Raw genomic sequence first — 118111 nt, 5'->3', positions numbered from 1 at the left:
TTCCCACATGTGTGTGATTTGTGTGTGCAACATTATCATTATTTTTCTTACACTATTATATTAGCGATTTAAAAGCACCCACTCGTGTCACACGTCGATTAACCGGTGGGAAAATATCCTCAGACCTAATACATGTATATTTAAATACAATATTGGCCTACCTGGTAAAAAATTTATATACTATTTTGATGTCCTTTTGGACACAAGAGGGCAGTATAGCCCTATGTTTGCTTTTTTGTTGAACCAAATAGCACTAAATAGCCTGTTTTAACTTTTTCATTCTTCTTGAATTGCAAAAACAGAATAAAATGGGTTTAGTTGTGATATTTGTATACTTTTATATAGAAATAAATGGTATATAATTACATTTTTAGAAGATTTTTAGTGTTTCCTTTTTGGACATTATTTAATCCCTCGCCATAGCAAAACCGTTTGAGATATTTATTATCCATTCACAATTTAGCATATTTAATATAGTTTCATCATGTTGAAAAAGTTTGGTACGAATAAAATAAATAGTTTAAGAGGAGTGGCTAAAAATTCAGAGGCTGATTTTGCAAAAAAATTCACATTCAGACCAAAATATCTGACTTCCTGATGGCCAGAGCTATTGAATGTAAATTAGAAAGTTGTCCGGCTTGATGAGAACAATATACAAACTATTTTTTCTTTACTGTAGTTAAAACTAACCCCCCCACTTTTGTCAAAAGCATGTTGAAAGTGACACACTTCCTGCTGCCAGTTGGTGGCGCTATAACTTTGACTCACAATAGCTACATCCATCTGATCGGCCTCTTACCACGAACACACTGCTGAAGTTTCATCAAGATCAGTTAATGTATGCAGAAGTTATTCCACTTCCGTGTTTCTCTTTTCTCGCCATAAATTCGATTCCTCGCCACGGCCAAACCGTTTGAGATATCAAAAATCCGTCCGCAATTTAGAATCCTCAATGTCTTGACTACATGCACACCGAGTTTGAAGGGGACACGGTGAATTTTCTAGGAGGAGTATTTCACATTCCACAGCAAGCGTTTTCCAAACAACCCATAATAGCCGACTTCCTGTTGGGCTGGCGTAAAACTTGACCGGGGTAAAGTTGTTCGGCCCGATGAGATCTATATGTGTACCGAGTTTCATATTAATTCATGCGAGCGTGTTTGATATATGGATCAAGTTTTAGAACCCCGTTCAAGGGGGCGCTGTTGAGCCCCCCAGCCACGCCCGGGTACCAGCTTCAGCCCGGCCCTGATGGCCGTGGGTTCTGACCTGTGTGCAAAGTTTCAAGAGTTTTTGAGCACGTTAAGGACCCCAAAAGCCCCTGAAACCTTGATTAACAATATAAAAGCAATAGTCAAATCCCCCCCTCCCCTCACACACACACAGACACAGAGAGAGGGAGAGAAAATTCTTCAGAAAATCCACATTCAAACCAAAATATCTCTCTTCCTGTTGGTCGGAGATGGTTCATGTAAATTAGAAAGTTGTCCGTCTTGATGAGAACAATACACATACCAAGTTTTGTTGCTGTTGATAAAACTAACCCCCCCACTTATGACTAAAGGTGGCGCTACTGAGCCCCTCACCACGCCCGTTTCTGAAACTTTGCACATGTCTACTGGATAATAAATGTGATGTGTCTGTCGAGTTTCATGCAATTTCAAGTATGTTAAGAGTCTCAAAAGCATAAAAAAAGAATATTAAAGTTTGATGCGTTGCCACGGCAACAGTATATAAGATATCAATAATCCTTTCACAGGTTTACATCTGCCGTGTGTCTACATTGTACACATAAAGTTTGAAGCAAATCTGGTAAAAATAAGACAGTGATTTCAAAGCATTTTAATAGTGATGTACTTCCTGCTGCCTGTTGGTGGCGCTATAACTTTGACTCACAATAGTCACATCTGTGCGATCGGCCTCTTACAACGAACACACTGCTGAAGTTTCATCAAGATCAGTTAATGTATGCAGAAGTTATAACACACTTCCTGTGTCCCTTATTCGCCATAAATTCGTTTCCTTGCCACGGCCAAACCGTTTGAGATATCAAAAATCCGTCCGCAATTTAGCATCCTCAATGTCTTGACTTCATGCTGACCAAGTTTGGAGGCGATTGGATGAATTCTCTAGGAGGAGTACATTAAATTCCACAGCATGCGTTTCAAAACAATCCATAATAGCCGACTTCCTGTTGGGCTGGCGTAAAAAGTAAAAGTACGAAAGTTGTTTGGCCCGATGAGATCAATATGTGTACCGAGTTTCATATTATTACATGCAAGCGTGTCTGATTTATGGACCAAGTTTTCGGACCCCGTTCAAGGGGGCGCTGTCGAGCCCCCCTGCCACGCCCGGGTACCAGCTTCAGCCCGGCCCTGATGGCCGCGGGTTCTGACCCGTGTGCAAAGTTTCAAGAGTTTTCGAGCATGTTAAGGGTCTCAAAAGTGCCCGAAAGGTTGACAGAAAAATAAGAATAATAATAATAATAATAAATAATCCTACCGAAAACAATAGGGCCTTCGCCCTTTCAGGGCTTGGGCCCTAATAAATAATCCTACCGGAAACAATAGGGCCTTCGCCCTTTCAGGGCTTGGGCCCTAATTAAAACGCCAGGGAACACCTCAGAGTCTGCAAAAGCCAGGAGAGAGGGCTGGCAAAAAGTAGCAGACAATTTAAATCCGTTAGAAGTGGCCATGTTAGATGTTTTGATCACTTATTAGCCTATATTTTTGTATTTTAATAATTGCACAATTACTTTGTGCATTGTAATGTCAGTCACCATACTAGAACATGGGAACTAATAAAAGTGAAGTACAAAAATATTCTACATAATGGTAATTTTTAGTTATATTATAGTCTGTTTTATAAAAGGCACTGTTAAATAATTGGTTGCCTGTTTATAAAAGCAACCAAGAAAAAGGCTGAGAAAAAAAAAAGAAAAGAAAAGATCTTTGTAGCCTACACAGTAAAATATTTTTTGCTGCATTAAATTAAGGCCGTATAGTCATTTCAACTGTTAAATCTTGAGTAATGATGAATTGCTTTGACTTGTGAAAGTGAAAACTGATAAACTTATGTTAATGTAAAAATATTTTGCCATGAGTTATTGATCACATTTTTCCCCAGTGTAGTTCATTGTAATGACATTGTGTTTTCCTCTTTTGTGCACTTTTACACAATAAACCAACACTTGTATCTGTTCCCAAGAGAGTGGTGGCTGAAATATGTGCAGTAAGTGGACATTTTCTAACTTTCCAAAGGAAAGAAAGTATAAGACTTTGTAATGTCCATTTGTTTCCATTGCACTGAACAGTGAATAAACCCTCTCAGATAACTGTCATATGGAGGAACTAGCCTACCTGCAAGTGCATAAATAACTTTACTTCATTTATATTTGTACACAGCAAAAACTCCAGTGTTAAATTAACACTCCTGGGAGTTTATATGAGTCCAGACTCAAAAGTGTAAAGTGTTAAAATATGAGTGTTAAATTAACACTCAAGAGTGTTAAAGTTAATGAGATAATTAAGTGATTAATTGAGTAATGATTGAGCATTATTGAAGACACCTGATGTTAACAAGCAGAATCACCAAAGGAGAAAATCTCTTTTTGAGTTACCATTATGGTGATCAGTGTTTGGTTTAGTTGGGCTCTTGACCCTTACACAGCAAAATCAGCAGTGTTAATTCAACACCTATCGAGTTAAATTCAACACTTTAAAAGTGTCTATATTGGTCCACACTAGATCGAGTTAAAACTACACTTTTCAAAGTGTTAAATATTTGACACTATGACAGAGTTGCAGCAACTCTCTAAATAGTTAAAATTTAACACTAGTCAACACTGGCTAGTGTTGAATTTAACCAACACCAGTGCGTAGTGTCAAAATTCAACACTGGTTAGTGTTGAATTTACCCAACACCAGTGCGTAGTGTCAAAATTTAACACCAAATGTGTGTTTTTCTTTCAACACTACAGAGTTGTTGCCATATTAACACTACATAAGATGTAAAGTTTAACATAAAATGCAACTCTTGTAGAATTGATCTGTATTGATTTGTAATACTATTAGGAATCAATTTATACATTTCAGGAGTGTTAAATTTGACTCAAATTGAGTTTGTATTTATGAGATGTGCTTTTTGACAAAAGGAATCTTTTCAGAAATAAAAGCAAAGCATTTAACCTATTGATAACATTGAATGCACATCAAAACAATCCAGAAAGTTAAAATGTAACCTTAGTCTGGGATCATATAGAATTCTGTTCATTGTAAAGTTAAAAATAAAGGCAAAATGCAAACAGTTGTTTTAACAAACTAGTTTTTATTAACGAACAAGCCCCTTTACATCATAGGTTAACTTTTAAAATAAATGAAGGCAAAATATAGCCATTTCTGTCATCAGAATTACGTGAAAGCTGCTCATCAAATGATCTAATATTTAAAGTCCTGTACATGTCAGTGAATGTAAGTCCTGTGTCAGTGAAGTTGAGTCAATACCTTCGACTTTGCAACAGTACAGCAACAACATTCAACAGATGAAAAACAGTTGCAGAATATGAGTGGATCAGTTGTGTCCAGTTGCTAACAGTAAGTTCAGTGCATAGTTGTTTCACAGAGCAGGAAAGGCTGTGCAGATCCAACTTTCTCAAAATCCTGGAGTGCTGGTTCCCTAGACAACACAAAACCAGACCATTTACAATTAATACTATTTGTGTTTTATAAATACAGCAAGTTTATGGTGGAAAAAGTTCAATCATCTTAGACTTTCGTGACTCAAACAATAAACTATTTTGGTTAGATTAAGACTTGAATTTACTGATTTCCAAGTAAATTAAAGACTTAATTCATCCAAAAATGTAAATTCTGTCATTATTCACCCTTATGCTGTTCCAAACCAGTAAAGGTTTTGCTCATCTTCGGAACACTTAAAGGGATAGTTCGCCCAAAAATGATATTAAACCCATGATTTACTCACCCTCAAGCCGTTCGAGATGCATATGTCAATCTTTTTTCAGACGAACACATTTTCAGTTATTTTAGAAAATGTCTTAAATCTTTCAGTGGTTATAATGTGAAGTAATGGGGTCCAGCTTCTTCAAGTCCAAAAATGTGCATGCATCCTTCACAAAAGTAATCCATCCGGCTCCAGGGGGATAAACGAAGGCCTTCTGAGGGTAATCCGTGCGGTTTTGTCGAAAAAATATACATATTTATAACTTTATTAACGAAAAGAACTTGCTTCCGGCAACAGTCGACGCGCGTTCACGGAGATGGATGCTGGCGTATGACGTAGGACGTAGCGTAGGAAGCGTCGTGACGTAGAACGATCGTGACAGCGCAGCCAATAAATATGTATATTTTTATGACAAAACCGCACGGATTACCCTCAGAAGGCCTTCGTTTATCCCCCTGGAGCCGGATGGATTACTTTTGTGAAGGATGCATGCACATTTTTGGACTTGAAGGAGGTGGACCCCATAACTTCACATTATAACCACTGAAAGATCTAAGACATTTTCTAAAATAACTGAAAATGTGTTCGTCTGATAAAAGATTGACATATGCATCTCGAACGGCTTGAGGGTGAGTAAATCATGGGTTAAATATAATTTTTGTCCGAACTATCCCTTTAAGATATTTTTTATAAAATCTAAGAGATTTCTGTCCCGTCATCGACAACCTATTCAACTATCACTTCCAAAGCCACAGAAGGGTATAAAGGAAATCATAAGTAATCCATGTGACTCAAGTGGTTTAACTTCAAAACATTTTATGAAGCAACAAGACTGCTTTGTTTGCACAAAAAAACAACAACAAAAAAACTCAACTTTATTTACAAATTATTAATCTTCGATGCACGCTCACTTAACAACGCATGTTGGAAATTAATATTTTATAAATTAAGTGGTAAAAAATTTTTGTTGCTGCAAACACAGCACTTGCGTAGTTTAATAAAATGTATGTTAAACCACTGGAGTCGCATGAAGTTCTTTAATGATGTACTTTTGCACCTTTCTGGGGCTTGAACGTGGTATTTGCGTGGACTGTCAATGGAGGGACAGGAAGCTCTCAGATTTCATTAAAAATATCCTCATTTGTGTTGTGAAGATGAAATAAAGTCTTGCATGTTTGGAACGAGATGAGGGTAAGTAATGACATAATTTCCATTTATAGGTGAACTAACCCTTTAGGAGTAAATTTAGACACGCACCTTAAGAAATCTCACTAAATAGTCAGCTGACGGAAGAATCTTTGTTCCCTTCTTGTGGCTTTGTGATGTTGGAGACAGGTGATGGGCAGAGATTTCCCAGTCAGTTGAGTCTAAAATTAAAAAGCAAGAAAACACCTGTCAAATCATGAAAACAATTGGTTTGAAAACTAATTTTATTTAAGTAAAAGGAAAAGGGGGAAAAAAATACTTTTGTAAAGTAATTTGACAGGACAAATTCAAAATGAGTGTTATGAAACACAAAAAATCTAGTTATACCAAATAGCAACAAAGCTATGATTATTTTTTATGTTTATACACATGATTATCTCATAATGTTATCTGAAAAATCTGACCCTCACCAGGTTCTGTACAGCCTTTAAAGACCAGCCACTTGGTGCAGAATGGAAATGCTCCTAGCAAACACAAATAGCAAAATCAATAGCCTACATTTAAACATGAAAGCATATCCAAACATCGTCAAAAATTTAATCTGATAAATACATTTTCATAAACATTTAATCTTAAAGAATTACTTACACATTCTAAGAAAAATTGTTTTTCAGTTAACGTTGCTTCAGTTAAGGTAAGTTAGGTGTGCTGGCAAACGAGAGTAAAAGATAGTTTGAGGATAAATACATTATGATATTTGCACATCACAAATATTGTAATAAAACAAAATAACATTATAAAATACGTATTGCAAATGAGTTAAAACACTTACTCAATGTTTTCACCGTTAAACTCCATGCAAACTCCGTGTCTGCACTGCGTCATGAGTCAAAGAAGATGCAGGGCATAACGTTAGTCTGTGAGAAAGGTTTAGGCGCGCACATCACATAAATATCGTTAAAAAAAACAATATAATAACATGTTGTAAATTAGGTTTAAAACACTTACTTTCGGTGTTTTTCCTGTTAACGTTACAAGCAAATCTCCTCGTCGTCAGCTCCGTATTGAGTCAAAGATGTCGCCTTTGAGAAAGGTTTCGGCTCGTTAAAGCGCGCAGAGCATTTAAATATTGCTATAAATCAATATGTTATAAAATACATATTGTAAATTAGATAAAACACTTACTTTGGTAGTTTCTCTGTTTAAAAGCAACCTCATCCTGGTCTGCTCCGCATCGCACGTCAATAAAAATGCCTTTCTGTGAACGGTTAGCCGTTCACAGCACATAAATATTGTAATAAAACAATATGATGTAATCAAATTTTATAAAATGCATATATAAATGCGATAAAACACTTATTTTCTGCGTTTTCCCTCCTCGTATGCCTTGCATCGCGAGTCAAAGAAAATGGCGACTGTGAAAAAAGTTCCAGGTCGTTTCGTCGCGCCCAGCGCATAAATGTCCCAGATGTAACTAATTACACTCTCTTGGTGTTCTTTAGATTTAACCAAATTTAACTCTACATATTTTCACCAGCCAGAGGGTGCAGTTTACACTAGCAGTGTTAATCCCTTGAAATTCAACACCAGAAAATTAACTCTTTACTCTAAGAGTGCTTAACACCAGGATTTCAACACTGGAGATTTTGCTGTGTAGATCATTAACATTAGATGTTGTTTGGCTCCTGTACTTCAGTTATAACAGCCAGATGAACAAAGAGAAACGGTGATATGGTGTTGGTTGTGTTATAATCATTATTTCACAATCATTTAACCTGAATCACTGAACTCATATAGAGCCTAATTTCTGAGTTAAGAATACTTTATTAATTATAGCAGCACTGTCCTTGAAAAGCATAATATTATTAACTTTCACAATGTAATCCAAATAATTTCCTAAAAGTTGTTCACATGCAATTATTATTATTTTTTTATTTTACTAAAATTTTTTTGACACAAACATCAAGAATCAGCCTTTGAATCTCAACAATGGTGACAATAACATGTTGCAGTGCATTCTGGGTACCACCAATCAAAACTCATTCATGGCTCCCATCATGCATTGCTGCATGAATAAATAATGAGGTTATGTTCAGAGGTGATCTGTTTGTCACCATTGTTGAGATTCATACGCTAATTCTTGATGTCTGTGTGTGCCTGAAAAGAACACTTTTTAAGATTTTTTTTTTTTTCGTAATTGATTTGATCATTTGGAATTCATTGAAAAGGCTAAAAATGGCATGCTAGACAAGGACAGTGTTGCTATAATCCATTAGGTAAACTTAACTCAGAAATTATACTCTCAATGGCCCTCATTTATCAAAAGTGCGTACACCAAATTTCCAGCGTACACCTGGCGTACACCCAAAACCACGGTGACTTAGAGATTTATCAATATTGACGTTGGCGTACGGCACGCTCAAATCCTACGCCAGCTCAGGAAGTGGTGTACGCACGTTTTGAGTTAGTGCTGAAATGCGCAGAAAAACAATCCCTAACACCACAAAACGCACTGACAAACTAAAAGATATGATATATTATGACCCACTGTAAAAAAACAACAACAGCATAGTAATTATAAACTTCAGTGTTTATTTTTGTGCAACATTCAGTGTTTAATTTGTGTGAATTTACCAAAGCATTTGATTTGTAGGCATATGTATTCCTTCAGTTTCGAGCCTGTGCGCTTTACCTGACGTTTCAAGCCTTGTTTATACTTTCGCCTGGCTCCGCAGCGCGAGTCTCCGCAGACTGTGCGCGCACCTCCCCAAACGGACGAGGCGTTTATACTCGACGCGCTCGCCGCTGTACTATTCTTTGAAACGATGGTTAGGCCAGGGTTAGGCCCGGCAGATGTGCACGGACTGGGTTTAGTAATGAAAGGCTTTCAATGACCAAAAAATAATTCAGACTGACAAAATAATAAAAATGACATTCTTCTTCTTCTTTTAAATAATAATAATAATAATACAAATAATAATAATAACGACATTCTTCTTCTAAATAACAATAAGCGTCATTAATAATAAAAATCATAATAATAATAATAAGAATATTACAAATTGTCATGCAATTATTAATGTGAATGAATGGTACTCCACATCACATCATCATCATTATTGTACACCCCAATACATGTGACGTGATACGAAATTAAATGCTAATTGTTTCAAAACACGTGCTGTAAAATAATGCATTGTGATAGGTAATTTGCTCATCCAAGTTTCTCTTCTTTGCCGTCTTCCGTGTGTCCATGGCGTAAAATGAGGGCGTGGGGAAGCGGAGACTTGAATGTATAGGGGCGTGTTATTCTAATGACGATCGTTTTCAGCTGCGGCATTTATCAAGGGCAGGTATTGCGTACACCTGGATTTCAAAGGTACGCACAGCTTCATAAATCAGGCGGTGAGAGGAGTGTAAGCATAATCTTATGGCAACATATACGCCCGTTTCTACGCAAGAATGATAAATGAGGGCCAATGAGTTCAGTGATACAGGCCAACTAATGATTATGTTAAAACACAACCAACACCATCAGAGCACATTTGCTCTTTGTTCATCTGGCTGTTATAACCAAATTACAGCATCCAAACAAAATCTAAAGTTAAAAAAGTAAGGGTCAAGAGTCCAACTAAATGAAACACCCATCACCATAATGGTGACCATTTTAAAATTAATTTTCTCCTTCAGTGATTCTGCTTATTAACATCAGATTTCTTCAATAATGCTCAATCATCACTAAATTAATCACTTAATTATCTCATTAACTTAAACACTGCTTCAGTGTTAATTATAACACTTTGAGTGTGGACTCATATAAACACTGAGCAGTGTTAATTAACACTGGGGATTTTGCTGTGCATTTTGTGTAACAGCAGCGCAAAGGGTGATGTTACCCCCTCGCTGCCCTGATGGCACATTGGTGATTGTCCTGTGTCCAATTACATTTCTCCCTCTTCTTGTTTTCACAAGGTTAAATCCAGCCTCATACACATATATATATTCAGAATTTCTTCAGCATCCATTTGCAAGACTCTCTGAAACACAGTAAAAGACAATAGGATGCTATTCAATATCTATTGCACAGTATTTTTTTGTGCCAGAACATTATGAGCAGTGCACAATACCACACCATAGTAAGATGAACAATACCTCCACATACTCATTGCACAGATGTTTCACTCTCTCTGAATTTCTGTCAAATGGTTCCCGATACAGTTGCTTCATGTATATTTGATTTTTTCTTGTGGATTCAACCTAATGTTGACAGAGAGACTCGTTGGATGTTATTGAAAATATGGTCATCATTGATGATATTGGCTTGGATTTCTCGCAGCCTGATACAATTATTGGTCAAAACCATGTTCACAATGGCAGCCTCTTGTGCACGAGTGAGCATAGGGCCCCTTCCACCTTGGTGTCCTCGACCCTCAATCTTATGTAAAAAATATATATAAAAAATACACATGCAGCCTACTGTCAAATGTCACAGTAAACAATATTGATGATAATTACAGCAAGCTTCAGTTTCAATGTACTGTGTGGTTAGCTTACCTGTTATCTCCTTCTTCTCCTCTTCCTCTACCTAGGCCTCTTCCTCCATCTCCTTCTTCTCCTCTTCCTCTACCTGGGCCTCCTCCTTTACCCCCTTCTCCTCTTCCTCTACCTGGGCCTCTTCCTCCATCTCCTTCTTCTCCTCTTCCTCTACCTGGGCCTCCTCCTCTACCTCCTTCTCCTCTTCCTCTACCTCCTTCTCCTCTTCCTCTACCTAGGCCTCTTCCTCCATCTCCTTCTTCTCCTCTTCCTCTACCTGGGCCTCCTCCTTTACCCCCTTCTCCTCTTCCTCTACCTGGGCCTCTTCCTCCATCTCCTTCTTCTCCTCTTCCTCTACCTGGGCCTCCTCCTCTACCTCCTTCTCCTCTTCCTCTACCTCCTTCTCCTCTTCCTCTACCTAGGCCTCTTCCTCTATCCCCTTCTTCTCCTCTTCCTCTACCTGGGCCTCCTCCTCTACCTCCTTCTCCTCTTCCTCTACCTCCTTCTCCTCTTCCTCTACCTAGGCCTCTTCCTCTATCTCCTTCTTCTCCTCTTCCTCTACCTGGGCCTCCTCCTCTTCCTCCTTCTCTACAAGGACAGTGCTGCTATAATCCATTAGGTCAACTTAACTCAGAAATTATACTCTCAATGAGTTCAGTGATTCAGGCCAACTAATGATTATGTTAAAACACAACCAACACCATCAGTTCACATTTGCTTTTTGTTCATCTGGCTGTTATAACTGAATTACAGCAGCCAAACACAATCTAAAGTTAAAAAAGTAAGGGTCAAGAGCCCAACTAAACTAAACAACAATCACCATAATGGTGACCATTTTTTAAATTAATTTTCTCCTTCAGTGATTCTGCTTGTTAACATCAGGTGTCTTCAATAATGCTCAATCATCACCAAATTAATCACTTAATTATCTCATTACCTTTAACACTGCTTTAGTGTTATAACATAACAGTGATATAAACACTGAGCAGTGTTAATTTAACACTAGGGATTTTGCTGTGTATATTTCAAACCTTAGTTAAGCACAATTATCTTGCATACTCTAATGTACTTAAGGTATCAAGAGTAAAACTAAAGGTATGCAATCTGCAGAAAAAAAAAAAAAACCTTGTCAGGGTTTTTATGATGGTTTTACATTTATATAAGGCTATTGTAAGAAAAAATGATGTGGACGTCTAAGATCTCAAAAATGAAGTTTAATACAGCATAGCAGTGGCAAGGCACACAAAGCACCTTGGGTTCACCGGCGTCAGAATGAACCCAGAACATCCAAATCTTAAACCTTTTATCCTGTTACAGTTTACAACTCTTAATGTAAATTAAGTTGCCCTTATTGTAACAGCTGTGGTCTGTATGTTAATGAAGTTGAGACACCCCATTGTCTGAGAAGGTTCTCTGTGTCTCACATCTTTGATGTTCTGTGAAATCAGCACAGCAAAAGGTTAAGGTGATCAAATCTATCTGAAGTGGATCTTCTGTTAAAACAAAACGGTCAAATGTTTAAGGTGACAAGCCCCTGTACTCAAGATGGTTGTTGGTTGCCCTCTGTGATACTATTTACATATTACTGAGATTGGATGTACACAGCAAAAAGTCCAGTGTTAAATTAACTCTCCTGGGAGTTTATATGGCTCCAGAGTCAGTGTTAAAATATGAGTGTTAAATTAACACTCAAGAGTGTTAAAGTTAATGAGCTCATTAAGTGATTAATTGAGTGATAATTGACCAATATTGAAGACACCTGATGTTAACAAGCAGAATCACTGAAGGAGAAAATCAATTTTTTTTAAGACACCGTTATGGAGATCAGTGTTTGCTTTAGTTGGTCTCTTGACCCATAAAGCATTAACTTTAAACTTTGTTTGGCTGTTGTATCTGAGTTATAACTCTCAGATGAACAAAGAGAAAAGGTGATCAGGTGGTGTTGGTTATGATTTGATAATCATAATTTCACCTGAATATCAACTCTCATTTAGAGAGTCAGATTTATCTTGTTGATTACAGAGCCTGTGATTCTACAGCAAATTATTTTTATCATTATCAATATAATGCAATATATTTCTTTAAAATTGTTCTGATAAAAATACCTAGAAAATTGCTTTAATTAGACACACTGACATCAATAATCAGCCTGTGAATCTCAACAATGGTAACAATAATACAGCATGTTGCAGTGCATTCTGGGTGCCACCAATCAAAACTCATTCATGGCTCCCATCATGCATTGCGGTATGAATAAATTATGATCTGAATTGTCTTACTAATTTCCTTTTCTTAATTGAAAATTCTGTTTGTCACCATAGTTGAGATTCATACACTCATTCTTGATGTCTGTGTGTGCCCAAAAGAAAGATTTTATTTTATCAGAACAACTTTTAAGAAATCCTTTAGACTTGTTAGAAAAAAAGATCTTATGCTGTAGAATCACAGAGCTGCTGTAATCAACAATATACATTTAAGTCAGAGATTAGATTCTAAATGAATTCAGTGATACAGGTGAAATTATGATTATGTCAAAACATAACCAACAAAACCTGATCAACTTTCTCTTTGTTCATCTGGCAGTTATAACTCAGGTACAACAGCCAAAGATAATCTTATGTTTACAGTTTATGAATCAAGAGCCCAACTAAAGCAAACACTGATCTCCATAACGGTGTCTTAAAAAATTAGATTTTCTCTTTTGGTGATTCTGCTTGTTAACATCAGGTGTCTTCAATAATGCCCAATCATCACTCAATTAATCACTTAATTAGCTCATTAACTTTAACACTCTTGAGTGTTAATTTAACACTCATATTTTAACACTGACTCTGGAGCCATATAAACTCCCAGGAGAGTTAATTTAACACTGGACTTTTTGCTGTGTAGTTGTCTCTATATGATAATTATGCTCTTTTAAGTGAAGGAACATTTTGATATATATATATATATATATATTGGAGTGGAAGTTTTTGGGAACAGATCATAATTTCTTATACTATTATATATAATATTGCATTTTACTTCTAAATATTTTCTATATACTTTTGTGTAGTTTGATGTAAAACAATGCATCATATTGTAAAATAACATAATTTTGTAGTGTTGCTGTCCTGTGAGGGAAAAAAAAGTACTTCAGTAGGTTACTTAACATTTGTAAGTGAATACTTAACTAAGTATGTAGTTCCGAAAAATTAAAGTAACAAAATGTAGGTCTATTGTCACAATATTAACAAATTGTTGCTAACTACAGCAGCGTCCCATATCAAAGGGCACATCTGAAGCGCTCGGACCGGTCTAGCCTATGAGGATTGTTCTTGTCGCCTGGCAACTGTGACGTTTGCACTGGACTTTTTATATTCCACTGGGTTTTATATTCAAACAGGGTTGAAAACCTGTATGCTAACCAAGGTCCATTTGTGTACATAATAAAAAGAATACACTAGCCTACAAAATCAATATATATATATATATATATATATATATATATATATAGAGAGAGAGAGAGAGAGAGAGAGAGAGAGAGAGAGAGAGAGAGAGAGAGAGAGGGGCCTTTGTAAGTTTTATTTTCATATATCATTACATTATTTACCCAAGTTAACACCCAATACTTGAACAGTTTAAAGTGTAATCCGGCAAAATTTAGCTGGCCATGGTCTTGGCTGAGACGAAAATACATGACCCGGCAACGCCAGGGCTGAAACATCCTCACTATGTCCTCCAGTAAAATATAAAAAATAAAAATGACAATAGCCAATTCTGGCTCCAGCTGTTTACTCAATTATATCAAATTAATTATCAGGATGGCAGCTGTCCTCTCGCACGTTGCTTGGCGCCAGGAGCGGTAGCCTAATCGGGAACACCTGGTTGCGCAATAAGGAAATCCTACGAAGCCCAGCGGGTTAATGACTTCTAGTATGAATAAAACAGTATTAAACCCACAAGTCCTATACAATCAAAGCATTAGACACTGAATAAGATCAAGGATTCAGGCAATTACATGATGATATTGTCATCATCATCAATAAACAGCACCTGATCTCATGGCTTTTTTTAGTTACAACAATTGTGCTTTATAAACACACAATTATAGCAGCCAAATACATTTTTATATTAAAGAGTCAAGGGTCAAGAGCCCAACTAAAGCAAACGCTAACCACCATCATGGTAACTTTAAAATGCTAAATATGATTTCATTAAACTGGAAATTAAATAAAGTAAATCTGGTTAGTTTTAAGTGAAGCTGGTAATAAGTGTGCGGCCATGCATTTCACCTTTTTGTTTGGTTTATTCCAACCAAAATTCAACGACTGCCCAACGTTGGAGCTTGACATCAAACAAACATTGGATTTAGAAGTCAACCCGACTTTCATTTTCAACCAAAATCCAACGTCTGATCGACGTTATAGTCTATATCCTGTGCCTGCTGGGATCAACATCATGACATCTTGACGTCAAATACATGTTGAATTGACATCAAATACCAACAAAGCATGACATCAAAATAACATCAAAATGACAAAACATACAAAGGTTGCACATGTATTTAGATATCAAATGATTATGATTATGGATTTATAGATCAGGTCAGATACACAGCAAAATCCCCAGTGTTAAATTAACACTCCTCAGTGTTTATATGTGTCCACACTACAGGGTGTTAAAAATTAACACTGAACAGTGTTGAAGTTAATGAGTTAATTAAGTTAACACTGAAGCAGTGTTGAAGTTAATGAGATAATTAAGTGATTAATTAAGTGATGATTGGCCATTAGTGGTGACACCTGATGATAACAAGCAGACTCACTGAAGGAAAGAGAAACAAGAACAGAAAAAAGAGAAACACAAGAACTACTGACTTCGAGCCATTATTGCACTTATTATTTTACCAGTTTGACTTTATTTCTGTCATACATCTACACACGGTCTTATTTAGATTTAACAGAAGTTTAGATGGTAATGTTTTATGGAATGCTTCGTTTCATGTCACCATTATGGTGGTCAGTGTTTGCTTTAGTTGGGCTCTTGACACTTTATTATTAAACATTAGTAGTTCTCTGGCTGCTCCGACTCTGTGCTTATAAAGCATATGTGTTGTGGCAAGAGAAACTATGATTTGGGCTGTGTTTCCTGAAAGCATCACAAGCCTAATTTGATCGTATAGACCATTTGTTGCAGTTGGTCTTCAATCAAGTTAAGTTTAAGATGCTTTTGGAAATTCAGCCCTGGTTATGTTTCAATGATGAAATTACTAGTGACCTGTTTCAATGATGTCACCCATCATTATAAACTGCTTTTTCCAATTGTTTTATTAATTTTTCACTACAGTAGTTACTTCCAGCAATGTTTTAAAGATCTGAATGATTTAAAATCACACACAGACATCAAGAATCTACATATGAATCTCAACAATGGTGACAATCAAACAAATGCTTAATGTTGCAATGCATGATGGGAGCCACCAATCAGAACGCATCAATGGCTGACATCATGCATTGCAGCATGAATAAATTATGCAGCTGAATTGTCCTGTAATTTTCATTGTTTTTTCTGTTTGCTTTTATTTTGCTATTGTTTTGTTCTGACTTTAGTAGCTTGTTTTGTGATGTTCAGAGTTGATCTGTTTGTCACTAGTTTGTTTATTGTCACCATTGTTGAGACTCATATGCTGATTCTTGATGTCTGTGTGTTTAAACGCAGTAACTTCTTTGCTCAAAGTATTTTCAAAATTTTTGATATTGCTGTTGGATCTCAAACTGTAGAATCTCAGAGCTACAACCACCAATACTAAAACAAGACATCAAGCATATAGTCAAAGATTTAGACTCTGAATGACAACAGTGAATCAGGTCACTACATGATAATGTTTTTATCATCAAAACATATTGTGAGCAAGTCATGTTTTCTCTTGCAGTAACAAATGTGCTTTATAAACACAGAGTTGTAACAACCAGAGAAAAACTAATATTGAAATATGAAAAGTGTCAAGAGCCGAACTAAAGCAAACACTGACCACCATAATGGTGACTTGAAAAGAAAAATTCCATAAAACAATACCGTCTAAACTTCTGTTAAATCTCAACAACTTTTGTCGATGTAGAAAAGAAAAGAAAGTAATAAAAGTCAGTTTGACAGAAATAAAGTCAAACTGGTAATAATAAGTGCAACAATGTGTAATGACTCGAAGTCAGTAGTTCTTGTGTTTCTCTTTTTTCTGTTCTTGTTTCTCTTTCCTTCAGTGAGTCTGCTTATTAACATCAGGTGTCACCACTAATAGCCAATCATCACTTAATTAATCACTTAATTATCTCATTAACTTCACCACTGCTTCAGTGTTAACTTAATTATCTCATTAACTTCAACACTGTTCAGTGTTAATTTTTAACACCCTGTAGTGTGGACACATATAAACACTGAGGAGTGTTAATTTAACACTGGGGATTTTGCTGTGTAGGAGCGGCGTGTTTGTCTGTAATCAGATGTGATTTTATTTTTGGTTTCAATATGAATGGAGGGCAACTATCACACATGACCAACCTAAAACTAAACGTGACCTTTGGTCTTAAAAGAATAGTCAAAGTAGTTGAATACTTTGAGTAGTTCATCAAAAAATTAAAATTCAGTCATTTACTCAACCTGGGTTCGGACCACAAAAGCATTGGTCCGAATAAACTCGATCTCATCCATATAATGGCAGTGAACAATGAATATTTTTCAAGCTTTAAAGGTACAATATTAGGGGTTTTTTGGGCTTTTTTTTTTTTTTTTCCAATCTGCAAAAAAAAAAAAAAATCTTACCAATAGCTTTTTTTTTTACCATGTGTTCCTATTGGTGTCTAGTAACACCTCCCAATTTATCCACGGCCAAATCCTCGGGGAAACGACTGGAGAGGCAATCAAAGTTGGGGTGCCCAGACGGCCTGGGTAAAAAAAATAAAAAAAATAAATAATAATTTTACCAATATTACCTTTTGAGATGTCTAACTACAGGGTTTTTAGGGGTGCTGAATCTATCCCAGCCATTAGTTTTGAGTAAAAATGACTCCAAGTCCATACAAAAACCACATAAAAATGGTTTTATTGAACAATTACAAAACAAAACTTACTAAATCAGTTTAAAATTTAACAAACCTCATCCAACTCCCCTACATCTCCCTCACTCCTGTTCATCATCTGGCTGGTTGATGTTCTGGCTAGAGTTACCATGACAGTTCCCACAAACAGAAATACACTTGATGCCTTGCTTTTTACAGCAGCACCTGAGAGTGTCACAGTCCTCTGCACAGTTGCAGCTGACAAACTTAAGAAGGTAGTGCAGTGCAATGGGATCTGTTGTAGGGACTGGTGCATAACCTTGTTCTCCTTGTTTCCATCCATAGGCCGGCCTGTCTACAGGGCCTAACATTTGGTGTGAGGTTGGGGGTATTGCGTGACGAGTTCATAATGCGGTGAATTCCCGCTCCCATTTTACAATCACATTATAGAGAGACGCACGTCACGATCTGTGCACTGCCGCGTCTCGCGCTCGCCATGCAGCCAGATTCAGTATGCAGTGCACCTTATGAACCATGGCGTTAACTTAAACTGCATTTCTGTCAGTGCGTAACTACAGCTCGTTAATAAACAACGTTTTTTGATTGATCCATTTCATACAATCCGTGTTCATTTGGCAAGTGCACTTGTGCAAAAACATTTTTCATGTTCAACTTTAGTTTTTTTGTGTGTGGATGCTGCTGATAAAACAGCTTCGCCGAGACTACAAAGATACATGCATTTGTGTGTGTGTGTGTGTGTGTGTGTGTGTGTGTGTTTGTTTCTTTTGTAAAAGTTTCCCGGATATAACTTCCCTATTTAATGCACAATTTTCCTTACAAATTATATTATCAGCATTACAATGTGAGTAAATGTAGCCATGTAAAGTGTAAGGGATAATGCCACCCTTCTACAACAATGTGCATTTACGTTTAAATTGTAACATATTTAATGTAATGGAATTACAGTGTAATTAGTGTTAGCCTACTATCTTAGCCTTTTTCAGTGCATCAGGTGCATTCAGTGCATAATATTAGTGATTCTCATTTATCAAAACATTAAAATTGGTACCGGTTTGGAGAGAAATTGGGTATTTTTTAATCTCTCTATTTAACCCATCTCATGGTGTGTGATGCTAAACTATCATATGAGTTTCTAAAGGTTTTTGAATTCTTTGCACAGTTATGAATATTGATATTTTATGTGCAACAATATCAGGCTCAGTGGCCTTTCGCCTAATTTTAAATGCTTTATCTTTTTCAAACAGTATGTTTTAAATGGTGATGAGTGTACTGATTTGATGCATTTTAAAAAGATGGATGATATATATTCTTCAATCTTTCTGACAAAGTTTTTGATTAACAGTATGTGCAATTTTTTTAAATTTATAAATTGTAGTCCACAGTGTTTATTATAAGGGGGTAGAATCCGCAGCTCAGTACTCACTACTCACTACTCATGAGTTAAATAAGCTACTTTTTTACTCTTACTTAAGTAGTTTTTTGGACAAATACTTTTTACTCTACTCACACTACATTTTTTGGAATGTAATGGTACTTTTACTTGAGCATGTTTTTTCAGTACTCTTTCCACCACTGCACATATGATGTATCTTGTGAATATATTGTTTTTCCTTTTCATGCTTGGTATCATTTTAAGTGTCTCAGTGCGATTGGTAAAATGGTCTTAATTTCATTGCAGTCATTGGTTTAATGAGAAAGATTGAGAACTTAGGAGAATCCTGTTATATCTCCCGAAATCAGGTGCTACCCCCTGGGGGACATGGATTGACCCAAACAACTCTATTGACCCAAACAACAATATTGGTATAACCCTTTTGTTCTGGTCTGGGTATTTAAGGCTAGGTGACAGAGCAGTCTTTGGGACCCTTTACTAGGATCACCCCCATACAGTGCGGTTTCAGTGTTTTCCTGTTGGAAAACACTCACACACCACTGTGTGTCTCGGTCAGGAAAGCATTACTTAATTTTAGAGTCATTTTTGACAGAGGTGGAGAATCCAGGGGTCAGAAAGTAAAAGTCCTGCCATATTTTTATTCCACCCATGAACTCACACAGCAAAAACTCCAGTGTTAAATGAACTCTCCTGGGAGTTTATTTGGCTCCAGACTCAAGAGTGTTAAAGTTAATTAGATAATTTAGTGATTGATTGAGTGATGATTGACCATTATTGAAGACATCTGATGTTAACAAGCAGAATCACTGAAGGAGAAAATCTATTTTTTAAGTTACCATTATGGTGATCAGTATTTGCTTTAGTTGGGCTCTTGACCAATAATGTTAAGTTTTGTTTTGCTGTTGTATCTGAGTTATAACTCTCAGATGAACAAAGAGAAAAAGCTGATCAGGTGGTGTTGGTTATGTTTTGACATAATCATCATTTGTCCTGAATCACAAAACTCATTTAGAGAGTTATGTGTACCTTGTTGATTACAGCAGCCTGTCAAGTCAAGTCAAGTCAAGTTTATTTATATAGTGCTTTTCACAACATAGGTTGTATCAAAGCAGCTTCACAGTAATAAATTAAAACAATACATCAATGTTTGTTTCTAGTGGAACGTCCATGTTTGGTAATGCTCATCAATAGTATCGTTGATTGATTAATTAAATTAAATATCCCCAAATATCCCCAACTGAGCAAGCCAAAGGCAACAGTGGCAAGGAACCGAAAAACTCCATCAGGTGACCTAATGGAGAAAAAAAAACCTTGGGAGAACCCAGGCTCAGTCGGGGGCCAGTTCTCCTCTGGCGTTTATGAACAAGAGACCGGATTTGACTGTAAGATTAAAAGTATTATATGAATGCCTGGCTGAAGAGATGCGTCTTTAATCTAGTTTTAAACTGGGAGAGCGAGTCTGAGCAACGAACAGTATCCGGAAGACTATTCCAGAGTTTTGGAGCTAAATGTGAAAATGCTCTCCCTCCTTTGGTGGATCTGGATATCCTAGGTATGACCAAAAGCCTCGAATTTAGTGACCTTAAAGAGCGCGATGGATTATAGGGCGATAGAAGATCGGTTAAATAGACTGGAGCTAAGCCGTTTAGGGCTTTATAAGTCAGTAGCAATACCTTGTAATTAATACGGGACTTTATAGGTAACCAATGTAGTGATGATAAAATTGGTGTTATATGATCATATTTTCTTGATCTAGTTAGAACTCTAGCGGCGGCATTTTGGACTAACTGTAGCTTGTTTATTGAGGATGCAGGACAACCAGCTAATAAAGCATTACAGTAATCTAGTCTCAAGGTCATGAATGCATGAACTAACTTTTCTGCGTCAGAAACAGATAGCATGTTACGTAGCTTAGCAATGTTTCTAAGGTGGAAAAAGGCTGTTCTTGTAACATATGAAATATGATTTTCAAAAGACAGGTTGCAGTCTAATATAACACCCAGGTCTTTTACTGTAGAGGATGAAGTAACAGGACATCCTACTATGTTAAAGTTGTATTGTGAGAGGTTTTGTGGGTGGTTTTTTGAACCGATGATTAGTACCTCTGTCTTGTCTGGATTTAATAAAAGAAAGTTGCGCGTCATCCAATCTTTTATATCTTTAACACACTCTGTCAATTAAGATAATTTAGCGTTTTCATCTGGCCGTGATGAAATATAGATTTGAGTGTCATCAGCATAACAATGGAAACTAATTCCACGTTTCCTTATAATATTTCCAAGTGGCAGCATATATATTGAGAATAATAGAGGGCCTAACACAGATCCCTGCGGCACTCCATAGTTTACTGGAGTTATGATCGATTTTTCTCCATTTAAATAAACAAAATGGTAGCGGTCAGATAAATACGATCTAAACCAGCTTAATGCTTGTCCTTGAACACCAGTATAATTTTGTAGTCGATCTAAGAGTATTGTATGATCTATAGTATCGAACGCAGCACTAAGATCAAGTAAAACTAATATTGAGATACAGCCTTGGTCAGAAGCTAAAAGTAAATCATTTGTGATTTTAACGAGCGCAGTTTCAGTGCTATGATGCGGCCTGAACCCAGACTGAAACTTTTCATAGATGTCATTTTCTTGCAAGAAAGAGCCCAGTTGAGCGGACACAACTTTTTCTAATATTTTAGACATAAAAGGTAGATTTGAAATGGGTCTATAATTTGCTAGATTATGTGGATCTAATTGTGGTTTCTTAATGAGAGGTTTTATAACTGTCAGTTTAAATGTTCTTGGAACATAACCTAAAGATAAAGACGAGTTAATAATATTGAGGAGAGGCTCTTCCACTATACACTCTCAGAAAATAAAGTACATAATTGTACCTTTAGGGGTACAATGGCTTGTCACTGGGGCTGTACCCTCAAGGGTACAATATTGTACCCTTGGCATAGGGTACATATTTGTACCCTTGTGATTTGTACCTTAAGAGACCAGTCTTGTACCTGTGGTGACAATTTTGTACCTTAATTTAACAGTACAAAAATGGACCCTTCAAAAATGGTACAAAATTGGCTTTGACAGGGTACAATCATTGACTATAATGAGATATATTTCACACACACGCAGAAGTAAAATAAAAATGTATTAAATACTTTTCATTTTCACATTTTCCAACATTTCATTTTAAACTTAATGTCTAGCTGTGACATAAATTATTATCATCTGAGTAAGTGTCATTTGCCTGAAAGTCTATTTTATCTCCTTTCATCTCGACGCCGGTTACTTCTATGCCTGCTTCTGATATTTTCTGAAGGACCTCCTCGGTTGAAAGCCCTGTAAGAACCATGAGCAGAGGCGCCGCAATAGGGCAGGCAAGCCAGGCAATTGCCTGGGGCCCCACATTTTAAGGGGGCCCCCGAGGGCTGATCATTCAAATAATCAGGAATGTTAATATAAAGCCGCAGCGACAGCTCTGCATCCCCCTTAATGGGGCCCCTTTCTCGTTACGCTGGTTATGCTTTTACCGTCTCGCCTCAGCCACCTTTTTCAAACCGGAGCAGCGATTCGCGGGTATGTAGAAAATCCATGATTCGATTTGTTAAACACGAAGAGGACTTATCCGTCTGGCAGGGCACTGCATGAGGCGGCAACGCGATTACTTGCATTTTGCTATAAACAGTGGAAATGACTAAAAAAATACTATATTTTTGTCCATACAGAAAAGAATGATGCATCAGTCGCAACTACTTTTACTTGTGTAAACTCACAATAACAAGTAAACGTTGTGCTTTCGTAAAATAAAATAAACAATCAGGGCGCGCTTTCGTGGTCTCCGTGAACTGGAGCGTGTCTCAAAAATAAACAGAAACACGGCGTAGGGTATACTAGCCTCACATACATGATATAGCCTATGCTTGATATGTCCACTTTTAAACGAAAAAATTTGAATGGAAAGCAATTATCATCTGATTATGTAATCCGTATGGTATGAAAGATGAATTTCTTTCTAAAGGCACATGCACTTTACAGCAGAAATGAATGAAGATATGTTTGCAGCACGCTGAAAATAACAGCAACATTTTGTCACATTTAGCTTCAAACAATGTTTAAAAAACTGGTATGAATTTTTGGTATGTCACTTTTTAGCACATTTACAACAATATTTGTCAACTTAGAGATATTTTAAATAGTTAAATCTAAATATTAAATGTTACACCTAAATGTTAAATTTAAATGCTGAATCTGAATCTAAATCTAAATGTTGAATCTAAATGTTACGAGTGAAACTAAATATTTAACTAATATGCAAATTTAAAATGCCGGTAACTCGAAGTGCCAATATAAAAGCTCGAGGAGGTCGAAATCACTCATTTAGAATAAATTAAAATGCCTCGTTATGTAAGACATATTTAGCCTGCTTTTGCGGCGAGATTTATGCATGCGCTTGGGCGCAGCATGTATTCCTCCATTCACCCAGTATTTAGCAGAAATTAATATAAACGTGCTATTAGTATTAGTAGAAAAAAATACTAATAGCTTTAAAAAACAATTTAATTATTAACTAAAAAAATGAATAAGATTAAATTAAGATGTTAACTATATATTTCTATTTAGCATTGTTCCACCACGTAATTTAAATTACTGTTTTAAGGTGACAATCTGTTACACGTTAGAAGATTTACTGTATCTTGAAGATTGTTGAATTGCATCTTCTGTTATAAAGATGAAGATGGACCTTTCGTTAATTAATTTTTTTTTAATTTTTTAATTAATTAAAAAACACGTTGTAAAAATTAAACAAATGCTCTTTTAGATGTTTTGTGTAGATGTATTAAGATGTATTAACAAAACAAATCTATTCTAAAGTGTATATATTATATATTACCACAGTAGCCTGATGATACATCTCACTGTCCTTTAGGCATGGCCATCTCGACTAGCCTACCGCACACGCACGCAAGTAGTGTATAAAACATATATAAAATACATATATATTAAAAAAAGGGCCTCATTGATTAATTTTGCCTGGGGCCCCCACACAGTGTTGGTTCGCCTCTGACCATGAGTAACCGTGCTATGACTTCTTCTCCACCGATGGCCAAAAGAAAGAAAGGCCGCGAACTGGACGTTCTTTTAAATTGAGATTCAAGCAGCCAATCAGGGCTGGCTCTACATACACTCTCAGAAAATAAAGTACATAATTGTACCTTTAGGGGTACAATGGCTTGTCACTGGGGCTGTACCCTCAAGGGTACAATATTGTACCTTAACCTTTAAAGGAAACGGTACATATATGTAACTTTTAATGCTTTTTGATCCTCAAAAAGTTACATATGATCAAGGAGATGCATACCTTGAGGTCCAACAGCAAACACTCCAGTGTTAATTGAACTCTCCTGGGAGTTTATATGACTCCAGACTCAAGAGTGTTAAAGTTAATGATATAATTAAGTGATTCATTGAGTAATGATTGAGCATTATTGAAGACACCTGATGTTAACAAGCAGAATCACTGAAGAAGAAAATATATTTTTGTAAGACACCGTTATTGTGATCAGTGTTTGCTTTAGTTGGGCTCTTGGCCCTTAAATCATTAACTTTAGATTTTGTTTGGCTGTTGTATCTGAGTTATAACTGCCAGATTAACAAAGAGAAAAGTTGATCAGGTGGTGCTGGTTATGTTTTGACATCATCATAATTTGACCTGAATCACTGAACTCATTTAAAGTCTAATCTCAGACTTAAATGTTTATTGTTGATTACGGCATCACTGTGATTCTACAGCAAAAGATTTTCAGCATTTTCAATATAATCTAAATATTTGTAAAAGTTGTTCTGATCAATAGACTTTGAAAAGTCATTTATGTAGACACACTGACATCAATAATCAGCCTGTGAATCTCAACAATGGTGACAATAATAAAGCATGTTGCAGTGGCTGCCACCAATCAAAACTCATTCATGGCTCCCATCATGCATTGCGGTATGAATAAATTATGATCTGAATTGTCTATGTTATTTCCTTTCCCTAATTGAATAATCTTTTTGTCACCATTGTTGAGATTCATAGACTGAATCTTGATGTATGTGTGTGCCTAAAAGAAAGATTTGTTTTATCAGAACAATTTTTAAGAAATCCTTTAGATTATTTCAAAACTTCTGGATCTTATTCTGTAGAATCACAGTGATGCTGTAATCAACAATAAACATTTAAGTCTGAGATTAGACTCTAAATGAGTTTTGTGATTCAGGCAATTTATGATTATGTCAAAACATAACCAACACCACCTGATCAACTTTTCTCTTTGTTCATCTGAGAGTTATAACTCAGATACAACAACCAAGCAAAATCTAATGTTAACAGTTTACGGGTCAAGAGCCCAACTCAAGCAAACACTGATTACTATAACGGTGTCTTAAAAAATGATATTTTCTCCTTCAGTGATTCTGCTTGTTAACATCAGGTGTCTTCAATAATGGTCAATCATCACTCAATTAATCACTTAATTAGATCATTAACTTTAACAATCTTGATTGTAAATTTAACATTCATATTTTAACACTTTAACACTCTTGTGTCTGGAGCCAAATAAACTCCCAGAGAGTTCATTTAACACTGGAGTTTTTGCTGTTTAATATTTATCAGTATTTAATATCAGTAAATTGACTTACACAATTTTTATTTCCTTTATTTCAAGGCTACTCAAATATAGTGATAAGTTAAAATATACCTTAAATGATTAAGGTATCATTAAAACCTTAAAAAAAAAAAAAAAAAAAAAAAAAAAAAAAAAACTTAGCAGAGGCTGTCTTTTGATATTGTACCGTAACCTTTAAAAGAAACGGTATATATTTGTACCTTTTAATGCTTGGGGACATATATGTACCTTTTTTGACCCTCAAAAAGGTACATATATGTACCTTGGGGGACAGAAATGGACTCCTGCTGTACCCCTATTTCTGACAGTGTAGGTAACACTTCTTTCAATAGTTTAGTTGGTATAGGATCTAGTAAACATGTTGTTGTTTTAGATGAAATGATACGTTTATTTAACTCTATTTGTTCTATAGTTGTAAAGCACTGTAATTGTTCTTGTGGGGTGATAATTGAGGCTGAATTATAAGGCGCGATTGAGGATTGAACGTTTACAATTGTGGTTCTGATGTTTTCTATTTTCTCAGTGAAGAACTTCATGAGATCATTACTACTAAACTGTAACGGAATATTTTGTTCAGGAGACATCTGTTTATTTGTTAGTCTAGCCACGGTGTTAAATAAGAACCTAGGATTGTTATGGTTGTTTTATATTAGTTTGCGGAGATGCTCAGCCCTGGCTACTTTTAGGGCCTTTTTATAACGTGACATACTGTCTTTCCACGCGATTCTAAAGACCTCTAAGTTAGTTTTTTTTTTTCCATTTACGCTCTAAATTAGGGGTTTCTCTCTTTAGAACATGCGTAGTATTGTTGTACCATGGTGCTTTACTTTTCTCTCTGACCTTTTTTAATCTAATGGGTGCAACAATATCCAATGTTCCAGAGAGAATGGTGCTCATAGTGCTAGTTAATTCCTCAAGTTCATCTGTTTGTTTGGGTTCACTGAGCAGCTGAGACAGATCAGATAAGCTATTTGAAAAATGATCTATGGTGGATGGAAGGATTGTTCTGCCTAATCGATAACACGGCGCAGCATGATATATTACAGGAGTACGTAATATGCAAGTTACCATGTAATGGTCAGTGATATTGTCACTTTGTGGAATGATATCTATATCGGTTGGATCGGTTCCATGTGATATAATTAAATCGAGTGTATGATTAAAACGATGAGTTGGTCCGGTAACGTTTTGCTTAACCCCAAAGGAGTTTAATAAATCTGTATCTACGTGGATATTAAAGTCTCCAACAATTAATGCTTTATCGTAGGGGTGTAACGGTACACAAAAATCACGGTTCGGTACGTACCTCGGTTTTAAAGTCACGGTTCGGTTTATTTTCGGTACAGTAAGGGAAAGAAATGCAAACATTAAACTGCAGGTTGTTTATTACTATAAACTTTTTTTTAACAATTTGTTTACACTTTTTAATAAAATATAATAATATATATAAAATAAAAAAAAGAATAAGAAATAAAATACTGCTGCAAAGTTCTCCACTAAATAAAATACTCTCAGTCTCAAACCAATATCACATAATAAAATATAATGAAAAATATAAATAAATAACTATGATTACAGTGCAGCATACCAATCCCAGCTTGTAGGCCTGCTCATATTTAAAAATTAAGGCTGGGAATCGATAAAAAAAAAAAAAAAAAAAAAAACTAATTAATTGCACAATTTGCTGTAATTAATTGCAATTCCTCCAAGCTTGTAATCATCAATAATTAAACTTATAAATCACCTAATTAAATGAAACACGGGGAAAAAAGGAACAGAAAATAGCCCTATATTAAAATAATATTAAACATAAATATATCAATGTATTATTATTTTTCAATAATCAATCAACATAATCAATTTAAGATTTTTACTAATTATCAAAATAAAATATAGTCCAAAGCTATAGTCCAAAGCTATTATTACCAGAGCATGTGATCAGAGCATGTGATCAGAGCAGGTCATTTTACCATTGTTGCCAGCATAACTATACCAGCTCAGCAAACAGAAGTGTACTACAGAGAAATTTCACCTTATTTGAGCGGACTTTGCTTTTCCAGTGCGTGATCGGTACATGATTGGAGTGTTTGGGCCGTTAACGACACAGCAGAACGCGCAGCGCAAACACAGACTCGAACATTGAGCAGACACACACACACACACGCGCGCGGAACGGAGAGTGCGGCGGCGCACACGGAGCAGAAAAGTTTTTTTTCGCCCTGCAGTCTATTTCATTGGTTTAGTTTACAGTGACGACGGGTAAAACACTGGTAAAACATTAGAATCAGCTGCAGTGCGGGATTTGCGCTGAACGCCCATGTTCCGCACACAAAATATTGCATTCAGTCATTCGGTACACACGTGCACCGAACCGAAAGCCCTGTACCGAAACGGTCCGGTACGAATACACGTACCGTTACACCCCTACTTTATCGAAATTAACTAATACACTCTTAAAAGAGATGTGTTAAAAAACAACACACAGCATGTGTTGATGGTATTTTGACACATGTTGTGTTGTGTATATTTTTAACACACAATGTGTGTTAAAATGTAACTCTGGATAGAATAGCACTGGGTGGAGGAGAGTTTGTGTTTATGAAAAAAATTATAGGTATTTTTATATGGTATCCCATAAAATGCTCTAAAATATATAAAACAATACATTCAAATAAATAAATTCAATCTTAATTCATGAAAACTTAAAGATTAATGGGTGTTTTTTGCAGCCAATCACATCATGCCTCTTTTTCAATGTCTTTTTCAAATGCTGCTTTCACTTGTTATTAATAACCAGATTAACTTTATTTCTGTCAGACTCTACAGAAGCTCTTATTGAGAATTAACAGGTTTTGGTGTTGATGATTCATTGAATGTTTCATTTAAAGTCACCAGAATCGTGATTAGTGTCAGCTTTATTTGGGCTCTTGACCCTTGACTCTTTAACATTAGTTTACTCTGATTGCTGTAAAAGTGTGTTTATTTGAACACATTTGAAACAACAGAAATAATCATGAGAAAAACATGCTCAGATAATAATATTATCACTATGAACATGTAAAAATGTTAAGCTAAGCAAGAGTTAAATATTTGAAAGATTAGTGTACTTTTAAAAGGATTATCATATTACAATTAGCTTCAAATTATTTTTAAATACCGTTCGTACAGGACTTTACAGACTATGATAACAAACAGACATCAAGCATCCGCGTATGAATCTCAACAATGGTGAAAAACGAAAAGCTTCATGCCGCAATTCATGCTGGGTGCCACCATACACATCTCATCCATGACTCCCAGCATGCATTGCGGAATGAAGCTTTTCGTTTGTCACCATTGTTGAGATTCATACGCGGATTCTTGAGGTCTGTATTTGTCTAGCTTCTGCTGCAGATTACAATTTTTGGAAAACATGTTTTAATATGATGGATAGCATGATGTAGTATCACAAGATTGCTATAAATAACAGCACATAAATAAATTAAATGAGCACCATCCATATACTCATAAACTTGATCAGATCAGCACTTGTTCATTATGACATCATCAAGAAACATCTGATCATATTATCTCTTGCCAAATGTATTTTATTAAAATACATTAAAAGTAGCCAGAAAAAAACTAAAAGAAGAGTAAAGGGTCAAGAGCTCAAATAAAGGAGCCATTAATCACGATTCTGGTGACTTCAAATAAAACATTCAGTGACGCATCAACATCTAAACTCAGTTAATTCTCAATAAGAGCTTGTCTGTGTAGATTCATGATGTCTAAAACATCCAAATGTTCAAACAAACTCTTTATTAAACGTCACTGGACTCCATAAACACAAGTTAACAATACGTTTCAGTGTTCATCCAAACACTCAGTTGTAAAAACACAGGAAGTAACTCTGGCAAATACACACCGACTACAGTCACATGTGACACATATCTGACACAAGTTGTGTAACTATAACACATTAGTGTGTAAAAGGTTTTAACACACTTCTGTGTTAAGAACAATAACACACTGATTGAGTTAAAAGTAACACAAAATGTGTTGTCCTTAACTAGACACACAGGTGTGTTAAGATATAACACAGGTTGTGTTGTTTTAACACATCCATTTTAAGAGTGTTTTAATTGGTCACATATATGACATCTATGACACAAATTGTGTGATTTATGACACATTAGTGTGTTAAATATTTTAACACACTCACTGTGTTAAGAACAATAACACACTGGTTGAGTTAAAAGTAACACAAAATGTGTTGTCCTTAACTAGACACACAGGTGTGTTAAGATATAACACAGGTTGTGTTGTTTTTAACACACCCGTTTTAAGAGTGTAGGTCTGAGAGAAAATCTGCAAACTCTTTTAGGAAATCAGCATAAGGCCCAGGCGGTCTATATACGGTAGCCAAGGCTAGAGATAATAGGGATGTTTTTCGAACATCTAAGAGCATAACATTTAGTACAAGTACTTCAAACGAAATAAACTTATAGCCCGTTTTCTGAGTAACATTGAAAATATCTCTATAGATTGTTGCAACACTGCCGCCACGACCAATCAGACGGGGCTCATGCTTATAACAGTAAACTGATGGAGTAGACTCATTTAGACCGAAATAATCATTTGGTTTAAGCCAGGTTTCAGTAAGGCAAAGTACATCGAAGCTATTATCTGTGACTATTTCATTTACAATAACTGCCTTAGGTGTGAGTGATCTAATGTTTAGAAGACCTAGCTTTAGAAATTGTTTTTGATTACTAATAGCAACATTTTCTGGTTTAATAACAATTAGATTTTTTCTAGATCCTGCAGTAGATTTATTATTTGATCTCACTAAACGAGGAATAGACACAGTTTCTATGCAATGTTCAACACTATTTATATCAGTTAAATTGGTGCAGCAGAGACTATGATTTGGACTTTTGGTTACTAGTCAAAAGGTATTTAACATTTTGGAGATGTTATCTGACAGAAGATCCGATCCGAATCTGCTTGGGTGTAAGCCATCAGCACGGTAAAGCCTAGGACGCTCCCAAAACAGATTCCAATTATTTACAAAGAGCAGTTTCTGCTCACTGCACCATGACATTAACCATTCATTTAGCGCGAATAATCTACTAAACTTTTCATGACCTAGTCGGTACGTGGGAAGCGGTCCTGACACAATGATCGTTATATCAGGCGATGTGCTGCGTACCGTATCGATCAGATTCCTGAAGTCTTTCTTCAGAACCTCCGTCTGGCGCAGCCTGATGTCGTTCACTCCCGCGTGCAAGACCACAGTTCCGACGCGCACGTTATCGTTCAGAATCTCGGGAACGCGAGCAGCGATTTCAGAAACACGAGCACCAGGAAAGCAGTGACTATGCACCTTATTTTTATTTAACGTAGCGTGTACGTGTCGAACGATGGAATCGCCGATGATCACAGCATCGCGTTCTGTTTCGCGAAGAGGGGAGAAGCGGTTTTGTGTGGATATCTCGAAAACCGGGAGGGTCGGAGAGAGTTTTCTTGGTCATGACCTGACTCGCGTCTTCCGCTGCGGAAATATCCAGGCTTCGTGGTGGCGTGTTGGAGCCGGAGTGAACGAGACCATGGCTGATCGCGACCTCGACGCTCGGGACCGATGTTGAGAAACGCACGGAGTAGACGAGGTCGGAATCAGCGGGTTAGTAACGTTAATCTCTGATTTGTGTGCATCGGCGCGTGATGTTTCAAGAGCCAAACGCCGGTCTATCAGCTCGGCTTTTCTCACTAAAAGGTCGTGGATCTGTTTCTCAACAGCTTTCAGCTCAGACTGCAGTGCATGCAGCTCAAATGTGTCCTCACCTGCACCAAAAGGTAGACTACTTACATCTGATATATTCGCCATTTTAACAGATGGACAGTACGTTAAGTTAGCAACGACGCTACCAGTGATGCTATCAATATTAATACTAATTTATGGCTGAAGTCTTGGATATAATCCGTCTTTTTAGTGGTACGGGTGTAGAGTAGACGCACGATAGGCGAAAAAAAATGTTTGTTTGTAAGTGAGTGCGGAGAAGACGCGTTCAGCCGTGATCCACGGACGTAACCTATAACGGTAAGAGTATCCAGCGTTGGATCACTAGGCTTGAGACGCGTTTGCTCAACAGTCCGCGTTGTAACTATGAGGAGAGGAAAAGTAGAAAATGTTCGTTGTAAGTGAATTTAAAGAGAAATCAAGAATTATAAATCAATCGATGGAGCTCCAAAGACAACAACGCGTTCAGACGCGACGCATGCGCATTCCACCATGCAAGCTCCAACCCACAACAGCTTTGGAACCACACGATGGCAACTTGCACCATGACGTTTGACCCTCACGGACCCACTAACTGACTCATTTTTCAACCACTTCAGGAATTGTCCACGATTGCAACTGACTATGCAAGTATATCAATTTATCTACAGTGATTCTACAGTGTACTATTTTCAGAATTTTCAATATAATCAAAAGATTTCTTAAAAGTTGTTCTGATCAAAAGACATTCATTTGCACACACAGACATCAATAATCAGCCTGTGATTCTCAACAATGGTGACAATAATAAAGCATGTTGCAGTGCATTCTGGGTGCCACCAATCAAAACTCATTCATGGCTCCCATCATGCATTGCGGTATGAATAAATTATGATCTAAATTGCCTTAGTAATTTCCTTTTCCTAATTGAATATTCTTTTTGTCACCATTGTTGAGATTCATACACTGATTCTTGATGTCTGTGTGTGCCTAGAAGAAAGGTTTTTTTTTATTTATTTTTTTATTATCAGACCTTTTAAGAAATCATTTGGATTATATTGAAAAATCTGTATTTTATTCTGTAGAATCACTGTGATGCTGTAATGACCAATAAACATTTAAGTCAGAGATTAGGCTCTAAATGAGTTCAGTGATTCAGGTCAAATGATGATTATGTTAAAAATAAAAACCAACACCACCTGATCAACTTTTCTCTTTGTTCATCTGGCTGTTATAACTCAGTTACAGCAGCCAGACAAAATCTAAGGTTAAACATTTTAAAGGTCAACTGCCCAACTAAAGCAAACACTGATCTCCATAATAGTGACTAAAATTGTGAATTTTTCTCCTTCGGTGATTCTGCTTGTTAACATCAGGTGTCTGCAATAATGGCCAATCATCACTCAATCAATCACTAAATGATCTTATTAACTTTAACACTCTTGAGTCTGGAGCCAAATAAACTCACAGGAGAGTTCATTTAACACTGGAGTTTTTACTGTGTGAGTTCATGGGTGGAATAAACATATGGCAGGACTTTTACTTTCTGACCCCTGGACTTTCCACCTCTGATTTTTGAGTAAATTATGTCATGTATTGGTGTGAAACTGGGAATGTACGGCAGAATGGCCTACGAACTCCTGTCTGAGTATTGAAGCTGATTCTGCTGATGAAACTGCAAACTTTCTTCAGGAAAACTTTCATCAATTGACTGCACTTCTGACTCCTGGTCTTCATTCATCATATCTGGTCCTGGTCTTTAACTGTAAATTCCTCTCCTTCAACAAGACAACAATAAATAACTAAAATAAAGAAAAATTATGATCTTTTTCTTTGTTGAAGAATGAAGATGAATGATAGTGATTTACAGGTGAGGCTCATCGAGGTTGATGTCAGACGCAGGAGATGTGACCTCTGGTGGCAGTTTGAGGGATTGTTAGGGATGGGCGATTACAAACTTTTTATTTTGATCCGATACCATTACTTTTTCTTACAGTTTTAACAATGCCAATGTAAAAAAAAAAAACAGTTATTTCTTAAATTGATATGTGATTTTTCAAAGTTATTTTTAGAAGAAAAAATGAACTTACACTTAAAGGCATATCACACCAACAAACTCCAGCTAAATGCCAGGGGTGTTTTGGAGCAAACATGAAAAAAGTATCGAAAACAAATAAAAGTGATGCAGAAACCCATGTTTTGTCATTAACAATTTTAATATTGATATTTTTTTAATGGAATCAATACCAAATAAGTAGCTTGTGAGAATCAATATATATATCAATACTGCAGGATATATGAGCCCTTAAGGTTTGCACAAGTATATATGAGACGATCACAAATACAACTTAAAAGCTTAAAAACATTTAAAGGGAGAGTTACAAGAACACAAAAGACAGAATAACTGAAGCTGATTATATTGAGCACTTTGAGAAAAAAAAAAAAGATACATTTTCCATTGTCAATGAATTCCATTATCAGAATAAAATGATCAAATATGATTTAAAAGCAGGAAAATGTTGTAAATTGAGAAAGCATAGATTGTTTGCCACAACTGAACATCACTTTAGGTGTTTTGACTTAATTTTAACATATATTTAGACAATAACAATTCACCAGCTTTTAACTTTCATTTAATTCCACTGTTATATCATGTTTCTTAAACTATACAGAAATTAAACTTTAGTGACTCATCACTGATGATTTCTGTCAATCATCAGTGGCTCCGCCCACATATCTCAGGATTGGTTCATTTGTGCTCCGCCTCTCACTGCAGAATCTTCCTGTTGATCTGAACAAACAATAAGATGAAGAAAGACTGACTGAAGTTCATCAACAACATTATAAACCCTTTCACAAGATACATAAAACAATCACATTATACTGAAGAGAGTTTTATTGATTATATTGAGAAGAGCTGCAGGTTCTGACACTTACTGATGGATTCTCATGTTTAGAAAAGCTCTGAGGATCAAGAGTCTTCATGAGGTCTGCGATCAACGGTCTGTGTGAAAGAGAGCGAGAGATCGGTCATGTGATCATCAGTGATGGAGTATCTGACTTTGACGTCTCACTTACTGTGATTGTGTCGTACAGGTCAGAGGTCATGGACTTGAGCTCAAGAGCTATATATGTGTCTTCATTGGGATCAGAGATCTGCAGGAGAGACACACACACATTGTGAGTTCATGTTTTAACCCTCTGATGGTCTTCGTTTGGAGTGACACTCGTGGTAAAATTCACTTTATAAAAGACCTACATTTCTAAATTTCATTTATGGAGATTTTTTGTATAAAAACCTATTTATTTAATTTTGTTTTGTTTTGTTTTTTTACATTTATTTATATAAATTTAAAATATATCATAAATCCTCCAAAAACTGCACAGATGTGGATTAAAAACATTAATAAACAGAGTAAAATTACATTTGTAAAAAAAAAAAAAAATTATTCTGTTACAAAATGACATGTTATTGCCTGGGGTCTCTGGAGACCCCAAAGACCACGAGTGTGACTAGTTTTTTCATTTAACATATAAACAGATATCATTACAATTTTTTTTTTTTTTTTTTTTTTTGTAGATCTAGAAAGGGTTGAGAGCCGTAAAAAGTTTCATGCCATTTGGACAAAAAAACAATTTTTTATTTAAAATGTAATGTTTAGAGGATCTTGATGGAAATCAGTTTTACTGGATCTAGAACTGAAGAATCGGGTGTTTGGACACGAGACTCGTGTGTCTTATACTCTTAATATCTGTGTACGGCTCATAGCGGCTGTAGGAAACATCTCTGCATGCAGGAAAACACTGTGAATAATTGAGATCATCTCACCTCCTTCATAGCAGATCTTCTGTTCATCCTTTTAGTAAGACTGTCATAAGAAAGATGAATAAACAACACATTTAAAGGAGAACTCCGGTCAATTTTAACATTGAGCTCATTTTTTTGTACATTTGGAGTGCTGTCAATACAGAGAACAACGACAAAAATCGGTGTTGCCTACACCGTGTTATCCTCTTTTTAAAATTTGCACCCTGTAGCGCTGGCTGAATTATTATCATTTTTATTCATATCTTTCACATCTACTGCAGTCAGATTCACACGCGTTCACTCCGAAGGAATCACTCACATTGGCTGGGCACTTGTAATGACACATCAATTTTAAAAAGAGGATAACACGGTGTAGGCAACACCGATTTTTGTCGTTGTTCTCTGTATTGACAGCACTCCAAATGTACAAAAAATGAGCTCAATGTTAAAATTGACCGGAGTTCTCCTTTAACGCCTCAAATAACTGCAATTTCAGGTTTCAAACAGAGATGGCGACAAAGAGGCAAAGCTTACGCACTACCGCTTTAAATGTAACACTTAACCTAAATGTAATACAGTAATTCTTCATATATACAGAAGTAGATTTTTTAAATGAACTTCTTACCAAATGTACATCACAAAAGCCCCTGATGCTCCACCGAGTAAAACACCAACAGCAACACCGACAGTTACAGACAAGAAACATCTGACTGATGAAATACAGACAAACACACACCAATGTTTAACAGGACTAGATCAGACAAAATATACTGACAGATAAGAAAGTAAGCAGGAGTATGTGGTTAAAATACAGAATATGATTCCTAAAACTCACACATGACACACAAAGTCACAGTATCAGAGTATTTCCCTCCATGTTTATTGATGGACTTGCACTTGTATTCTCCACTGTCATCAGAGCTGATCTTTGAGATGTTGTAGATTCTTCCAGATCCTACAATCGTTCCTCCTTTAAACCAGCTGATTTCTGCAGGAGGGTTTGAGTCACTGATGCAGTTCAGAGTCACTGAATCTCCCTCCACTATTACACCAGATGGACTGATGGACACTGAGACGCTCCTGGGAGGATCTAATACAGAGAAATATTCTTATCATTAAAGGTGCCATGTGTAAAAATTGAGGTAAAAATATCCAAAAAATGAGCTACACGCATCAAAAGAATGAGAAGAAATAAGGGCGATTATGTCAATAAAAAAAATGTCAAGTTATAGTGCTGCAGAGATATCAACCTGAATTAACATGCTAAATTACTAGCCACGGCCCGACAGGTGTCGTAATACCAGTTTCGGCCATGGGAGGCGGTATGCGGGCAACATAACCACCAGCCAAACATGCAACACACGAATAACTCGCACAGCTTGTGGGCGTACTTGAACCTGATGCTTTTTTTACATTTTTTTATTCACATACACACATATTCATATGCACTTGAGATAAAACAAAGAACAAAGAAATGATCATGCATGTGAACTGGTCCCCAAAGAAGCTATCTAAAGCTTATACTAGGGGGCCATGACAAACAAGGAAAAAAGAAAGATGAAAGATGTGTGGCCTACATATAATACATTTCATACATCTCATTCATACAACAAATAGTAGGAGATCCCATTTAACAGATACAAATTTTGTTTAACAGTTTACCTTGAGGTTGAAAGATTAATACTGACATACATGCAGAGTGAGAAATAGTACGTACATCAGGAAGATGTATACAAGCTTAGTAATTGTTTCTTGAGGGTTTGTTTAAAAGAAAAAATAGAGCTTGAGTTTTTCAAATTTTCATCCAGCTCGTTCCAGATCCGCGGTCCCCGGCACACTACTGTCACGGAATAGTTGAACGGGAGACGAGGATTCAAATGCAGAGGAAATTTATTAGTCACCGGTAGACAAGGTACAAAACTCCAAAACTCAGATAGCATGCAGGAAGGAAACACCAGGAACAGGTAACTTGGACAAACGAACCAGCACAGGACTACAAACACAGGGAGGCTAAATAGGGGAACAAACAAAGGAGGGTAACGAGAAGGACAGGTGGGACAAATGGGCTAGACAATAGACAGGAGAGCACATGGCACAAGGAAATAACATGACAGCCATGTGCTCACAACAGACCAAACAACACAAACACATGACAAACCGGGAGTGTCACAGCTCTGTCACAAACCAAGAGAAAACCCAGAACAAGGGTGACAGAACTGTGACACTACCCCCCCTCAAAGGAACGCCACCTGGCGTTCCCAAGGAGGGACACCAAACAAGACAAGAACAAACGTACAAGACCAAAGATCAGACAAAATAAACAGATCAAAACAAATACACAGAAAGGGGAGGGAGGGAGGGAGGGTACGGACTCCTGGCAGAAAACCAGGGCGGCTCAGACAGTCCATCGGGTGGCCTGGCCGCAGCAGACAGTCCATCTGGCGGCCAGGGCGGCGGAGACGACCCCTCGGGCGGCCAGGGCGGAGACGACCCCTCGGGCGGCCACGGCGGAGACGACCCCTCGGGCGGCCACGGCACAGGGACAGATACCGGCTCAGGAACTGGAACAGACACCACCGGCGCAGGAACTGGAACAGACACCACCGGCGCAGGAACTGGAACAGACACCACCGGCTCAGGCTCAGGAACAGACACCACCGGCTCAGGTTCAGGAACAGACACCACCGGCTCAGAAACAGGAACAGACACCACCGGCTCAGAAACAGGAACAGACACCACCGGCTCAGGCTCCGGAACAGACACCACCGGCTCAGGCTCAGGAACAGAACCCACAGGGTCAGGCTCAGACACCACCGGCTCGGGAACTGGAACAGACACCACCGGCTCGGGAACAGGAACAGACACCACCGGCTCAGAAACAGGAACAGACACTACCGGCTCAGGAACTGGAACAGACACCACCGGCTCAGAAACAGGAACAGACACCACCGGCTCAGGCTCCGGAACAGACACCACCGGCTCAGGCACAGACACAGGCACCGGCTCAGGAACAGACACAGGAACCGGCCCACCGGCCATCTTGTCCGGAGACACAGGCTCGGCAGCGGCCATCTTGTCCGAAGACACAGGCTCGACGACGGCCATCTTGTCCGAAGACACAGGCTCGGCGGCTACCATCTTGCCCTGAAACACAGGCTCGGCGGCGGCCATCCTGTACGGAAACACAGACTCGGCGGTGGCCATCTTGTCCGACGACACAGGCTCGGCAGACGTGACGTGAACAGGCTCGGTGGCGGCCATCTTGTCCGAAGACACAGGCTCAGCAGACATGATGTGAACAGTCTCGGCTGCAGCCATCTTGTCCGAAGACACAGGCTCGGCAGGCGTGACGTGAACAGGCTCGGCTGCGGCCATCTTGTCGGAAGACACAGGCTTGGCAGACGTGACGTGAACATTCCTGGGAATTTCTAGGATCTTGAATAGCGTCGAAAAATAATCCAACAACGTTTCAGCAGGCATCTTGTCAGGGGACACAGGCTCTGCGGCGGCCATCTTGTCCGGTGACACAGGCTCGGCAGACGTGACGTGAACAGTCTCTGGATCGGCAGACGTGACGTGAACAGTCTCTGGCTGGGCAGACGTGACGTGAACAGTCTCTGGCTGGGCGTGAACAGTCTCTGGCTGGGCAGACGTGACGTGAACAGTCTCTGGCTGGGCAGACGTGACGTGAACAGTTACGGAGGGAGCCTTTCTCCTCCTCCTGTGTTTTGGAGCCACCGGACTCTGGACCAGCGGCACTGGGACCACCGGCACTGGGACCACCGAACTCGGGACCACCGGAACTGGGACCACCGGAACTGGGACCACCGGACTCGGGACCCCCGGAACTGGCATGGAGGAAGTCTTCCTTCTCCTCCTCCGTTTCGGGACCACCGGAACTGGGACCACTGGACTCGGGACCACCGGAACCGGGACCACCGGAACAGTCACGGATGGGTTCTTCCTTCCTCTCCTCCATTTCGGGACCAGCGGTGAAGGCTTGTCTTTCTGCTGACCGCCGTCTACCATGGTCCCCTCCTCCTCCATAGTCCTTTGAGCGCACCTGGCGAAATATTCGAACAAGGAAATTGAAGATTCCTTATCCTCTCCAGAAAAAATTTCACTCCACTGAATCCACATTATCGGGTTGGTTCGTTCTGTCACGGAATAGTTGAACGGGAGACGAGGATTCAAATGCAGAGGAAATTTATTAGTCACAGCCAGACAAGGTACAAAACTCCAAAACTCAGATAGCATGCAGGAAGGAAACACCAGGAACAGGTAACTTGGACAAACGAACCAGCACAGGACTTCTTCTTCTTCTTCTATTCCTTTCCGGCAGACTAGGCACTTCTAGTGCATTGCTGCCTCCCACTGGTGATAAAGATAATCTACATTAAAGCTCCCCTTGCCTATATTTTCCAATATATGCCAGTGGCCTTTAGGAAGTGAAATAATTCCAATGCTCTTTCTCCAGCACAGGACTACAAACACAGGGAGGCTAAATAGGGGAACAAACAAAGGAGGGTAACGAGAAGGACAGGTGGGACAAATTAACCAATAATCGGATAACAAGATGGAAGGGGCTAGACAATAGACAGGAGAGCACATGGCACAAGGAAATAACATGACAGCCATGTGCTCACAACAGACCAAACAACACAAACACGACAAACCGGGAGTGTCACAGCTCTGTCACAAACCAAGAGAAAACCCAGAACAAGGGTGACAGAACTGTGACAACTACACTCATACCAGTGCTTTTTAATCTCCGTTTTTTACCAGTAATGATGTGCGTGTTTCTAGTGAGGTAAGTGTGCCAGAGATAGCGGATGGGAACAAGCTCACATAGACTGTTATTCAAGCCAAAGACCACCTGATACATAGTACATGCATTGTGAAATATATTATATTCAGTAAGTCTTAAAATACTGTACCTAGAGAAAATAGAACGAGTTGGAGCATTGAAATCAGACCATGATATGGCGCGAATGATTTTTTTTTGTAGAATTTCTAATTTTTTTAGGTGAGTGGGATAAGTGTTGCACCATATAATATTGCAGTAATTTAAATGGGGTTCAAAGAGGGTTTTGTAAAGAGTAAGTAGTGTTGCGTGGGGAAGCAGGTGTCTAAGCTTAAAGAACAGACCAACATATTTTGATAGCTTTTTGACAAGGTATTCAATATGGTGTTTAAAGTTTAGGTGATCATCTATAAAGACACCCAAGAATTTAGTCGTCTTCACTCTCTTTAGTTCCTCTCCCTTTATTTTGATCTGGAAATTTGGATCCTCGAAATTAGGTTGTTTTTTATTTGGACAGAATATTATGTAGTTGGTTACTGGTGTTTATAGATAGTTTATTTACTTTGAACCAGTTATCCACATTCTGAAGCTCTTTGTTGAGTAGTTGTTGAAGTTCAAATTCATTTTTGTGTGATAGGAACAAGTTAGTGTCATCTGCAAAGATTACTTTATGGAGGGTCTTTGAGGAATTTTCCAGGTCATTAATGTAAATAATAAAGAGGAGAGGACCTAATACGGATCCTTGTGGGGCACCATATTTAATGTGTTTGTTTTCTGATGTCTGTTCGTGAATAGTTACATATTGTTGCCTCAGGTGTAAGTAGCTCTTGAACCAATTCAATGGTTGGCCTCTAATTCCATAATGGTGCAATTTGTACAGTAGTATGGTGAAGTCGATGGTATCAAAGGCCTTTGAAAGGTCTAAGAATACACCGATACCATATTCACCCTTTTCAATGGCATCATTGATCTTTTCAGTAAGATCAAGGATCGCCATACAGGTGGTGTGTTTTTTCCTGAAGCCATACTGGGATGGGTTGAGTATGTTCAGTGTATTAAGATAATGAATAAGTCCACTCTTTCCAATATTTTGGAAAGAGTTGGTAAGATGGATATGGGACGATAATTTATGTCATGTCATTTTTATCACCAGATTTGAAAATCGGAATTATTTTTTCAATTTTTGTCATTTTGGGAACAGTTCCTGTGAGCAGTGAGAGATTAATACAGTGTGTAAGTGGTTCAATTATTTCTTTGGCAATACTTTTTAATATTTTACTGCTAATTTCATCTTCTCCAGCAGAATTTGAGCTCTTCAGAGCCATTATGATATTATGCAGTTCAGTGGCGTCTGTAGGCTTTAGGAAGAAGGAGTTTGGATAGTTGCCTGACATATATTGTTTGTAAGAGACACTTTGTGGTTGAGTGATGTTTTTTGAGAGATTAGCCCCTATTGATACAAAGTAATTATTAAATTCATTTGCAAGATCAGTATTATTTATTGTGTCTGGGAGCACGGTGTCTTTATGGCCCCTATTCAAAACATTATTCAGCACTTTCCATGATTTCTTGGAGTCTCCCTGTGAGGTTTTTATAAGTTCAGAATAGTGACTATATTTGCTTTTCCTGATTATGTATACCAGTTTATTCTTGTAAACATTGTATTTAGTTTTATTCTCTATATTTGGTTTTTTAACATATATTTGGTAAAGTTTATTTTTTTGTTTGATGGAGTTAGAGATTGCCCTTGTTAGCCAGGGTTTGTGTTCTGCCCTACTGTGTGTGACAGTTTTTATAGGAATGGAGCAGCGAATGGAATCTGTTATTTCATTTTCCAGGGAATCATATGCAGTGTCAGGATCGCAGCAGCAATAAACAGTGTTCCATGCTTTAGCTTGCAGACTTGCCTTAAGTTGATGCATTGTTCTGTCGTTTACTACTTTAATTTTTACCGGGTGACATAAAGGTAAACATTTGTAATCAAGATTAAAGTACAGTATTGTTGGGTAATGATCAGATATATCAGAAAGTAAAGCTCCTGATTCAAGCTTGACATTTCGTATATTTGTGACAATATTGTCTATAACAGTTGTAGAAGTATTTGTGACTCTAGTAAATATATTTATAGTTGGAAAGAAAGAGGAGGAGTGTAGTGTGTTAATGAAGTCGTTTTTGACTGCATCGTCCTTGGACATCAATATTGAAGTCTCCAAGGAGGATGCAGTCTTTGTTTAATTTATTTATGTGTAATACAATTTCTTCAAGTTTGTTATTAAAAATGTTTAAATCAGAATCTGGGGGGCGGTAAATTACGCCCACAATAATGCTTTTACCTTTGTCATTTTTTATCTCAATAAAAAGAGAGTCTGTGTGATTGTCATTAACAGCAAGATCGCAAACATCGGCATGCATGTTCAAACGTACATAGAGGCATACCCCACCACCAGATCTGCCAAATCTGTCCTTATGATATAATTTATAGTCTTCGAGGTTTAAGGCATCTATGTACGATTTGTCATTTAGCCATGGCTGGATCCATAAATAAGAGATGTAGGTCTAATCCAAGAAGTGTAAAAGTCAGCCCCATCGGCGGAGAAAAAAAAAAAAAAAACTAGTCCTTGAGTATGGTCAAATATTCACGTGCATCAGCTGGGCTTTAAAATGAGCGGCGATCTTCTCCGTGTGACAGGCACAGAATTGCAGGGAAATTGCGGGAAAGGTGCCTCGCACACCTCGTTGAAACCCCGTCGTTGTTCACGGACAGCTGGGGATCGATCTTGATAGATGGACAGCTTCTTATTCTCTAACATCAGTGACCCCTTGGCTTTCACAGCACGCATAATCCTGTCTTTGTCGCTGGGATTGTGGAATTTTATGATCATCGCTCGCGGTCTGTCATCCTGCTTGGGTCCAACGCGGTGAGCCCGATCAATCTTCACCCTGCCCTTGCCAGTCTGGAGGCCCAATAGTTTCGGGAGCATAGATTCAAGGAATATTTTCGGGTCAGTCCCTTCAATTCCTTCTTTCAGATTCAGGATTTTGAGATCGACTTCGACTTTCCAGATCGATCACTTTGTCGTTTGCTGTTTTCAGCTGTGTTTCCATTAAAGCCACTTTAGTTTGAAGTATCTTAACGGAATCTTCCACAGTTGATATCCGCTCTTCTGCCGATTGAAGTCTCTGCTCATTTTGTGCCACTACAATTGTGAGTTTATCAGTGATTTTTTTTAGCTTATCGTCCATTAGTGTAGAAATAACTTCAGTTAATTCAGCAATCAAGGCAGCGTTGTCAGCCCTCAGCATCCCCATGCCTACTTGTTCCTGAAGCGACGCGGAAACTTTTCCTTTCAACTTTTTCTTCTCTCCTCTAGTGATATTAGGAGCGTCCATACGCTGTACTGTTACTTTAGGCTATATTTCAACTTGCCCATGTAAATGCCAACTAAATACCATTTAAAGCGCAGTTTTGTTTGCAGACGAGCAGGTGCTTCAGGAGTGTTCACCTAATCCGCCATCTTGTTCATCCTGTTAAAAAAACCTGATGTCAATCGTGTGGAAAGTACAGCCCACTACTACATTTCAGTTCAGGGAAGAGATTGGAAGAATGGCTGAAGCCCTTGGCAAGAGACCCCTACCACCACCACAACCACAGGAAAAAATGCGCTCAGAATCACAAATAAAATCAGATAAGAAAAGGAGCCGAACCCGAGTAAATATTGGCTCTGCTTTCCATCGCTGGAGACAACTGATGGACATGAAAGAAATGAGGTTCGACTCCGAACGTGCAACATTTCTTTTGGATTGGTAAGTAAGATGCTGTTAGTATTTCGCTAGAAGTTTGTTTTATATGTTTGTGTAGTTTTTTCGGGAAGTTATAACATAGAAATGTATCGAAGGCTGTTCGATAAACGTGCTAATGTTAGCGATGGCTAACTGTTTGCGTTTGATAGTTAGCTCTACCCACAGATCCGATCCGGTTTTCACCTGTTATCTACCAGAGCCCGTCTCTACCAAGCTGATGCTAAAATGTAACATTACCTAAGAAGCTTGAAATGTCTTCGATGATAATGAACCCCAAATGGACGCACGCAGGGTCCGAAACTAACACCCGCCAAGCCAAGCGCCAAATGCGGGTAGATTTTCTGTTTGGTGAGTAAATCTCAAAAGGCTATCCGCCACACTGGTGGGTGAATGTTCATACCAAAATATGACATTTTAAGCGCTCTTCTGCCTCTAAGAACGAGCAGAGAGAGAGAGAGAGAGAGAGAGAAAGAGAGAGAGAGCCCCGGCCGCGCGCGCGCACTCACTCACTATTCAGAGCGGTCAAGTTTCCCCGTACTTTTTGACAAGCGTCCTTGACAGAGGACTGAGGTAAATGTGACATAATTGTTCTCCACCTATGTTATTGACCTCTTCACGCTGATAAAAACACTGATTGATCGATATTAAGTATGAGTAATACATTTTGGTAAGTTGTAGCCTACTGTATCTTTCAACAGCGTTCGTGTTTTTTTACTAATAGCTAGTAGAGATGATCGGTTCACGTGTGCTATGGGATCTGTCTTGTAACATTTACAAGCGCCAAAACGGTATTTATTGTTTGAATTGCGTAATAAAATTGACAGAGCTGAGATTTTTTTATATCATAACTAACCTGCTCTTTCTACTCTGTCGGTATCCGTGCACCTCTTTGCTTCGCGATTTTTCTGTGCGTGAGAAAATGGATGTGTGTTGTGAGAGCGTGTGAAAAGTGTCAATTGCGTGTGTCTCACGGTGAATGCGTGAGAGTTGGCAGCTCTGGTTACGTTGGCGCTAGCTTGGTCAACATCAGCGAATGCTGTCTGTCAAATTAATTTAATTCAAACTAACAATAAAAATGTAATATGAACAAAACGAAAATGAACATATTCACTGGTAAAGGTGAAGGGGAGTCACTTGACATCAACCAACGTTCCTCTGGAGTCAAAACGTCCTCTATTAGGAGTTGGCTCGGCTTCGGCTATGGCTCTAGGGTCGTTGTGAAGGTAGGGGCGGAGCATAGAGACTATGCCGTTTCTCGTTTGTTACTCTAGTCTAGAGTAGACCAATTCACTTTCTGGAGGTATTCTGCCCCCATCTGGTATGGAATGTGGAGTATGACTTGATTTTTTGCCAGACATAACACATGGCACCTTTAACAATCATATTAAACTTGACATCACAGAGGATTTAATCACTTTTAGAGGATTTAATGTCACAAAATAAACTCTATACTCATGTTTTGCATTTGTTAATCCACTAATTTGTTGATCACAGTTACTCAACCATCATTTACTCACACATGACGTTTAAAGTCACAGCTTCAGAGTATTTCCCTCCATGTTTATTGATGGACTTGCACTTGTATTCTCCACTGCCATCAGAGCTGATCTTTGAGATGCTGTACATTCTTCCAGATCCTACAATCGTTCCTCCTTTAATCCAGCTGATTTCTGCAGGAGGGTTTGAGTCACTGATGCAGTTCAGAGTCACTGAATCTCCCTCCACTATTACACCAGATGGACTGATGGACACTGAGACGCTCCTGGGAGGATCTAATACAAAAAAAAAAAAAAAAATACTTTAACAATCAAATTAAATTTGACATCAGACTTATGAATCACCCTCCATTATTTCACCTGATGGACTGATGCAATCACAAGATTTATTGGATAGGAGGATCTGTGTCAAGTAGAAGGTATGAAAAATGAAAATATGATTCAACTCACACATGACGTTTAAAGTCACAGCATCTGAGTATTTCTCTCCATGCTCATTTCTGGACTTGCACTTGTATTCTCCACTGTCATCAGAGCTGATCTTTGAGATGCTGTAGATTCTTCCAGATCTTACAATCGTTCCTCCTTTAAACCAGCTGAAGTTCAGAGCAGGAGGGTTTGAGTCACTGATGCAGTTCAGAGTCACTGAATCTCCCTCCACTATTACACCAGATGGACTGATGGACACTGAGACGCTCCTGGGAGGATCTGTAAAGACAAAAAGTGTAAAATGTCATGCAGTGAGACAAATCATTGCACAAATAATCTTCCAGAACTGGTTAAAAATAAAGGCAGACTTACACATGATATTCACATTCACAGCAGCAGAAGCCTGAGATCCATGATTGTTTCTAGCAGAGCAATGATAGTCTCCGCTGGCCTCAGACTTAATATTAGTGATGCTGTAGGTTTCACCAGATTGCAAAATCGTTCCTCCTTTAATCCAGCTGATTTCTGCAGGAGGGTTTGAGTCACTGATGCAGTTCAGAGTCACTGAAACTCCCTCCACTATTACACCAGATGGACTGATGGACACTGAGACGCTCCTGGGAGGATCTAACACAGAGAAATATTGATATCATTAACAATCATATTAAACTTGACATCACAGAGGATTTAATAACGTTTAGAGGATTTAATGTCAGAAAATAAACTCTATACTCATGTTTTGTATTTGTTAATCCACTAATTTGATGATCACAGTTGCTGAACCGTCAGTTACTCACACATGACGTTTAAAGTCACAGTGGAGTATTTCTCTCCATGTTCATTGATGGACTTGCACTTGTATTCTCCACTGTCATCAGAGCTGATCTTTGAGATGCTGAAGATTCTTCCAGATCCTACAATCGTTCCTCCTTTAATCCAGCTGATTTCTGCAGGAGGGTTTGAGTCACTGATGCAGTTCAGAGTCACTGAATCTCCCTCCACTATTACACCAGATGGACTGATGGACACTGAGACGCTCCTGGGAGGATCTAATACAAAAAAACAAAACACTTTAACAATCAAATTAAATTTGACATCAGACTTATGAATCACCCTCCATTATTTCACCTGATGGACTGATGCAATTGTAGCGTGTGGGTGACGTAGATGTCACTCATTGGTTATGTCAAATCAGGAAACGCGTATTTAAGTAGGCTGTGCCTGTGTTGTGATGCGATCGGTTGTAACACCCACCCTATTGTGTTGTCATTCCGGCTCGACGTGTTGCAGGGAAAAGGTATGTGTAAGTGTTTGCGGTTGATCTATTTTCTTAGGATATGACTATTAAATATTCTATGTTGGTGCTGGTATAGACTGGGAGGTAGCATGCAAATCAGTTGGACCACTTGATACAGGAGCAGATAGGTTGGAGTTGGCTGGTTGTTTATTCAGGTGAGTGGCGTTCACGTGGGCTTAATGTTGGTGTGCGTGCGTGCGTTTATAATGTGTATCATTGCAGCATTCTGTGGCGTGGGTCGTTTAGTGGCGTCTGTGCACCAGCTGCAGTTCACCTAAGTGAACAGAATCGTCATCTTCGGTATGTATTGAGCGTTTATTCCACTGTGATTGATTTGACTATATTCTGACCCTTGATATCTTCGTGTTGGATAGGTTGGGCATGACGTGCTGCAAAATGTGTAGTTTCTCCTTTTTCTTGTCTAAATGATACTTTGTCTGGTCGTTATTGTATGTGTCCGTGACTTAAGTTGATTTATTTAATATTTTGTTTTTTTTGTAAAGACTAAAAGGAGTTATTCTCCTGTGTTCGTAGATTCATTACCGTGATTATTTCTTTATATCTGATTTTGATGACATTATTGGGGATGCTGGATTTTTGGGCTGTGTAAGTCCAGCTAACTGTTCCATCTTGACCCTATTTATTGTTGTTTTGGATTAGCCTACACTGCTAGTGGTGTAAAATTGTTTATTGTATTTGTATTTATTTCTTATTTTGTATTTCCATACAGGAGCTGAGGGCCACTTACATGGGTGTCCTGGGGCTGTGGTAGTGGGGTCTCCCATTCACTTGAGAGTGCTTTATTTCACTTGTGTGGTGTGGTGAGGTGTGAGTATGGAGTGAGCTTTTCTTTTTGCTTTCCTTGTAGGCCACTTCCAGCCGGGGGTGCCCAAAGTAGATGTCCTCCAGCCCTGTATGGTCATGTCGATGAATGTGTTTTTTTTTTTTGTTTTATTTGGTAATTTACCGTTGCCGTTATTGACATCTCAACTTTTTGATTTATTTCTTTGTCAATTATTGTGTGTATGTTGAATTAGTATTTTGTCTAATGCTCCGTTGAGGGGTGGTTTTATAGTGTGACTGAGGCTTGTTGTAATAAAGTATCTTTTTGTAGAACCCATGACTCTGCCCAGTTACTTGCTGATAACGAACCTGTGTGCTCTGAGTAGATAAAAGCCGGTGGCTTGTAATTCATTCTTAGGGTGCAAGTCCCTAGGTGGCGCAGTCGACAACCAAAAATTATATTAAGAATCATTTCTTTAGGTTAGGCTGACTCCCGCCTTGTCGGTAACCGTTCGGTCACACAATCACAGGATTTATTGGATAGGAGGATCTGTGTCAAGTAGAAGGTATGAAAAATGAAAATGTTTTAGTTTTAGTTTACACTTGAGTAACTACCGGGGGCGCGGCCTGCTGCTGACCCTGTGTCTCGCTGTTGTCTTGTGGCGTTTTTGTTTGTGTATTAAGTTGTTATTTTATTCGTTTTTATTTTTGTTCTTTTAATCTGGAAGCAGTATGAATGTGTACATGATCAGTGTGGTCTCGGCGTTGTTTGTATTGGTGCTGGCGGGCGAGGCCTTCGAAGAAGCTTCTATGGTGTCGAGTCAGACTTATTCAAGAGACTTCTTGCTATCCTTACGATATAATAATAATTATGCTGTCGACGTGGAGATTCCACCAAGTATATGTCTGCACAAAAAAAGGAGATCAAGAACTAAGAAGCGAGGGTCGAGAGGAGGAATTCGCAATAGACTGCGGAGGCGAGGAAGCCGTCATCCTCTTCCAGTGATCACGCTGTCTAACGTAAGATCTCTTAATAATAAGATGGATGAGGTTGCACTCCGAGTTAAACAAGAGGAGGAATTTAGGAGCAGTAATCTCATCTGTTTTACGGAAACATGGCTAAATGAAGATCATATTGTGGACATCGAGGGATTTACCACTATACGAGCCGACAGAGACAAGGTGAAATCACGGAAATCAGTTGGCGGGGGACTCTGTATGTATGTTGATAAGAGCTAGTCATCGCAGTTTACCATAATTGAACAGACTTGTACCCCGGAATATGAGACTTTGGGTGTATCTTTTAGACCCTTTTATCTGCCGCGGGAATTTGGTCGAATAACCATATTCCTAGTGTATGTACCAGGACCTAATAATGGCGAGGCAGCGGAGCATATTGCAGAGTGCTTCACTAGGATCCTAACAAAGTCGGCAGACCAACCAGTCTTCATACTAGGGGATTTTAATACACTTTCATCAACAGAGACTCTTCCACACTTGCAGCAATATATTGATTGTCCAACCCGTTTCTCACGCACACTGGATTTGTGCTATGGTAACATTGACGACGCATAGAAGGCAGTATGTCGAGCACCGATTGGCAGATCGGATCATAATGTTATCCATCTACTGCCATCATACAGACAACGTGTTAGAAGGGACAAACCAGTGGAAAAGAGAATTCAGGTTTGGAGTAAGGATAAAGAAGACATGTTAAAGGATTGTTTTTGCACTACAAACTGGGATGTCTTTTTTGATTCATGCAGAGACCCTCACGAACTAACTGACTGTATTACCTCCTATATTCAATTTTGTGAAGAAACAGTTATTGACACTAAAGTGGTTAAAGTCTTTTCAAATAATAAGCCATGGCTCTCTAAAGATTTAAAGAAACTCCTTAATGAAAAGAATCGGGCATTTCGTGAAAATAGTCATGATGGTTTCAAAATTAAAAGGAAGGAATTGAGAGCCATGATACAGAAAGCAAAAATTGACTTTAAATGTAAGGTAGAGGATCAGTTAGCAAATCAAGATGCAAGGAGTGCTTGGCAAGGCTTGAACAAGATGATGGGGCGTGACTCGAGAGATGTAAATAATTATATTATTATAGGGACAGATGGTTTTAAATGGGTAAATGATTTGAATTTGTTTTATGGAAGATATGATGCAGCTGACAATTGGAATAAGATTAAAGAAATCAGTGATAGGATTCCAGTGGGGCCGCCCATTTGGTTGACAGGTGACCAGATCAGAAGGTCCCTTAAATGCATTAGGCCCTATAAAGCACCGGGTCCAGATGGCCTTAAGGGCAGAGTTTTAAAGATATGTTCAAACAAACTAGGCTAACTAGCCCCTTAACTAAATTATTTCAATTTTTATTAGATTTACAGATTGTACCAAATACATGGAAGTTATCATTTATACGACCCCTTCCTAAAAAAGTGAGCGCAAAAAATCTAGAGGACTTTCGTCCTGTGGCTCTTACATCAGTACTTTCTAAATGCATGGCAAGAGTAGTTAGTTATCACCTGAAACCATATATATCAGAGCAACTAGATGTACTGCAATTTGCATACAAATCGCAAAGAGGGACAGAGGATGCAACGCTCACTATGGTTGATACAATTGCTAGCCATTTACAACAAGCGAAGGCTTATGTGCGTGTTCTTTTTATCGATTACACCTCTGCCTTTAATACTATGCAGATACATTTACTCTTGGAACGTCTCCTTGTTCTAGGTGTAAATGGAGGAATAGTACATTGGATAAAGAATTTTTTAACAAATAGACCACAGCGAGTTTGTGTTCGGGGGTTTAAATCAGATATTATGTTTTTAAACTCGGGGGCACCCCAAGGATGTGTCCTGTCACCTCTTTTATTTTCTGTTTATACAAGTGGTATAAGAGTGCAGCATGAGAATTATAAATTATACAAATGCTGATGATATGGCACTTGTGGCACTTTTATGGAAAGACTGCACATTTTGAGTATGAGGAGCAGGTTTTGAAATTAGAAAAATGGTGTGAAGCAAGTTCCTTATTGGGGTGCACGATATATCGAATCAATATCGTTATTGCGATATCACGTTGCCCGATATCATATCGAAAGTCTCGCGATATTTATGCGATATTTTGTTTATGAAGCGTCCCGTCCGACATGCACCATTGCATTTCCCCCTGACTGATTTCCTGGTTCTACTTCTCCATAAACAACATGAAATCAAGGAGAGGGTTAACTTTTCATGCTACAGATTTCCAACAGTGGTCAGAAAGAACAGGGGAGACACTTTGTTTCTCTCAATATGACTAGAGTCGCTCCAAAGCTAATCGCCGTCACTCGCTCACTTCTCCCTTGCTCTACCACACAGTCCCCACACACACACACTTGCCGGCTCGACGCACACACCAGCGCACAAGTATAAACATCAGGGGCCTCATGTATAAAACTTTGCGTAGATTTCATCCTTAAAGTGTGCGTACGCACATAAGGCAGAATTTGCGTACGCACAAAAGTTTTCAGATTTATAAAACCGTCCGTACGCCAGAATCTGCGCAGAATTCACTTTATAAATCCCAGTCAGCGGAAGATTGTGCGCACATGCGTCTCCACCCTGAAATAACCATATATGGAGCTTACAACGCCTAGTTTTACTATGCATATCCTCATCTGCATATCATTTGCATATGATTATTCATCCACGTCATAACGTTTAACGGTACAAGACACATTACATTAATAAAAATCATGTATTTGCCTATCCTTGTCTTGTTTTTGAATACATAAATCAAATAGTGTAAAATACATTTAATCTTATCCACTGGCCGAATAGTATTTTTAATTGATTTATATTTTTAATATAGGCAGATAGGCCTTGGGCATTATTTGCACGAAACTATTTTCTCAGACAATCTGGTATTATCATGATAAGCAATTATCTCTGTGGTTAAAACATTAAAACACAGCACGCCACAGGAAACGTGTTCAAAAACATCGCATCCACAACAAATATTTCTATGTTGTAACTTCTCAGTAATGATTTCATGTTTAAGTGTTCTCCATTAATTTGAATGGCATATTTAATCTAAATGTTTATATCATAAGTAAAACATAGTTTATATCAGAAGTATTTAATTTATTTAAACTGTTATTTGCATCAGTTTCACTAAACGGCCCAACGCGCTCGCTGGCGCGGACATTTAAGAAGGGATGGATATTTGCTTCAAGTGACAGGCTTGGTGAGCGAAATTATATTTGTATTATCTTGTATTTCTTTAGATTTTCTGTCTAAAAGTGATCTTCTGCAAGACACCAGTGCAGAGCTATAATGAAATAGAGTCAAAATTTTATTAAAATCAATGAATCCATCAAACTCCATCATAATCATATCATAATGATAATTCAGGTTGATGCAATTTGATTTATTGGGTGATGTAATAGGATAATTTAGAAGTTTTTCATTTTAAATAGTTATTGCTATTTGGGCCAGTTGGTGTCGCCAAAACACATACTCTTCTAAAAGAGTGCGTACGCACGGTCAAGAGCATCCTTACGGTGCACACTTATACGCCTAGTTTATTTTTTATAAATCCCGATATGTGCGTGGAAAAATGCGTACGCATATTTCTATGCCCATTTTGTGCGTACGCAACGTTTATACATCAGGCCCCAGGCCACCTGGCCACTTCATGCGTTTTCACAGATCGGATAGCTATCTGATTTATCAAAACGATTCCTTTTACACCTGTTCACATAAATGTGTTTTTGCAAAACGGATATAAATCCGATCTTCAATTCCCGCGCTATATGCAGATTTAATGGAGTTCATGTCACCGAACACAGTTATGAGCTGCATTTTATTGATCATCAGCTAAAATGTCAAAATAAAATACTGCAATAATAGAGAACGGCAACAGCCCTGGTAAGATAATTTCGCTTCTTTACTTTTAATGAAGATACTTGTGTGTAAAGCGTCTGCGACTTACTTTCACTTTGATTTGCGATAGTTTGCGCGTTGGTTTGATGAATATGCTACCGGTAGATGCTCAGCTGCTCATGCGGTGATGCGTGTTGCAGACGTAGCGTTGTCATATCTGGCCATAACATAACATGACATGTAGCCTATAACACGTTCTCACACGTTTATTTTTTAGTGTTTTTGGGAGGAGTACATTTTACATGTGGTAGGGGTGTAACGATACATCGATATGGATCGATGCATCGATAACGTCTAACGCATCGATTCCACACTTAAAATATCGATATACACCTTTATTTTGACACTCTCCACATTCTCACGTAAAATCCTTACACTAAAGCGCACATTTTCGTTTACTCACCAACCGCCTGCCGGTGTGTAACGTTAATCTCCTCATCTGAAAAAGACGCCTGACAAGACTGACTAAACCCTAAACAAGTTTTTTTCACAAAAGTCGGTATTGTCCGCTGTCAAGGCATCGCGAGTTCATGTTTTACAGCAGAAACAGACAAGCACTCGCACCCTTGTTGGTGAACACAACACGATAAGTCCGTTTTAGCGACTCAGCGCGCAGTATTCAGGTCAGATGTCACTTTGAAAAGACGCGCTGGCTAAGAGGAGTTTCGTCAAAGCTGACTAAAAGTAATCGAGGATGGATAATTTCAATGAACTCGTGATATCTTCTTCAGGGCGTAACTGAAACATTTTCACGGAACCTTACTAAAGCAGCTCGTTTAGTGGTGAGGGAAAAGCTCTCTGTACGTTATCACAACAACAAAGTTTGTTAGGCGTCTATGTCAGCTGAGGAGATTAACATTATGAAGATTAACCGAGTGTTGTATTATTTATCATAGCAATTACTTGGTTTTGTTTGACTCAGAAAGATGAAATGTGAATGTATCTGCTCTGCTAAAAAAAAACAAAAAAACTTTTAACATATTAAAGCATACTGTACTTTCAATTAACTTTAATTTTGTAATTTACCTGTATTTTTTAAGTTATTATTATTATTAATCAAACCACCCCAGCTGCAGTTTGATTGATATTACTTGGATGCACAATAATAATAAAAAACATGATTTATGAAAATGAACAAGAACGGAGTACTTGCAAATGACCACTTCTGTTATAAATGTCCCAATTGGGAGAGGGTGTGCAATTTTCAAAGAGTTTAATTATACGCTCATGTTATATATTTTGATTGCATTTGTGAGTTAATAAAAACGTAACTGGTTGTGTGAACATAATATCTAAATATCGATTAATCGATCGCTATAGCCCTGAATCGAATCGAATTGAATCGTATCATGGAATTTTTTGAAGTATCGGAAAATATCGTATCGCTGGCTGAGAGAATCGATATCGTATCGTATCGTGATGAACTGTACTAATGAACCCTAATATGTGGTTTCAACAACCAGATGCATTTAAACTTGTCCAGTTTCATCTGGAATGCCGCCCAGATCTCCTCCTGATGTGGTTTCAGTGATCAGATTCAAATCCGTCTCGAATGCGTTCAATAAACCTTATGTTGTAAGAAAACGTGTTTTATTTGTTATGAATCTATTTTGATGCGTTTTCCCATAACTTTTGTAGTTTTACATATGTTTAAAAATATCGAAATTAATATCGATATCGCAATATTCACTATCGATATCGCAATATCACTTTTTGTCAGTATCGTGCACCCCTATTCCTTATTGATTAATGTAAGTAAAACAAAAGAGTTGATTTTAAATTATTCAGAGCCTATAACAGAAAAAAAATTATGTGATCAAACAGTTGAAATTGTGAAGACTTTGTGAAGTATTTGGGAACCATGATTGACTGTAAATTGAATTTTTCTGATAATGTGAATCTTATTTGTAAGAAAGCAAATCAAAGGCTATTCTTGCTAAGGAAACTGAGAGAATTTTCTGTAAGTCAGGATGTTCTGCAAAGAGTTTATATAAGTTTAATTGAGAGTGTTTTAGGATATAATATAACTGTGTGGTTTGGACGAGTTACATCTGTGAATAAAGTAAAATTAGACATAATTACAAGAGTAGCAGGAAAAATTATAGGATCTAAGCAAAAATCAGTCGCACAGTTATATCAAAGTGCTGTTCAGAGAAAAGCCTTGACTATAGCAAGAGACACAACACACCCCTTGAATCATGTTTTTGAATTATTGCCATCACGTCGTCGCTACAGAACACAAAAAGCGATCAAAGCAATATATAAACAAACTTTTGTACCAAATGCAATTTTAATTTGATGTATATTGTGTATTGTTAATTGTTTTGTGATTGTATGGTGAGACCAAAGACCAATTTTCAGCTAAGGCTGAACAATAAAGTACTACTAACTAACTAACTAAAATATGATTCATAAAACTCACACATGATGTTTAAAGTCACATTATCAGAGTATTTCTCTCCATGCTCATTTCTGTACTTGCACTTGTATTCTCCACTGTCATCAGAGCTGATCTTTGAGATGTTGTAGATTCTTCCAGATCCTACAATCGTTCCTCCTTTAATCCAGCTGATTTCTGCAGGAGGGTTTGAGTCACTGATGCAGTTCAGAGTCACTGAATCTCCCTCCACTATTACACCAGATGGACTGATGGACACTGAGACGCTCCTGGGAGGATCTAACACAGAGAAATATTGATATCATTAACAATCATATTAAACTTGACATCACAGAGGATTTAATCACGTTTAGAGGATTTAATGTCACAAAATAAACTCTATACTCATGTTTTGCATTTGTTAATCCACTAATTTGTTGATCACAGTTACTGAACCATCATTAACTCACACATGACGTTTAAAGTTACAGCATCAGAGTATTTCTCTCCATGTTCATTAATGGACTTGCACTTGTATTCTCCACTGTCCTCAGAGCTGATCTTTGAGATGCTGTAGATTCTTCCTGATCTTACAAACGTTCTTCCTTTAAACCAGCTGATTTCTGCAGGAGGGTTTGAGTCACTGATGCAGTTCAGAGTCACTGAATCTCCCTCCACTATTACACCAGATGGACTGATGGACACTGAGACGCTCCTGGGAGGATCTGTAAAGATAAAAAGAGTAAAATGATATGCAGTGAGACAAATCATTGCACAAATAATGTTCCAGAACTGGCTAAAAATAAAGGCAGACTTACACATGATATTCACATTCACAGCATCAGAAGTCTGAGATCCATGTTTATTTCTAGCAGAGCAATGATAGTCTCCGCTGGCCTCAGACTTAATATTAGTGATGCTGTAGGTTTCACCAGATTGCAAAATATTCCTTTCTCCTTTAATCCAGCTGATTTCTGCAGGAGGGTTTGAGTCACTGATGCAGTTCAGAGTCACTGAATCTCCCTCCACTATTACACCAGATGGACTGATGGAGATCACAGGTTTCACAGGAGGATCTACAGATGTCAGGTAAAAGTATTTATCAGAGACGGCTGGTGGAAAATGTTCTAGGAAAGACTGCAGTTGGTTATTATTGGACAATTTCAGCAAACATTTTTCACTGTTTAATGCTCAAAGTTAAAGAAAAAGTTTAAGCAAAAAAGTTAACAGAAGGAAAAACTATTAAGACTAATACAGACAAATGTTTTACCAAGTTCTAGATTAAGATATTATTTAAAAAACTATTTAAAAATAAGATTTTTTTTTTACTTTTCCTAATTTACAATGAATGTATATAGTGCAACTGCAAAAACTGAGAGGAAAAAAATACGTTACATTTGTTTAGAGATTTTTATATACAACTACAATTTTGATGCTACTTCTTTTCCTCGCTCCTCCGTCCTCCAGCCTGTGACCCAGAAACTGATCAAACTCAGCATCTTGAAGGACATCTCAATTCTTTCTATTCCCTTCACATGTCACAGTCATTTTTATTTATGCTTTACCTTTGCAGTTTAAATTAAAGGTAGGGTAGGTAGGAATTTTATTAAAAAAAAATCAAAATTTGTTTAAACTTTCTATATATATCAATATATATAGACATCGATATGCTAGCTTGATAGTGAGTACTAAAATACATCTTATTTGTTTATATTCTTAATGATAAAGTTAGATTTTTTTATTACATGTGATTCTGACATGATGTCACTACATGCACTGTGCTCCTTCCTCTCCGCTCGTCTCAGGTAAATAATGCGTCTTCCAGCTCAGCGGTCGGCATTCATGTGTTTTGGGGGCGTGGCTTTGGAAGGAACCCAGAAGGGAGTGGGTGGAGTGAATGGAAATAATGAGCTGTCTTTAAAACAGTCGTGAGAGGTCTACAGACACTCGATTTTTATACTTTCTTTTTCAGAGTACTTACATTTTAATTATGTATTGATATATAAATAAAGTTTAAACAAATTTGGAAAAGAAGTTTTTTAGACAATTCCTACCTACCCTACCTTTAATTATATATCAAACATATATCAACAGGGCATCTTGCTTTATCTTTATTATGTATGAATTTCTTAAATAACCAAACTTTAACAACATAAGGGCAGATCCCTTGATCACAGCTGTTGACGCTTTGAAGTGACGCTCCAGTGATCAAGAATATTCCAATATACAAATAGAGCGCTTCTCATTTCTTATTTGTGTATCCTCGTTTCCTTTCCTCGTGTCTCAGTTCCACCCCCTGTAGGATTCAAGGGAAGGTTGCAAGGATAGAAAATTATTTGTTATTTAACAAATCAGTGACCACTGGATTGTGGCAATGGGACGTAACTTCTCCCATGTAGCGTCTGAACCGATCGGAGTCATCGGACACACACAAGTTATTAATTTATTTAATGAATAATCCAGCAAACTCACTGTGAAACTCTCCCCAAAAACTAACATCCCAAATGAAGCTAACACACTGGCAGGACGCGGTGTCTTGTTATAGGACACACAAAGAGTTTTACGATCCAAAGGAATGTGGCCACATGCAAGAGAGAGACAATGGGGAGACAGAAACGATCTTCCATGCAGACTTCGCTGCATTAATCAGAGATGAACTGATCTAGAAATGAACGTGCATCCCAGAAACTGTGTGAATGATTGTGATGTTTTGTGTCCTATTATGTATACACCATAGTATGTATTTTATTATACAACCAACGGTCAATGTAACCTTACCTGTATCATGTCTCCTATCTAATTACTCCTCATTTAATGATTCACGCTTTGATGTACATCACCTTCTCTTAGAATGCAGTGTGGATTTGTTATATCTATCTGAGTATTAATGAACAGAAAAGAGGTAAGGCAGATTTGAGATAGCGTCATAAATCTTCACCACAGAGGAAACTCCCGCCAGACAGTCCACCCTTCTCATTGGTCCAGCAAACCCAGAGAGGGGTGGCCATTCTCAGGCTTTATTAGAGACGGACCACAGTGACCGCCTCTCTCTCTTAGCTCATCTCATCCGGCTACAACACTGCTTCTGCTGATACTTTCTTTCTTTCTTTCTTTCTTTATTTATATAGCACAAGTAAACACAACCAACGTTGACCACTGTGCTTTACATAAAATACACAGAAAACAGAAAGACAGAAACATAATATAATATAAAACCTCGTCAAAAAAAATCAAGGAAATGCCTGTTCGAGAAGATATAACTTTAGTTTGTGTTTAAACTCAAGTAAGGATGTCAGTGTTCTCAGGGAGATTGGGAGGGTATTCCACAGCCTAGGACCCACAACAGCAAAAGCACAATCACCTCGCGACTTCAATCGAGAATGAGGCTGGGACAGATTTCGACTGCTGGAGGAACGTAAACACCTAACAGACACGTTTGCTGTCAAAAGTTCAGATAAATATGAAGGGGCGAGACCATTTAAGGTTTTAAAAACAAACAGCAGTATTTTAAAATCGACCCTATAACGCACCGGCAGCCAGTTTAGCGACCGTAAAATTGGCGTGATGTGTTCACGTTTGCGGAGCCCGGTTAAGAATCTGGCAGCAGCGTTTTGGACCATTTGCAGTCTAGTAATAGAAAACTGCGGCAATCCCACATATAAGGAATTGCAATAATCAAGGCGGGATAGCACGAAGGCATTTAGTACTCTTTCAAGCTCGTTCGACGATAGAAAAGACTTGGCCCTGGATAACAACTTTAGGTGGTAAAAACAGGATTTAACCACTGTGTTAATATGTTTATCAAGCTTAAGGGCGGAATCTAGGGTAATTCCTAAACTCTTAACAGTGGGTTTGATCTCAAAATAAATATTTTCCGCATTAAGCAATGTTTTCTCATTTTCTACTGGAGGCCCAAATACAATAGCTTCAGTTTTACTAGCATTTAAGAGTAAAAAATTAGTAGACATCCAGGACTTTATCTCATTTAAGCACAAATAAAGGTTTTCTAGACCCTTTGTGTCAGTACGTTTAAAAGGCAGATAGATTTGAGTGTCGTCTGCATATAGATGAAAAGACACTCCGTGTTTCCTAAAAATAGAGCCAAGTGGCAACATGTATAATGAGAACAGAGTAGGTGCCAAAATGGAGCCTTGTGGAACACCACAGGTAAGAGGTGCTACAGACGAAATAGAGCTTCCAATGCCAACAGAGAAAGTTCTATTTGTGAGGTACGACTTAAACCAACTGAGAGCACTTCCACGGATGCCAACAATTTGTTCAAGACGTGATAATAAAATTCTATGGTCAATGGTATTAAACGCTGCACTCAAATCTAGAATAATTAAAATAACAGAATCCCCTGAGTCGAGAGAAAGTAAAATATCATTCAAGACTCTTAATAAAGCAGATTCCGTACTGTGGAGCATCCTAAAGCCAGACTGGAATTTTTCAAGAATACTGTTCTCATCAAGAAAACTCTGCAGCTGCATTAACACAGTTTTCTCAAGGATCTTGGATATAAAAGATAGATTTGAGATGGGTCTAAAATTTGATAGATCATTAATGTCCGAGTTTGGGTTTTTCAATACAGGTTTCACTGTAGCATGTTTGCAGAGGGCAGGAACGGAACCTGAGAGAAGACACTTGTTTATAATGGACAAAATCCAAGGCCCAATTTTATCAAATATTTGTTTAAAAAACCATGTAGGCACAATATCATGAGATGAGACAGTAGGCTTGAGCCTAAGAACTATATCTGTCAAACTGGACATAGTAATAGGCTCAAGAGAATTTAAAAACTTGGTGGCTGTAGGAGTATCCACGAGGACAGGAGTAGCAGATACTATAGATTGTCTAATTATAACTAATTTCTCCACAAATTTTTTTAAGAAATATTCACATGTAGAAGCTGATTCAATAAGATAATTATTACCCACAGGATTTAAAACAGAGTTTAAAACCTTAAATAGGGTCCTAGGATTGTTTAAGTTTTTCGATATCAATTCTGAAAAATAATGAGACTTTACAGTTTTAACAGCTTTTTGATAAGAAAATAAAGCTTCACGTAGTATCTCATAGGACACCTGAAGCTTATCCTTTTTCCATCTCCTCTCTGCTCTTCTGCAAAGTTGTCTTAGGTGACACGTGGTGCTATTTAACCACGGTTCAGTTTTATTTTTCTGACATTTAAGTCTCAAAGGTGCTACCATGTCCAAAGCGTTTGTACACAGTGAATTATATAAGCTCAATAACTCATTAATATTGACTGCATTTGAAAGGTGATCTAAAGAAAACAATTGCTCAGCATCAGAAAAGGCAGCAGAAAAGGCTTCAACCGATGATGGACAGGATAGACCTACACGTGACCATTTACTAGGTCTGACAGATGCAATGGTGTGGCATGGAAGATCAATACTGTTACGTTCCACGTGCGTTTTGTTGGCGTGGGAATGTTGATGTTTTTGCTCGCTGATGCACTACACGTGTGTTGTGCGTTTATTGAGTTTTCTTTCTGTTTAATCCCACCTCTAGGTCGCTGTGACTGGCTGACTCATCCGTCAGTCATCATTAGGGCGGAGCACCAGAACCAATCAGAGGCAGTCCAGCTGTTTAAGAGAGACGGCGGGTTCATTCACTTTTGGCTCTTCCTCTCTTGCGGCAGCAAGCTGTTATGCGGCGTGCTGAGTTTTTGTGTACTCCTTGAGAGTTTTTGCCTGTTTAATCTAATCTACCTGGAGAAGTGTGCTATGTGCTTTAGTGATTATATTTAGTAGCTTATTCGTACGTGTGTATTACTATGTGAGAATCTAACAAGAGTTTAGCTGCAGAGCTATTTTGGGAAGGAACATCAGGTCAGTATATCGCGATATACATTCTGCCCGTAGCTGCTTTTGTGTATATACACACCAGGTAAGAGGTGAGCGCCAACCCTTGTATTTTTATTATTAGTCAGGTTATTTAGGCGCCGTATGCGCGAAGATTTCGGTTTGTTTTCTGCATTTTTCTTTGGTTAGGTTTAGGGACTAGTTAAGGATTGTTTTGTTATGTTTTGTTATATTCTTTGGCGCCACTTAGGTTCTTTCCCAATTTTCTCTTTTTATTTCTTTATTTATTTATTGCACTGTACATAGCCCACAGACATATACTTGCCTTGACTGGATTCAGTGGCTACGGCTTGTTGTAAAATAAAACTCCAGTCAAGTTTCTCTCTCAGAAGTTGTCTGTCATGATTCCTTCCACCACATTCCACACACCAGTAGTGTTTTAATATCTTTAATGTTATGTATATTTCCTAGACACTTTAATATCGTAACATTAAATGGGGGCTCGTCCGGGAGACAAAAATATTAATAAATAAAAATATTGGTATTCATGTTTTTCCCGAGATATTGACTACTGCTGGTGTGCGTGGTGGAAGGACCGTGTTCAGTTCTTTTTTCTGTAGAGTATTAGTGCTCGTAAGGTAGTGATTAGCGGATGGGCTGTTTTGGAATTTGGTTAATAATTTTGATAGGATTAAGCATGGCTGATTTTGATTTAGACTCTTTCGTAGGTTCACCCTCAGTGGAAAAGCTTTGTAAATGTAGAAAAGAGGATCTGTTGTGTATCGCTGCTCATTACCAAATCGCTGTCTCGAAACAGCTGCGTAAGTTAGAGATTAGGTCCGCTGTATCTTCAGGGTTGGTGCAATTAGGTGTTTTAACGCTGTCTGCAGGTGTCGGTGAAGTTACCACTGAAGCTGACGGTCGCTCTGGTGAGGAGGAGCGGAGCGAAACTGCTGAGGTGGAGGTCTCCGAAGCCAAGGCTGTTTTGCCGCCCTCCGATCCTTTTTCTCCAGGCTCGGATGGGTCTGAAAGTGGTGCGCGACTAAAAGTTCGCTTAGCGCGAGTGCAGGTAGAGGCACGCGAACGCGCAGAAAGTCGTCGGCTGGAGGCGGATATGAAGTTCCGACTTGAAATTCGCAGACTTGAAATTGAAGCGGAAACACAGATTAAGCTGCGTGAACTTGAGATCGCAGCTAAAAGAACACCGGCCCCGGTTACACCACCCTTGTTCTCAAAGTCTGCAGATGCTGGCTCGACAGGGAACACTTTTGAGGTTAGCAGACACATCTCTCTCGTACCACAATTCCGAGAAACAGAAGTTGACTCGTATTTCAATGTATTTGAGCGAATTGCGTCCACACTTCAGTGGCCTAAAGAGGTCTGGTCGTTGCTGTTACAGTGCAAACTAACTGGTAAAGCTCAAGATGTTTGTGCTACATTATCCTTAGAGGATAGCGTGAATTATGAAGCAGTGAAGGCTGCAATATTGCGCGCTTATGAGCTTGTACCCGAAGCCTATAGGCAACGGTTTAGAAGTCATCGAAAGAATTCTACTCAGTCATTTGTTGAATTTGCGAGGGAGAAAAGCGTCTTGTTTGATAAATGGTGCACTTCGAGTAAGGTAAATGATTTTAAAGACATTCGAGAGTTGATTCTTTTAGAAGAATTCAAGAATTGTTTACCTGAGCGTGTTGTCGTTTATTTAAACGAACAGAAGGTGACATCGGTATCGCAAGCTTCGGTCCTTGCAGACGAATTTACACTGACACATAAAAATGTTTTTATTCCTGCACGTTCTGAGAGAGCTACGCCACTTCAAGTGAGTTCGAATAATTCATCACGTCCGAAAACTGCTACTGTGAAATCGAAAGAGGATCGTGAATGTTTTTATTGTCACAAACCCGGTCATTTGATTGCAGAGTGTTTTGTGTTAAAACGAAAACAATCGAGTTCTGTGCCTAAAAGCGCTGGCTTTGTAAAATTAGTTGATCCTGTTGAAACTGAGCGAAATGATAAACCTGATTCCAGTTATGCACCTTTCCTTCTGGAAGGGTTAATTTCTGTTACAGGAAACTCGGAGGAGCAAATACCCGTGAATCTGCTCCGTGATACTGGGGCAATGCAGTCATTTATTTGTGCTGATGTACTGCCGTTTTCTGATCAAACTTTTTGTGGCAGTTATGTCCTAGTGCAGGGCATAGAGATGGGTCTTGTTCAAGTCCCGTTGCACCAGATTCATCTAAAGTCAGAACTGTGTACAGGTTTTGTGAAGGTAGCCGTTCGTGAGAGTTTGCCTGTATGTGGAGTACAGTTCATTTTGGGCAATGATTTAGCCGGTGGGAAAGTCATGCCATTGCTGGAGGTATCTAATAATCCTGTAGTGTCGGATCAGCCTGATGAACTGGCAAAGTCTTTTCCCAAAACTTTTCCAGTCTGTGTAGTCACGCGAGCACAGTCTCGTAAGACGGATGCTGAAGATTTAGCTACATCTTTTATTGCACCTGTTTTTATTAGTGACACGTTACCCGATGAGAATAAGACTGTTAAAAATTTGCCTGTTTTAAACACTCCTGATGTAAAGCCGTGCGTGACGCGCGAGAGAGTTATTGCTGCTCAGCATGAGGATGAGAGTTTACAAAATTGCATTGCCGCTGCTGTATCATTGGAGAAAGCACGAGAAAGGAAGACTGCTTATTTTATTGAGAATGGTTTACTGATGCGTAGGTGGTGCTCTGATGTTTCTGATGATGCTGAATGGACTAATGTGTATCAGATTGTGATTCCAACCTGTTACAGACAGCAAGTTCTATCTCTAGCTCACGATCACGATCTGTCAGGACATTTAGGAATCAAGAAAACCTACTACAGAGTTTTAAGACATTTCTTCTGGCCTCGATTAAAAGCTGATGTTACTCATTTCTGTCGTACCTGCCGCATCTGTCAAATCACTGGCAAACCGAACCAGGTAATTCCTAGTGCTCCTCTCGTGCCTATTCCAGTGATAGGAGAACCGTTCGAACATGTTATCGTTGACTGTGTTGGGCCTTTGCCTAAATCTAAGACCGGTAACCAGTTTCTGTTGACTATAATGTGCACTGCAACCAGATTTCCTGAGGCAATTCCTTTGAGAAAAATTACAGCGCCTGTTGTAACTAGAGCACTTGTAAAATTCTTCTCTACATTTGGGTTACCAAAAGTTGTGCAATCAGATCAAGGCACTAATTTTCTTTCGAAGATTTTTACTCAAGTATTATCTAGTTTAAACATAACTCATCGAATTGCAAGTGCTTATCACGCTGAAAGCCAGGGGGCGCTCGAACGTTTTCATCAAACGTTTAAGTCAATGCTCAGAAAGTATTGTATGGAGACAAATAAAGAATGGGATGAGGGTGTACCGTTGCTCCTATTCGCGATCAGGGAGGCAGTTCAAGAGAGTCTTGGATTCAGCCCTGCTGAGTTAGTCTTTGGACACACTGTGAGAGGACCCTTGAAGATGCTTAAGGAGGACCTGATGTCTTTTGAGTCTAGCCCATCACTGAATGTGTTGGACTATGTGAGCAAGTTCCGTGAACGATTACATAAGGCTTGTTCGGTGGCAAAAGAGTCACTCGAAGTTGCGCAGAGAAAAATGAAATGTCTTTTTGATCGTAAATCTGTACAGCGTTCCTTCAACAAGGGCGACAAAGTGTTGGTATTGCTGCCTATGGTAGGCTCCGCGTTATCAGCACGGTTTTCTGGACCATATGAGGTGGTCAGAAAAATTAGTAGCACAGACTACGTAATCGGAACGCCCGATAGAAAACGAAAGACTCGTGTGTGTCACGTGAACATGTTAAAGACCTTTTATTGCAGAGGAGCTGTCCAGCCTGATGTTTCGCCGGTAGAGGAAACTGCTGTTCCTATGTCATCTCCTGCTCCTGTCTCGGTAGCATGTGCTGCCGTTGAACTCGCTGATCACGAGGATGGAGTTATTATACGTCACACTCACCAGCAATGTGCACGACTTAAGAACTCTGAGGTAATGTCTGACCTTACATCTTTGATATCGCATTTAATTGAACAACAAGGATGTGATATTGTGCAGCTACTCAATGATTTTCCTGCTTTATTGAATGATGTACCTTCTCGCACCACAGTTTTAGAGCACGATATTAATGTGGGTGATGCTGTTCCGATCAAGCAACATGCGTACCGCATGAATTCAGTGAAGAGAGACCTTATGCGGAAAGAGGTTGAGTATTTGTTGGAGAATGGATTGGCTCAAGCCAGTTGCAGTCCCTGGAGTTCTCCGTGTTTACTGGTACCGAAGAGCGATGGCACTGCTCGGTTTTGTACTGACTATCGTAAGGTCAATGCCGTAACTGTACCAGATTGCTTTCCATTGCCGCGTATGGAAGACTGCATTGACAACATCGGTTCGGCTCGTTACGTCAGTAAATTAGATTTATTAAAAGGGTACTGGCAGGTACCGCTTACGGCTCGTGCTTCTAACATCTCCGCCTTCGTGACACCCGACAGTTTCATGCAATACTCTGTGATGGCTTTCGGCATGCGTAACGCACCGGCTACTTTTCAACGACTCGTAAATCTTGTGTTGTCCGGGGTGCCTAAGTGTAACGCATATCTTGATGATTTGGTAGTTTACTCGTCCGACTGGTCAGAGCACATCTCTTTATTGAGTACTGTTTTCGAGCGATTAGAGAAAGCTTCGTTGACCTTGAACTTAGCTAAATGTGAGTTCGGTCAGGCTACAATCACGTATCTGGGGAAGGAAGTGGGTCAGGGGCAAGTGCGCCCAATCGAAGCGAAAGTCACTGCGATATCCGAATTCCCTGCTCCAACCACCCGTCGAGAACTTCGTCGTTTTCTAGGGATGGCCGGCTATTATCGCAGTTTCTGTAGAAACTTTTCGACGATTGCACAGCCGTTAACTTCACTCCTCAGTCCGTCGCGAACGTTTTTGTGGTCTGCTGAATGTCAGCATGCTTTTAACTCGGTCAAAGATCTTCTGTGTAATGCACCTGTTTTAGCCGCTCCAGACTTTGATTCTGCTTTCAAACTCGATGTAGATGCGAGTTATGTGGGTGCTGGAGCTGTGCTAATTCAAGGAGATAAAGATGGTATTGACCATCCCGTCTGTTATTTCTCTCGTAAGTTCAACAAACACCAGTTAAACTACTCGACGATCGAGAAGGAGGCGTTAGCGTTGCTGATGGCCCTTCAACATTTCGATGTGTATGTTGGATCAAGTGTTAGCCCAGTTACAGTGTTTACCGATCACAATCCGTTGGTTTTCTTGTCTCGCATGTATAATCAGAATCAGCGTTTGATGCGCTGGTCTCTGATTATGCAGGGATACAACTTAATTATCAAACATAAGAAAGGCGTAGAAAACGTGATCGCGGATGCACTGTCTAGAGTTGCCTGTTGCGGCGTCTGAGTACATTAGTTTGAACAACCATATGTTAGTTTTTTTTTTCTACATATGGTTGGTTCTTAAGGGGGAGGGTGTTACGTTCCACGTGCGTTTTGTTGGCGTGGGAATGTTGATGTTTTTGCTCGCTGATGCACTACACGTGTGTTGTGCGTTTATTGAGTTTTCTTTCTGTTTAATCCCACCTCTAGGTCGCTGTGACTGGCTGACTCATCCGTCAGTCATCATTAGGGCGGAGCACCAGAACCAATCAGAGGCAGTCCAGCTGTTTAAGAGAGACGGCGGGTTCATTCACTTTTGGCTCTTCCTCTCTTGCGGCAGCAAGCTGTTATGCGGCGTGCTGAGTTTTTGTGTACTCCTTGAGAGTTTTTGCCTGTTTAATCTAATCTACCTGGAGAAGTGTGCTATGTGCTTTAGTGATTATATTTAGTAGCTTATTCGTACGTGTGTATTACTATGTGAGAATCTAACAAGAGTTTAGCTGCAGAGCTATTTTGGGAAGGAACATCAGGTCAGTATATCGCGATATACATTCTGCCCGTAGCTGCTTTTGTGTATATACACACCAGGTAAGAGGTGAGCGCCAACCCTTGTATTTTTATTATTAGTCAGGTTATTTAGGCGCCGTATGCGCGAAGATTTCGGTTTGTTTTCTGCATTTTTCTTTGGTTAGGTTTAGGGACTAGTTAAGGATTGTTTTGTTATGTTTTGTTATATTCTTTGGCGCCACTTAGGTTCTTTCCCAATTTTCTCTTTTTATTTCTTTATTTATTTATTGCACTGTACATAGCCCACAGACATATACTTGCCTTGACTGGATTCAGTGGCTACGGCTTGTTGTAAAATAAAACTCCAGTCAAGTTTCTCTCTCAGAAGTTGTCTGTCATGATTCCTTCCACCACATTCCACACACCAGTAGTGTTTTAATATCTTTAATGTTATGTATATTTCCTAGACACTTTAATATCGTAACAAATACTAAAAACAACAGGCCTGTGGTCTGAAAAACTCAAGTCACCAATTTGGACATCAGAAATAGAAAAACCATGAGATTAAACTAGATCAAGCGTATGGCCATGTACATGGGTTGGCTGATTTACCCATTGAACAAAGTCACACGCCTCAATCAGGCTCAGAAAGTCTCTAGATAGAGCTGAAGAGTCAGAGCAAACGTGAATATTAAAATTGCCAACAATTAAAAGTCTATTGTACTTGGGAGTGATACCCCCTAAAAAGTCTGAGAAATCATTTAAAAAATATTTGTTTGTTTTTGGAGGCCGATACACTACAGCAATTACTAGTGAGTTTACCTGGTCTACTGAAAAAAGTTGAACTTCAAAAGTCAAATATGAATCTGTTTCCAGTAATCTACAACCGAAGCTGTTTTTGAAGACAGTAGCCAGTCCTCCACCCTGGCCAGAACGACGAGGAGTATTAAAAAAGTTCAAATTAGTGGGAGTGAGCTCCGAGAAAGAGCTAACATCATCAACAGGAAGCCAGGTCTCCGTCACAAATAAGAAATCAATGTTGCCGGCAGTTAATATGTCATTTAGTATAAAAGTTTTATTTCCCAGCGATCTGGCGTTTACTAACGTCATCTTAATTGAAACAGAGTCACTGACCGGTTGCAAAGTTTGCTGAAATACCCGTTCCAGTGAGCGCAGATGCCGCTGATCAACTCAGTAAGGGAAGTGGCGCCGCCGAAGTTGCAGTGGCGAGTCCCCAGTTAGATGAAGAATCCATTGATAGGGCGTCTCGAGAGAACGCCTCGAAATGTAGTAGCCGCGGTCCTTCCCATGGGCGCGAGCGTCCCGAAAAGGTCGACAAGCCGGTCCCGGCGTAAGTCCCAATCTCAGCCTGACGGCTACACCACCCCGTTTTCCTCTCCTCCTACGCCGCCTCACCAAAGGAAGCGAAGGCGGCAGACGACGCAACCACACAGGCAGAGCTCGCAGGAAAGGAGGCGGTGGAAAGCCGAAGCACTCAGCAGGTACATTGTTGTTAGAGTAAGACTCCATTGTTGTTCTAATGTCAAACAACGTCTGTCGATCATATATAGTTAACGTTGTAACATGATAGGCAAAACTTTGATTAATTAAGGAAAGGAAATATACTATTCCAGACAGTAAGAAGGAGATCCAGAGAGCCAGACGGCCAGCCAGAAACAACGGTGCCATCTTCTCTTCTCCGTCCGATACTGGGGAGAACCCTTTCCCCCACTGGGACCCAGGGCCCTGGGCCCAGCAGGCCGGAGCACCACCTGCCATGGAGACAGAAGGCTGTGTCTCCAATCCAGCAAACTGCAACTTTACCATCACTGAATGGACAACGATCAATTCCGGGCCTTCTCGGCACTTCAGGATGCCGTGCCGTCCAGCATGCCCTCAGCAGGCCAGGGCCGCAGGCTTCGACTCACAACAGCCATGTGCTCGTCGAAACCACAATGCAAGCTCATCATCATCTTCTCCATCAGGCAGAGAAGAAAACGATGGCAACTTGCACCATGACTTTTGGCACTCACGGACTCATCAACGAACTCAATTTTCAACCACTTCAAGAACTGTCCGTGCACACAAACTATGCAAGTATCAATTTAATGAGGTGCTCTGAAAATGATCAGCTGATGGTTTTTTTCATACTGAAATAGATCTTTTCCATAGTTCTATTTCCTGTTTCCGGTTCCACATCACTCACCCCTTTACCTATGCATGGATGGATGGATGAATGTATGTATGTTTGTTTGTTTGTTTAGTTTAGTTATGTTTGTGATTTAGTTCATAAAACTTGTGCACAATTATTTATTTGGTTTCTGATTCTCTGCTTGCATACAAAGTCCCTTTTATGATCTTGATCTTGTTACATGCTCTAAGTGCTGTACATGCTAATGAATAGTTATTTTTCAGTGACCATGAAAGATACACTTTTCTTAGAATAAATGAATAATCAAAGAGTTTGTTGGAACTGATAAATTGATTGTAATATTAATTTGGCTTACCTCAAAGTTAATCTAATTAACTGACCCAAATATTAATAATTAATCATAATTGGTAATTATGGATTATTATTAAAATTTCCCCTTTGAGCTAATATTGTTATAGTTTGGTGGAGAATGCGGGCATCGTATTAAACATTGTATGCAAGCAGACAGTAATCAGTCATGTTGTCCCATAAGTTTTATTAACATTGTCTACATGCATGTACAAGTTTCTGATAAAATCAGCAAAACTATAGCTTGAATATGCCTTCCTACGAACGGCACAAAGTTTCTCAATGCTATAAGGCATGTTTAAATCATACGATAAGAAATTCCTGATATTAGCGAAGCAATCCTAATTTCAGTTCTAAATCGAGCGTAAGCCTTCTCTGACGAAGAAATCTCAGATTAGCCGCATGTATAGATGGTACCAGAACAAATTAATCTGATCATTGGGCGAAGAAATCCCCATTTTCAGCATTTTTGAAGGTGATTGAGCGATGCTCCTCAATCACCGATTAAGGCCTTATTATTATTCGTTACGTCATTGTATTCATATTAAACCGCTGAACCGCTCATATGAAACAATCACGTCGAATTAGTGGTATAAATGCTAGCCTAGCTAACTAGTAATTTGCCATTGTCTGTAAAGGGACTGTGCTGTTTTTATTTGTGAAAGAGTTGCATCACTTGCATGCAACTTCATGTGTTTAAACTGGAGTTCTCAATGCAAACCTTCATCGCAACCCGAACGCTGCTCCGTTCGATTTGTGTTGTTGGTTGGCATGGGTCTCTTAGCAAAACATGACACTGGGAAGTGCGGGCAGGCACTTTGACAATCTGATAACAGCACAAAACCTCACAGCCCCTTGTGTAAAGCTTGCTCCCGAGCAACCCTACACACATACAAGTTAAAGCCCTATACCTCGATGGATAGCTTTTAGCGCTGGCTAAAACTTAGACATGTGTGAATGTAAAGTGTAACCTTCAAACTAAAGTCTATAGACTTTGGGCCTTGGCCCTTGAAACAAAGGGATAGTGATTTGAACACGAGTAACGAGAATCAAAGCTCCTCAATGCTTTGAATCAAAGGAGTCAATTGCCAATTGCAAAGGAGTCTCCTTCAGCCTGAAACAGACAACAACCTGCCGAGGCAGAGAAGGGAACCGTTAGACGACAACGAAAGCGGACGTTGGACACCCAGCCTGAGCCACCAAGAGCTGACCAGCATCATCTTCTCCTTGGCCATGCTCCCGCAGGCCTCAAACAGGAGGTAAATGAACTAACGCTGCCAGCCACAGAATTCCAAGAGAGACGCTAAAGCCATCAGTGTCCAGCCAGAGCTGAAGTCCAAACACTGACTCAGCAATGCTGTAACATCATAGACAAACACAAGGGGGGTCCTGAACAGAACTGAAACAGTCCAACCACCTGCAAATGGACCCCACAAGAAGATGTATCCTGCTAAACTTGCATTCAGCAGGGAAACCTACCCCAGCCAAGCACAGAGTTACCAAGGGGGGAAACAAACTCCTCTGCTTAACACGTCAACGGATGGTTTCCTGGAAGCTTTTGAAGCCGCAGAAGGAAAAGGATTGATTCAGACGAATCCTGAAACAACACGTGTAGTGACAACTCAAAGACCAAAACGTCCACGCCTACCTACGAGACATTGACGTTCACCTGCAGTCTTTGATGAGTGTGCACCATCAAGATAGACTATCTGATCTGGGTCACAACCAGCCCAGACTGGCACTGCGTTTTGGCTTTGGCTGTGGTACTACCAGCAGCTGGAACAAGCCATCATAACAGGATTCTCAGAAATTTTTTTTTTTTTTTTGCCCAACCACCACCCCCCCCCATCTTCGGAGGTCAACTTTATTTTTATTCATATAACAAAATAAGACAGTTTGTTTGCAAATAATAAAGAGTGACAAGCTGTAACATAGAGACAGGGAGGTACACAGAGAGACGGTCAGACAGACACACGGCCAGACAGACAGACAGACAGACAGACAGACAGACAGACAGGCAGGCAGACAGCGAGAAGTTATAAGTGTGGGATTGGTATGTCTGTAAGTGTGTGACTGTTAGGTATTGTTAAGGCAGATATATTGGGGGGGGGGGGGATAGAGATGATTGGAGGGGAGGGGTGGAGAGGGGGTGAATGGGAAAGCACGTGGCTTACATTAACTGTTGAATTTGTAAAAAAAAAAAAAGGTTATGAGGGGATTCCAGGTTTCTTTAAAGGCAGATAAATTGTTCTTTTTATGAGCTATGGTTTCTTCTGTCAAAATGAATTCTGTGATTAGGTTAATCCAATGGGTAAAATGGCAAGATGATTTTGATTTCCAGTTTTGAAAGATTTTTTTTTAGCGATTGCTAGAGAAACAAGAACTGGGGTTTTGTATTTGGAAGTTGGAAGGAATGGAGGTTTCTGAAGTATCTCCTAGGAGACAGAGTGCAGGAGACAGTGGGACTCTGCAGTCCAGGACCGAAGACAGTGTGTTAGTTAATGTGAACCAGAGAGAGTGAACAGGCTGGCAAAGCCAAGTGGCGTGGAGATAGGTGTCTGTGCTCCCAGAGGTGCACTGTGAGCAGGTGTCTGTGTCAGATAATCCCATTTTAAATTGTTTGCTCTGAGTGATGTAGGTTCTGTGGATGGTTTTATATTGTATGAGTTGTAAATTGGTGTTGGTGGTCATAGTAAAGATATTCTTGCAGATCTGTGTCCAAAAATTCAGGTCGGGAGATAGCATGAGGTCGCTTTCCCACTTCCCCTTAGGCAGGGTTATTGTGGGGTTAGATGAAGCGATGAAGCTGTAGAGTTTGGATATACGTTTTCTTGGGTGGTTGGCTACTTCCAATAACTGTTCACTGATTTTAGAAGGCTGTAGAGTGTTAGTTGAAGTTGTTTTGCTTTGAAAAACCTTCACCAGTGCGCAGTTAACCTTCACCAGTGCGCACTACTGGATAAAATTATGCCTCTCATGACTGCTTTGCCCGATTCCCAAAGTGTTGATGGTGAGATTTCTGGAGAGTCGTTCATCTCCAGAAAGGATGCCCACTCTCTTTTTATAAGAGTGGTAAAATTGTGGTCCTCTAGGAGAGAAGTGTTGAAGCGCCATCTTGTAGAGGTTTTCTTCTGTGCTGGGTTGTTTAATGTTAAAGATACAGCAGCATGGTCACTGATAATAATTGAATGGATAGTATTTTCTGATATCTGTTGAATTAAGGAGTTGCTAATCAAAAAATAAATCTATTCTAGAGGAAGAACAGTGGGCTGAAGAGGCATAGGAATATTCTCTTAGCAGTGGGTTCCTTGCTCTCCAGCTATCGCCAAGGCCATCATCCTTCATATATTGTTTAAGTACTTAGATGAGTGACAAGTTCGTGTGTTACTGTGGTTGTGTGTACGGTCAAATGATGGGTTGAGAAAAATATTGAAATCTCCGGCTACTATGAGATTTGTGGAATTGTACAACAGAGAGAAGAGATTATGAAAGAAAAGTGGGTCATCATTGTTTGGAGCGTAAATGTTTGCTAGTGTAAAAGTTAAGTGATTGATTGATATATTGATGATAATAAATCTTCCTTCTGGATCTGTGTATGGTTTCTTGCATAATTTGATTTTCTTTGGTGAGTTTTGTGACTTGGGTGGAGAGGTGTGATACGGTTCTTTTTAGTTCGATGTAATCTTGCATTAGAGTTTTGATTTGGGATTGAGAAAATTCGAGACTAGCTTTCAGATCACGGATGTCTATATGGAGAAGTTCGAGCAGGGCCGGCTCTAGCCCTTTGGTTGCCCTAGGCGAGATTGAGTTTATGCTTTTATAGTCACTGCAACACTTCAACAAGCAAATTATGACTTGAAGGATCAACAGTAATAAATTGTTCATACACAAATGCTACAAAGAATGTTCGAGGATATTTACCAAATTAAGTAATAAACTTAAGGAAGAAGGAAGATATACTACAGACCAGCATATAGAGTATAATAGACCAGTAGTGTTTGAGATTAATTAATGAGGAATGTCAATGTTTACTTGGAAACAAGTCACTGAAGTTTTAAATTGTGGTTGGATAAACGGTATTCAAGGGTCTTACTTGCTTCAGGCTGAGTATCCCTGGTCTGTGTTTCACTGGTGCCTGGAATGCTAGATGTGGCCCCTTCACCTGCAACAGCCAGATCAGTGGTGTTAAATTAAATTAGTGAAAATTACTAAAACTGTGGTTGAAATTAGATTCATAGGGATGGGATGTTATTGTGATTTCCATGTGTTTTCATTATCTTCTAGTACATATTGTCAGATGGTTGTAAGCTTAAATTAGTTATTCAAATGACTAACTTCCTTCAGGCTGCGTGTCCCTGGTCTCAGTCATCTGTCTTTCACTGGTGCCCTGAGTGCTTGATGTGGTCCTGGGTGTCCCTTCACCTGTATACAAGCATATTGTATAGCCAGACAAGCAGTGAGTGAAATGATGAATGTGGTTGAACTTCTTTAAGAAAACAAGCTAACATGCTAACCTTTTTCTATTGTACTTTAAAGTATGGATGTGGCTTGAATAAATACTATTAAATAGACTCACTTGATGCAGGCTGTGTGTTCCTGGCCTGGTCACTGGTCCATGGAGTACCACTACTGGATGTCCCTACTCCTGCAGCTGTATGTATTTAAACACAGAGTTCATCCTAGCTGTTCGTTACACAATTGCATTTGGTCATTTCTATCATCCTACCACATAGTTGCATTGTACAAATACATTTTATCTCTGACCATTTAACTTGTAGTAGATAAATTACAATTACTACCACCACTACCATTATTACTAATCTATTAGGCTGCTACAAGGCTAAATAATACTACTGATAACAATTAGTAGTATTAATGTGATGTGATTATAAAAGTACTAATTGCTAATAATAATAACAATAACAAAAACAGCAACAATAGTACTAGTTGTACTTTCAAAGTTCAGAGAGAGGAGAACATGAAGGATCAGGTGTCCTTTCTCCAGCAGGTGCCGGCCTCTGCAAATATTGCCCGATTGCATCTGGCCATGGCCAATTAAAAAACAAACAAACAGATTTTAGTATATTCCTAGAGGGGAACTGTACAGAAGTGTGAACACCACGTCAACACCACTATCAGCATAATGGTTACTGTGTGTGTATGAGCCTGCTAGTTATAATGAATGTAGAGTAGAGAGCAACTGTACTTTTCATAACTAGCATGCATACGTTATCCGAAATACTGGTCTTTTGCACCGGAGGGTTTATTAGGCCGCTTCATTTTCTTCATCAACGCGCCAGCAGCTGCACACTTGCCTAACGTAACGTAACGTAACGTAACGTAACGTAACGGCAACCCTAGAGGGTGCCCGCATGGCCGCGCCCCCAACACATTTGTCGCCCTAGGCAACCGCCTAGTTCGCCTATAGCAATCGCCGGCCCTGAGTTAGAGTATGGCAAGTTTGGAGTTTATGGATGCGAGTACACTGACCTCGACTGTGGTTTCCTCGTCTGTTTCGGTGGATGAATCCCGTTTGCGTATTTTCCTGTTTGGTTCTGACATAATGTCCAGATTGTAGTAATAGCTGTCGATGAAGTTGAACAGGTTATCCGGGTCTTGACAAGATTGGTTATCCAGTATAGTGAAAGTTGTTTTGATAAAATGAGTGAAGTTGATAGTAATCCAGTGTTTGCGTTTGCGTTCAATTGATAGTAATCCGGTGTTTGCGTTTGCGTTCAGAGTGCTGCCATATTGGTTCTCACCCACAGTCTCGCGATAGTCTCGGTCTCGACACATCCTCCCTGATGGAAGTCAGACTTAAGAGTCTGAACGCAGACTGGGCACTGCCCAGACACCAAACAGACCTAAAGGTGCCTGTGCTACTACCACAGACTCCAAACGAGCTTACCCTGGAACGTGCAACAAACCTGTGACAGAGGAAAAGACCAGCTCCAAGAACCTTTTCCTCCAAAACCAGTTAGTCACCATTTCTGGCCGCTCCACGCAATGCCCACTCAACGATGCGTGACTTGACGCAGAATGCCTTTAACACACGAGGCCTCCTCAGTAAGGGTTCCTAAACCCCATAGACTCTGAACTGCAAAGATCAGAAGGCACACAGCACGACCATAATGCAAGCCGCTGCTACAAAGTTCATAGTCAGCATAGGACATAGAACTTTTAAAGTAGATGAAAATGTGTGCTCAAAAGAAGCAGGAAGCGGCATTAGTAAAATTAGAATTTTACTGATTTAAAGAAAATCTTGAATGTATATGTTAGCCTCACAGACTATGCACTGTTTTCAAACCATACAGACATTTGCCACCTTCTGGTTGAAATTGGCACTGCTGCATATTCGTTTCCATGACAATGACTTGTCACATGACATACTAACTTTAAATAGGGCATGCGTCACCCAACACCAGATAGTAAGCAAACCACCTGAGCTGCGTAAACTAACAAAACCTAGCGGCCCTTCGTTTAACTACTGTTATCCTAAAGTGCGCATTTGATCATCCCGATCCAAATAGGACGCGACATCTCTACTAAAAGTGAAAAAGTCTTAGATTTTTAACTAGTATCTGTAATTTCAGCATTAAAGCATAAGTCTGTTTGACAAAGGAAGCTCAACTCAGCGGCATGCTGTACCGGCATTTATTATTCTGCTTGTTTGGAGAAATCCAAAGTGCAGCATCTGTTTCTGACGAAGAAATCTCAGTACAGTGTTATATATGCATAGACTTGGGTGATGCTCCCCTTTCTGCAAAGTAAAGGCCTTACAAATTATTGTTAGATTGATGTAATTCATCGAAATTTTGGCTACATCTACAAGCAGAGCTACTTAGTGATCAAGATTGTTCCACTCGCTGAAAAGTCAATATTTACGCATGAGATGGACGTAACCTTGTATGCTTAGACAAGCTTCGACTTACAGCAAATCTATTTCCTTACCTTTTAAACAAGTAGAAGAAGTTGTTTAAAGTAAAGAAAAGAGTTACTCCAGTAAAATTAGCAAATGCCAAACCACATTTGCATTTTACTGAACGTAACATCTAGTTTTTGGAAGACTCAAAGTATAGGTGCCACATTTGAACTCGTTTAAACATGTATAACTCATTTAAAATGTGCAGACATTCTGCATAGACTGTTGAATTGCTCTGATATGGTTCCCATGACAACTACTTGTCACAGGAAGAGCAAACTCATAACGTCATATTGTAAACAAGCCAGCCCAGATGGCTCAGCTAACCTAACCTAGCGTCCGTTCAGCTTAGGCTAAGCTAAATAATAACTGCTACAGTTAGCGGTTAGCATCATTTACTTGAAGCCTTTAACTACAGCTTGTGCTGTGCACAGTGCAAAGCGATCTAACATACTTTTCCTTTAACCCCAGTTAGGGTTCTGATTTTTCACTTTCTCTTTCCTTACTTTCAATTCTTTCCAGCTGAATTTTACTAATAACAATTGTTAAAAAGGGATGCTTATGAGAGAGCATACATTTGAAACTGCTGAGTCTGTGAAGGGTTTTGATTACGTAATTTGCCTGCCTTATAGCATAACTTGACATCAACAATCAGCAAATGAATCTCAACAATAGTGACAATAAAATATTCAGATAAACAGATCAACTCTAAACATCCCAAAACAGGCTACTTAAAATCAACAAAAGCGCAATTAAAGAAAATAGTAAGATCATTCAGCTGCATAATTTATTCATGCCTCAATGCATGCTGGGAGTCATCGATGTGTTTTGTTCTCTGCTGGCTCCCAGCATGCATTGCGGCAAAATATATTTGTTGATTGTCACCATTGTTGAGATTTATGTGCCGATTCTTGGTGTCTGTGTGTCTGAATAATACATATGCTATTTTATTTTTTAAAATCTTTAAATTTCTTTATAATAACCATTTACAATAACACTATTAGATCTCTTGCTGTTGTAACTGTGTGTTAATAAAACACATTTGTTATGGGAAAAATGCCAAAAGAAAATAGATCAGGTGATTTTTGGAAACTGTTGATCTATTGGCCTGAATCTCTGATCTCATCCAGTGTCTAAATTTTGAATATATGGTGATGTGTTGATCATTTGTATTTTTGATTATAGTTGCCCTGTGATTCAACAGCATGAGATCCAGTAGTGGATATATGGTAACTATTTATTATACAGACATTTATAGTATATACATTTATATTCTACATCTGGCATGTAAGCCTGATGAAAAATCAATGTTAAGTTTCAGTCTTGATTCAATGTTGATCTGCTATCAGGGATATAGTTCTTTATAATTATAAACACAACAAGTACTGTTTTTGACTATGAAGTGTGGCATATTCAGAACTACTGTACAGTGTGAATGACAGCCAGACACACCTGAGAACAATCTACAGGTTTCATACATTTCTACCAAAACATTTCCATGACTTTTGAGGCAAATATTCATATTAAAATCCATGTTCAAATTTACCATAGCATATCTGTAGCCTACATAGATTAGAAAACATTCATAAAATAAGCCAATAGAGACACAGTGTGTAACATTACCAGGTGAGATGGTCACAGGTGTGGCAGATGTAGGGCTGGTGTTAATGCTGCCAGTGTCTGAAAGTTTGGATGAATAGTGATTAATGAACAGAGACACAAATATCATGAGTGTGTAGAAAGAGCTCATGTGAATATAATTACCTGCACAGTATGCAAGATTACAGTAAGTTGGACTAACCAACTCATAGACATAATAATTGTCTGGACAGGCTTTGACTTTAATGGGAAAAGACCCGAAAGTGCAGCAGTAATTGTTCCAGTGACCGCAGACATCTCGAGTGACGACTCCATCTGTTACTGTTGGGTGTCCACCACGGATCCACAGTGGTGCATTAGTGCCACAGCTGTCCTGAGCAACACATGTGTCTGGGATATGAGCGCTCACACCATTAATGAAGAGACGATACCAGCCTCTCCAGGAGACAGATGTGTCACAGTTTCTGACTGAAGCATATGTATTATTGATGGATCTCCATGTATTGTCCAGCTCAGTGTAGGTGTAGCAGGGGTCTGCAGAGAGATTAGCTGTGATAGAAATATATTAAGACATTAATGAGTTTCTGAAAAACATGTTATTATAAAAGGTAACCAGAAATGGAGTTTTTGGTACAGCTTCCAACCAGTTTGATTTCATTTCTGTCAGACGACAACAAGAGTTCTTACTGAGAATTAACAGAGGTTTAGATGGTAATGTTTTATAGTTTTATTTGAAGTGACAATTATAAAACATTGTCCAATGCATATGCAAAAAACAGAATTAGTCATTACAACATGTACATCATTAAGGCCTGTTCACACCGGGGTCACCGTTTAACGCCTCGTGACTAAACAAAGGGCACCAATGTGAGTGTGCACACCGACGCGAAAAACGCCACGCGTAAAAGCGGAATTTTTTTTAAAACGCCTCGGGTTCGTTTTTTTGGTTTGACGCGCCACGTCAAAAACTATCCTACCAATGAGATTGGCGCTTTTGCTCACGTGTCTGGAGCTTCTGAAGTTACAGTAAAACACAACTTGGGGGCTCTCAAACACAAAACGGTCTTGCCGAGCACACATACGTAACGGCGAAGAAGATATACGTCAAGTAGGGTCAAGTACTACAGTCTATGGTCAAGTAGCGTCTACACTGCTGGGAAGAAATAAGACGAGGAAGATGCAAGGCAAGATGAATGTAGAGCTGCTGGTCTCGTTGGTGTCGGAACATAAAGAACTATATGACAAACGCGACAGCGACTACAAAAATCTTGATAAGAGAGAACTGTTATGGAGTGTAATTGCAGAGCAAATGGGCCTTGATTGTGAGTTTCATTTCACTTAATTGTCTTTCATGTACATTGTAACTTTTTCCCACAAACGTTTGACAATCACCGGGTTATTTCTGTTTTACATTAAGCGCCATCTAATGTCAGGGAATGAATTTGTATGTTCACTCGGCTCATCGTCAGCGAAAATCGCTTGGGTGTGAACACAAAAAACGTGCGCCGAATAACGCGCGCCGATATTCGTCCCGGTGTGTACGGCCGTTTACATTAACATTATTTTTACAAAATGAAGCAGTGTATTTATTATTTTGATTTCCTGAACAATCATTGTTATGATGTAAATGATCTTTGAAAAGTAAAAAAAAAAAAAAAAAACATGTTATGAACAAAGTTACTTTTCTTGAGCTGACCAGCCAATTATGAGGTTATTATGTGAGTATAGGAGACCATAAGTCTGAGTGGACATCCATGACATGCGGAGTCCCTCAAGGCTCAATTCTTGCACCACTCCTGTTCAACCTGTATATGCTCCCAATGAGCCAAATAATGAGAAAGAACCAAATTGCTTACCACAGCTATGCAGACGACACACAGCTCTACCTAGCCCTATCGCCTAACGATTACAGCCCCATTGACTCCCTGTGCCAATGCATTGACGAAGTCAACAGTTGGATGTGTCAAAACTTTCTTCAGTTAAACAAAGACAAAACCGAAGTCATTGCGTTTGGAAACAAAGATGAAGTTCTCAAGGTGAACGCTTACCTTCACTCTAGGGGTCAAACAACTAAACATCAAGTCAGGAATCTTGGTGTGACACTAGAGTCAGACCTTAGTTTCAGTAGTCATGTCAAAGCAATAACTAAATCAGCATACTATCATCTGAAAAATATTGCAAGAATTAGATGCTTTGTTTCCAGACAAGACTTAGAGAAACTTGTGCATGCTTTCATCACCAGCAGGGTGGATTATTGTAATGGACTCCTCACTGGCCTTCCCAAAAAGACCATAAGACAGTTGCAGCTCATACAGAACGCTGAGCAGAACCAGAACATATGAACATATGTTTTTTTTTTCTCGATCGTTTTTACTCGATCACTGATCGATTGCTCCTGTCTGCCTCGCTGCCTGCTGTGAGTGTGTTTGTGTGCTTCGGTGCTGTAAGCTCCGTCTTAGCCTTATATTTCTTTGTTTTGAACCATCATTTTACTACCATTTCTAGTCGTTTATACTACTACATTTTACCCAACATCTCAGATTAACCTGACATCGCTAGCTTTTGTTATTAGTACTACTAGCACAACACGCTAGTAATTCGCTAGCCTGTTAACTCAGCTATTTTTATTTATTTATTTTTCTCTCGCACGTCCGCGCCTTTGAGTTCATAAAAAGCTCAGGTGAGTAAGAATCAGTCAACAAACACGGTGAGTAATGTCTTGTCCTGTTATTGTCACTTGCACTTCATGTCACATGTTTAGTATAGCCTTCTCTGTCGACAATATAGGATTTATATGTGATAAATGTAAGGAGACAGTTAGGTTGACAGAGAAGATTTCAGAATTAGAAACACGCATCCAAACTTTAATTGAGGATAGTAAGAGTGCTAGTGCTTTAGATGTTTTGGATGCGCATAGTATAGTGAACACTTTACATGAGTCAGTTCTGGCTGAAGTAGAGCCTGTGCAGCCGGGCAAATGGGTGACAGTGAGGGATCGCTCTAGTCGCGGATCTAAAAACCACTCTTCCGTTCCGATTACCATAACAAATCGATTTGCCCCGCTCAGTGAAACACCCACTGAGAATGATTGTGCCCTAGTTATTGGCGATTCTATTACACGGAACGTGAAAATAGAGACACCAACCACCATAGTCACATGTTTGCCGGGAGCCAGAGCGCCTGACATCAAAGCAAATTTAAAAGTGCTGGCTAATGCTAATCGTAAATTCTCTAAGATCATTATTCATGTCGGCACTAATGATGTTCGACTCCGCCAGTCGGAGATCACCAAAATTAATATTAAAGAGGTGTGTGAACTTGCAAGTACGATGTCAAGGACTGTAATTTGCTCTGGCCCCCTTCCTGTTCGCAGGAGTGATGAGATAGTTAGTAGATTGTGTTCGCTTAACGGTTGGCTGTCTAGGTGGTGTCCGCTTAATAATATAGAATTCATAGACAATTGGAAAAGTTTTTGGGGCAAACCTGACCTGTTGAAAAGAGATGGTATTCATCCCTCCTGGGATGGTGCTGCTCTTCTCTCTAGTAATATGGCTCATAGTCTTAGAGCTCAAACATGACAATCTGGGGCTCAGGTCAGGAAGCAGACAGACTGGCTAAACCGACCGTCTGCTAGCGGCCTCGCGTCACCAAGGTCAGATAAATCCTATCACATAGAGCCTCTTTCACCTAGCTATCATCATATAGAGACTGTGTCTGTTCCCCGAATTTGGAAATCCAAAAAACGTTTAAACCCATCTAAGGTTAAAAATTTAATTGATGTTCAACAAATAAAAAACAGCTATATTACAGATGAGCAAATGCTAAAGCTTGGGTTGCTGAATATTCGATCGCTTACCTCAAAAGCACTCATTGTTAATGATATGATTACAGACTATAACCTAGATGTGCTGTGTTTGACAGAAACCTGGCTAAAACCAAACGATTACATTACTTTAAATGAATCAACCCCGCAAGATTACTGTTATAAACATGAGCCTCGTCTGAAACGCAAAGGGGGTGGTGTTGCTGTAATTTATAGTAATAGTTTCAAAACCACTAAGAAATCAAGTTTTAAATATAATTCTTTTGAAGCATTGGTGCTTAATGTAAAAATATATAGTGTAAACGATAAATCATGTTTGAGATTTGTGCTGGCTACTGTATACAGGCCACCAGGGCACCATACAGACTTTATCAAAGAATTTGCGGACTTTCTATCAGAATTAATATTGACTGCAGATAAAGTACTAATTGTTGGTGATTTTAATATACACATCGATAATGAAAAAGATGCATTGGGATTGGCATTTAAAGACATTGTAAATTCAATTGGAGTTAGACAACACGTGTCAGGACCTACTCATCGTCGTAATCATACTCTAGATCTAATATTATCACACGGAATAGATGTTGATGCCGTTGAAATTCTGCAGCAGAGCGATGACATCTCAGATCATTATCTAGTCTCGTGTAATTTGCATTTAGCCAAGGCTGCAAAGCCGACTCCGTGTTTCAAATATGTGAGACCTATGACTTCTGCTACTAAAGATTGCTTTATTAATAATCTTCCTGATCAGTTTCATCATCTCAGCATCCCAGATAGCTTAGAAGAACTAGATATTACAACAGAAACGTTTAACTCTCTCTTTTCCAGCACTTTAGACACAGTTGCTCAGTTGCGCTTAAAGAAGATTAAAGAAAATAGTCCAACGCCGTGGTACAATGAGCACACTCAGGCCCTTAAGAGAGCAGCCAGAAAAATGGAGCGCAACTGGAAGAAAACAAAACTAGAGGTATTTCGCATTTCATGGAAGGAGAGCTCTATTGCATACAGAGAGGCTTTAAAAGCTGCTAGATCTGCTTATTTTTCAACCCTATTAGAAGAAAATAAACATAATCCTAGGTATTTATTTGAAACGGTGGCTAAACTAACGAAAAATAAAGCTTCAAGCCCAGAAGTTTCCAAGCAACACAGCAGTAATGACTTTATGAACTTCTTCAATTATAAGATTGATAATATCAGGGACAAAATTATAACTATGCAACCGTCTACTACAGTATCACATCAGGCAGTGCATTGTAGTCTCCCTGGGGAAAAATTTGATTCATTCGTTGCTATAGGAGAGGAAGAATTTACTAAACTCATTAAATCATCTAAATCTACAACATGTATGTTAGACCCTATACCGACTAAGCTACTGAAAGAAATACTTCCAGAGGTCATAGATCCTCTTCTTAATATCATTAATTCGTCTTTGTCTCTAGGATACGTACCAAAAAACTTTAAGCTGGCTATGATTAAACCGCTTGTTAAAAAAACGCAACTTGATCCTACAGAATTAGTCAATTACAGGCCGATCTCGAATCTACCTTTTCTGTCAAAGATATTAGAAAAGGCAGTATCCTCACAACTGTGTTCCTTTCTTGAAAGAAATGATATCTGCGAGGATTTCCAGTCAGGATTTAGACCGTACCATAGTACCGAGACTGCTCTCATTAGAGTCACAAATGATTTGCTCTTATCATCCGATCGTGGTTGTATCTCTCTATTAGTGTTACTCGATCTTAGTGCTGCATTTGACACCATTGACCACAACGTTCTTTTAAATAGATTAGAACATTATGTTGGCATTACGGGAATTGCACTAGCATGGTTTAAATCATACTTATCTGACCGTTATCAGTTTGTAGCAGTAAATGATGAGATGTCTCATCGATCACAAGTTCAGTATGGCGTACCACAAGGCTCAGTACTAGGACCGTTGCTGTTCACTCTGTACATGCTACCCTTAGGAGATATCATTAGGAAACATGGCATTAGCTTTCACTGTTATGCCGATGATACTCAGCTCTATATTTCTTCAAAACCTAACGAAACTTATCAATTCACAAAATTAACGGAATGCATAGCGGATATAAAAAATTGGATGACTTGTAATTTCCTACTTCTAAATTCTGAAAAAACAGAGTTTCTAATTATTGGACAAAAAACTTCCTCACGTAATAACCTAGAATACAGTCTAACACTTGATGGCTGCTCTGTTAAGTCTTCGTCGTCGGTTAGGAACCTGGGTGTGCTCTTTGATACCAATCTTTCATTTGAAAGTCACGTGTCTAGTATCTGTAAAACTGCATTTTTCCATCTTAAAAATATATCTAAATTACGCCATATGCTCTCATTGACAAATGCGGAACAATTAGTTCATGCGTTCATGACCTCAAGGCTAGATTATTGTAATGCTCTACTGTGTGGTTGCCCTGCACGCTTAATAAACAAACTACAGCTGGTTCAAAACGCAGCAGCTCGAGTTTTTACCAGAACCAGGAAGTATGACCATATTAGCCCAGTTCTGTCAAAACTGCATTGGCTCCCTATTAAACATCGCATCAATTTTAAAATATTGCTGATCACTTACAAAGCACTAAATGGTTTAGCTCCGCAGTACTTGAGCGAGCTCTTAACGCATTATAGTCCGTCACGTCTATTGCGATCTCAAAATTCCGGCCAGTTGATAATACCTAGAATATCAAAATCGACTGCTGGCGGTAGATCATTTTCCTATTTAGCACCAAAACTCTGGAACAGTCTTCCTACCATTGTCCGGGAAGCAGACACACTCTGTCAGTTCAAAGCCAGATTAAAGACACATCTCTTTGACCTAGCTTTCACATAATACATTATAGACTTCTATAATTTAATGTTAGGCTGCATATATTAGTTCAGCCGGAACCGGGAACACTTCCCAAAAATCCTGATGTACTCGTTACATCATGAGAAGAATGGCATCTACGCTAATTTTAGTGTCTGTGTTTATCCCGAGGTTTTCCCGCCGCCTGCCGGATCCAGGCCGTATCCAGATCTGACAAGGGACCTTCGCCTGGACCGATGACAACGCAGTGCTGAAGTGCCAACTAGTCTCTCCCTATGGAGGATCCCACTACCACTCTACAGATAAGGCGTTGTCGGGAAAATTCGTTTCGCGTTCCTACCCCAAAGCAACAAAATAAAATAAAATTCTTTATCAAAATTTATAAGGAAAGACAAGTACTTTGTTTAGGCTTGGCTTGTAGGGAATTCCAAACCTGCGTATATTCAAACGCACATAACTATAGAACCCATTCTAAATGCTCATGTGAACGGCATCAGTGTTTCTCACAGGTTCGCGTTTAAAGTCTGTGTAGAGGGAATGGTGTCGTCTTAGCGGCCCCTAATTTAATAACAAATGATCATTGCGACGGAAGCAAATCAATCAAAACTAACTTTAGATGGAAATAACTTAACTCTGCTGTAAAGCCGAAACAATCTCTGTTACCTTAAATTATACGCTTATCTCTGTAAAGCTGCTTTGAAACAATCTACATTGTTAAAAGCGCTATATAAATGAAGATGACTTGACTTGACTTGACATATCACACCAGTCCTCAGGTCTTTACACTGGCTCCCAGTTAAATTTAGGATTGATTTTAAAGTATTATTACTGGTATATAAATCATTCAATGGCCTAGGACCTCAATACATTGCAGATATGCTCACTGAATATAAACCCAACAGATCACTCAGATCTAGGGTTGCAAAGGGGTGGAAAATTTCCGGTAAATTTGGAAATATTCATTACCACGGCAACCGCTTGCGCGTTCACTCTGAAAGTAACTGTACACATAAGAGACGGATAGATACATTATTTAAGGTTATTTCTATTCGTTAGAATATTGATATATGAACTTGTTGTCAAGTAAGCCCCGTTGCGAGCATGTGCGTCTCTATAAACTTTCAGTGTGCTGCACTGCTCTAGTTGACTTCTGCGCCTTCCCCCCCCCCGAAAATATCACGTTAATTTTGAAAACGTAATTCCTTTTGTGGATCCCCTTGGTCTTTCTTCATGTTTCTTTGACAAATATCAGTGTCTCAGTCTCGCGCACGCTGCACGCGAGTTAACCACGCCTACTTATTTACATGTTGCGGTATACACGTAATAAAAAAATCTGTTACGCTGGGCATTTTCTTCTGCGGTAACGATATATACCGTCATACCGCCCAGTTCTACTTATGTGGTAAATAAAGTTATGCTAGCTTATTTAGCATCTAACCTATCAGCTTGCTATCTACTAGATGAATACATTTGTATGTGATATTTGCAATTTAAACATTTAATAAATATATTTCCCCATAATATCATCAAAACTTCACTTTGTTTAGTCCACAGGCTCAAATGTGTGCCTTCAATAGTCTTGTGCTTTGGGCTTCTGTACATGTGATGGGGGCATGCACAGTGCCAGTAGGGGGTGTGGTCTCAATAGCCATGCAGTAAGCAGTGTGCTATGTGCATGTGATTGAGGAATGGCATGGATATTCAAGTGTATTTGAATGGCATCTGTTTGTTTTAGTCAAGATTATGCTAAAATATACTTTCCTCAACTATATTTAAGTTCCCTATAAAGAGCCAACCTTCAACTTTGAAAATTCCCAGTTTATTCCCGTTTATTCCCATAAATTCCTGTTAATTCCCTTAAATTCCCATTAATTCCCATGGAAAATTTTGCAACCCTACTCAGATCACTAGAATCATATCAGCTAGAAATACCAAGGGTTCACTCTAAACATGGCGAGTCCGCTTTTAGCTATTATGCCAGCCGCAGCTGGAACCAGCTTCCAGAGGAGATCAGATGTGCTCCTACAGTAGTCACATTCAAATCCAGACTCAAAACACTTCTGTTTAGCTATGCATTTACTGAATGAGCACTGTGCCAATGCTCGTCCGACTATCTGTACTGTACTGTATTTTATTTTATTTTTCTAAACTGTTTTAATTATTCTTATCTCTTTTTATTATTTTAATTTCTTCTTATCTCTTTTTATTATTTTAATTTCTTCTATGTAAAGCACTTTGAATTGCCATTGTGTATGAAATGTGCTATATAAATAAACTTGCCTTGCCTTGCCTCCTCTTACACACACACTCTTCCTCCTCTTACACACATACTCTTCCTCCTCTTATACTCACACTCTTCCTCCTCTTATACTCACACTCTTCCTCCTCTTATACTCACACTCTTCCTCCTCTTATACTCACACTCTTCCTCCTCTTACACACACACTCTTCCTCCTCTTACACACATACTCTTCCTCCTCTTATACTCACACTCTTCCTCCTCTTATACTCACACTCTTCCTCCTCTTATACTCACACTCTTCCTCCTCTTATACTCACACTCTTCCTCCTCTTATACTCATACCCCTCCTCTTATACTCACACTCTTCCTCCTCTTCTAACTCACACTCTTCCTCCTCTTATACTCATACTCTTCCTCCTCTTATACTCATACTCCTCCTCTTCTAACTCACACACTTCCCCCTCTAACTCACACTCTTCCTCCTCTTATACTCATACTCTTCCTCCTCTAACTCATACTCTTCCTCCTCTAACTCACACTCTTCCTCCTCTTAAAATCATACTCTTCCTCCTATTCTCATACTCTTCCTCCTCTAACTCATACTCTTCATCCTCTAATTCACACTCTTCCTCCTCTTATACTCATACTCTTCCTGCTCTTACACACACAATCTTCCTCCTCTTACACACACACACACTCTTCCTCCTCTTATACTTATATTCTTCCTCTTCTAACTCACACTCTTCCTCCACTTATACTCATACTCTTCCCCTTCTAACTCACACTCTTCCTCCTCTTATACTCACACTCTTCCTCCTCTTATACTCATACTCTTCCTCCTCTAACTCATACTCTTCATCCTCAAACTCACACTCTTCCTCCTCTTACACACACACACACAATCTTCCTCCTCTTATACTAATACTCTTCTTCTTCTAACTCACACTCTTCCTCCTCTAACTCACACTCTTCCTTCTCTTATACTCACACTCTTCCTCCTCTAACTCATACTCTTCTTCCTCTAACTCACACTCTTCCTCCTCTAACTCATACTCTTCCTCCTCTAACTCATACTCTTCCTCCTTTTACACACACAATCTTCCTCCTCTTACACACACACTCTTCCTCCTCTTATACTCATATTCTTCCTCCTTTTACACACATAATCTTCCTCCTCTTACACACACTCTTTCTCCTCTATACTCTTCCTCTTCTAACTCATACTATTCCTGCTCTAACTCACACTCTTCCTCTTATACTCACACTCCTCCTCCTCTAACTCACACTCATCCTCCTCTTATACTCATACTCTTCTCTTCTTACACACACACACACACACACACACACACACTCTTCCTCATCTTACACTCATACTCTTCCTCCTCTAACTCACACTCTTCCTCCTCTAACTCACACTCTTCCTCCTCTTATACTCATACTTTTCCTCCTCTTACACACATACTCTTCCTCCTCTTACACACACAATCTTCCTCCTCTTACACACACACACTCTTCCTCCTCTTATACTCACACTCTTCCTCCTCTTATACTCACACTCTTCCTCCTCTTATACTCATACACTTCCTCTTCTAACTCACACTCTTCCTCCTCTTATACTCATACTCTTCCTCCTCTTACACACACACACTCTTCTGCCTCTTACACTCATACTCTTCCTCCTCTAACTCATACTCTTCCTCTTATACTCATCTCTTCCTCCTCTTATACTCACACTCTTCCTCCTCTTATACTCACACTCTTCCTCCTCTTATACTCATACTCTTCCTCCTCTTATACTCACACTCTTCCTCCTCTTATGCTCACACTCTTCCTCCTCTAACTCACACTCTTCCTCCTCTTATACACACACTCTTCCTCTTCTAACTCACACTCTTCCTGCTCTAACTCATATTCTTCCTCCTCTTATACTCATACTCTTCCTCCTCTCATATTCATACTCTTCCTCCTCTCAAACTCATACTCTTCCTCCTCTAACTCACACTCTTCCTCCTCTTTTACTTATACTCTTCCTCCTCTTACACACATACTCTTCATCCTCTAACTCACACTCTTCCTCCTCTTACACACACAATCTTCCTCCTCTTATACTCAGACTCTTCCTCCTGTAACTCACACTCTTCCTCCTCTTATACTCAAATTCTTCCCCCTCTAACTCATACTCTTCCTCCTCTCAAACTCATACTCTTCCTCCTCTAACTCACAGTCTTCCTCCTCTTATACTCATACCCTTCTTCCTCTTACACACATACTCTTCCTCCTCTTACACACTTACTCTTCCTCCTATTATACTCATACTCTTCCTCCTCTTACACATTTACTCTTCCTCCTCTTATACTCATACTCTTCCTCCTCTAACTCACACTCTTCCTTCTCTTATACTCATACTCTTCCTCCTCTTATACTCATACTCTTCCTCATCTAACTCATACTCTTCATCCTCTAACTCACACTCTTCCTTCTCTTATACTCATCGTCTTCCTCCTCTTACACACATACTTGTCCTCCTCTTATACTCATATTCTTCCTCCTCTAACTCACACTCTTCCTCCTCTAATTCACACTCTTCCTCCTCTTATACTCACACTCTTCCTCCTCTTATACTCACACTCTTCCTCCTCTCCCTCTTATATTGTTTCCATCCATTGTTGTTCTCAACATTCAATGCAACATTTTGAGTCAATTTAGGCACTTTAAACTGTCTTGTATTTTGTACAGTTGGTTTCCTCTCATCATCAGAAATAAGTCTGAACAATTTTGAGTCGTTGTTTGTAAACGATGACAACTGTGTTGTAGTTGTGTTTAACTTTAGCCTGCCTGTGTTTAGTGTTTTGAAACATAAGTGCATCACTGTGAGAAATGTGTTTTAATGAGTGAGAAAGTGTTTTGAGTTTTGCAAAAAGAGTGCATGAGATTTGCAAACAGCGTTTTAAATACCTGAACTTGTATAATGTTTTACTGAAAGAATGATTTATTTGACAAATTGGTTTAGGCTATTGAGAATTTGGTTCAGAGAAGTGGGTTTAGTGTTTTAGCAATTCAGAAACACTGTATCCTGGAATATGACTAAATATATATTTAACAGTTATACATTCACTTACGAGAACAAGAGCAAAAAATATTCACGATCTAGTGCTAGGGCAGGGCTGTGAACTGTCACACATTCAGCCTGAGACTCTGATATTCATACTCTTCCTCCTCTTACACACATACTCTTCCTCCTCTTACACACACAATCTTCCTCCTCTTACACACACACACACACACACACACACACACACACACACACACACACACACTCTTCCTCCTCTTATACTCATACACTTCCTCTTCTAACTCACACTCTTCCTCCTCTAACTCACACTCTTCCTCCTCTAACTCACACTCTTCCTCCTCTTATACTCATACTCTACCTCCTCTTACACACACACTCTTCCTCCTCTTATACTTATACTCTTCCTTCTCTTACACACACACACACACACACACTCTTCCTCCTCTTACACTCATACTCTTCCTCCTCTAACTCATACTCTTCCTCTTATACTCATACTCTTCCTCCTCTTATACTCATACTCTTCCTCTTCTAACTCACACTCTTCCTGCTCTAACTCATACTCTTCCTCCTCTTATACTCATACTCTTCCTCCTCTAATACTCATACTCTTCCTCCTCTTACACACATACTCTTCCTCCTCTAACACACACACACACTTCCTCCTCTTATACTCATACACTTCCTCTTCTAACTCACACTCTTCCTCCTCTTATACTCACACTCTTCCTCCTCTAACTCACACTCTTCCTCCTCTTATACTCATACTCTTCCTCCTCTTATACTCACACTCTTCCTCCTCTAACTCACTCTTCATCCTCTTATACTCATACTCTTCCTCCTCTTATACTCACACTCTTCCTCCTCTAACTCACACTCTTCCTCCTCTTATACTCATACTCTTCCTCCTCTTATACTCACACTCTTCCTCCTCTTATACTCACACTCTTCCTCCTCTTATACTCACACTCTTCCTCCTCTTATACTCACTCTTCCTCCTCTTATACTCATACTCTTCCTCCTCTTATACTCACACTCTTCCTCCTCTAACTCACACTCTTCCTCCTCTTATACTTATACTCTTCCTTCTCTTACACACACACACACACACACACACACACACACTCTCTTCCTCCTCTTACACTCATACTCTTCCTCCTCTAACTCATACTCTTCCTCCTCTTATACTCACACTCTTCCTCCTCTTACACACACTCTTCCTCTTCTAACTCACACTCTTCCTGCTCTAACTCATACTCTTCCTCCTCTCATACTCATACTCCTCTAACTCACACTCTGCCTCCTCTTTTACTTATACTCTTCCTCCTCTTACACACATACTCTTCATCCTCTAACTCACACTCTTCCTCCTCTTATACTCATACTCTTCCACCTCTTATACTCATACTCTTCCTCCTCTAAGTCACTCTTCCTCCTCTTATACTCACACTCTTCCCCCTCTAACTCACACTCTTCCTCCTCTAACTCATACTCTTCATCATATAACTCACACTCTTCCTCCTCTTATACTCATACTCTTCCTCCTCTTACACACTTACTCTTCCTCCTCTTATACTCATACTCTTCCTCCTCTAACTCACACTCTTCCTCCTCTTATACTCAAGTCTTCCTCCTCTTATACACACACTCTTCCTCCTCTTATACTCTTCATCCTCTAACTCACACTCTTCCTCCTCTTATACTCATACTCTTCCCCCTCTAAATCACACTCTTCCCCATCTAACTCACAGTCTTCCTCCTCTTATACTCATACTCTTCCTCCTCTTATACTCTTCATCCTCTAACTCACACTCTTCCTCCTCTTATACTCACACTCTTCCTCCTCTAACTCACACTCTTCCTCCTTTAACTCACACTCTTCCTTCTCTTATACTCATACTCTTCCTCCTGTTATACTCATACTCTTCCTCCTCTAACTCACATTCTTCCTCCTCTTATACTCATACACTTCCTCTTCTAACTCACACTCTTCCTCCTCTTATACTCATACTCTTCCTCCTCTTATACTCACACTCTTCCTCCTCTTATACTTATACTCTTCCTTCTCTTACACACACACACACACACACACACTCTTCCTCCTCTTACACTCATACTCTTCCTCCTCTAACTCATACTCTTCCTCTTATACTCATACTCTTCCCCCTCTAACTCACACTCTTCCTCCTCTTATACTCACACTCTTCCTCCTCTTACACACACTCTTCCTCTTCTAACTCACACTCTTCCTGCTCTAACTCATACTCTTCCTCCTCTTATACTCATACTCTTCCTCCTCTCATACTCATACTCTTCCTCCTCTAACTCACACTCTTCCTCCTCTTTTACTTATACTCTTCCTCCTCTTACACACATACTCTTCATCCTCTAACTCACACTCTTCCTCCTCTTATACTCATACTCTTCCTCCTCTTACACACTTACTCTTCCTCCTCTTATACTCATACTCTTCCTCCTCTAACTCACACTCTTCCTCCTCTTATACTCAAGTCTTCCTCCTCTTATACACACACTCTTCCTCCTCTTATACTCATACTCTTCCCCCTCTAAATCACACTCTTCCCCATCTAACTCAGTCTTCCTCCTCTTATACTCATACTCTTCCTCCTCTTATACTCTTCATCCTCTAACTCACACTCTTCCTCCTCTTATACTCAAGTCTTCCTCCTCTTATACACACACTCTTCCTCCTCTTATACTCATACTCTTCCCCCTCTAAATCACACTCTTCCCCATCTAACTCAGTCTTCCTCCTCTTATACTCATACTCTTCCTCCTCTTATACTCTTCATCCTCTAACTCACTCTTCCTCCTCTTATACTCACACTCTTCCTCCTCTTATAATCATACTCTTCCTCCTCTAACTCACACTCTTCCTCCTTTAACTCACACTCTTCCTTCTCTTATACTCATCCTCTTCCTCCTCTTATACTCATACTCTTCCTCCTCTAACTCACACTCTTCCTCATCTAACTCATACTCTTCATCCTCTAACTCACACTCTTCCTTCTCTTATACTCATCCTCTTCCTCCTCTTACACACATACTCGTCCTCCTCTTATACTCATATTCTTCCTCCTCTAACTCACACTCTTCCTCCTCTAATACTCACATTCTTCCTCCTCTAATTCACACTCTTCCTCCTCTTACACTCATACTCTTCCTCCTCTAATTCACACTCTTCCTCCTCTTATACTTATACTGTTCCTCCTCTAACTCACACTCTTCCTCTTATACTCACACACTTCCTCCTCTTATACACACACTCTTCCTCCTCTTATACTTATACTCTTCCTTCTCTTACACACACACACACACTCTTCCTCCTCTTACACTCATACTCTTCCTCCTCTAACTCATACTCTTCCTCTTATACTCATACTCTTCCTCTTATACTCACACTCTTCCTCCTCTTACACACATACTCTTCCTCCTCTAACTCATACTCTTCCTCCTCTTACACTCATACTCTTCCTCCTCTTATACTCACACTCTTCCTCTTCTAACTCACACTCTTCCTGCTCTAACTCATACTCTTCCTCCTCTTATACTCATACTCTTCCTCCTCTAATACTCATACTCTTCCTCCTCTTACACACATACTCTTCCTCCTCTAACACACACACACACTCTTCCTCCTCTTACACTCATACTCTTCATCCTCTAACTCACACTCTTCCTCTTATACACACAATCTTCCTCCTCTTATACTCATACTCTTCCTCCTCTTATACTCATACTCTTCCTCCTCTAAGTCACTCTTCCTCCTCTTATACTCATACTCTTCCCCCTCTAACTCACACTCTTCCTCCTCTTACACACTTACTCTTCCTCCTCTTATACTCATACTCTTCCCCCTCTAAATCACACTCTTCCCCATCTAACTCACAGTCTTCCTCCTCTTATACTCTTCATCCTCTAACTCACACTCTTCCTCCTCTTCTACTCACACTCTTCCTCCTCTTATAATCATACTCTTCCTCCTCTAACTCACACTCTTCCTTCTCTTATACTCATACTCTTCCTCCTCTTATACACATACTCTTCCTCCTTTAACTCACACTCTTCCTTCTCTTATACTCATACTCTTCCTCCTCTTATACTCATACTCTTCCTCCTCTAACTTACACTCTTCCTCCTCTTATACTCACACTCTTCCCCCTCTAACTCACACTCTTCCTCATCTAACTCATACTCTTCATCCTCTAACTCACACTCTTCCTTCTCTTATACTCATCCTCTTCCTCCTCTTATACACAGCAAAATCCCCAGTGTTAAATTAACACTCCTCAGTGTTTATATGTGTCCACACTACAGGGTGTTAAAAATTAACACTGAAGCAGTGTTGAAGTTAATGAGATAATTAAGTGATTAATTAAGTGATGATTGTCCATTAGTGGTGACACCTGATGTTAATAAGCAGAATCATTGAAGGAAAGAGAAAAAACAATAACAGAAAAAAGAGAAACACAAGAACTACTGACTTCAAGTCATTACACATTGTTGCACTTATTATTACCAGTTTGACTTTATATCTGTCATACATCGACAAAAGTTCTTGAGATTCAACAGAAATTTAGATGGTAATATTTTATGGAATTTATCTTTTCAAGTTACCATTTTGGTGGTCAGTGTTTGCTTTAGTTGGGCTCTTGACACTTTTCATTTTTTAATATATGTTTTTCTCTGTGTTTATAAAGCACATTTGTTATTGCAAGAGAAAACATGACCTGCTCACAATATGTTTTGGTGATAATGAAAATCATCATGTAGTGTCCTGATTCACTGATGTCATTCAGAGTCTACATTTTTGACTATATGCTTGATGTCTTGTTTTAGTATTAGTGATTGTAGCTCTGAGATTCTACAGTTTGAGATCCAACAGCAATATCAAAAATTTTGAAAATACTTTGTGCAAAGAAGTTACTGTGTTTAAACACACAGACATCAAGAATCAGCATATGAGTCTCAACAATGGTGACAATAAACAAATTAGTGACAAACAGATCAACTCTGAACATCACAAAACAAGATACTAAAGTCAGAACAAAACAATAGCAAAATAAAAGCCAACAGAAAAAACAATGAAAATTACAGGACAATTCAGCTGCATAATTTATTCATGCTGCAATGCATGATGTCAGCCATTGATGCATTCTGATTGGTGGCTCCCATCATGCATTGCAACATTAAGCATTTGTTTGATTGTCACCATTGTTGAGATTCATATGTAGATTCTTGATGTCTGTGTGTGATTTTAAATCCTTCAGATCTTTAAAACATTGCTGGAAGTAACTACTGTAGTGAAAAATTAATAAAACAATTAGATAACCAGTTTATAATGCTGGGTGACATTATTGAATCAGGCCACTAGTAATTTCATCATTGAAACATAACCAGTGCTGCATTTCCAAAAGCATCTTAAACTTAACTTGATTGCAGACCAACTGCAACAAATGGTCTATACGATCAAATTAGGCTTGCGATGCTTTCAGGATACACAGCCCAAGTCATAGTTTCTCTTGCCACATCACATATGCTTTATAAACACAGAGTTGGAGCAGCCAGAGAAATACTAATGTTAAAAAGTAAAGGGTCAAGAGCCCAACTAAAGCAAACACTGGTCACCATAATGGTAACATGAAACGAAACATTCCATAAAACATTACCATCTAAACTTCTGTTTAATCTAAATAAGAATGTGTGTAGATGTATGACAAAAATAAAGTCAAACTGGTAAAATAATAAGTGCAATAATGGCTCGAAGTCAGTAGTTCTTGTGTTTCTCTTTTCTGTTCTTGTTTCTCTTTCCTTCAGTGAGTCTGCTTGTTATCATCAGGTGTCACCACTAATGGCCAATCATCACTTAATTAATCACTTAATTATCGCATTAACTTCAACACTGCTTCAGTGTTAACTTAATTATCTCATTAACTTCACCACTGCTTCAGTGTTAACTTAATTAACTCATTAACTTCAACACTGCTTCAGTGTTAATTTTTAACACCCTGTAGTGTGGACACATATAAACACTGAGGAGTGTTAATTTAACACTGGGGATTTTGCTGTGTACTCATACCCTTCCTCCTCTTACACACATACTCTTCCTCCTCTTATACTCATATTCTTCCTCCTCTAACTCACACTCTTCCTCTTATACTCACACACTTCCTCCTCTTATACACACACTCTTCCTCCTCTTATACACACACTCTTCCTCCTCTCCCTCTTATATTGTTTCCATCCATTGTTGTTCTCAACATTCAATGCAACATTTTGAGTCAATTTAGGCACTTTAAACTGTCTTGTATTTTGTACAGTTGGTTTCCTCTCATCATTAGAAATAAGTCTGAACAATTTTGAGTCGTTGTTTGTAAACGATGACAACTGTGTTGTAGTTGTGTTTGACTTTTGCCTGCCTGTGTTTAGCGTTTTGAAACATAAGTGCATCACTGTGAGAAATGTGTTTTAATGAGTGAGAATGTGTTTAGAGTTTTGCAAAAAGAGTGCATGAGATTTGCAAACAGCGTTTTAAATACCTGAACTTGTATAATGTTTTACTGAAAGAATGATTTATTTGACAAATTGGTTTAGGCTATTGAGAATTTGGTTCAGAGAAGTGGGTTTAGTGTTTTAGCAATTCAGAAACACTGTATATCCTGGAATATGACTAAATATATATTTAACATATATACATTCACTTACGAGAACAAGAGCAAAAAATATTCACGATGTAGTGCTAGGGCAGGGCTGTGAACTGTCACACATTCAGCCTGAGACTCTAATCGACACGTTTCACACACTCTCACGCCACACACACATTTTCTCACGCATAGAAAAATCGCACCAACACTGACCAGAGGTGTCCAGGGGTCAGAAAGTAGAAGTCCTGCCATATGTTTATTCCACCCATGAACTCAGCAAGAGCAAGCTGATTTAACTAATTAGTTCTATCTCCTGCTGAATTAGCAAATCCAAGTGATTGGAACAAAATACTGAGGTGGACTTTTACTTTCTGAACCTGGACTTTACACCTCTGACACCAACAGACAAGACAGAGCTGGTTACTTTTGAAATGAAACAAATTCTCAGCCCTCAGATTCTGTAAATTGTATTTCAAAATTAAAACAATAAATATCGTTTACATTCCGGGCCTGCTCAACCGTGCAGCCGACGAGCTCTCACAGCAGCAGGTGCTACCAGGAGAATGGCGACTCCATCCCCAGGTGGTCAAGCTGATTTTCAGGTGCTTCGGGGCCGCACAGGTAGAACTGTTTGCTGCCCCGGACATGTCTCACTGCCAGTTGTTCTATTCCCTGACCGAGGGGACCCTCGGCACGGATGCTCTGGCACACAGCTGGCCCCGGGGCCTACGCAAGTATGCGTTTCCCCCAGTGAGCCTTATTGCACAGACCTTGTGCAAAGTCAAGGAGGATGAGGAGCAGGTCTTGCTAGTTGCGCCGTATTGGCCCAACCGGACCTGGTTCCCAGAACTAATACTCCTCGCGACAGCCCCTCCCTAGCCCATTCCTCTGAGAGAGACGGGGCACCACATGGCACCCACGTCCAGACCTCTGGAAACTCCATGTCTGGTCCCTGGACAGGACATGGAGGTTCTAGGTGACCTACCACCCGTGGTAGTTACGAGGCGCCTCTATGCACTGACGTGGAACCTTTTCATTGACTGGTGTTCTTCTCACGAGGAGAACCCCCGATCTTGCTTGATCAGAGCCGTGCTTTCCTTCCTGCAAGAGGGGCTAGAGCGAAGGCTGTCTCCCTCCACCCTTAAAGTGTATGTTGCCGCGATTGCCGCACATCACCATAGAGTTGAAGGTACGTTTTTGAGAAAGCACGACTTGATCATCAAGTTCCTGAGGGGGGCGAGGAGACTAAATCTGAGACCACATTTTTGAGCCCTTGCAATCAGCTGAGTTAAAAATCCTGTCCTGTAAGACAGTTCTCTTGGTTGCATTGGCCTTTATCAAGATGGTAGGGGACCTGCATGCATTTTCGATCGACGAATCATGCCTAGAATTTGGCCCGGATAACTCTCACGTGATCCTGAGACCCCGGCCCGGATATGTGCCCAAGGTTCCTACCACTCCCTTCCGGGACCAGGTAGTGAGCCTGCAAGCGCTGCCTTCAGGGGAGGCAGACCCAGCCCTGGCTTTTCTCTGTCCCGTTCGCGCTCTCAGGACCTCAGATCAGCTCTTTGTCTTTTACGGAGGCTAGCAGAAGGGAAAGGCCGTCTCCAAGCAGACGATGGCCCACTGGATAGTGAATGCCATGGCTTATGAAGCCCAAGGCGTGCCCTGCCCACCCAGGTTGAAAGCCCACTCCACTAGGGGTGTCGCTTCTTCTTGGGCACTGGCACACGGCACCTCGCTGACAGACATCTGTAGAGCTCCAGGCTGGGCGACACCTAACACGTTTGCTAGGTTTTTAGCCTTCGTGTTGAGCCGGTTTCTTCCTGTGTGCTCGCTTAAACCAGCCGGTAACACCGAAGTTCCCGCTCTAGTGTCGGCTTGCTGCGCCACTCCCTTCCACTGGAACGGATACATGCGCTTTTTGCTCCAGGCGAGTTCCCCACTCAGGCGAACCCTGTGAGTTCCTCTGCACCCCTTCAGCAGTCGGACATTGCGGAGCATCCGACGCCAGGCCTAGTGCTTGTATGCTTGTGTAACTTGTGCTAGGCTGGGTTCCATATGTGGTGATCCCTGCGGCGATCCCATATGTGTATTCTTCTACGACCAGCTCCCTGCGGTGAGCCCGTGTCTTTCCCAGAGTCGCTCTGCCGTCACTGTCCGGTGTGTCTCCCCCTTCTCAGGTGGAGCCACCCCAGTGACATTCCATATGTTGCACTGCCCCTATCCGGCCAGTCCATATGTGTATTCTCCACATGGTACCTCCCTTCGGGCAGGATGTGGCTTCCGCAGCGTCCCTCTCCCCTGGAAAGGCATGCTTTCCCAATGTTATCCAAGAGTTCCTCTGTGTGGGGTATAACAGAACAGCATTTGAACTCCCTCTACGCAGGTCTTCCACCCCAGCCAGTTGGGGGTCTGAGAGTCTGCGTAGGGCGCTGGATGTGGCAGCAACCTGGGCGTTTTCCATGGCATCCCAATTACATTGTCACGTCAACGTTACATCGAACGTGAGCGGCTGAAAGGGAACGTTTCGGTTACTAATGTAACCCTCGTTCCCTGAAGGAGGGAATGGGAGACGTAACGTCCCATCGCCACCTTTGCTGACCATCGCTGCAATGGCCGTCACAATCTCGGCTCCTCAGCGAAAAACAATGTGTGCGTGCGCCTGCTTCCTGTTTATACCCGCGCTGCGGGGCAGGTCACGTGACGCATTTCACGCACGCCAACGTTCATTGGCTCGTTCTGTAGACACACGAAGATGATAGGGCTCCCTGAAGTGATCCCAATTACATTGTCACGTCGACGTTACATCTCCCATTCCCTCCTTCAGGGAACGAGGATTACATTAGTAACCGAGACGTTTTGTTCAATCAAATGCTCTGAACTTTGAGAAAGTCCCTTCCCCTAAACCATGTGACACTGACTAGCAAGTAGCAAAAGACTATTGAACATTTCTAAAAGGGACAAGCGTTTGACATGTTCAACACAAACTTCCTGTTTCAGAGAGAAATATGTGAGTACAGGATGGAAGAAAGTGCAGTATGAAGGTAATATGATGCCATAAAGAATCTCATGCACAGGCTAAGATTTGTGAAAGTGTACATAAGATTGCAAGCATAAATTAAATTTGCATGTGCAAGACAAGATTTGTAAAGGTGTAAATCGCCTAAAAAACAGCCATCTAGTGGTTACACGATGGCATTGCAGGTGATACATGGTGCATAATTTAGAGATGCTCTTAAAATACACGTTAAAGGGAAAAAATATTATTGTAACTCATTTTAGTAAAATAATAATAGTAATTCTGCAATCCTCCCAATCAGTAGACAGGTGAAATTATGCATGCAGTAGTGCAGATACTAGATTTTCTTTCTTAACACACCCAGCTCGAAATTCAGTATGGACTCATATAGTCAGCCTAATGGTGCACAGGCTATTAAGCAATCATGATCTATTTGTTTATCTATTTATTTAACATGTATGTGTGCATTAAAAGTACCATTTCGGCAACGAGAACGTTTCTGAGCCAAATGAAGATAAAGATGTGTTCTGGTGACTGGCGTGTTTATTGAACCAGTCAGATAAGAGTAAACCTAGAGTCAGCGAGAAGCTCATCTGATTGGCTACATGAAGAAGGTGGACCCGCCTTCCTCTTCAAGCTTGCAAAACTCAATGAGTGAGAGAATCGTGCCAAAACTGGAAGCGCAGGTAAAAGAAAGACGTAACTACGTAACTATCGGGTTATTTCTGAACTTTTTTGCCCCATGCACACAACAAGTCATAAAGACATTTGCAACAGCTTATTATTTTTACACAAAGTTTGATTTTACGCAATTAATCTGTTTTGCAGTTCCTTGCTTTCGGTTGCAAATTGCTGTTCACAGGCCTGCAATACTTTTGGCCATATTTGTGCGCAAAAACTGTGCCAAAAGTGTAAGCGTGGAAAAATGGAAGTCAGAAGAATGCAGATCCTATTTATTTTGCGTTAGCATGAAGCTGCAGCTTCACAATACATGAATTACACTTACGAATAACAGTTAAATGCTGCAAATATTTTTTTCTTACACTTGAAAGGCGATTTACACCTTTACAAATCTTCTCGTGCATGCAAATTTAATTTACGCTTGCAATCTTATGTACACTTTCACACTTACCCTGCGCATGTGATTCTTTATGGCATAATATTACCTTCAAAGAGGTGTTTCTAATGTGAATGTAAGAGAGACTCACCATGAATCATGAGCAGAAAGAAGATCAGAGGAAGAGGATTAGCCATTCTGACCCACATCAGCATAACATATATCTATAATACAGCATTCAATTCAATTCACATTTGTTTGTATAGCGCTTTTCACAATACACATCGTTTCACAGCAGCTTTACAGAAAATACACGAGTCCACATTACAATTTAGAGTGATCTGTTATCAGAGGAAACTTTCTAAGTTATGTATTTCAGAAATGTACATATACAAAATCACAGTTAGCTCAAAATGTATTAAACAATGTAATAATTTAAGGCAGAAACAATGAGCTCATTGAAGTAATGAATATTTGGATTAATATATTGATCACTTAAACAAGTATATGTAAATCACCCTATTCTTAACATTTCTCATGTAAAGACACGTATGTTATATGAGCAATAATCATCAGTTTAATTTAAGCAAGAGTGTGTTTGTCTTACCGTGTTGAAGCTCATCAGATCAACAGCAACCAAATGACTGACTGTTTTAACACAAGCGCTTTAGCTTTACATTGAAGGACTTTGTGTGGTTAACACTGTTTATTAACGAACGCCCATTGACGTAAATATCACTCTCCCTCCCTCAACAAGAGAACAACATTACTGTACTAAAACTAACTAAAGAGAAATGATGATATTTTTCTGAAAGTTGAAGATGAATAATTGTGTAGATGAATGAAGATGAATGATAGTGATTTACAGGTGAGGCTCATCAAGGTTGATGTCAGTCGCAGGAGATGGTGACCTCTGGTGGCAGTTTGAGGGATTGAACGAGCACATATGAGACGAGATGTGCCTGACTGCAGAACTATATACGTGACTGTGTAGTCTCCCACTGAAAAGGGGAACATAGAAATATTAAAACAATGACAGACACTGCATTTCCCTCAATCTCTGTATTATGAGTGGGGAAAGGGAACCGTGTGCCTGATAATAACTCTCCATGCTCGCCCCACCCCCTGCTGGAGTCCTTCGGTACTGCCCAAAAACAAACTACATGAACCAATGAAATAACCAATCATAACAATAATATTCTCTTCTCAATACCTTCTACAACTGCAGTTTCAGGCCAGCAGCTTCAGACCGGACGTTAGGAGCTGACGATCACCTAAAGCCTGCTTTATACCAGAGATGGTCTTATTACTGGGAGAGACCAGGATCTGTGGATCTACAATTGGAAAAAGTGTAACAGCTAACTTTGCTCACTTGTGCCTTGATAACGAATCACATTACAGCCTTGACATCATTGAGGCTGTGTCTGAAATCGCCCCCTATACCCTTAAATAGGGCATTATTTGAGGGAACAGCCATTTGTAGTGGTGTCTGAAACCATAGTGGACGTTATCGAGTTCACTCATTCAATCCCACAATGCACTGCAATAACAAGTGCACAACAGATATACACTCAACGGCTAGAGAATACCCACAATGCACTGTGAGAGTCGTTTGCCAAATGAATTCCTGCATCTGAACAGAAGATGGCGCCGCAACTGAATCATCCATCCATCCATTTTCCAAACCGCTGGTCCAATGTCGCTACAGCATAATATAAAACAGGTATAAATTCCTTTTTTATTGGTTATTAAATTAATAAATTAAGGTTTATACATGCTGGTTTCCATGACAGAGTTCAAAGTAAATCTTTTCATTACTACTGGAGCAAACATGTTTAGCACAGCGTTTTTCGGCTAAGGTTGCAGGTTTGACAAAACCACTAAACCTAACTTGACAATAACTATAAGCTCCAGCATAACAAAATAACACGATAGAAACATAATAATCATTGCAATAATGATCCAGCCATAGATGCATTCGCTTATTTAAATTCAAACAGCCAATGTTATATATATATATATATATGTTTGCAAATGTTTAGGACGATTCTAGAAATGTACCAAAGCGACTGATAAAAACTGTAAGACCTGCCTCAAAAAAAAAAAAAAAAAAAAAATCCTGCCTCATAGCCATATCAAAAACTGGCTAACTATAAACTAGATAAAAGTAAAACTACTCTGTTTACATTCATTGTACAATATAAGCCTGTTGAATCCTCAGTTTTTCCACTGAAGATGACAGATAACACGCCTGGACTCATATCTGCTGATATCATCATCACTTTGCAGTTGTGTTTGCATTTTTAGAGATTGTTTTTCCTAAAAATAATTCTGGCTTGAACTTCCAGCCTGGTTTGATCCTGGTTTAGTCCTCTACACAATGTCTGTCTTCTTCCATTAGATGGCGCCGTTGTGTACAAAGGGTTTTGCTACATGTAATGTTTTGTATGTCTGTGTTTATTGTTTTATCTGATAGGTTATTAAAGTCATAATTCTGAACTAATTACCTCTGTCCTGTGTCTAAAGGTCTGTCACCTCAGAAAGACATACAGTACATGAATAATGCAAATTATTATTCATAATAGATGTTTGTTATCCAGATCTGTGTAAAGAGCAGCTATTGGAGAGTTTATCTTGCCACTTTGTATAAATTCATATGCATAAATGTAAACATAAAAAGAAAGCCATGAAGTTAAGTAAAAAAAAAAAGGGTAATTATGTTAAAAAAAAAAATCATGTTTTAAATCAACATTTCACTTACATTTTTGTATTGCTGTCTGATAATATAATTTGTAACTTACACAATAAACTCAGTACAACAAACAAAGGTTGTGCATGTATTTAGATATCAAATGATATCTGGTCATAACTGTGATTATGGATTTATAGATCAGGCCAGATAGGAGCAGCGTGTTTGTCTGTAATCAGATGTGATTGGTTTCAATATGAATGGAGGGCAACTGTCTATCACACATGACCAAGGGCAAAACAGCATTAGAGGCCATTATCCCCCCCCCCCACCCCTTTTTTTTTTTTTTTTTTCTTTTTTAAATCAGTTAAATCAAATGGTTGCAGTGACCCCTAACAACTGTGGGGAGTCTTGAAAATCTTCCTAAAACAGCTTTTCGTGATTTTGCCATATTTCTGTGAAAATTGTGATTTGCGTTGTAAAAAGGCTCAGTCTAGTGCAGAGATTGGAGAACACAAATGAGACTCTATATGCATCCTTTAAAGGGGTCATATAATGGTACATGCACTTTTACAAGTTGATTGTACTGAAATGTGTGTTGACAGTGCCTGTACACAACCATCATAAAATGATAAATATCCATCCAGTGTTTTTTTATTTATCTTCTTATATGTTTTCCCCTGTCTCAAATCAAGCCGTTCAACCGTGTGACGTCACAAAATCAACACCCCTCCCACGATTGTTGATTGACAGCAGCGTTTCAACACAGACCCGCCCTCGCTCGTGAGCGAGCTGTCAATCATAGTCCGCGCGTCATTGTTGATACGCTGGAGCACTGATGTTTTGATGTTCCTAAATCCGAACCGCTGAAGACGCAGTGGCTGAGTTTTGTTTTCGAAGGGAATATTCCACACAATCAACGTTAATGCTTTCATATTTGCGCAAATCATTTCACACACCAGACTAAAGTTTGCTTTACAAACGAGGTCAGTATAAAGCTGGTTTTGCTAAAAGCTGTTCCTGAAAAAAGCTGTTCCTGCTGCACCTCCAGAAGAACTGAAGTGAGTGTAACGTTTTATTAACCTTTATATTTATATTTATATTAATCTTTGTAAATCGCTTGCTGCACGCTTCATGATGAATGCGTCTAAGGTTTACACTCAGGGTACATTACAGCATGTTTTCTATGTCCGACGCTCTCAATATAATTCATAATCCCACGTTTATAATGAACAACGCGTTATGCACTGTAAAAATAAAAGGTGTCTGGAGGAACCTTTTGGGGTTCTTCACTTTGCCACACAGGCGGAACCGTCTGTAGATCCTCTAGGCACCCTTTAAAAAGGGGCGGTTCTCTGAGGAACCACACAGGTTTCCTGAGGAACTCTTATATTAGGCACTGTGTGGAACCACTTTGGGTGCCTCTGGAACCAAATTTCATTTTTTTAAATATTTAATTTCATGTTGTTACTATGGTTACCTTTGACTTCTGTTATAATAAACAAATTGAACCAAATACAAAATAAGAATTATTACATATTTTATATTCATTTTTATACATACACTTCCATGCACATGGGAAAAAAAGCTAACTATATAGTAATATCAATGAATACACACAAAAAAAATAGTATAATACATAAGCAACATGAATTATCAACCATGTACATACAATAGGCTATACAAGAAAAGACATTTCAACAAAATGCATGGAAACACATATGTTCCACGAAATAAATCAATGTAGAAAAATTAAATTGACTAATTAAAAATGTCCATCTTCACTTAACTTTAAAACATTTGTGTTTCAGTCCGATGGTAAGTTTGACATCACTGTTTCCAAGTCCAAAAGCTCTCTCAGATGCCAAAAACAAACAAACAGTGCTAATTTGCACTCATTGTGCTATAATATTCCTGAAAATTATGATCCTAACCTTTATCTCTATACTGAAATCTCAGATGGTTAGATATTCAGCTATTTTGAATCATAAAGTGTTGAAGTCTGGGATACCATTAGACTGGAGACTGTAATGTACACTATGGCTTTTGAAAAGCTTAAATGTGTGACTTGAATCAACAGTGTTCATAAATTGTTGTTGAGTATTCTCATGAAACAAGATAGAGGAAGTAGAGGCTTCGACGCAGAAACAGTATTAAGGTGCAGTAAAATTATCTGCTGTTCTGTGAATGTTCACTGGTGAATTCCAGTCATTTCAATAAGAATCCACACGATCAGCAATTTCGTTTGTGGTCAAAAATGTCACTATGGGACCAAGTTGGTCACTGGAATTCGCTACATTTGACCAACAGAAAGCTGCTTGAAAGTGACTCATGTGTGAGCTGTGCTTTGTAACAACTACGAGAATGAACCAAACACAATTGAAGCTTTTAGGTGATTTTATTCATACATAATCCCACAAAGAGTCTTCACATCCCAGACTCAAATCACAAATCACCAAACCCAGAGCCATAAATCACCCAGGCTCCAGAGAGTCTGTAACCAAAGACTTTTATTGGTTAACTAAAGGAAGAACTGGTCAACGTTTGATAGTTTTGCAAGATGGATCGGTTCAAGAGATGGTACTGCTCAGGGCCCTACCAAGAGGTCACCTGACCCCTGCGACTAACAGACCCCATCTTTCTTAAGCACCAAGGTCCCATGAGAGATGAACAAAACCTCTTTTCAGCAACTATACATGACCTCAGATTGGAATGTCGTGAGCCCCATAAACTTTACACACCAAGAGACTTTACATATCAAAATGCATAAAACTCATCCCAGAACAATTCTTGACTGACCTATCGTACATAATTCTTTGTTGTCTACAACCTAGTATATGTGTATATGTGTCTACACTTGGTTATATCCCATGTAAGTCATTTAATGGTTATAACTGTTAGATGTTTGAATGAAAGTGTGTTGTGTTTCATATCAGTATGATCGTATGCTTGTGATTCAAAAGATGGCTTGATTGAAATCTGTGTAAAATGTTTCGTATTCTTATAATAGTAATGATGTCTAAACTGTGGCCTCTGTACTCTCTGCTAAAGCTTGGAAAGTAAGGAGATCCCAGATAACGCATGATTTACGATGAGACAAATAAAGCCAGTGTCTAATTGGTCCGATCTCTTCAGGAGGGGGGACAAACTTTTGAGTTTAAAATCTTAGACCCGAAACAAAGCACCCGCTCTCTGTTCTCTCTCTCTGTTCTCGCTCTCGAAAGAAGGCTCTCTCTCAAGACTAGTAACCATGTAAATGCGCAGATGAAAGAACCCAAATCAAGATCAGAAGAACATGGGTTAAACAGCTTCATTCAAGCCATCTAAACACTCTCGCCTCAATTTTCTTTCTTTTCTAAGTTTTTCCTTTCTTTTCCGTTGTGAGTCTCGGTTCTAAGTTAAGTTTTGCGGCAAAGTTTCGGTCCCGATTCGACGGCAAAACCAGCTTCAGACAAAGACTTTTTATCCATCCGCCAGCAGCTCCAGCACACCACGTGACTGGCCGCCCCAGACCCAGCCAAGGAGACCAGCCAAGGAACCCGGGGAAACCCCCTTTTACGCAACAAAGGGAATTCCCAAAAAGGAACGCAAAAGACAAGCAAGTACCTCCAGACTAAAAGCTGAACTGGTGTATTGATATAAATTTAATAACCTGCTTAAAACGATAGAAGGGTTAAATTAATGTTTGATGGTTCGTTCAGGTCATGTCTAAGTGCATATGGAATCTTGAGATTTCATCCTCTCACTCTTAAACCCACTCTTTCCTCACTCTATCCCTTCCTGCAACGCGTATGAATGTGTGCGTGTGTGTGTGTGTTTGTGTTAGATATTAGTTTTATGTGTTAGTAGCCTATATAATCAATAAAGTATTGTTTGTATTTGAAAAGAGATTACTTGTGTTATCTGCCTACGAATTTATTGTCTTGAACTTCGATTTAAGTTACCTACAGTATGCTTTTACCCTTGATTTAGCTATTTCTTAATTTACTGTTAGCTGGGATTATTCTTCCTTGGCCAGGAAGATATGATATTTCCTAGAGTTAATAATTGTTTAGGCTTTCTGTTCATTGGATAAACTGATAAACCAATCATACTATTGATTCTGCTACAGTAAATTCTGAAAATAATTAAGTTATTAATTATTGATCATAATTCGTTATGAATAATAATTAATGATATTTATATGGGCGTATAAACGCTACAGCTTCATACATTACGTCGCTACACTGCTGACAATGGTCAATGGACTTTTTTGCCTGTGTAATTTCACGAAATTCAAAAATGTGACCGCACATTTACTCGCTGCAACATAAAATGCAATCAATAATAAAATCGTCACAAGGGACATGTGAGGTACTTAACGAGTTAGAAAAGTGAAAAGGTACAGCAGATTCGTTTTCCGTTTGTTTTTCCTCTTTTCTGGTGGATGGTCCAGACACTTCAGTGATTTTCAGGTCTACAGGAGGATTTTTATTCTTGTTCAAACTTGAAAATGAAAACGTGAAATTTAAATAATTTCCTCAGCTTTGTGACGTTCCAGACCTGTTTGACTTTCTGTCTGTGGAACCCAAAAGCAGATCTCAGGCATAATGAAACCCCAGTCACCGTTTACTTTCACTGCATGAAACACAAGCAGAAAAAAATTGTGTAAATCATTCATTAAACCATTCTTATGCACACTTGTCTAGTTCAATTCAATGCAACAATTTATGTAAAAATGGTTAAGCTCCAAAAATGTCCCAGAAAAGATCCTAAAAATAATCAATGAGTTCACAACTCATGTGTTATGGGTTGTGTTGTAAGTCTTCTCAAGCCATATAATAGCTTTTTCCTTTTTTTTTGTCGAAAAAGACTAAACTTGAAGTTATAATTCAGAGTTAAAATGTCTTATATTCAAATGCATAGCATTATTGGTGCCAAACCTGTGATATTATTTTTCTGAGTAACATGAATGAGATTTTAGAGCATGAGGGAAGATTTTCAGAGAATAACTGATTAAAAAACACAAGTACACAGTCAAACAATACAATTTCACACAGAGAAAGTTCATAGTAATAAAGTACTTGCATGTGGTGCAGGTAACTTACTGTAATGAAATAATGCCACTGAAATGTTCAGATTATTTAAGAAATGTACTGGTAGTTCTGGGGAAACAAAAGAACAAAGCTGATTATTCACAACATAATATTTATTGACCAGTAAATGGCTTTAAAATGGTATGTTGGGCACCTGTAGTAAGTAAAGTTAGGCTAAACAAAAACAGACCAAACTATATTAACCTGCTTTTGTTATTCATAACAAACGCCCATGACGAAATAAATTAGTTAGGCTATATCAGCAATTTGCAGACACAGTTGTACAGAATATGTTGAATTGAATGACTAAATCAATCTAAGACAATAAGTCAATAATTTCCATTTGTTCATTAGGCTATATCAACGTAGTTAGCATCGCGGCTAAAACCTTCATACCAGATACTGTGCAATAAACGAGTGGTAAACACTGTAAAAACGTAGTAATGTATAATACATTTAGTTTATATATGTCTTTGAATATATAGTGAGTAGACTCTGTATTTATATTTATTTGGCGAGTTTACAAACCTTGTAACGGAGAGCCGAACAAACGGCGGAAGCTTTGATGAGAGGAGCCGTTACTTTCAAATCCGATGTCGATCAGCTGAGCTTTGCTGCGCGCGAACAGCGCGAGGATCACTGAAGCGACGACAGCAGAGGAATAGCAGCAGTTTCGTGACAGAATAAAACTTCTCTCCTCCTGGTTCTTCTTCTTCATATTATTAATATTATTATTATTTAGTGTTGTTGTTTAAGGTTTAAATTAGTCAATAAAATATACTAAATATATATAAATATATACTATATTTAGTATATACTATACTAAATAAATGTAAGCTACCCAGGTGAAAAAGACGTAGGCTACTGTTAGATGTATTAAAAATGCATTAAAGGGGGGGTGAAATGCTATTTCATGCATACTGAGTTTTTTACACTGTTAAAGAGTTGGATTCCCATGCTAAACATGGACAAAGTTTCAAAAATGAAATTGTACGTTTGAAGGAGTATTTCTATGCCAAAAATTGTCCTTCCGGTTTGTCACAAGTTTCGGAAAGTTTTTTTCGAGTATGGGCATGTGTGACGTCAGATGTAGCGGAATTTCCTTATATGGGTCCTAAGGGCACTTCTCCGGTAAGATCGCGGGCGCGCGCGCACTCGTACACCAGAGCAAGAGAGCGAAAGCAGTACCTCATCTAAGCGCTCTGCTCGGCTTTAGGGAAGTCAGTGTCACCAAAGAAGTGTGTTTTTGGTTGCCAGGGCAAGACAAACCTGCACAGATTCCCAAAGAACCCAGCGTTAAGGGAATAGTGGATGCAGTTTGTTTTTCCGGGGCAAAAACGAGTTGAGCAAGACTGTTTCCCTGCATTTCGACGATGATTGTTTTATAAACAAAGCCCAGATCTACGGATTCGCAGATCGTCTAATGCTTAAGGATCGAGCAGTCGCAATGATAAAGGTCCGCAGTCGTGCGTTGGAACCGCAGGCGGTGAGTAAAACTGTTGAACAAATGTCTCTGTGTGTTATTAACGTTACTAGTTCGGCGCGTTAGCACAGCTTTAGCACATCGCCCACACGGCCCGCCCCCAGCCGCTCGGTTTTTTCCGGAAAGACTCGGTACAGTCTATCTTTCTATTATAAACATAATAAAACTAAAGACTTTTTGGAGATATGAACGATGCAATACTACTCTATAGGTACTCAAGATTAACAGGAGATTGAGTGAAAATGAGCATTTCACCCCCCCCTTTAAAGTATATTTGTATTGTAGGCCTACTAAAAACACACTCAAACTACATTTTTAATACATTTAATAGTACGTCTTTTTCACCTGAGTATGTATACTGAATCAAACTTAAGTAGCTTATAATAATAGGATGATAATAATAATCTTATTCTGGCCTCACTGAACCATTGGGTTCCTCCAGATGCTGGCTTTAACATAAGAGATCTTCCAGGAACCACTTAAATGTTAAAAGATCTTCCAATAACCCTTTTATCGCATTCAAGTTCCTCTATTTTCCCCCAAAGCACTTCGAGGTCTCATGGTAATGAAAAGGTGACTCCAGAACCTCTGAACTAAATATAAAGTGCTTAAAGGATCCCATAAGTTCCAGCAAGAACCTCAAAGATTGTCAATGCTCCTCCAGTAACCCTACTATAGGAGAAAGAGCTTTGAGGCACCTAAATTACATTTTGAAGTTCCTTGAGTATCCAACAGGATATTTGAGGCTCCTTTAGTTTTTACAGTGTGGTTACTGTGTTATTGTGTACGCACAGCGGTGTACACACAGAACAGAGGGGCGGGGTGAGCAAAGCTCATTATCATTTAAAGACACATGCACTTAAACGGCGTGCTGAAAACAGAGCTGTTTTTGACCAGGTAAAATTAGTGTTTTCTTACACTACTAATGAGAATTTTTAATTAAAGTATATTACAAACTTTTAATTTAGACCCTAAAGAATCATATTAGCTTGTACAAAAATGGCATTATATGACCCCTTTAAAAAATGCCGAATTAAGATCATGTAATGAAGTCTGCCTTCCTAATCCTTCAAAATGAGATGACCTTCAATGGTTTGACTTAATACTGATTGCAATTAAACATATTACTTAAAATTTTATTAAAGTGTTTAAATAAAGCATTGATTTAACATTGATTTCATTCTGTCAGGTTGTATTTTTAAAGCTGCCGTCGGCAACATTTTTTTGATCATATTCAGTGAAATCGACACTATAATTCGACAGAACAACATAAATAAGGTGGTTTTAGAAAAAAACCTGAGCTTCTAACTCCACCTGGAGCGTGTTATTTGTTTTGCAAAAATCCACCGCTCCCGTCTCATCGGGTCCAATCAGCGCAGGGGGGTGTGAGATCTGACTGTCAATCATAGGTCGTGCACACGCCACAGATCCCCCCTCCCTCACGCACGTTACAATCACATGCACACACCTGAAATTCGCAGGTGTGTAGTGTGTTGGATTGTACGAAGCGTGATGGCGGAGAGAAAATCTACTAACAAGCTTCCAATTCCTCGGTTATTGCTATCTATCTATGGGTAGATTAGCCAGGGCAGCCTACCTCCGAGTCCATGGTGTTGATCGATGCTGAAGAGATGGTGCGGATGCGTTCACATAAAATCTGGTGCACACACACTGACGAGCACAACCTCGATGGGAGGGTGCTCGCTGGTAGTGGGAGAGAGGCATGAGAGTTGTAAACATTAAAAAATTTGGCTAAGTCGACTCAATCTGCCAGACTTGCCGACTGCAGCTTTAATGTTTTTGTAATGAAAGGGATGCAGAATTGACTTTCAATGACATTACTATTGATTGATTTTTTTGTTATTATTTTTGAAATTTTAACTAAAATTAAACGTGACCTTTGGTCTTAAAATAATAGTCATTTACTCAACCTGGGTCATGTGCATATAATGGCAGTCAACAGCTTCAAGCTTTAAAGGCACAATATGTAATATTTTTTAGATTAAAATATCCAAAAAACACTTAAACAATGTTGTATATTTTGTTGACTTGTGTATTTGCATTATCCCAAATATTATCAATAATTTTAACCAGGACACGGCCCGTGTCTGTGCTTCGCCTGTCAGTGACGTCATATCCGGGTTACCCTCAATTTCGATTGGTTTTTACTTCCGTAGGAACCATGGAAACACCAAAGATGCTTTAATATATTCTGTGTTTTATTAAACAGGGGAGCAACTGTTTGGATACATTTATCAACAGAAAACGAATCATTGTTATATAGCTCATCACGGTTAGTCTAATTGTTTGAATCTCTTGTTTTCTTAATTTAACTCGAGTACCATGTTCGCCATTTAGCAATATGAGTCATCCAGTTTTTATTAAAGGCACAGTATGTAAGTTTTGCCCCTAGAGGTCGCATATTCAAAACAATAAAAAAGGCGTAGGTTGATGACTCCGCGAATGAGCATGAAATGATTGGAGTTTTCATCTTCATCTCCACTGCCGTTGGAAATTAATCCGACGGGACTCACAAATCATATACGGATGAGCTAATGAAATAAAGTTTTATAACGTTTCGTTTGATCACGATTTTATTTCATTCTAATTAATTAGCCACACATAATGTAATGTTTAATGCTACATTACTACTCATTCATTCACTTTATTTGTTGAATTAATTGGTGGTAAATGTGATGAGCTACATAACAATAATTCATGTCGTTACTCGCCTGTCTAATAAAACACATGCAAGATCAGCATCTCTGTCTAGTTGAAGTTTGTTGTTTTCATTAGACTCACTGTATTACCATGGTTTCTACAATGTAAAAAGTGAATCTCTTGCAGTTAACGACATGCATGAATTTAACTATATATCACTGGATCATTAACTACACAATCACCGCCTGTTAAATAAAGCAACATCCAGCATATTCTCAATGTTTCTTGGTCTTCTCCTGGACTGCACATGCTCTACTCTTCAACACAATGGTGACCCACAAAACTCAACAGAAACACTTTAAATCCCAACAGAACATTAAACACTAACACATTTCTCTAGATCTCAGCAGAGGAGGATTAAACAACAAACACATCATTACCAGCTTCACTTATTACTAACCAGACTGACTTTATTTCTGTCATATGTCTACAGAAACTCGTATTGATAATTAACAGAGGTTTCAATGTTGATGTTTTGTTGAAAAAACAAGTAAAAAAAAAAAAAAAGCATCATGTCACCATTATGGTGATCAGTGTTTGTTTTAGTTGGGCTCTTTACTATTTAACATTAGTTCAATGGTTGCTTTAACTGTGTGTTTCAGATACATGTTTGTTATGGCAAAAAATGCAATAGAAACTAATCAGATGATGTTGATCACTCTTTAGTATCGGATATAGTCATCATGTAGGGATCTGAGTGAAATCTGCATGGGGAACTGTTTCGCTCTCATGTGAAGCTCACGATCACATGGGTTCCTATAGGAATTACTGGATTTCAGCTGTGAAATTTCATCAAGCAATGGCAAGAGTTTATAGAAAAAGAGCAAACATACCTCTGATGTTAATGTCTTTTGTTCCACAGAGCACTTGTGCACTTCCCGTTTCACTTTACACCGCAGAAAGTATTGCTTCACTTTACAGGATTGTTATGGGCGCAACAGCATTAGAGGCACATATTCACATATTCAATACTGCCTGAGAGGAAATAACAAGACCCCCCCCCCCCCCCTTCTTTTTTTAAAGACCTCTTCTTGTAAATCAGGGCTGTTTCTGTCAGACAGAGCACTTTTAACAATCACTTTCACTTTTCATTGCAGGGAGACTTGATTCACTTTAGCCGATTAACAGCATTAAGATTCTTTAATATTAGGGGGGATGAACAGTAGGGTAGCTTATTTGGATTATGATTTTACCGGTGTAAGAAATGAAAGCTTTAGCATAAGTTCTGCCGGGAAGACTCAATTGTTACGTCACTTTACCTTCTCATCTATCCAATCACATTCTAATACTCGTGGTATAAAAGATTGATACTTACACAAGTTTGAGGTCGCAGATGCTGACGCTTCATTCACCTCCATCCCCCCCACCACCTCCAAGATGGATCCCTCCCTCCATCCTCTAAAAAATGTTGGTATAACCCTTTGTTCTGGTCTGGGTATTTAAGGCTAGGTGACAGAGCAGCCTGGGGGAATCTGTAAGCAGGAAAACCCCCATGCAGTGCTGTGTCAGTGTTTTCTCAAGTCTTACATATGGAACACACTCACACACCACTGTGTGTCTCTGTCAGGAATGCATTGATTACTTTTAGAGTCATCTTTGAGTAATTGATGTAATGTATTTATTATTTCTGAATTGGCTTTTAATCATTTACTTGTGTAATTGACATGATACATTTTTACCTGACAAATAAATGTTATATTTGATTTAGTCTGGACTCTCCTGAAATCATTATTTTAGTAGACCATGAGGAGGCTGGTGCTACCGCAAATCTTAGTTAGGGTAGGTCAAACTAAAGGCACATATGAACGGAGCAGTAGGCACATCATCTGAAGACCTTTTGATTTCTGTCTATCACTGACTTGGCAAGTTGTACAGAAGTGGCTAAATAAACTACACTTTTTTGTATGAGTGAGCAGTAGGCAACCGACTGAAGAGTATTAGCAAACCCTGCACCCTCTGACCAAGATCAGACTAGTGAGGCTGTGTCCGAGAGATCCACGTAAACCCGGGGCGTGTGACTCTGTGCCGCATCGGGTCCCTTAGTGAATTAATAATTGAAAGTATGGGATACTCAGAATAATCAAAGATCTAAATTAAGTCATAATCAATATTTATGATTATTTTCTAATAAGAAGCACTATCTAAATTTGATTATTATTTTGAAATTGGAGTCAGATTAAGCGTAGAGCTAAAGTAATATTGAAACTAAATTCCAATAAAATTAAGTGAACTTCACTGGAGCGCTGAAAAGACATACACGCATTATCCCTTCGCCCAGGCCGTTGGACTCCGTCTTTGGGCCAATGGGTGGTCTTTACAGTGGGGTATACTCATATCCAGAACTTATAACGGATGACATTTTCTGGCTGAGCATTTCCTAAGAAAACTTTCTTTGACATAGAATACAGAAAAAACACAAATATTGAGGAACATTTTAAAAAATATTTTATAATATCAATATAATTATGTTGATAATACACTCTAAAAAATGCTGGGTTGTTTCAACCCAACTTTGGGTCAAATATAGACACACCCAGCTGTTGGGTTACATTTTTTAATGACATTTTTAATCCAATGTTTGGGTGTGTCCATATTTGACCCAAAGTTGGGTTAAAAAAAAACCAGCATTTTTTAGAGTGTAGCTTGGAGATCTTGTGTAAGATATGGGTTAGGGTTAGGTTTACTGTTAATTAAACTATCTAAAGTTAAATCAAATGGTTGCAGTGACCCCTATCAACTGTGGGAAGTCTTGAAAATCTTCCTAAAACAGCTTTTCGTGATTTTGCCATATTTCTGTGAAATTGTGATTTGCATTTCAGTGCCACAAGCAGCAGAAGACATTGCAACTGGATCATGCAGAGAACATCAGGAACATCTTGAAGTATTTGATCTACTGTTCACTGTTTAGGAGCATGACGAATAAACACAGGAATTGGGAGAGTCTCTCACTTAAATGGACAATGGCAAAAAGTCGAAAGGAAATAAATCGAGAGCAAAACTCAAGGACTTGGAAATCCATTTCCAGAGGAACCGGGTGATTGACATCCCTGAAGATTTAGAGCTTCCCTAAATACACTGAAAAAAATGTGGAGTGACATTTACTTAAAAAAAGCTAGGCAACTTTTTCCACACAGAAAGTGCTTGTAATCTTTACTCGGGCTATTTCAATTAGTAATTAATTGTAAAAGTAATTAAATTGAACAAATTATAATTGAGTAATAATTAATCAAATTAATTCCTTAAAAGTTAACCATTTAAAATGAGTAAAATTTACAAAATATCTTTAATTGCCAACATTGAAGACACCTGGTGTTAACAAGCAGAATCACTGAAGGAGAAAACCATAATTAAAGTCACCATTGTGGAGATCAGTGTGTGTTTTAGTTGGGCTCGACCCTTAAATTATTAACTTTAAGTTTTGTTTGGCTGCTGTACATGAGTTATAACAGCCAGATGAACAAATAGAAAAGGTGATCTGATGGTGTTGGTTGTGTTTTAACATAATCATTATTTCACAATCATTAGACCTGAATCACTAAACTCATATAGAGTCAGATTTAGTTAGATTAACTATATTAATTATAGCAGCACTGTCCTTGTACAGCAGAATATTTTTAACTTTTACAATGTAAACAAAAATAATTTCCAAAAAGCTTCTCTTATACAAAAAAGAGACAAACAGACATCAATAATCAGCCTGTGAATCTCAACAATGGTGACAATAATAAAGCATGTTGCAGTGCATTCTGGGTGCCACCAATCAAAACTCATTCATGGCTCCCATCATGCATTGCTGCATGAATAAATAATGAGCTTATGATCAGAGGTGATCTGTTTGTCACCATTGCTGAGATTCATACGCAAAATCTTGATGTGTGTGTGTGTGTGTGTGCCTAAAAAAAAGGCACATAATTAGATTTATTTATTTTTTTATTGATTTGATCATTTGGATTGCATTGAACAGGCTAAAATATATTATTCTGCTATAATTAATATAGTTCACCTAACTCAAAAATTGGACTCTATATGAGTTCAGTGATTCAGGTCTAATGATTGTGAAATAATGATTATGTTAAATCATAACCAACACCATCAGATCACCTTTTCTATTTGTTCATCTGGCTGTTATAACTCATGTACAGCAGCCAAACGAAACTTAAAGTTAATAATTTAAGGTCAAGAGCCCAACTAAAACACACACTGATCTCCACAATGGTGACTTTAATTATGGTTTTCTCCTTCAGTGATTCTGCTTGTTAACACCAGGTGTCTTCAATGTTGGCAATTAAAGATATTTTGTAAATTTTACTCATTTTAAATGGTTAACTTTTAAGGAATTAATTTGATTAATTATTACTCAATTATAATTTGTTCAATTTAATTACTTTTACAATTAATTACTAATTGAAATAGCCCGAGTAAAGATTACAAGCACTTTCTGTGTGGAAAAAGTTGCCTAGCTTTTTTTAAGTAAATGTCACTCCACATTTTTTTCAGTGAAGTAAACAATTAGTATATAATTAAGATTTACTTAATATACTAAAGTTTTCATTTTTACAAAATGATTCTTAGCAAAAGATACATGATTTTTCCTGTTTTATTTACTTTGACATAAAATCATTTTTTTACAGTGTAGCAAGATGAATGGATGCTTCTCAAATGAAAGGCTGCATCGTAGAAAGGCTCAGTCTAGTCCAGAGATTGGAGGACACGAAGGAGACACTAGATGTATCCTTTAAAATACACAGAAGATCGTGTAATGAAGGCTGCCTTCCTATCCTAATCCTTCAAAATGAGATGGTCTTCAATGGCCTGACTCGATACTGATTGCAATTAAACATATTACTTAAAAAAGTTTTTAAATAAAGCATTGATTCAACATTGATTTCATTCTGTCAGGTTGTATTTTTAATGTTGCTATTGATTGATTTTTTTATTGATTTTTTATTGAAATTTTAACATTTAGGGTGCATAACTGAGGGTGCAAACATGATGTTTAAACAACATTATGTCACAGTATTAATCTACTGGTGACACATCAGTGTTGACTTGGAATTGTTTCAATGTAACTTGTTATCTGGGATAAAACTTCAGCACATTTTACAATCTTCATATCAGCCTTAACTGGGTGAAAGAGCAGCACTGAAACAGAAAATGAAAGTAAGTACAAGGTCAGTTATTTTCCTCACAATATATATGTATTTTTTTTTTCATTTAAACTGAGCTTATTCTTCACGGAGAAGCTGATGTGCATTTTAGAAAGTTGAGTAGATAAACTAAAGTTAATTTAGGTGTCCCTCTCAACAAAGAAAAAAAAGATTTTTTCCTCATTATTGAGTGTTTTGATGTTTCACCATTGGTCTTATTTCCTGAGGGGTTTTGACTGGCATGTACTCTCTCCTAGAGTGAATTGATCCAGTCAGAGCTGC

At 38.9% G+C, this 118111-nt stretch overlaps 2 protein-coding genes across 2 annotated transcripts; both read right to left on the bottom strand.

The window, feature by feature from the left end:
* Positions 1-33709: 33709 nt before the first annotated feature.
* Positions 33710-46966, bottom strand: LOC307149009 (B-cell receptor CD22-like; the record flags this gene model as incomplete). The annotated part of the gene is made up of 10 exons (XM_079855016.1): positions 33710-34299; positions 34446-34512; positions 34587-34664; positions 35338-35377; positions 35942-36026; positions 36152-36406; positions 45439-45693; positions 45868-46125; positions 46219-46371; positions 46960-46966. The coding sequence occupies 9 exons, from the start codon at positions 46964-46966 to the stop codon at positions 34480-34482; spliced, it is 1164 nt and encodes a 387-aa protein (XP_079711142.1). The 3' UTR covers positions 33710-34299; positions 34446-34479.
* A 23599-nt stretch (positions 46967-70565) lies between these two features.
* On the bottom strand, positions 70566-109196 carry LOC307149003 (uncharacterized protein; the record flags this gene model as incomplete). The annotated part of the gene is made up of 9 exons (XM_079855004.1): positions 70566-70615; positions 73578-73646; positions 73820-73906; positions 74061-74135; positions 78030-78086; positions 78171-78554; positions 101581-101715; positions 101965-102048; positions 109007-109196. The coding sequence occupies 9 exons, from the start codon at positions 109194-109196 to the stop codon at positions 70566-70568; spliced, it is 1131 nt and encodes a 376-aa protein (XP_079711130.1).
* Between the last annotated feature and the right edge of the window lie 8915 nt (positions 109197-118111).

The sequence above is a fragment of the Squalius cephalus genome (assembly GCF_949319135.1).
Source record: "Squalius cephalus genome assembly, chromosome: 2".
NCBI classification, from domain to species: Eukaryota; Metazoa; Chordata; class Actinopteri; order Cypriniformes; family Leuciscidae; genus Squalius; species Squalius cephalus.
Note: the sequence above shows the minus strand (reverse complement) of the source record. Positions and strands in the feature narration are given on the sequence as shown.